Source organism: Podarcis melisellensis (genome assembly GCF_964234715.1).
Source record: "Podarcis melisellensis genome assembly, chromosome: 4".
Taxonomy (NCBI): domain Eukaryota; kingdom Metazoa; phylum Chordata; class Lepidosauria; order Squamata; family Lacertidae; genus Podarcis; species Podarcis melisellensis.
The window spans coordinates 48,226,236-48,335,851 of record NC_138531.1 but is presented as its reverse complement, the minus strand read 5'-3'; the positions used below and the strand labels follow the sequence as shown (position 1 = coordinate 48,335,851).

The following is a 109,616-nucleotide window of genomic DNA, read 5'->3' as shown; positions in this document are numbered from 1 at the left end:
CAATTGCATTCAAATGAAATATTTCAAAATACAAGTTATGAAATCCCAGGAGCCTGGCGTTGCAGGAACAGGAGACAGAACTTTAAGGATTTTGCTTCATAACTGCAATATCCCAAAAATTGGGATATGGTTTCTTGGAGAGGAAGTTGAATTTGGAAATCCTTATAAAGAGCAAATACAGTGGTGCCTCGCAAGACGAAATTAATTCGTTCCGCAAGTCTCTTCGTCTTGCGAGTTTTTCGTCTTGCGATGCACGGTTTTCCATAGGAATGCATTGAAAATCAATTAATGCGTTCCTATGGAGACCGCCTTCCACCGACCTCTTCTGGCGGGCAGCATTTTAAAATCGCCCGGGACAGCGGAGGACTTCTCCGCTGTCCGGGGCGATTTAAAAGCCCCTGGGAAGGCAGGCAGGGGGGACAAAGACTTTTGCCCCGCCGCCTGCCTTCAGAAGAGGTCCAGGACCTCTTCCCAAGGCGGCCGGGGGGCAAAAGTCTTTGCCCCCCCGCCTGCCTTCAAAAGCCGTCCGGGATAGCGGGAAGCGCTTCCCTGCTATCCCGGACCGCTTTTAAAATGCTGGCGGTGGGGAGCAAAGCCTTTCGCCCCCGCCGGCCTTCCTGGACCTCTTCTGAAGTCCGGAGGGGGGGAAAAGGCTTTGCTCCCCACCGCCAGCATTTAAAAAAAGGTCCCCGAGATTTCCCTATGGGCTTTCGTCTTGCGATGCAAGCCCATAGGGAAAATCGTCTAGCGAAGCGTCGCAAAAACCGAAAAACCCTTTCGTCTTGCGGGTTTTTCGTCTTGCGAGGCATTCGTCTTGCGGGGCACCACTGTAGGCAGTTAGTACTACTGCTAGTTAATGAAGCACCAGGACTAGGTTGATCAGTATTCTCCAATGAGCTTCAAATGGAGAGAATTCTGTAATCCTTTATTTAACATTCATTTATTGCCCTGAGGAGCTCAGTTCAGCAGTGATGAGTCTATGGCTGCAGACCACCTGCTGAGCATTATTGTGCAGGGATTTGAACTTGTTTGAACCCAATACTTAGCTGATGCACCATCCAGGCCGACTGATGGTGAAACACACTCACACATGCACACACACATCTGAATTCCACATTCTTTCATCTTCTGGATGTAGTAGCTGCCTTGACTTGTATGCATCAAAGCAGAGAAATGGAATCCTGATGGGCTACTCCGCCTTCACCATCTGTCCATACTAATGTTCCCAACTAAAGGTATGAAAGGCTGCTGTACAATCCTGCATTTTAGCTGTAAATCTTTCAGTAGATAGCTGTTCTCTTGGTGGTTGTGACAATATCTGTTAAAGTGGAAGGATACATCTGTTGTGTCATGTTCCAAGATCTTTAGGGTTGGAAGGGAAAGAACTTCCATCTTCCTGTGATGTTTTGCATCTTTTGGAAATCTGTCTTCATCTCTTAGAAATTACATGTTAACTGCGCCATTTTAAAAAGCTTAGATTTAGCAAGTAAGACACTTCCATTTCCTGACAAACTTGCCTGTATTTTTTCAATGAGGAAAGGTGCTGACATTCTAAGGCATTTCTTACATTGAGCAATGATTTTGAGAAAGAAGCATTCAAAGAAATAAGACAAAACCATCATGTTTCCGAATCAGTGAAGCATATCTGGTTACCAGATATTGGCCTCTGAGCACAGCTGCTTTTTGTTTTTTCTAATCTTGGGTCATTCAGATTACCACATTTACCACTTGATCCACATGTGAAGGAAGTACTTGGATTTAAGTTGATTTAGCCCAATTGAAGCCGATGGGATTAAACTGACAGAGTGCCAAGTACTAGTTTAATTGGGCTGTGGACTGTGTAGAAATCACTCATTCTGACTGCAGATAGAAAAATCTATTGTATTAATAGGCACAATTTACTTGAAGAACCCTTACAAGACTGATATGCCCTTGCAAGTTCAACCAAGGATTCTTATTACGTCAAAATGTGTAGACCCTGAGTTCATTGGGTATGATTCATGGCTTATAAGTGACACTGATAAATGAAGTGCACAATTAATGTCTGACATATGCTTTCTTGGGAAAATACAATGTTGTTCTTCCAGAGTGGGAGGAGGCTGGTAATGAAATAAATCTTTTACAGGACCAATTGTTGAGCTTCACTGTTTCCATTCATTTTGCGAAACTCGCTTACAACTCCTGCGGAAACTTCAGTGCAATTAATGGCGGCTTTACGGTGACAGCGCTCTCTGTACCCCCAACTTGTGTCTTTTGCATAAAATAGCGAAATCAAGAACAGTGTAAAAAATGTCAGAGGTACAAAGTTGCAGTCTTCCTGGATAACATTAATGATTCCACCAGCATGATATTTACTAAAGTTATTTATAATTGAAATAATTTTCTCCCCAGATGCATAAGAAGAAAGGGCAACTCCTCCTGAATAAGACCAGGGGTACATCTAGGCCGGCATCTTAGTAGTCAGTTAAATGCATCCAGCAAATTCCCCAAACAGGGCTCAAAGATAACAGTCCTCCCCTGAGGTTTTCCCTCCAGCAATGGGCATCAACAGGGGGGAGCCCCCACTCCAGTTGAACCATAATCCCTATATTCCCAGCTTTCATGAAATCATTCTCCTTTTTAGCAGTTCGGATTTATGATACGGAACCAGTGCTACAGTCTGGATGCAAATTGCTACTGCAGCCCACGCCTTGCACACTTGCAGATAGGGCCACTTCCTCCAACTGTTGCTCCAACTATCTGAGAATTATATGGGATATCAAGGCCCATGGGTCCTTGCCAGTGTCCAGTTCACACATTTTTGACAAGTGATGGGAAGGATTGCTAACTGCACATTGGGCGCAGATGTGTGGCGGAATGTGTGGTATATGGGCCCATCTGTATGGATTCCATGACTTGCTTCTATTTCACGACCGCAATGCTCTGATTAACTCCGATGTTAGTTAGCTTTGCCCTCCATGTTGCTTTCATGCATAATCCAGCTTTCTAATTTCAATGCCTGCCTAACCCCCCCCCCCCCCGGCTCTTTTATTGAAGCAGGAGGGAAACAAATCTTTAATTAAAATTGCGATTGAAAGAGCTGCCGAGCTTGGCAGAGGCAAAAGCCCCTCAATTTCAGGTTGATGGTATCACATTAAAAACAAAGCAGGTCATGCGTGCCACAGCTGAAGCCACAGCTAGTCTTCGGCACAAACTGCTGTGAGTCATGTTTGTACTGACAGTGAGCAGTGTAATGTATTAATTGAATCTCTCACCAATTTAATTTTCAATTGACAAGCTAGTCTGCTTGAATAAAATTATGTAATAGAAGGGGAGGGCAAAAAACAGCTGACATTAACATTTCACTGATAACACTGGGCAACAATTTTTTACTTTTTGAATGTTGTCTAGATTTCTACAACTGATTTAGGGTATTTTTGCACTGCTGAATCAGGAAATGGCATCCGTTTCTCTCCATCAGGTCAGGTTTACTGTAAACTGAATGGTGGGCATTGATAAAGGTAAGTACATGTAAATTGCATGTTGCTTCACCATTTTTCAAACTTCAGGGCTTGAACTCACGTTTCTTGGAACTCCTGGAATGCTCAGCGGCAGGGAGGTCTCTCTTCAGAGTCCAACAGTAGTCAGCCATCATGACTGCATCCCAGCGACCCTGATACCTGGTCTCCATCTCTTTCATGTCCTGATGGAATCTCTCCCCCTGCTCGTCACTCATTGAACCCAGGTTCTCAGGAAACCGGTCCATATGTGAAAATAGGTAGTGCATCTTGACGCTCATGTTGCAGTCCAGGTTTTTGAAAGCAGTCAGCATGTTGTTGACAAGTTCTGCGTAGTTTCTGGCCTTATTGTTGCCAAGAAAGTTCTTCACTACCAGAACAAATGCCTCCCACGCTTCCAGTTCCACTTCGTTCATTGAGTTTCCGAACTCTGGATCTCTGATGAGCTGATGGATCTGAGGACTGTCAAAGATGCCAGCTCTCAACTTCTCCATGGTCAATCCTGGAAAAGCCTGGCACAAGTAAGTGAAGCAGTCACCATCCTTGTCCAGAGCCTTGGTGAACTGCTTGATTAAGCCGAGCTTGATGTGCGGCGGTGGGAAGAGTATTCTGTCTCTGTCCACCAGAGGGTCGTTAATGACGTTCTTTTCTTTGCAAGGCATCAATTCCTCCCGCACAGGCCAGTCCTTATTCGTGTAATGCTGAGCACGGTCCCTCCTATCCCACATGCACAGAAAACATGGGTACTTGGTGAAGCCAGACTGTTGTCCCAACAAAAAGTTCACCATTTTCAGGTCAACACAAATAAACCACTTATGCCGATCATAACCAATTTTCTCCAGCACATACTTCACCGCTTCATAGTTCTCCTTCAGTGTAGTCGAGTAAGCCAGGGGTATAGAGGCAAACTGGTTGCCGTTGTGTAGCAGAACACATTTCAGTGATCGCTTGCTGCTGTCAATGAACAGTCTCCAATCTTTGGGTTCATACTGTGGCACTTCAAGCTTGAGCAGAAGCTGCGCAATATCTGCACAATACACCAAGTCCTTCTCTTCCAAGAAAAAATGGAGGTACTCTTGATGCCTGTTGTGGAAGAAGCTGATGCGAGCACTGTCAGAGAGGAGGTTTTTTTCCTTCAATCTGGATGCCAACAGTTCGGCAGAGTCCTTTGACAAGCTGAGGTCGCGAACTAGATCATTCAACTCCTTTTGGGAAAATGGATGTGGAGCATCATCTTCAAGAACCACTTCTTCTTCTTCATGTCCTTCAACACTGGAGGCATCTTCGTCACTAATGTAAGGAAGTTCTCCAAAGATAGGCAGTGGAATTTCATCACAATGAGCTACAGGACGACGTGCTGATTGAAGATCAGGATACTTGAGGCTGCTCCAGTTCTTTCTGTTGATCCCAGCCGCACCAATTTATGGAAGATTTCAAGGTTTTATGACTTCAAACTGATCCATTTTCGACCTAATCACCAGAACTATTGGACCTGAATACTTCTTGTCATTAAAATAATCATTTCCAATCAAAACAATTATTTGACATGGCATTTTACCCCCGCCAACTTCTTCTAAAATGCTCCACAAAAGCGTACATGTGAACAAAAACGTACAAAAATGACATGTGGCCATAGCTCAAAAACTTGACCTGATTGAGCAAAACCAATGTGATTACTGTTAGGATAGAAACTTATCGGGCTGCAGTAATTTACACATGCGCCGGTGGACCACTGGGACGGTCGCCCCCTGCTTTTAATCCAGCCTTGTGTGCAACTGTTAGATGTCGTAAAATTGAAATTTGCAGAGAATGTGAGATGGTATTGAATGCATGATTATATCAACAATCTGGGAATCTTAACAGAATTTCAACTCTGACACTAATACCAGTTGCATTCTTTTTAATTTTCCTAAAATTCTTGCATCTTTAACACAGGAGCTGCAACTTGAGATGGGGCGGTGGTGGCACATTATATATTACATAATAAAATTATTCCATCCAAGTTGCAGCAAAGCAGCTGCATTCTAAATTAATTTAGGCTTGAGGATGTCACTGATCCTGGTTTTCTTAGTCACATAAAAATTATTCGGCTGTAAAAGACCCTTCAGCTTTTGACATTTACAGCATCTATCTGTATGTCCAGTATATGCCTTATAAATTTCCTTAGGTCATAATGACTTGTAGCCCAATTCTATGCTTGTCTGCTCAAAAGTAGCTCCTGTAATGTTCAATAGTATTTACTCCTGGGTATACGTGTATGTTGAGTAAACCCTTAGAACCCTTTAATGGCATCCAAGTGCAATCCATGGTTATCCCATAATTTTATATAGCACATGTTAAAGCTATTAAATCTCCCAGTGCAAATACCATGCCATTTAGCTGAAAGCGACGAGCCAAATATTTGTGCAACCATTTGTAAGTAATATATGCACAACACGTAACATATTGACTCTCTTTTATTTAACAAGGACAGTTTTAAAAGGAACAATGTCAATCCCGCTAAGGTTTTAATGTACATTAACTTGTTTCATTTAACTGGAATTAGCCCTAAGGATTCTTTGCAGTTTATACGTATCAGAAGAGCTAGACCAAGTAACATAATTTGTTGGGGTTTTTTTTGTTTTTTTTTGTCAACCGCCAGTCTTGTGACTGTGTACAGGAAATAGTCGAGTGTTTTCACACCCACAAGAAGTGTGACTTGGCTCTGCTGTAAAACGGAACTGTGAGAAGGAGTGAGGTGTGGCTTGTTGGGCTGAGAACTCCACCCCAGAAATCTCTGGGCAACATTTCAGTGACCTGAACAAGGCAGCCCAAATTAACAGCGGTATTATATCACCGGGACAAATTGCCATTGCCAAAACATACCCCGAAGGGCACAAGGAAGTCACGTCAAGGATGATAACTTTAAACTTAACCCTTTTGGCACAACACAAAGCAAGTTATACATGTACTGCCTTCTAGCTAGTGTCAAGCAAATCTGCAGAGTAAACAGGTGTGTCTGTGGAAGAAAAGGTTGCTAGAGCTGATGGCCGGTCTCACCAGAGGTTCCGTGGCAGTTAAAGCAGTCCTTGGGTATTTCAGACAAAGAAAGGAAGAATGCAAGACAAGTCTTCAAATATGGAGAGAGGGGAGTTGAACTTACCCATTAAGACATTGACGTGGCTTGATGTACCAGGTTCTTGCCCCTAGTCTTTAGTCTTCCTGTTCTCTTACAGTGCTGTCCTATACTAAGTCTCACTGAGTTCATTTGGGCTTTCTCCCAGGTAGGTGGATATAGGATCATAACTTTATCCCCTCCATTTCTTGTATGTCTGCGACTGTCAGCAGGTTCTTTGCAACTCGCTGCGTTTCTCGTTTTCTTTATTCATTTAAACATTGGGAACAAATAATAAAGTCATTAATAAAGGTCATTAATAAAAGTCATTAATAAAGGTCTGGTTTAAGAAGATACCCCCAGCCACCTCCATGACAATGTTTAACTCGGACCAAAAGATCAATGCTAAACCCATACACATCCCTAAGCAACATGACAGAACGTCTGGCAGTGGTAAAATGTGCAACTCCAAAGCAGATTTAAATCAAGCAGTCTGAGTTGAAGGTTGAAACAGGAAAGCACAAAGCCCACTTTAGTAGTCCCCAGTCCCCCCGCCTTGCAATAAGCAAGGCCTGGAAAGGCCTTTGGAGTTTGTCTATTTGCCCATTTTTTAAAGTGCATGGCCACTTTTTACATTTCAGCCACCAGGTGGAGATGCTTTTCCTTCATTCTCTGTGCCACCTGTCAGGCCCTTCAGATCAATAATGCACAGGAAGTTGTATTATTAAAAGCAGTTAAAGGCTGTGTTTTCATTTTAGCATTGCATTTTTAAATATTTTGCTTTTAAGTTGTATGCTGAGAGTTTTGTGCATGTATATTGTGTTAAATGTCAGGACATTTACTTTTGAGTGAGATGTGTGATGGTATGAAAGTTCACTATCAGCCCTGCTGCAATGGTCTGAATGGAATAGTCTTGGGGATAAGGAAAGTAGCCAGTGGGGGAAACAGTTGGAGGCTGCAAGCATGGAAGTTGTATTGTTTTACTGGGTGCTCTCTCTGTGCCCATTTTTAAGAGTTCCACATCATGAGCTTCCTACGTGGAATGATTGAGGCTTCTTTTACTATGCAGCTCCAAATTGCCATAAGGAGAGATATACGGAGGAATTGTGAGAGTCACTCAACCTGCACAGTGTAAACTCTGTTAGCAATACAGTGGTACCTCAGGTTATGAACTTAAATGTTCCAGATGTCTGTTCTTAACTTGAAACTGTTCTTAACCTGAGGTACCACTTTAGCTAATGGGGCCTCCCATTGCTGCTGCGCTGTCGCCGCACGATTTCTGTTCTCATCCTGAGGTAAAGTTCTCAACCCGAGGTACTATTTCTGGGTTAGCAGAGCCTGTAACCCAAAGTGTTTGTAACCCGAGGTACCACTGTAATGCTCACTACATAGAACCATCTAAAGTTGTCTTTTTAATATAATGTGGCAGCTATAATGTGTAAACCCAAACAAAGACTCTCCAAAGATGCCTAAATGGTTGCCTCAGAAGCTACATGAAGCATGTTGGAGCACCTGCATACCCTCCAACATTTCTCCAATGAAAATAGGGCTGGATGTCCTATTCCTTAACAACAACGACAACAACAATTTTATTATTTATGCCCCACCAAGCTTGCTCCAGCCACTCTGGGTAGCTTCCAACACATATGAAAACATAATAAAACATTTAAAAACTTCCCTATACAGGGCTGCCTTCAGATGTCTTCTAAAAGTTGTATAGTTACTTTTTTGGCTTGGGGGTCACATAGCTCCATACCCTCCAACATTTCTCTGATGAAAATATGGATGTCCTAAGGAAAATTGGGATGTTCCGGGATCAAACCAGAAACCGGGACTGGTTCTGTAAATCTGGGACTGTCCCTGGAAAATAGGGACTCTTGGAGGGTCTGTCACTGATTGTCAGTAATCCCTTTAGCCCCTTGTATCTGAGGTAACCAAAAAATGAACACAGGAGACGACGAACAATGTCACACCCACCCCAACCTCAGAACGGTGAGGGACTCCAGGGGTTTCAAATGCTTATACCGGGTTTCGGTTTCCTCAGAATGAAAATCAGTGGAGACCGCGATGTCTTTGGGATATATGGTTTTATTTACACATATATACAACCTGAGCATAGGACTGAGGAGCTCACACCATTAATACCCCAACAGACTTCCCCATTGCTTTCCAGGGATGCCCCAAGCCACAGCTTTCCAGTAGATAGCAAGACATGGCTCTCTGTCTCCAGCTCCCTGCCTTCAGCATCCAGCTCTCAGTCCACATGCACACACAACCTTGGCTGTTGTTTGCCTACATAGCAACCAGCTGAAGGGGTGGGGGAAAGGCACAGCCATTTGCTCCACCTCTCGTGGGCCACAGATTCTTCACCCCTGCTTCCCTATGGCATGTAGGCAAATGTACTTTGCCCTTCAAATGAAGGTGTATTCACCTAATTGCTTGTTGTTATTATTAGAAAATGTGCTAAAAAAACCAAGTAAACATTGAGAAGGGAGGGGAAGAAACAAAAGAGAAATAAAATAATGACGAATTAAGGATCAAAGCTTCTGTTTTTTATCTAGCCCCATTGAGTTCAGTGATAAAAGAGCCTTTTGACTCTTTCTCTCTCCTATCTCCCTCCTACTTCAAAACACAATGTATATCCACTGTATGAATATCTTACATTGCATTAGTGTATTATGCTGAAAGTAGACTATCATATTCCAGGCATAAAAGATGATTTTTTAGAGCAGCTTTGATCAACAGTTCCTCAAAGAGGCCTGCAAGGGCAGCTGAAATGCTTTTATTAAGAAAAATAAGGCTGTTTCTCTCCTATTTTTCTTAATTGAAATAGATGCTGAATGTGGGACAGAACAGTATAGTGGCCCAATTAGAGAATACTAGCACATCTTTGAAGACCCCTTGATCAATATTAGATTTTAAGACAAATTAGCAAAAGAATACTTAATTTTAAAATTTGACGGGATACTTCCCTTCTTCTTAGAAAGATTAGAAGAGGAGGAGAAAGGGAACAGATTTTTTTAGTCATTTCCAGGGAAAATTGGGGGTAATGCCTGAGGGATTTTCAAAGCAGAAAGCAGCAGGTTAAGAGCTCTTTTAAAGTGGACTCAGCAACTGAGCTTTCAGTACTATACAAATAAGTGTTATGTGTCTGTCAAAGTAAGCAGAATATAATTCAGGACCAGATTCTAGGCAAGTTGATTGTCTGAGCAACATCTATTTTTTGTTATAACAAATGCTCCCCACACACCCTAATCTATATGTAATAATAATAATAATTTTATTATTTATACCCCACCCATCTGCAAGGCAGTAAATGCTATTATTTAAATATGAGAAATACAATAAATCTCATCACACTGGGGAAGACTTTGACCACTGTGCTGTCCTGGTGCTAATTCTCAAGGTCTCTGGTCCCCTAGTAGTTCAACTTCTTTATCTTTAAACTGAACTTGGAAGGGACAGCCCTTGAAAGAGAGGAGCTCAATAAAATAAAGTACAGCTCTTCAAATACAGAACCTTTGGCCCTCCAGATGTTGCTGAACTAAACTCCCATCATTGCTGGCTACTAGCTATGCTTCCTAAGGTGAAAGAGAGCTATAGTTCAATAATATCTGTGGGCCAGAGGTTTCCCATAACTAAAACATGATAATCCTCTGTAAGACAGTAGGACATACGAGTACCCCACACACATCTGAACAGAAAATAAAGTCACTAAGTATCTGTCACTGCTTCGTAGTCAGGGATGTCAACTTGAATAAAATATTGGGGGGCCCACCATTTGAATGGCAATGCCCATCAACTGTGAGGGGGACTCGTATAATTTGTGGGAGCTGGATCCTATGACACCAGGGTTGATTCGGCTGATAAAGGAAGATTTTGTTCCTTATTTTACCAGCTGCCATTTGATGTGATGTTTTACCTTACTTGTTGAGCTTTACCGATACAAAATTAAATCAACTCTTGTGTAGGATACATTCTTTAGTATCCTTGCTAAGCCTGTACTGTTTACAAAGCAATCCATTTAACTTAACAATGGGGGGGGGGTATTCACATCTTTTTCAATAACAACATTTGTGAACTGGAATTTGCGTTCATTCTGTTATCACCTGTCTATAAAGACTCAGATCCAAGCCCCCAAGGAAACAGACCTACAGGCGGTGGCATGAAAAGAGACTTATTTGAGTTGGATTGCGTCTGAAAGGAAATGATTACTGAACTCTGGTTTGGAAATGACGCTGATATCCGAGGGCGGTTTTTTCACCTAGACATTGTGCGAAGATGCTGAACAAGGAATAATGGCTTCACTGGCTTCAAAGGCTGGACATGAAATAAGTCTATTTGTGCTGAAAAGGTAATGAGTGAGGAGGGATTGCGAAATAATAAAGCTAGTAGCTCAATATAGACTAAAGTTGTCACTGAACAGGAATCCGTATCCTTCTAGCTGCTTTTCACGAGGCTCAACTAGTTAAACAGTGTCTTTTTTCTGACGATGTAATACAGTCAGATTCTTAGACATTAATCTGCAATTGGTTTAGTCTGGTGAAATACCAGTGCAAGTAAGGGGGTCGTTATTGCAATATATATATATATATATTAAAAATCACTTCACACATGCACATGTGATTTCAAATCACAATTATTTCAAAATCAAGTCATGAAACAGGCTTCCCAGGATAGAGACACAAAGGGTCCATTTTTTGAATGTGTTGAGGGGGTGAATCTGATAATGCTTGATGTGCATTAGGCATGTATGCCAATCATCCACTAGTCTTTTCAGTCTTTGCACTCATTGTATAAAACTGTGGCCTGGATTTTGTCTATTAGTTCCTTTTCACTAGGGTGAGCAACAAATATATTTCTAATATTGAAGAACTGATAAAGAAAAAATGATTGTTCTGATATGGTTTATGATTCATGCTGACTAGAGCTGGGGACATCTTCTTCTTTGGCGATCACTAGTAGTCAAGTAAGATTGTCTTCCATAAACACGGTCTTAACAATGAGTCCATAAGTGACTGTGGAGGCCAATTCTGGATCCACACGTCCTTCCACAGTGGGGACATAAGTTTCTGGGCGGGAGTTAATCAGGTGAGGGTTTGTGAAATGTGCCTTCCTTTTAGCACATTTCTCTTTCTTCCTGAGTTCGAGTGTCTTCAAAGTGCATGACACCTTTGGTAAAGGCTGTTCTCCAATTAGAATGCTCACAGGCCAGTGTTTCCCAATTGTTGGTGTTGGGGACATAAAAAAGTAGCAGACGGCATGCCTTCCATTCCGGGCCATTTTATTGGCTTTTTTGCTATGAAGGTTTTTTTTTTAATTCAACAAAAATGGCAGCCAATAAAAATGAGCACAAACTATGGTTAGCACTTGGCCAACTGGTTGTAAAGTTAGATCCTGTACAGCTGATCCATCCTAGGAACAAAACTACCGAGCAGTCCTGAATTACCGAATAGGCAGATTAAGCACGTTTACTAAAGAGAATTCTTTTTCTTTTAAAAAAAGATTTTCAACAAAAAGCACTAAAGGAGTCATAATGGGGAAAATCAGAATTTTGATACACTTCCTTACACTCTGCTCCAGCTCTTCTGCCATTATTCTTTTCTCTTTTTATTATTTCTCCCCACCTGAAGCAGAGGGCACCCTACTAATGTAGAATGAAATAATGTGAGAAAATCAGAGTCTGTCATTTGTTGCACATGACATACATGAACCTACATTTCAGCATACATGTAAGTCTTGTGTCATTTTGAAAAATAAAATTTTATTTTACAATTTAGCATTTTGAATCACATATATTTTCAGTGCTTAGGGCCTCAAAAGGTCTTGATCCAGCCCTGCTGCTGACTCATAATTCACATCGCAATGTCTTAGCATTATGTTCTGTCATGACCTACTTTTCTGGTAAAAAGCAAGCCTGAAGAGGCAAGGGGGTTGGGAGTTGAGGAGGGAGAGGAGAAGTCCTTTGCATAGCCTGAGATCCTTTGGGATTCTGCATTCTCTTTCTGTATATCAATACAGAGAGAAAAGAACCATATGGGCCCAAGCAAATAACATGTTTTTGCAGAATGTTAATTGTTGCAATGATGGCTTCTACAATCTCACTTGCAATTTACTTAATAAGATGCTGACAAAAGTATATGTTATTTCTGTTTCCTGACAGATGAAAGCACACATTTTTCAAGTTGTTAGGAGGAAACTGATTTTTTTAAAAGCAAAAGGGTTGTTGTTGGTTTTTTTTAGCAATTTGACAATTTGCAATTATTAAGTGATGGATGTTATTGCAAAAAAGAGAAGTGTGTATGCAAACTTCATCTATAGTCTAGGTTGCTTCAGAACTGTGGATATTTGAGAAAGTACTTTTTAAAAAATGTTCAAATTCTGACAGAATTACCGTCTTCTAAACATTAAATTCACTCCTTTAGGCATGTTATAGTCTCTACAACACCAGCTTTGTAGTACAAACATGAAAGAGGCTTGTGGCATCTTCCAGGGTTCAGAACCCTGCGGCCTTCCAGATGTTGCTGGACTGCAACTTCCATCACCATTGGCTATGGTGGCTGAGGCTGATGTGAGTTCTAGTCCAACATCTGGAGGGCTTACAGGTACCTCAACCTTGTTATTCCCAAATAAATTTCATTAGGGCATAAGGTTTTGTGGATTAGAGTCCACTTCCTTCAGATGAGGTGCTGGTTGGGTTAAAGCTTACATGATGTAAAGTTTACATGGTAAAAGCAGCACAGCCACCATTTACAGCAGCAGCATTAATTGCTGACAACGCAGATATGTTGGGATTCCTAAATTAAATAACACCTGTAGCGAGGTGTGTGTGCACGCATTTTGTTGTAGTTGTTTTAAGAAAACCCCAACCGCTGTTACCATGATTCACTTCAGAGGTGACAGAACTTGTGGCACAGGAGACAAATGTGTCTTGATCACAGTAATCAGCGAGTGAAGGCGAAACTTTGTGGGTTCTAAGGCCATGTAAAAACAGCTCAGGACATATCGCAGCTTGGATGATGACAGGAGACCAAGTGATGCATAAGAACATAAGAGCTTGCTGGATCAGGCCTAAAGTCCATCTAGAGCAGCATCCTGTTCTTACAGTGGCCAACCAGATGCCTCTGGGGTAAGGTTACCAGACGTTCCCGTTTCCCAGGGACAGACCCCGGATTTACAAAACAGTCCCTGACAAAATCCATCTATTTAGTTGGAAGTTGAAAAGTGTCCCCTGGATTCATTGAAAAAAATCTGGTAACCTTACTCTGGGGAGCCTGAAGGCAGGACAAGAGCACAGCAGCCTTCTCCTCCCTTGTGCTCCCCAGCCACTTGGTATTCAGGGCTCTAACAATGGAGAAAAAGCATCGACACGGAGAGCCTTTTATTCTGCAAATATGTCTAATTCTCTTCTGAAAACATCCAGGTGGGTGGCCATTACTGCATTTTCTGGAAGCAAGTCCCATAGTTTAATGACACATTCTGTGTCTTTAACCTGGCTTTCGACAATTGAGGTGTATTGGTTTTTTTTAAAAAAAATATTTTGATGATTTTAAGTTGCTTTACCAGGCAGAGGGCCTTCTTGGTAGTGGCGCCTGCCCTGTGGAATGCCCTCCCATCAGATGTCAAGGAAATAAACAACTATCTGACTTTTAGAAGACATCTGAAGGCAGACCTGTTTAGGGAAGTTTTTAATGACTGATGTTTTATCCTGTTTTTAATATTCTGTAGGGAGCAGCCCAAAGTGGCTGGGGAAACCCAGTCAGATGGGCGGGGCAGAAATAAATTATTATTATTATTATTATTATTATTATTATTATTTGTTGTTGTTGTTGTTGTTGTTGTTGTTGTTGTTGTTGTTATACTGTGTTTCAATACTATAACCCACCCTGGGATCTTAAGAGTGAATAAATACATGACGAATAGCAACAATAACAACCTCATTTGTACAAAGGAAACCCTGGCCCCTTGGTCTGAACTGTATTATGCTCTGAGACTGCCTGAGTCTCTGAGGTAGCTTTGGCAATACGTATTTAACGCGCGGTGAAAAGGAAGAGAGAGACTTGCTTCGAAGTCGCGGGTGGGACCTAAGCTTCCAGACTGGAAGCGGCTGCTGCGAGGGGAGCAAAGCTTGCAGCAAGCGGCGTGCGACTGCAGGGGGCGGCAGAGAGCAAGGGCGGAGCGAGCGGCGGCCCCCTTCCCGGCAGCCCTCTGTGACGTCAAAGGGGGGTCGCCAGGCAACCGGACTCCAAACAGCGCGCCGGCGCTTGCTCCGGCCTTGGGCAGCGCGGAGGGCGACCGGCCGGGTTCGGGCAGCAACACCAGCCCGAGGCGGCGGGCGGGCGGGACCGGGGCAGCCATGGCGCTACCGCTCCTGCCCGGGAACTCCTTCAACAAGAATGTAAGTGGGGGGGTCGGCTTGGCTCCCGCCGCCTCCTCCTTCCCCGCCGGGGGGCTCCCCAAGTCCATGTCTCCGGCGCCGCCCCCCGAAACGCGCATTGCCGTCCTCCTCGCGGGAGCCGCGCCTCCACGTGCTCGCGCGGATCTCCTCCCGAAATCCGGCTCAGGAGGACCCGCCACGGATGAAACCCGAGACGTGATAACAACACCCCCCTCCCGCTGCACTGGGCTCCCACTGCATGGCAGAACCACTTTCCTTGTATTCCCCTTTATGAAGCTGGACAGGGACCTCTTCTTTTCTACGAGGAAATGCCTTATGTTGAGATAGATCTCCGTAGTTCATCTCCTGCTATCTCTATGTGCTGGCTGCCTGTGGCTGTGCAGAGGCAGAGAGGTCTTTCCTTAACCTTCTTACACTTTATAACAACTTTGGCTGCACATGCAACATGCATTTTCAGCACGTGGTTCACATCAAAGGAATGGTCACTTAAGGGCGCTGGAAATTGTGGCTTGGTGAGGGATGAACTGCAGCTCCTGATATTCTTTGGTGTGGAGACATCTGCTTTAAATGCATGGCGTGTGTGGGGCCTTTTGCAAGCTCAGTCTTCAATATACCCCAAGCGTTACTGGCCACTCACATCACCATATTCAACACAAAGGTACATGCATCAAAGGAATACTTCAGCAGGGGAGGCAGGTCCATTAGGGTGAATGAGGCACTGCCCTACAAACCTCAGCCTGCCCCCCCCCTTTGTCTTCCTTTTTACTTAAACACTCCAGGCTCTCATTTCCTCTTCCTTAGTATTGTTTCCTCTGTAAAACGAACCAGGGAAAATATTGGAGGCAAAGCTTTAATTTGTTGGCTCTGTCTGTTATTGGCTCTGGCTCCTCCCACTATTTGTCTCCCTGCCTTCTGCCCTGTCAGTCCCAATGGGTACCAGTTACTATTGGATTAATGTAAGGATTTTTGTGTCTTGAAAGCAGCATGATTTGCGTGGGCATAGAATCATAGAATTGTAGAGTTGGAAGGGATCCAGAGGGTCACCTAGTCCAACCTCCTGCAATGCTGGAATCTCAACTAAAACATCAATGATATATGGCCATCCAACCTCTGCTTAAAAATCTCCAAGGAAGGAGAGTCCCATCACATTCCAAGGGCATCTGTTTCACTGTTAAACAGCTCTTACTATCAGAAAGTTCTTTCTGATGTTTAGTCAGAATCTCCTTTCTTGTAACTTTAAGCCATTGGTTTGGGTCTTACCGCCTGAAGCAGGAGAAAACAAGCTTGCTCCATCTTCCACATGACAGCCCCTTAGATATTTGAAGATGGCTATCATATCTACCACATTCTACCAGCTTCGCCACAATCATGGGGGACTGTGTCAAAAGCCTTACTGAAATCAAGTTACAGTACATGTGCAGCATTCCCCTGATCAAAAAAGAAAAAGAAAAGAAAAAAAGAAATGAGATTCGTCTGGCATGACTTGTTTTTTTGAAGCCCAAGCTGGGTCTAAAAATGACAACATCCTTTTGATTTCAGTGAGCGCTGAAGTCAAAGTCATAGATATATCTAAACAAAAAAAATTCCTTCCAGTAGCACCTTAAAGACCAACTAAGTTAGTTCTTGGTATGAGCTTTCGTGTGCATGCACACTTCTTCAGATACAGTATCTGAAGAAGTATACAGTATCTGAAGAAGTGTGCATGCACACGAAAGCTCATACCAAGAACTAACTTAGTTGGTCTTTAAGGTGCTACTGGAAGGAATTTTTTTTTGTTTTGACTATGGCAGACCAACACGGCTACCTATCTGTAATAGATATATCTGTGTGTGTTCCAAGAAAATATTTATGAATGGATTTGTACTATTATTGGAAGAAGCATAAATCTGCAGCGACAATTTATCTGCAGGGATTATTTGTTAAATGACAGGTTCAGGAGTTATTTCTAGGGTTATCCAATACAGTAAGGGCTGGATTTAAACCAGGCTTCTGCTTTGCTCTTTATTGAAGTGTATTCCATCACTTTGTTCCTGAAGTTCTTTGGAAGAAGTTTTAAAGGAAATGTTGCTTTTCCAGACTTTTTGTGAATACTGTAGTTTGTCTTGGTTATTAAAAATAGTTGGTTTACTCAGCAGAATGCAGAATGCATTGTAAGGAACTGTTAAGTGTTTACTTGTGTTTCCACAGGCACCTTGGTGATGGATTGTTAGCTAGGCAGCCACTTAACATTATTCCCTGCTGAATAGAAACTTCTTATGTCTTCTGTTTAGGCCAGGTTTGGGGCACTTTTAGATCCTGTCCCTTTGTACAGTAGCAACAAACACCTCTGACTATCATATGCCAAAGCCAGACAAAACAGGACTATTATCTTTGTGTTTTGTTTGTGAGTGCCCAGACTCAGTGACATCTGGCTAACTTCTTTGTTTTGGAAGCAAAAGAGGAGGCTAAGCCTTAAAATGACCCTGAAAAATGATTCTTTATCAAATAATAATGTTTCTTCCCCCTGAGGAAGGTTACCATTTACCAAAATGTGTCAGAGCATTTTATTGTTTCCCAAGGGGTATTATTATTTGATAGAGATTTATTTTCCAGGACCATTTTGAAGCTTTGCCTCTTCTTTTGTTGCCTCATGTCACTAGTATCTGTTAGAAACAGAATGGTCTTGGGTCAGATCCCACAAAGCAATTCTTACATTTTTATAACAAACCAAAATTACTAGCAGTCTGTTAGACCAAAAGCTGATTTTGGCCAGTTTCATTGAACATGAGAGCACTTATTCTTTTACAGTTCATTTTACAGCAGTCATTGACCTTGGTGGCAGCTTAGTGGCTGTTGGCCAGGCTGGCTGAGACTGAGGGGAGATGGAGTCCAACAATGTATGGAAGAAAGACATATCTCTCCCCAATGAGCAGTAATGCTGTATGACAACTCCATAGGTTTCTAATGAGAAGAGCACTAGCTTCGTTTTCATAAGATACAACTCTACACCACTTCAGCAACAAAGTGGTGGTAGATCTCATTTTAAGATTGCTACTTTCCTCAGCGAGTGTATTGCTTTTGTGAGTACTGGGCACGTTGGTGTGATAGCATGATCAACTTGTGTCTCTGGATGTGCCGGTCTTTGTGCTGATTGTTGCTAATCCAAATGTAACAGCCAGGATCGGCACTATTTAAAAATTCTGCCCCATGACCTTGCAAGCATGATCTACACATTAAATCATTTTGTTATTGGATGCTGCAGCTTGGTGTATGATGGTCATGTGTAAATGAAACAGCTTGTGCACACCCACTATCTGGATGGGGGTGATATGATGGGGGTGAGATTCTCATCCTCCTCACCTGCTGTTACCAGTCACTACCACCCATCTGTTACTATTTTCAAAAACTGAAGGCATAAGCTGCCCTTTACTTCCTGATATCATCAGAGCCTTGCTTAGTTCTAGCCATTGGGGTAAGGTCAAGTCCCATTGTTTAAATGTGGCCCAGAGCTTTGTCAGGCTGGGCTGCCTGTATGCAGTACTAGCCTTCTTATGAAAAAGCATTGTGATGGATGTGATAGCTTTCAAAAATCATGAAGCATTATGCTGTCACAAACTTGAATCAAAAATTGGTAACTGAATCTGAAGAAAATTCCAGAAGGAGGTGCTTTGGCGTTGTGCCATCAAAACAAACATGCTGTATATTTTGAGTGTTGTCTGTGCTGGCACTACAAGCAAGACCAAGCTGAAAATAAAGCATGCTGGTTTTGATGGCACAATACACAAGCATCTCCTTATGGAGCATGGACACATGGCTCCTGCTCTTCTGCAATGCTCTTCTTTTCCTTTGTTCGTTATTCTGTCAGTATGTCTCCAAAAAGATAAGCACACAGCTCTTTTTGATTTAACCCAGGCATGGGCAAACTCGGCCCTCCAGATGTTTTGGGACTACAACTCCCATCAACCCTAGCTAACAGGACCAGTGGTCAGGGATGGTGGGAGGTAAAGGTAAAGGTACCCCTGCCCGTATGGGCCAGTCGTGTCCGACTCTAGGGTTGTGTGCCCATCTCACTTAAGAGGCCGGGGGCCAGCGCTGTCCGGAGACACTTCCGGGTCACGTGGCAAGCGTGACGAAGCTGCTCTGGCGAGCCAGCACCAGCGCAGTACACGGAAACGCCGTTTACCTTCCCGCTATAAAGTGGTACCTATTTATCTACTTGCCCTTGGGGGTGCTTTCGAACTGCTAGGTGGGCAGGAGCTGGGACCGAAAGACAGGAGCTCACCCCGCCGCGGGGATTCGAACCGCCGACCATGCGATCGGCAAGTCCTAGGCGCTGAGGTTTTACCCACAGCGCCACCCATGTCTCCTTATGATGGGAGTTGTAGTCCCAAAACAGCTGGAGGACTGAGTTTGCCTATACCTGATTTAACCCTTCTCCACCCTGAGCTACCCAACAAGCCTAACCTGCATGTTCTGAAAAAAATAGCATTGATCATACTTCTCTGTAGTATTTAAGGTAATGTGTAGTTTGACTGCAGGTTGCCTCAAAGCCAAGTCTGGAGAGGCCCTTTGTCAATTTTAATAGTTCAGCTAAAGTCTGAAGGGAAAATCTTAGGACTCCCTGCTGGAAACAGTGGTGGTGGTGGTGAAACTGACAAATAACGGCTGTATGTTGTACTTTGAGGCTACATCCATCCAGCCAGCCAGCCAGCCATCATTTTATTTGTATGCCACCTTTCCATAGTTCAAATCATGCTCAAGGTGGCTTACAACATGAAAAAGATTACATAATTACAAACATAACCAAAGTAGTCAAACAATAGACGAAACATCATAAAATACACAATCAAATTGAACAATTTCCACACAAATTGTAAGAAGATTTAAAATAAATATACGGAAAGTTAAGATCAATAACAGCAACAACAACCCCCAAGGACTCCGCCTAAAGAATACAGCTGGAGTCAGTCAGGGCCCTTCTCTCCTAGGCTAGGTGGAAAAGACTGCAAGGCAAGAAGCCGGTCTTCCAGGGCTCACAGCCAAGATGGCTAGCCAGGTTTAGCCCCCCATTTGCAGTCATAAATAAGATGCCACTACTTTTTCCACTTGTGATTTAGTTTTTTATGCCATGCAGTTGTGCCCTACCCCATACACCCGATAATATGGAAGACTTTAAACTAATAATAGAGCTGAGTGCTTGTGTTTTGCCATCTTTGCTTTACTCAGAGCCATAGATTCCACGGCATTCCTGTTATTTCAGACCTACAAGCACAACAACACTCAGTGGTTCCATTTCCACAGTTTTTTTTTCCTAAAGAGGGCAATCCCATTCATTTCATGGCTTTCCATCTCAGTGCCGCAGAAATCAGTGGAATTGTTCGGCAGATATGCCCAGAAAAACTACTTCCAAGATGGACTGATTCTGTGTATCACATCTGAGTCAAAAAAAATGACCAAAAAATTGACATGGGCATTGAGATTGAAATTAAAATAGATTTAAAGCCCTTTAATTATTATTTTATCATGATTAACATTGCTTCGTGGATTCTGAATTGTGTGATCTAAAAATGCCCTTTTGTGTCTTCTGAAAACATTATTTATTTCCTCTTGGTTGCAGCTAGGGAAAGAAAAGTTCCATAAATCTCAACACTGGAGTTACTGCAATAAGGTTTCTATGTTGGTGGGAGAAGACAAACCTGGAATAGGAGGCGAACCTTTGCCTGGACAAAAGCTGAAACCAAAGTACAGCGTGTTTCCTAGAGGGGTTGGATGTGATGCGCCTTCGTGGGTAGCATTTGATAAACAGGTACAGTGAGACAGATTTGTTGGTTCACATTATTTGTATGTTTCCAGTGGCTTGTGTGTTCATCCCAGCATCTTAGGTGAAACCTGAAATATGCGTAGCACTTGGAAGGGTGTAAAGGGTGAGCAACACACAACTGGGTGATGTTCTATACTATTGACACCTGACAGTTTCATGCTCTTGGACTGGATGCACAAGGGACATTTTAGGGAATAGGGGACCTTTATTTCAAATTATTTATTTGATAAGATTTATGTACTGCTTAATTGACTAAAACCTCTAAGCAATTTACTCTCTTGAGCCAGTGATTCCAAAGAATCATAGAATCATAGAACTGTAGAGTTGGAAGAGACCCTGAGAGTCATCTGGTCCAACCTCTTGCAATTCAGGAGTCCTATGCCCTATGTGGGGCTTGAACCCTCAACCCTGAGATTAAGAGTCTCATGCTCTACCGACTGAGCTATCCCACCAAAGAGATGGGCTGCAGGTAAAGGGGTCTGGATTGCAATTTAACTGCCAGATCTTGTGCTGCAGGCTTCTGGCATCTTTGGATCACCAGAATGTCATTCCTGAAATTCATTTTGTCTCTGATACTGCGGCTTATTTTCAGAATTCAGAGGTTGCTTTTCATCTCATAATTGTCACCTTCAGAGAGAAGCATCTGTCTACATAGGAAAACAATTCCAGAGAGTATTTGCCATGTTATTGGCTGCTGTTTTATGTCATTCCCTGGGCACTTGCCTAATTCCAAAGAGCCCTACACACCTCACCCTGCCTTGCAATATTTTACACAATGATTTATTCCAAGGAAAACAGAAAAATGAATGAATTCCAATTTCCGCAAAAGTTCTTTTTGTCCCATTTAATTCACTTCAGCCCCGGATTTACCCTTCCAGTTTGTAAAGAAATCAGAGGTTGAAGAGAATTAAGCATTTGCTATTTCAGATAAACTGATTATGTAAACATCGTGGCATAAATTTGCTGTAACATTGACTGTGCTTTGTGAATGTGAAGTGCAGCAGCTGCTGGGCCACCCCATCCTGTGTACTAATATTAAGACACCTCTAGAGTTGGAAACAGAGCGTAAATGAATAACTGCACTGGGGTAGTGGAACAGTCAAGAGCCTCAACTATGAACTTCACTTAGTGTGAATGAATTTAGTGGATTTAGGCAAGCCACAGTCTCAGCCTCAGCCCATCATCTCCAGGATGAGGGCAATAATTGTGATAGCCATTGCTATAGCATTTTTGTGGGGATTACTTAACGGCAATTACTGCATCGAGGCATCATATTCATGGTTTGAAGGAGGATTGGGAATAAGCTCTGCGCTCATCTGCTCCCTGTGGTTTGTGCAAGAGCTCTACTCCAGGATTGCTAACCAGGATCCAACTGTAGTTTGCAATCCTGGCCTTGACGGCTCACTTAGATAACCATGATTTGCTGTTACATCCAAGCCAGGAAGGCTTCTGTTAAGCTATGCATACAAGGGGAGAAGGGAATGGGGAAAGGGAGATCACATGTGGAAAGTGCAAGACCTTGGGTGGAGTGCATGGATACTTATTTCCTATCCTCCAAATAATAGAGATGAGAGGCTTTGAACACTGGAAAAAGTGTAATATGAGTGATGAATGTATTATTATTATTAATTTATTGAATTTATATTGTTACACTTATTAAATAGTGTTATTAATAACATGTTTTTTAAAAAAAACAAAAAAATGTTAAGTACTATAAGCATTGTTCTGTTATTCTTATGCCATCTAAAGGTACTTTCACTTCTGGGCTTGGTATTTCAGCATTGTAAATTTGTGGTTTATGAAGTAGTTATGCATTAAAAGAATTGTATCTCTTTGTCCCTCTTTTGTAGACTTCCTGAAAATTTAAAATGAAGCTGAAGGAGAAGCGCGTGCTCATATTTCATTTTAATAATACATAAAATGGTGTGTTTAGTTTTTCCATTGTGTAATGCTTGCTACAAGGCTATAATGCTTGCAGCGTGATCTACAAGCCAGTTCAGCCAACGTGCTTTGGATTTAAATCATATCCTATCCTGTGAAACCAGTGAGGCACAATCAGCATAAATCCAAATACAATTACTTAACTGGGCTTGGGATTAGGATGTTAAATAGTTAAGTTGCATATGGGACAATTCATGCTTGAAAATGTTCCTCGTAAAATTTGTTCATCAAATTATACTGTCCAAGCAAGCCAAACATAATGCATTTTCCAGAGTGCCCCACAGGACTTGGCTAATTTCCATTCTCTCTCCCCGCCACCCATCATCTCTACTTGATATACAACTTCTGTTAATTTTATTTAAAGAGAGAGAATAAACATTAACACAGAGACACTCCAAACACCAGGCAGCTGGTGATATTTTGTCACAAAAGTTATATGCGTACATGAAATAGGAATATTGCAGAAGTTCAGAGATCGGAATCGGAAGGTATAATCTGCAACATTCAGTTCTTTGCTAATTTGAAAATTCTTCTTGCCGAGGCTTATGGTTGTTCCCTTTTGATATTTGTAATTTTAGCCATATAATCAGAGTTTAATTATCTATGCACAGCCTATCTAATTAGGAGATTAAATCTGCTCATTAAGTGCAAATTCAGACGAGACTTTACTCTGCATTAATAGCTTCTCTCACCCCCACAGCTGCTGTCACTCTATCTTGCTAGCAAGGCATACTTTGGCATTTTTTTCCAGTAAGCCACACTACAGGATTTCATCTTTCCTGCAACATGGATATGTTTACTCAGAAGTAAATACCTCTGTGTTTAAAGGGATTTACTTCCCAATAGGTGTCCATGCTTGGGGTCCCCTGTGTTAGGACTATATTAATAGATTTTCCAATGCACATTTTCAAAACTGGAAAATAATCAGAGCTACACATCTCTGCAGCATCGGAGGAATCAGACCTCACTGTGAAATTAACATCCCATAAACCTCCTGGGGAATTGCCAGAGTTCATGCAGCACTATATTTATGTATCTCTGGCTTTTAGAAAGTTACTTTCCTACATTTATTTTTCAAAGCACAAATAGGAAGATGTAATGTTGATCACCATCCTTAGAGAGAATCGTCCACTCTTCTGTATCCTGATGCTGTCCTTTCTGGTCTGGATTCAGGAGTATATAGTAGATGCCAGTGGGGACTTTGAGGAGGGCTGTTTCTTGTGTGATATGCATGGTCTTTCTTGACAAATAAGAAAAGAAAATTGCTGGAGGTTCTCTGTATACAGCCCCCCTCACAACTCATAACAGTATTATTGCTTGAAATATTGAAATATTCAATATTGAAATATTGAAATATATTTACTGAAATATTCAGTAAACTCAATCAGAAAACAAACACCACTCTGGCTCACTCTAGGTTGCTGCTTTTCTTTTTGCTCACACCACTCCATTCTGGCTTTGTCCTTCTAACTGCCTTCTAACCAGCTGCAATTTGTGGGAGGGGCCTCATCCATTTGCTGTTTCACACAGAGCCCCTTTCCATTGTTCACCCTAATGGCCCATCACCCAGGTGATCACCTCATCAGGAAGCTAGTCTGGATTACTTTGTAACACTTGTTGGCTCCAGAAAAGATCTGATTTAGGAAGGACCATTAATCATTTAACTATAATAATAAATGCATTTTTCTTATAGCCTGCCCTTCCTCTCAAGAGAGCCCAGGGTGGCTTACAATAATAATAAAATGACACACTAAAACAGTCTTAAAATCACAATTAAAACAATAGATCAGCAATATTTACAATAGCAGATAGTATAGAAAACATTTCTTAAGTTACAAAGGCTTGCAAGAACAACTAAGAGTTTAGCTGATGCCCGAACAGAACTGATGTGTGTTTGTGTGTGTGTACGGAGTGCGTGTGTCAAAATAACATTATTTTGTAATTTATATTTTGTAGCATTTCTGCACAACTTTCACATACTTGCCAATCTTTTTCACAATATGTGTTAGCTTGCAGACTGTTGTAATCCCACACATGTCTACACAGAAGTAAGCTCCATTGAGTTCACTGGGACTTATGCCAGGTAATGTAAGAACGTGGCATTGAGGCTAGGGATAGGAGAATCTGTGGCTCACCAGATGCTGTTGGATTCCCTGCTTCCTCAGCCAGTTGCGCGTTTCCCATCACTCGTTTCAACTGTTTTCTCAAGTGATAGTCTCATGTCGTTTGTGCCATGTGTGAATGTTGTCAACGAGAGAAGCTGGGAAACAGTACTCGATTGTACAATGTTACAGGGATGTTGCAGAAATTGTCCAGATTTGCATTCATACACAAATGTGGGGCTTCTGCCCTGCAACTACCCACCTCCCCAATCTCATATGCTCAATCATGGTGAATTAATGAGTGGTTTTTGGCTCCATGAAACACACACACAACATAATTGGTGTATGTTATGTTGATATTGTTGCTTCCAAACAACATCACTGACTATGGCAACAAATCACCCATACTCAGCCAACTCTTTAATTATGCAAAGTTAACAAAAGAAACTGGTTTGTAACCCTCCTCTTTTTGAGTGGTAAATATAAGGCCTGATTAAATGTGATTTCTTACGTAATGAAAGCGTGATGAAGATGAGTAAATGTAAGTATGATGAGCAGTACATGAACGCAGCCTAATTCATTGCGGGGGGAGGGGATAAGGACCAGCAAAGCCCTGCTTTCACATGCAACGTGGGAAAATAGAAGGGAAAAAATGAGGCCACACATTGGCTGATGAGGTAGGGATTAGCACATCACTACACTCTAATCAATGCAAGTTTTGCAAGAGTATTGGACTTCTCTAAGTAGAAAACAATTCAAATCACATGTGCAACAGGATGACTCACACTGCAGTCCTACACGCAGAATTTAATTGGACTCACTTCTGAGTAGACATATATAGGATTGCACTATCAGAGAAAGCTCAGATGTTGAAATCCAAATCTCTGTGCTTACATTTACTCAATGCACTGCTTTGTTTAATTTACAGCTTCACATTACTTGTTTACAACCAGTGCTTGTTGATTTTAATTTGTGTTTTTTGTATAGGTATTGTCTTTTGATGCTTATTTTGATGAAGAAGTTCCTGACAAAAATCAAGAGCTGTACAGAATAAGACATTGTAAAATATATTTTTATCTGGAAGATGACACAATTCAGGTGGTTGAGCCCCAAGTGAAGAACAGTGGAATTCCACAAGGTATTTTTTAGTTACAAATGCTCTCCTTGAAGCTTCCCTCTTCATAAACTGTAATCTTTGCCTGTCTGATACAGTTTGTTCTCTACATAGTATTATTATTGCTTACAAGCGGGAAACAGTTAAATGTTAAGAAGTTCAAGTTTAGGTTCAGTCACAACACAAGTTCCAGTGACTCAGGTTAAGGCCAGCTGTGAATCAGTAACCAGTTTGGTGTCTCCTAAACTTATTTGAACGAGATAGCATGGGCCACATTCGCTTTTTGGGGAATCTTACCCAATCAGAACTGAGACTCTTTTCTGAAACTTTGCCAAAACCAGTGAGAGAGATTTATTTTTGTGTGCCTTTTTCAGTAGAGATATAAGACTGCAATGTAGCGCTTTGGTTCTGTCAGTGTAAGGATTTTCTATGAGTGATGGAACCTTCTCTTCCCTCCATGTACCCTCTACATTTGTTCCTGGGGTTTCCCCAACCCACCGCAAAAGATTTTGGGCATGATGCAGTGGGAGGAGGGGTGAATTTTTGTCACACTAATGGGAATCCTTGTTCTGGCTTCCACTAGTGTAGGGATTGAGATGAATACGGCCCCTTGTGGTATGATTTGGCATCAACTCTAGGTGAGAGATGTCACCTTCAGCCTCTCTCTGTTTTTGTAGGAAACATTTAGGCAAATAATAAAACAAGCAAATGAAGTAAACTAGTTCAAACTGTAAAGTCAATGTGGGACAGAAATGTGTGTAACCTTGCTCAGGACTAAACCACCGGGCAGAATGAAAGCTTCAAATACTAGTTCAAAACACCTGAGGATGCAAGATTTTGGACTGAAGGTGAGAATGATCACCTTGAAAGATAAATTCAAATCTCTATTACCTTCCCAAAGACAGAATGCATAACATAGTGGTAATAAGAAAGCATCTGTGTTGAGGGATTTGACTGGATGGAGAAATTTTTGCATACATATACTGTTTATTCTTGTTAACTGAACACTGGCTGGCTAATGTTTTCTGATATGGAAGGGTTATATCTATCCCTTAGGGTTAACGTTAGTTTCTGGTGTAGTCCAGATCCCACAATCCAGAGCACAGCTCAGAAGGGGCTGGCCAAGTTCTCCAAGGTCAGCCAGTGGAACAGGAGAAAGATGCTGCCTGCTGGCGGACTTCCCCAAGGCCAGCTGGACGGGAAAGGAAAGTGCAGTCAGGCACATAAGGCCTCGGTCACATCCTCCAGCTTCAATGAATCACTGATTGTCTCAAGGCATCGGATGTTCCCAAATACTTTAGAAACTTGGCACTGTGTATACTCATGGTCTGGTTATCCTAGCTGGAAGAGGGCGATAGGGCATACAGGCTGTTGGGTGAACAGGAAACATGTTCTCAAAGAAATTGTTGTTCCACTCTTTAGGAACTACTACTCAGTGAATTTAGGTAGGGAATATAGCCTCCACTGACCTTGAGCTAGATGTTCTCTGCACAATGTTCTGCAGTTTATTGTCAGGATGTATCTAAAGCCACAGATTGAAAACTGTGTTTGTGGTGTAGTGGGTTAAGAGTTTAGGGTTGTAACTTTTTGCCTAATTTGGCACTGAGAGCACTGAAAATTGCTGGAGGAGATACAGATGTAATGAAATAATTACTGGAAGAATTGTGAAAAGATGCAGACTTGATGTGTATAACAAGCATTAAAAGTAAGGTTGTCCCTAATGCTCAGATTTTGTTTATGGATGAAATTGTTTATGGAGCCCAGAGTTTTGTTCATCTGCTGCATATTATACACCAGCATTTTCCCTGTTTGACCTGCTGTCAGTACTGTATAGTAATCAGTCACGTCTCTATTGACATCATGTTTCTGGGTCAAAACATTGCCCCTCTCCATCTTTGCCTATTAGCACCAGTATATTTCCTTGCAGATTCAAGTGTATGCAGTTTAATGGAGAAGAAATGCATGAGTATTTTTTTTTTAAATTATGTTTTAAGGGTTTATACTTGTAAGAGCCACCATTAAGAATTGGTTCCATTAAGGCTGTGATTTTATATTTTTCTATTTCATATTTTGTACCTTGTTTGTTGGACAGCCTACCATAATAAGTACTTCGCTTTGATTTACTAACTGGTTCATCCATCTGTGTATATATAGTGGCAGCTGTAGGTTGCTCTAGAACTGCAGTCCTTTATTCATTCAGTTATTGTGGAGAGTCCAGGCAGTGCCATTGCTATTAATTTCTGAATTCTTTTCTCATTCTTTTCTGATTTTTGTTGATTTTTCTGATGATGAGCATGATTGCTGCTTTAGCCCATCCTGTGCAAGAGCACTGTTGAGGTACCTTGTGGGAGGAGTGGCTTGTTGATTGCACGCTTGGTAATGCTCCAGCATTTCTGTTTGCAATACTGCTACCTGTTCTGTAACGGTCTTCCCGCTACCTTTTAATAAAGAGTTTTGCCACTTAATGTATTCCTGTGATCCTGTGCAGCCATGGTCTCTTTGGGCACTGCTGAATACAGTAGGACTTACTTACGCATACACATGCATAGGAATGGGTTGTAAAAACGGCTTGAAGGAGCATGAGTCAGACATAACAGGCAAGGAGAAATCCATCCAGTGCCAAGGGAGACATCCCCACATGTGTACTATTGCTTATTTGAGAACGGAGGTACAGTGGGATGGTAAGAAGACAGTATTGCTTACTAGACAGTTATTATATAATCCATGGGACTTAGTTCCAAGTAAACATAGGGAAAGCTAGCCAGAACACCAGTGATTTTAATTGGTGTTTAGCTAAATTTGGAGGAAGAACATCTGCTTCAGAAATTTATAGGTTACACAAAGCACCACACTGCACTGTGTACCTTCTTAAAAATTTGTTCATCCAAAGGGAAAGTATTGATTTGCAGTCTTGCTGCAAGGACATCACAAAACAATTGGGTCTGAGTTGTGTTGAGTCCCCTGCTCTTCTCTGGAGCCAGAATGATACCCTTTGCTTATCCTGGCTCCTTTGTTGCAAAGCAGTTCTTGGAAAAATGTGATGCAGAGTGTAGAAGTGTAGGACAGCATTCTGCTACTAAATGTTAAAAGTAGTTTAAAAGAATACTCAGAAAGTGCTTCCTTCATCCATTCCTTTTTAGCAGAAGGCATTTTCTCCTTTCTTTGCTATGTGGCTGGCCACTTCAGGTTTTAATATCACTCAAATTCCCCTTCTAGATGATTGCAGACTCGCAACACCCCAGCAGTGTTAAATGGAGTAGTAGAGATGGAACCATAGTGTACCCAGTCATAAGACAAGAATTATGATATCATGAAATTGATAGTTGAAAGACCTCACAGTCTGCAATCAGATGTATGCATTTCTTTGAGAAACAGCAGACAGATTTTAATCATGTTGATTGAGACACAGTAGAAAGACAGCATTTTGTACTAGATTAAGTTTTCTTGTTTTTATATTTTACGATCTCACAATACTAAGTCTGTCAGTTGTAAAGATCTTGGGATACCTTTGAATTTCAGGTGTGAATTCTATTGATATGGTGATATTCAGAACATAATTCATTGGCCTTGGGCAATAGTTTCTGATTTACACAAGGTAAAATGTAAAATGTTAATTGGTTTTCCCCTGGTTCAGAGGGGGGGGGGAGCAAAGTTTGCAATAAATCTCACCGTCTCAGATGCAGAGCTCAGATACAGTCTGCAAGCTGTGAGTGGGAGAGGAGAGGGGTTTTTTTTGCTGAAGTTTCTCCTGTTTTAATTGTGTATATAGTGTGTACTGTTTAAATATATTTTGCTTATGGAGTTCTCTCAAAATAGAGGACAAAACTTCAGAATTTCACAACTGAAAAGTGGTGTCTGATATCGCTGAGTCGAAGCTTTGAGCTTTGAAATGCAGAGTTGCCTTGAATAACTAGCTCAGGCTGAGTTTTATTTTGGTGTGCGATAGGCAGAAGCAGAAGAGGGGGGTTGATTTCCCCTCAGGCTCACAAGCTGGAAGTTTGCTTGTTTTAGTCTGTGTCTGCATCTAGGGAGGAGATGTGTAAGGCCTTAGACAGGGCATCAATCTCACTCTAATGATGACTGGCTGGAATTGGGCCAGATTCAGCTACGAGACGTTTCTGGACTGGCTAGTTCCAGGTAACAGCTCAAATGGTTTCAGTTTCAGACCATGGTAAAGAGCTGGTGTCATCATCCACACTCTACTCAGCAAGGAGCAGGTGCCACTCCCAACCCAGAGGGGAGAGGTATTGCCCTGAGGGGTACTGCAGTTTGATTAGATGGTGATGTTGTCGGTGGTTGACAATGTTTGTTTAAAGGCTGTGCCAAGTAGATCTTGGGGTACCCAACAGGTGGGGTAAGCTTGTACAAGCCGTGTTTTCTGGGCTTAAGCTGGATGCTTAGTGTTTCCCATTTCCTGAGGTGAATTCAGGAAGAGCCGACTTGTGCTTTGCATAACTAGTTGGTCAGTGGTTTTGCCTACATGGTGGTGTTTATAGTCTAGTGGCAGTGAGTTCCACAGATGCTGTGTAGATGGTAGCTAGTTTGCTCCAACAGCAGTCTAGTAATGCTGGTTAGCCTGAAGTCAGTTTCCTGCAGAGTTGAAAGCAGGAGTGTTTTGTATCCCTCTGGAGCAGTATGGGATGCAAGTGTACAAGCTGTGCAGTCAAGTTTGAGTATAGTGCCCATAGCTGTTAAATCTCCAGGAACATAGGGAGTGATGTCTGTTATTTACAGAGGGGGTTCTTGCTCTGTGCCAGAGTGGACTCGGTATTCTGGGAGGAGAATTCCCAGAAGGGGAGCAATTTTCTCTGTGATCATTCTTCTTAGGCTAGTGAAGAAGCCAAGAGGTGTTCAGCTCTTTTCCCAAAAGGCAGAGTCTATTTTCTCCCAAACGTGAAGGGAGGAGGGAAGTCAGAGAGAAAGAGATGGAAAGATGGTGTTCTGCGTTATCACAGGTTTCCATGTTTGCCTCACTAGGAAGTGGTGGTATGGCAGAGAAGCTAGCAATTCTAAAGTAACAGGAAAAGTAGCTCTGAAAAGGTTGCGCAAGTGTTTTCATTGTTCTTTGACCATGGGCTGTGAACAGGTGTCTTTGGAGGTGTCTCTGAGGTTCTTTGGAGCCAGGTAGCTGTTCCAAGTTGTCAGTGTCAGGAAGTCTGACTGGCAACTGTGTGTATCAACTGTGTGTGTCAAGACTGAGGCGGATAGCTCAGAGCCATTGGATTTTGAGCTGTATCATTCTGGTACTGGAAGTTTGCTGTATATTTCTCAATAGAGTAGACCAGATTAATTTACTCTGTTAGGGTCCTGAGTAGGGTTTGTAAGTACTTGCACTGTAGTAGTCTGGAGGGGGCTGGAACATGTTTTTGTTATTTGTAGTTACTGTCTTAAGTGGTCATCTTCAAGACCTGAGGAGCTGACGTGCTTTGTATAAAGTGACTGGTCCTGCTTGCCTGACTGGGAGTCAGTGTCGAGTATGGTGTTTCAGTTTGGCGATTCCTCGGTGTGGTGGACATCCAGGAAGCAAACTGATTGCTGCTGGTGTGTAACCAAATCTTAGTTTTTCAGAGACATGCTGAATTGGTTAAAATGTTGGGGTTTTGCAGTGCGTGATGTGTAAGTACTCCTTACATGGTCATGGTCCCTATTGTTTCTGTAAAAATGAGAGGGGGTGTTGATATTCTCTCTCTCTCTGTGAGAATCATTTGTTCCAGAAACAGAAGAAGTTTCAAGAAGCAGCAGAAGGCTGAGATTGTTTTGTCTGTGCAAGGACAGTTTCTGTGGGAACTGTGCTTTGGATAGGTGCAGTGTGATAGGAAATGCTGATTCTGTGTAACTTGTTGTGAGTCTCTTGCTTGCGCCCTGCGGTGAGAGAAACAGAGAGAGAGTCTTGGACTCTTGTTGGACTCTAAGCATGCCTTGACCACGGCAGTGGTGAATGCCTGTATATATTTGCTACCAATACGCTTTTATGCCTGTGAAGTAAACCTTCTATACTTGACTTAATCTTTCTGGTGTCCATGAGTGTTTATTGCCTACTTCAACCCTGATGTAGGTTGCTGCATTGAGATGTAACTCTGCTGAGTATGGATACTGGCACACACAGGCAGCGAAAGTGATGCCGGATCCAGTCCTTCTAAATCATCCATCAGAGCTTGATGAATTGATCCAACAATCACTAAGTCTAGCATCCCAAAATCCTTTTTCCAAGCACATGTAAAAGAAACAAAGAAGTGTGGAATTCACCAATAAATGCTATCAAATATCTTGTATAGTGTCTGCCCCATGACTAACTGTTCTAAGGCACATTCATTTAGTGTCTCTAGAATATTTACCACTGGAACACACATCTACCCAATCTATGTGAGGGTAATTGAAGTCACCTATTACTGCAGTATTTCCTCCTTTGGATGCCTCCCTGATTTCATTCTCCATCTCAATATCACTCTGAGCATTTTGGTCAAGGGGTGATAGCACACCACCAGGACTAAATTAATCTTGAGGGGCTGCATCACCAACCAAAGTGATTTTATGGAGGATTCTTCACCTTTGGGGATTTTTAGCTTGTTGGACTCTATATTGTCTTTTGATGTACAGAACACCACTTATTGCCTGTCTGTCCTCTTCCTGTAGAGTTTGTATCCACAGACAAGATGTCCCACCATTCTCTTCATTCCACCACTATATAAAAACTGTATTCTACGACCAAGCATTCCAGTTCATCCATCTTGGCTTGGAGGCTTCTAGCATTAGCATATATACACTTACATATAGTATATCTCTCCAAATGTCTTCTGTGCTTGCGTTTTAGGCTATTGAGCTTTGGCCTTTCTGAATTGCTAACACATGCCCTGTAATCTGAATGCCTAGTTCTATCCCTCCGCCATTTAAACTATCATAAAGTTTTCCATCTTCTTTCTAAACCACACCCTCCTCAGCTCCTGTTGGCTTTTCCCCTGCAAGCAGTTTAAATGTTGCCCTGCCACCTTTGTGATTATTCATTGTGTTCTGCATATTTTCTCATTATTCCAAAACCTTTGTCTCCTTGGCAAAAACCATGAAAGCTTTGTTTTGATATTATTATCAATTTTAAGTGTTGGAGGTTTATAGAAAAACTTAATGGATAGTTCTGCCTGACAAGCGAGAGGGCCTTTTCAGTTAAGCTCCTCATCTGTAGAATGCTCTTCCCAGCAAAGTCCACCCAGCACCTTGGCTGACATATTTTGGTGCCAAATTTAAAAAAATCACATTGTCCCCTGTGGTTTTTGATGGACTGTGATAATGATGTTGCAGTCAGTATGCTGTGAAAGCTTCCAGTGGCTTTTTCAGAGTGGGATTGCCATGTATAATTTTTCTGAATTGGCATGTGTTTTTGTAGGAATGTGTCAGTAGTACTGTAATGTATTTATGTTTGTGGTTTTTAAATATGCTGTCTGTTGCTGGAGACCAAATAAATAAATAAATAAATAAATGCTGCTAAATACTCTTAAAAAATTATAACTTTCATAATCATTACGATGACTTATTCCCCATGTTGACTCTCTTCTCTGCCACTGCCCTGAATCTCCTCCCCACTCACAGCAATGCTAATATTTCAGACACAGGGCCACTTTTTCAGGGCTTGCAGTTATTTAAATATCAAGCTGTAAAACCACTTCTAGTTGCATGTGGATGGTTGCATTTTATCTATGTGTGTATTCAGTTATTGGATTTATAACACGCCTTTCTACTCTTTAAAGGCAGCTCACAATACTATATGAAAAATTCAGTTTAAATGCAGTTTAAAATCAAACTATACCTTTACAATCTAAACTAAAAACATAGCACAGCACCACTGTACATCAGGCAGATTAAGCACTCTGGCAGAAGGCAAACCAAATGGTTGCCTAAATGAAAACTTATTAACTTGATGATAGAATGCCATAGGAGGTGGGGCCAGATGAGTCTCTTGAGGCAGGGAGTTCCACTGACCAGGAGCAGCTACAGAGAATGTAAAAGAAACACGCTTCACAAAGAAAAACAGCATGTTAATAATGAACGTAGGCTAAATCCTCTGATATGTTAATTTTATATGTTTTTTCTTTTTTTTAAGATGGAGAAGTATTCAAATATGTGATACTGTTTGAATTTTCTGATGAAGCCTGAAAGAGATTCAGCAATTGATTCTGTCAAATGTATAAACTGGTCCGGTGATTTTGGGAGTTAGAATTAATTTCTTTTATTTGGCTGTGACTACTGTTAGCTTTTGGTTCACAGTTCATTTTTTAGGAATGCAGACTGATAGATTTCAGTAAAAGTACATATTTATAATATGTTGGAATACAAGTATTAAGAGAATATCATTTTTTCTTATCTTTTTGAAGTGCTATAACTTTATGATTTTTTAAAAAACTGTTTTGTTTTCTGCTTTTAGAATTATTATTATGATTCTTTTGGGGGTCTCAATTTTTCATATCAGTAACAGTATTTTCCATATCAAGTAACTTCAGTGTAATGTTAGAGGTTGGAATATATGATATTAACTGCATTTCCTCTTCAATACAGGAACAATTCTTCGGCGTCATCGGGTTCCACTTCCGCCTCCTAATGAAGATCAGTTCTATACTGTAGATAATTTTAACATCGATACAGATCTAATCTTTTATGGTCGAAGATATAGGATTATAGACTGTGATCAATTCACCAAAAACTTTTTGAGGAAAATGGGAGTCAGATTGAACTGTCCAGTAAAGTGTCCAGATGATCCCTATACCAAAGAACGTCAGAAGGTTAGCTCTAGCAGTGCTGGTTAAGTACATGCTTGGTTGCATTGCCCAAATAATCGGAATGTTTTTCTATAGCATACAGGAAAGTATAAAGACAAGGAAAAGTTTCTTACCTTACCATACTTTTTTATTTCAATCTTTACAGAGAGAGGCTATAGAACCCAGTCTCTTGGATAATGTTGTTGTCCTGAGTGAATCTCTACCCCCCGTCTCTCCCACTTCCTCATTCATCATTCTCATCGTCTCCTCTACGGGTGCTGCTACATGCCCTCTGTCTTTGAGCTCTTTGCTTTCCTACTTTTAAGGCTTGCCAGGTTCTGGGAGATGGAGAGTCTGGAATGCTTTCTAATGACAACATGTCAGCTGGGTATTTTTCTGGCTCTCCCAGCTTTCCCCCTCATCTGCCTCTGAGCTGCTACAGTGGTACCTCTAGTTACAGACTTAATTCTTTCTGGAGATCCGTTCTTAACTAGAGGCATGCTTTCACTAATGGTGGCTCTTGCTGCCGTTCTCATCCTGGGGCAAAGTTCTCAACTCGAGGTAACTCTTCCAGGTTAGCGGAGTTTGTAACCTGAAGCGTTTGTAACCTGAGGTGTTTGTAACTCGAGGTACCACTGTACTTCCCTCAAACCCCTATTGTAAATCTATACTCTCTCCCTCCTCCTTGGGAGGGCCAGGATGGGGAGGTGGTCTCCATCATTCCTCCTCTGCCCAGTCCCTGACACCAGGGGATTTCAAATGCAGAGCTGTTAACATTGTGAATTTATTTTATTTTAGAAGAAAAACAAATCCAGAATGTGCCGGTTAAGGTAAAAAATTTATCTGAACAGGCCACATAATGTAATAACTGCACAATCCCATGCATATTTATTCAGATGTTAGATCCATTGTATTCAATGGAGCTTATGCCTCCCAGGAAGCAGTAAGTAGTATGGTGGGGCAGAACTGCAGAGCCATCCTCCTGACACCATCGCCACTGCTACTGTATGGTACTGGGATGGGGTAGGATGGCAGTGGAGTTGAGTGAGCCGCTGAATTGAGTCTACCAGTGCATCTATGCAGTCCTGGCCTCAGCATCATCTAGGCAAGCTGTAGCTATGCTTGTCCTGAGAAGGCTCTGCCCCACCACACAGGCCACTGCTGATCCCAGATAACTGTGCATAAGATTTCAGCCTAAAATTGTTGAGCATATTTCTTGACTTGAATTCTGTTCTCTTCATAATGGAGAGCAGATGAGGATGCAAAATAGCACACAATTTGTGTTTGCATAGTGTTATATTTACCATCGATGTAAAATCCAGTGTTTTCAATCCATCCGGTGATGAATGAGACTGTTAAAATCTGGTTTCCTCCTTTCATTTTGCTTTGTGCATAGCATACTACTGTAATCGGTAGACATTAGTGGCTATTGTGAAATCCGGTGCATTTATATAGCATACTGCTGTCATTTGTAAATAAATATTGAACAGCAGATTAGTGAAAACTGTAAAAGTAGAAAAGAAAATGCTTATAATTATTTTTTAACACTGCAGCTCTGTGTACGTACCTGGGAATAAACTCCACTGAACACAAAGAGGCTTCCTTCTGAGTTGAACTTCACAATCTTGTACAGTACATGTTATGTGAAATTGTTTTTCTTTGAATTTATTTATTTAAAATGTATATACCATATTCCCTGCTATGAATTTGACATCCAAAATGGTGTTTAATGAACTGTAAACCCAAAGCTCCCTGAAAAAGCAATATGATTTGATATGTTAATCAATTTATTGCTCTGGTCAAAGGCACACACACACAGACCCTATCCCCCATCTTTTTGAGACCTTTCAACTGATGATCAAAAAGGTTTTTGCAGTTTATTATTTAAGCTCCCCAGAGCCTTTGCAGAACTGGTTATGTATACAGATCAGTGCTATTTGAGCTGAAATCTTGATTAATTCAGTACCAGAGGAAAAAGCTGGATGCAAGCTGATGCTGAGTGTAGGCCTTTAGGTCTCTAAAAGAAAAAAATATATTGCAAAAAGGCCCCCAGTATATGAAACTTTTGCTTTGTCCATCTATATATTCCTTGTGGTACAATTCCAATTGAATTGTTTTCCTGCTGATCCCACTGAATGTTTTGGTAGACATTTTGTTTTGCTGAATGAGGGTGTAATGTATTCATAGCAAGTTTGTTTTAAAGCCTGGGAGAGAAACATAGTGATAAATAAATACTCCAGAGAGAGATTAAGTAGAATAAATCTCCTGATCTGTCATATCTTGGCCAAGCTTAACCTGCCTTCTCCATTTTACTGATGATCTTCAGTGTCGTTTGTCAGAAACCTAGCTGTAGTCTAAAACATTAGCATGAACATGCCAAATTATTATAGTTCCAGTTTGTAATATATTTTGGGATGACAACAATCGAACTTTTGAATGGCAACCTTTTGAATGGCAAATTTTATTGTGATCCTAGTTTAAGCATATTGCTACTTTTGTTGTTTAGTTGTTTAGTTGTGTCCGACTCTTCGTGACCCCATGGACCAGAGCACGCCAGGCACTCCTGTCTTCCACTGCCTCTCGCAGTTTGGTCAGACTCATGTTTGTAGCTTCGAGAACACTGTCCAACCATCTCGTCCTCTGTTGTCCCCTTCTCCTTGTGCCCTCCATCTTTCCCAACATCAGGGTCTTTTCCAGGGAGTCTTCTCTTCTCATGAGGTGGCCAAAGTACTGGAGCCTCAGCTTCATGATCTGTCCTTCCAGAGAGCACTCAGGGCTAATTTCCTTAAGAATGGATGCATTTGATCTTCTTGCAATATTGATACTAGTAACATTTAGATGCATTTAAAGCCACTTTGTATGGTATTGTTTGTCCTGTCTTATGCCAGCATTACAGTTCTTTTGCAGGATGACATGAGGCAAATGAAATCAGAAACTGTAGGAAGAGGGTGGTGATCCTTTGTCCTTTGCGAACTGCAAATTTTGATAAATAAATAAAAATCTTTTGCACTGCAAATTGATGACAATAAGCCACATAGCATAGGCTTTATATTGCCTTAATTGGATTACAGTGCAATCTCCTGTATATCTGTTTACTTCTGAGTAAGACATGTAGGTAGTTATTAGTAGACATGTATGGAATTGCATTGTTAATCTTCCTCCCTTATCCGTTCCTCTGTCTCTAAAAGGAATTGTGATGGAACTGTTTTTAGTTGAACTGCATATAACAACTGCTGGGGAAGCTATATTTCTATTTATATTGCCATTGTTATTTATTTACCATACTTGGTGTTTTAGCTGGCATGTAAAATAACTGACTGGGAATGTATATCTTAAGCCCAGCTAAATAGGGCAAATCTAACTGTGATCTATTCTCCAGGAGGACTGCTGCGTCAGTCCATGGCAGATTTAGAGAATTGTTCATCTCTCTGTTGTTATAATAATGCACTGTAGAATATAACTCCTTTAACAGTATATTTCACTGATAAGTGAGTGGCGCCTGTAGTATCTTTTAGCTCTCTGTGTTGGCATTTACACTCCACTTTTCTTGAAAACTAAACTTAAAGCTGTTATCAGTAAAACAGGCCAGTTACAAAGAACAATCACGCTGAAAGACAACATAAAAATTAGCCACAGAAGAAAGACATGAAAAGCATAGTAGTAGTCAATAACACTAATGTGGTGTGATGTTTAGAGTGTTAGACTAGGAACTGGGAGGCTCAGATTCAAATCCCCATTTCACCATGATGCTCACTGGGTGAACTTGTCCCAGTGATCATCTCTCAGCCTAAACTACCTCACAGAGTTGTTGGGAGGATGAAATGGGGTGGGGGTGAAAAACATGCATGCCATCTTGAAGGGAAAAGTGGAGATGTACATGTAGCAATGAGCAATGAAATAAACACAAGCAATCCATAAGCCCCATATAATGGGAAACTTGCTCTGTGTCTCCTCACCAAATGAAGTGAGGGAAAGGGCCTTCTCAATGGTGGCACCCTAGATTCACCTTCTTTATGGGTTGTCCCCCCCCCCTGTGAACACCTACCATATTGTTACTTTTTATGTCTTCATCTCTTTGTATCTTGTGAAATATCTGTTTAACAACAGCAATATTGGTTTGTTATGGTCATCTTTAATACAAGGTATAATGATTTATTGTCTGTCTGTGAAATTCAAAGTCCCTGCACTCTGTATACTCATTCCCTTTAGCAGCCGCATGTACTTTCAGGTCCCCAGGCCCTGTGAGAAACTTTCCTCAGAGTACAGACATCTTCTAGGTTATTACTTGCATCATGTTTTTATTCCATCTTTCCTTCAAGGAGCATAGGCTGGTTTACCTGGAATTTGTCCCACTTTTGCTTCACGACAACTTTGTGCAATGGACAGAGAGATAGTGACTTGTCCAAGGCCACCCACTAAGTTTCATGGCTGAGCAAAAAGATTTCAGTTCAGCTCCTCCTGGCCAAAGTCCAGAGCTCTTATTTACTACACTGCTTTGGCTATTAGCCTGCTATATCCACAGCTCTCCTACCACTTACGTCCTTCCCAACTAAACTAAATTCTCTCTTTCCTCACAGCTGTTGCATTAGTTTTTAATGTTTTATGATGATTACTTTTCGAGTTTGCAACATCAAGCCAGATTAACCAGTGGCTGGGACCCGTGTGCTGATAGGGAGGCAAAAAGATCTTCTTTCCCATCCCTTCTTATCTCGGATCCCTGCTTCCTCCTCGACTCCTTTCCCAGTCTTCCTCTTGCCCCTTCTGCATTTTGCTTCTGTGATGTCACAATATCAGCAGTAAGTGTTCTGAAGAAATTAGAAGGTTCTCTTTGCTTTGTGCTTCCTTCATTCTTCCTTTCCTCTGCCCCCAATTCACCCAGGTTTATTTCATTGTAATTTGAAGGTAAAATTTCAGCAGTCTGAAAGTACACAAGCTTATTCTGATGCTACTCGTACAATGCCTAGGGCAGGGGTAGGCAATGTGGTAACCTTCAGGTGTTTTGGATTACAATTCTCATCCCTGGTGTTGACCATGCTGGCTGAGGCTGATGGGAGTTGTAGTCCACAGCTTCTAGAGGGCACCACATAGACTTCCCATAGGCTGTTTTGTCTCATCACTAGGATGTTCCAGCTCTGGACATGAACAGTTTCTTCTTCACCTATTTTTCCCCCAACCCCTCCACCCACCACTCCTGACTCTCCTTTGTCCTTCTCTCTGCCATCTCCATTTCATGCCCTCCCTGATCTAACAAGTTAAGTTAATAATTTTAAGGAATACTGACAGGTCCCCTTTGAGAACAGAAACAACCCCCAGTTGATTAATAAGGACTGCACAGTTTAGTTTATTGTTTAGTATTGTTTTATATGGGGGGGGGACAAACTTCAGGAAGAAAAAAAGCCATACCTTTTACCCCTTCCACAGGTAATTACATAGATAAAAATAAAAAGTTGCCTGATGGTAAGGTAGTCATAGATGTATTGCTATTTACTGAGGGTTTTCAGTTTTATAAGTTGGTGTTAAAAGTGGATTTCAAGCACCTCACTTTACAGAAACTGTTTCAGTGTTGAAAGTGTTATTCAGATGCTTGTTTACATTGAGCATATATTCCACCTGCTCTAACCCAATTGACATATACCCCAGCATTGTGAAAATCCTGAATGACTTGTCACAAGGGGCAAGAGAGAGTGGGTGTTCCTGACTCTAACCCTTGTGGCTCCTGTAAGGAATACATGTTTAGAAGCTGATGAAATGTTTAGAAATAATTCTTATCATGAAAAGTAGATGTTTCTGTACATAAGAAAAGCTTTCACCTCTTCTCTCCTGACCTGCAGTTGATAGATAGTATGAAACCTTTACGTCCATATGAGCGCTTTGATACACTTCAACAATTTCTGGAGCATGACGGACACGTTTTACGTTTTTATGGTGTTTGGGATGACACAGAAAGCATGTTTGGGGATGTCCGAGAAGTGGTGCTACATTATTTTTTGGCCGATGACACCATTGAAATAAAAGAAGTGATACCACTGAATTCAGGTCGGGATGCCGTGCCTTTATTCCTCAATAGGAAGAAGCTACCCAAGGTAAATTATGTATATATATGAAAACTATGGGTGGTAGTCATTATTCATTTGTTTCCTAAGATGACTGGGGTGTATTAGGTGCCAACTACCCACCTGTGGTCCATGTTCTATTCATTTCCATGGGAGAAGAACATGAGAAGAGCGGTGCTGAATCAGGCCAAAGGTCCAAAGGCCCATTGAGTCCAGCACCCTGCTATCCATAGTGACTAATAAGTTGCCCTGAGTAAAAGTCAAGACCCCTTTTCAGGGAAGCTAAGAGTTTCCCCCCATGTTGGAAAGTTCTACTTTAGGAAGGGCCATAGTTCAGTGGTAGAGCATCTACTTTACATGCAGAAAGTCCTAGGTTCAATCCCCAGCATCTCTGGGTGAGCCTGGTAGGGACCCCGTCTGAAATCCTGGAGAGCAACTGCTAGTCACTGTTTATAGTACTGAGGTGGGTGGACCAATGATTTGACTCCGTATAAGGTAGTTTCTAATCTGTTCCCAGAGGTGGACTTAGGGGAGCGAGACTGGTTTGGTTGCACTGGGTGCAGAGCCCTGGGGGCACTGCAGAGGAGCCTCTACTACGATGTAGAATGGGATGCAAGCGGTGACACTGACTTTTGGCTTTGTGCAAAACTCTTAGTGGCTTAATTCATAATTCAGAAATATCCTTTATGGCCTGTTAGTTCTGTTGCCTGCATAGCAACAGCCGCAGATCTCACCCATCTCTTCCTTTATCATGCTTGGCCTCTGATGTCAGTGGTAACACCATAGTGGATTCAGAAGCTCACGTATATCATTTTATTCAGCATGGCCAGGGCATAGTCTGAAGGCACTTGAGGCTCCCACCTTGCTTATTTTAAGCAGGTTTAGCTCTATTCAGTACCTGGATGGGTAAGGTAAAGATAAAGGACCCCTGGACTCTGGGGTTGCAGCGCTCATTTCGCTTTTCATGCGAAGGGAGCCGGCGTTTGTCCGCAGACAGTTTTTCCGGGTCTTGTGGCCAGCATGACTTAGCCGCTTCTGGCGCAATGGAACACTGTGGTGGAAACCAGAGTGCACGGAAATGCCGTTTAGCTTCCCACTGCAGCGATACCTATTTATCTACCTGTACTGGCATGCTTTTGAACTGCTAGGTTGGCAGGAGCTGGGACCAAGCAACGGGTGCTCACCCCATCACGGGGATTTGAACCGCCGACCTTCTGATTGGCAAGCCCATGAGGCTCAGTGGTTTAGAAGGGGAAACCACATTATGCCACCTTAGGTTGTAAGCGAAAGCAGAAATGTAAGAAAATATATAAGATAATATAAATATAAGTAAATATAGAAATGTAAGAAAATAAATAATATAATATATAAATATAAGTAAATATAGAAATGTATAATATAAATATATAAAAATAAAATATATAGAAATATAAGGAAATAAATAAGATAATGGTGATATGGAATAAGAGTGCAGATCATAGCTCAGTGGTATATGTGTTGCAAGCAGAAGGTTTCAAGTTCATTTTCTTGCATCTCCAGCTGAAAGTATCAGTGGCAGGTGATGCAAAAGACCTCTGCTTGAGTAGGCAGTGCTGTGCCAGGTGGACAGGTAGCCTGACCCGGCATTAGGTAACCACCTCATATTTTGTAGAGCCTCAGGTACCAGATAGTGCAGGATATTCTCTTATGTTGCCCTGCTAGTTATGGATATTAACTGCCTATTCCTCTCCTCCCCACGGCCCCCAGTATGGTCCAATTGGACTGTACCAGCCTGGTACAATCACAGATCGGACAGTCCTGAATGTGTTTGGAGGATTAGTAGGAAATAAAGGCCGTTACATTCTGGACAATCGTAAGGTAAGCTAGTTTCTGTAATTATACATTACAGAATGCAACTTTATTTGTTTCTGATCTCCACGTATGTGCTATGTGAAGCAAGCAAGATTCCTTTTTTTAAAAAAATGATATGCACACCACAAAATCCAATGTTTCTGTTTCTGTATTATAGCATTTATTGGAATGAAGGTGGTGGTGGTGAAATAAAACATTTTGTTACACTCACCTCTATTATGTTATGCCAAGTTTCTACTTCCCCAAAAAGCTTTCATTTCAATGTGAGATTCATACAGACTTTTGTATTTTTCCTTCCCATTGCTAGACAGGAGCAGTGCACCAGGAATTTTATAAAGACTGTGACCTGAGCATAGGGTCAGTAATCAATGTTTGGGGAAGAAAGATAGTTCTCTGCGATTGTGATGAATTTACCAAAGAATATTATAGGACAAAGTATGGAGTCAGTAAGTAACAGTACTGATACTTTTATGTACTAATTTTGAACTGTGGATTTACATGGAGTGGCTATTTTTTTGGGGGGGGTGGGTCTTTTTTTTTTTTTGGAAAAAATTTTTTGAGTAGTTTTGTATTCCTAGGACAGGTTTAGGTTTGAAATCTATGTAAACAATATATTTTGTAAGAAACAAAAATGTAGATTATGCCCAGTGAAGGAATAATGGAATTCCTGCAGTTTTGGCTGCCTTAGTTGCTTCAGCAAATGAAACAGCTCCCCTTGTACAATGCAGATATGGGTCCACCATTTAAAGGGATGGAGAAGACCTTACTAGTCTTACCACTGATGACACCAACTGCTAGATTAGATCAGAAGGATGCTATCCAGAACCATTAAAAGCAGTGAATGGTATTCAACAACATTTTACTCAGAGTAGACATATGGAAATGAATGGATCTAACTTGGTCATGTCCATTAATTTCAGCAGGTCTACTTTGTGTAAAACTTAGTTGAATTCCACTTAGTGGTATTACATTTCTTTCATTGGAATCTGGACCCCGTGTATTGTGGCACTGTATTGTCTAATAACAGGGGTGTCAAACTAAAATTCATCGGGGGCCGCATCAGCAGTTTGGTCACCCTCAAAGGGCCAGTTATACCTGTAGGACTATGTGTCCACTCTTTATTATCACTTTCCCATCTCTCCTGAAATTGCCTTCCCTCTGCATCAGCTCCGCCTCCGCCACTTCTACCGCCCCCCAAGGCCTGGTCGCTCTTCTTGCGCTTGTACTTGTCCTTGTACATCTTGTTGCGGTGCCTCTTGCACATCCAGGGCTTGCGCTGCTTGGCCACTTGCGTGGTGGTCTCGCTGCAGCCTTTGTAGGTGCAGCTCTTGCAGCCGCCTCCTCCTCCTCCTCCCCCTGACTGGGCGCCGCCCTCCTCCTCGTTGTCCAGATCCTCCAGGCCTCCGCCGGGCCCAGCTCATAGAAGACTGTGAGCCCTGAGGGCGCCTCCGAGGCCCCCCATGACAGTGGCTGCGGCTGCCGCACCACCTGGGGCTGCAGCAAGGTGCCCACCGCATCCCCGCCGCAGGGCTGCATCACCAGCAGCGTGAGCGGCTGTGGCGGGGAGGGGGAAGGCGACGATGAGGAGAAAGCAGCCGAGCTGCCGCTCGTGTTCCCGGAAGGCTCCGTCCCTCCGGCAGGCCTCGCAGCCAGGGCCTCCCGCAGGGCCCCTCGGCTGCCACAGCAACGGCAAACGGGCGCCACGGGCCGGGCACTGACAGGTTGCTGGCTATTACGCATGCACGGGGAAGATGGCGCACACGCGACCTCCGCCTCCTTTCCCCGGAAGCTCACTTAAGCGTGCAAGCATAGAGGCGGCGACGGCGGGGCTTTCCCCCCAATCCTTCCCCGCATGCGTGTTGCACGCCCGACGTCGCACATGTCCCAAAAAGTCCGCTAGGGTAAGCGATCTCCTTTATGATATTGGAGTTAGCGGGAGGATTCATCGCGCACATGCGCCGTCGCTTTGGCAGCCTGTTCGATGGGCGGGTGGGAAGCGACTGGGTTTCTAATAGCTGGCTGGGGCTACACGGCTACACGGGCCACATGATGAGGTCTGGTGGGCCGGATTCGGCCCGCGGACCTTGTGTTTGACACCCGTGGTCTAATAACATCCACAGAGAGAAATCGGACCAACAAAGCGTTTTAAAATATGCTGGGGAGAATATATTAATTATGTTGAACTGACTGTGTGTTTTAGGGATAATAGCCACCTCATACATTATTTCCTGTGGTGACCAAGTTTTTAATGGCTCACATGAGGGCTCTGTTTGTGTGAGCCAGAGTAACAGGAGGAAAGAAGAGAGCTTGAAAGATGGACTTTCTTGGTCTCACAAGCGCCAGCCAGAGTTTCTTGCTCTGCGGATCAGTTGTACATATATGACCTCTTTTTCATTTACCACCCCCCTTGGCAATTCTCTAACCTGATTGCTACTCTCAACCATCTCTTTACGCCAGGCATTTGTGACTGATCTGAGCAAGCTTATGTATTATGACTTCTGTTCTGAACGAAGCCTTTTGTGGGCAGACAGCAGTTCTTGTGCACGGGCAGGACAATCTGTGCCCTTCACACTTGCTGTTGGCCGCACCAAATACATAGGGCCTGCCCCGATCGATAGCTTTGAAACAACATAAAACTTAGTTTTAATGCTATGTGTACGTTCCTGCCCTGGGGGACCATTTGGCGAAGGATGGATCATAAATATATGCAATAAATAACTCATTGGGGACAGGAGGAAGAGCAGAATCTTCACTGTGCTCACCTGTGGACAGATTATGTCAGGGTACAAAAGATACTATATAAATAGTCAGTTATATTATCAGCCCACCACGGGGCTATGGGAAGGGACCATAGCTCAGTTTTAGAGCACCTGGTTTGCATGCGGAAGGTTCCAGGTTTAACCTCTGTCATCTCTAGTAAAAAGGTCAGTTAGAAGGCGATGGGAAAGTCCTCTGCCAGTCAAAGACGACAATAGTGGGCTAGATTACAAATAGCGCAAGGCAGCTTTCTATGCAGCCTCATGATTAGAGGCTTCTAGTGAATTCCAGGTGACGGGAAACCTCTGGAACACAACTGAACTCTAGGCAGATGTTATTATATTTCTCCACAAAACCTGGGGCTGCATGGATTCCCCTTGAGGCATAATTTCCCAACAACTCTATTTTTAATACACTATAAATTGGAGTAATCTTTTAAAACCAGTGTTTATATATTTGCATGTGATGGATATATTGGAAGTTTTGCTTTGTTTTTTTGGCAAAATGCCATGCATTATCTCTCTGACAAGAAATTACTTGAGTTCAAAAACGAAAATTTCTCCACTCACCAAAAGACGACAGATGTGTTCAGCGCAGAGATATATATTAACTAATCTTTTTAAAGCTGTTCTCTGTCACATTCTTTTAAAAACATCACTGCTTAGAGAAAATAACAAGTTGATTGTACTATTGTGAAATCCTAATTATCACAGATTGCACTAAATCTACTGGCATTTCTGTTGTCATTTGCTGTTATATTTTCATTACTTTAGAAAATGTCAGGATAACTTTACAGTTTGAGGGGAAAAAATATTTCTCTGCTGACTTCACCCCTAATCAGTTTCTGAATATATTGCTGATTGGAACTACGGTTCTAAACATAATTCCTTGAATGTAAGTCTCATTGAAATCAATGAAACTTACTTCTGAGTAAATATACTTAAATCTGCATACAATGCAGTTTTTCTTAATCAGTATAAATTACTTTTACCTAGATTGCTCCTATCTATGTGTGGTAAATTATTTATATAAGTTAACCCAGCAATTATTTCAGGATTAGATTGACATAAATTTCAACATTGATTACTTAGGTGAGGAAGTAGATGGCATACTGGACCACATCAGCGAGGCCAAAAGGGGGGAATTGTCGTCTGGGCAGCCCAGGGCCTCCATACACTCTGCCCAGGCTTGTGCCCCAGAGAGATAACTTCAGTGCTGCCAAAGCAGCAAAAACAATGTGGGAGGCAGCAGTTATGAGTTACTAGTCTCTGTAGCCACAATGGGTGCTGTGATACTCCAGTGGTTTGACTTTGCCCCTGGAAGTGCACTGCATTGTCTTTTGAGACAGATGGATGTCAACAAGTACCTCCTAAATAAGTACCTCCTGATGTCTGCTCTGAATCTTCCAACACTAAGTTTCACTATCCACGAGTTCTAATATTACAAGTGAGGGAGAAAATCTGTCTCTGTAACCGCACCATGCATGATTTTATGCATCTCTGTATTAGGAGGAATGTGCACTAAAATGCATATGAAGTTTGGGGAGCACTTTAATAATAATAAAAAGCATAAACTGATGTGGAAGTGTGGGCATACTGCACTTAAGACTGAAAAATGAAAACAGCAGATTCATCCAGTTAAAGTTCAACCCTTTTAATTATCATTGAATGCAGTTGGAGATTTAAGCATCACCCTAAATAATTCAGATAGGTGGTATTAAAAGGTTGTTAACTTTTCCTAGGATTTATACCTCCTTGTCTCTAACATTGCCTCGGTGTTTCTACCTGGCATCCTTCAGCTAAAGGCAATCTGCGGCTGCTTTGGGGGAAGGCTTTTGTCACTACCCACCTCCCGAGCAAGCAAAGTGGCAAAAATGTTCCTGGGGGAGGAAAGCAGCTTCTCTTAATTCAGGGCCCATTGAACAATATATCCCTGTTGATCTCAGACTGAAGCCAGTGTAGTCCGTGAACTGCCTGGCAGGAGGAAAGTAAGCTGTTCCCCAGCCCATCCACTTTTTGGCCTCCTTTGGGACGCCATTTCAACATGCAAGTTCTCTTTAGTGCATCTGCTAGCGTTGCACTAGATGGCACTGTTGGTATGCAAGAGAGATTGTAATCAGAGTCGTATTTGTTATGCAAGCCCTGAAACCCAGAAGCACCAGGCTACCCATACATTGGAAAACGCAACATTTCTTTCTTCTCAAAGGACACATGCCCACCATTACTTTCTAATTCTGCACACACATCCTTCTCAGTTCTGGTTTGTTTTTTTTCAACTGCCATGTGTGGATGTCTGTCCATGATTATTATTTTTAAACAGCAAAAATGTACTGATATAAACCAAGTGAACTCAATGGAAATGAATTGGCTTAACCCCCAAATAGTTTTATTTAACCCGGCAGTCACTATGTAAAAGGTTGGGTGCTCCCATGCAAGTTACACATTGTTGACTATGGTAATGATGTCAACGAGTAAATTATGTTTATGAGGTGAGTGCAGATCAATTCACCGGGATTAAGGCAGCATTTAAGAAAAGAACACAGAGTGGAAAAGACAGGTTTGAAAAGGCTGAGCCCATTGCAAAGATAAGAAGGACTTTTGTTTGTTGGCAGTCTCCCAAGGCTCACGGAAACATTTCGGTTTTTCCCATCCATAGAGAGAAGTTGACAGAAAGCAGAGAAAAATATCAATCACAGTATGCTCCCAGAGGAAACAACTTGAAAAATATTTTCAAAATTGGGCTTTCCTGTTTAGGGGAAACATTTGCTTTTCTAAAATGCACACGTTATTCTTCAGTAATATATCTGCCAAAAGGGGAGAACAGTTTTGTTTCCTTAGATTGAGAAATCCTATCTTGAAATGCAGTGCAATTCTTAACATATTCAGGAACTGAACAGTAAAATGTCAGTTGCCAATTTTGTGTTACAGAGGACTTTACTCCAATTCCGTACAAAGCACCACCTCCTCCGAAAGTAGAAAGAAAGTTCCCACCGTATCATGGATTTGGCTCTGAAGAGGACTCCCTTTGCTCCTGCACGGGCCTGCTTCCCAAACCACCCCAAAAAGACTTCAAGAAATTCATGGAAAAAGACAGGTACCTGAGCAAAGGCAATATTAGGAACCTACCCCGCCCCCCCCCCCGATTCCTGAAATGGAAAGTGACAGGGGGAGGGAAATTACCATTAAACGTTTTTATGTCAACCGATTTTACAAAAGGGCTTTGTAATATTCATAATTCTTATGAATCAAACAGATAATAGATTTTCAGAATTTAGAGTCTGTTTTCCTACCATACATGCCTGTTTTCATTAATCTCAAAGGCTTAGCTCTAAAAGAGATAACAAGAACCACAATAGTGACACACTAGTGTCCAGTATGTAACGGGGGAGGGATGCAGTTCTCTCCTTCCTTTGTTTTCCCATTTACTTTTCCTGTTTCCACTGTCTAATCACATGCTGTGCTGCCTAGTGATGCTTTATCAGTTTTGTAAGGGATTCTGGGTTTTGTTAAACTTTTTTTGGAATCAGTGCTTCTGTGTTACTGTGGTTTGCTTGGGAGTTTTTATTAGCAGAATGATGGAGGGAGAGCCCAGACATGTCCGCTTACCTGCTTTTTGGCGGTGCAGCAGTTTTGTGGGACAGCCAGTGCCTCCCCTCTTGCTGACGATGCAGGGCTGGGTGTCGGGGTCTGATCTCTGCCGGAGCACAAACTTCAGCTCCCACTGCTGGCTTGAAATCCTGCTCTGCGTCAGCCTGCCAAATTGGCCAGTGGTGTGGAGGGCTAGGCTCTCAGGGGGCAGGCTCTCGGGAACAATCAGGCTTCCCTCAGGCCCACTCCTGAGGGATTTAAAATAGCTCTCACCAGCCCCTGATGCCCAGCTCTTCTTTGTGGGATCACAATTCCCCTTCCCCTCCAGAAATAGGGTATCCCGTTAAAGGGATCCGTGATGGAGTTGCTTCTGACCATTTGCTCAGACAGGGGGCTTGGGCCTCAGCACTCTTAGAGGTGGGGATCCCCCTATTTGATGTAAGTCATAGGAATCCCTGCTGCTGGGTTGACCCTGATGTCATTTCCGGTAGGCAGCCCGGAAATAAATGCTTACCCAATGCCTGTGCCAAACCATTTCATCTGTAGGCGATAAAGTTGTGGCTTGATTTGATCCCATTCAACTGTATGGTCTCCTTTATTGGTAGCTCACCTGAGCAGGGGCGGGGGGTAGTGTGTGGTCGTGTCCTGCCAAGTAACTCCAGATCCATGAAATCATGTGTTTCTTGTCTGGTGTGGTATAGAGTACATTGTTATTGGAGTGCCATTTACAATTTATTGTTTTAGTTTGTAAAATTGTACGCTGCTTTTTTAATCAGCTACCTCACAGAGTGAACACTTTTTAGAATGGTAAACAGCTTCTGATATTTTGCTACTGCTTAAGCTTAGGTTGGTTATTCCGCCCCACCCACCAAACAAAAATGTGTTTGAAAACAAAAACAAACTCATTAAAGGCAAAACCTGGGCATGGGTAATTGCAATCTTCTCAGTGGTTCAAACTAATGTAAAAGTTGACCAAAGACTGTTAACTTTTTATTCGTTTTACGAAACAAATGGCAGGACTTCTCCATGTAAAGGGAAAGGAGACAAACCTTGACTTTGTACCTCTTCTGCTATTCCAGGCAAGGCCTCGAAAGTAACTTACTGCGATTTCTTGCACAATTTATTACTACTGATCCCATTGACAAAGACCGGAAGTTCATTGTTTCTTATTATCTGAGTGATGACACCATTCAAGTGTTTGAGCCTCCCCAACGAAATACAGGTGAGAGGCAGATTCAGTTCTAGATAATTCTAGTGAAAAGGGCAGAGGGCCTTAGTTGTTTATTTATTTTAAAGGATCACAACCTTTGTCAGTTGGGCGGAAATAAATGCGAGAAATAACTCGTGCAAGGACACACAAGGCACACACATTCATTTGAAGGCAGACAGACCTGTTGCGTTAGAAATGGTAGCACCATCCCAGGATTACCTACTCCTAGCAGAGCTGGATTGGAACGAACTAGTGCCATCGTAACAATGGATCATGCAGAGATGCAGTGGCCAAACTCCTTTGAGGGTGAAGACTTGAATGTGCAGGAAGCTTTAAACATTTGCTTATTTCTAAAAACCCAAATTGTTGTAGCATGTTTATATGCCCCGGACACATAGGTTACTACTCAGTCTTGTCTACAAGCCTACAAAAGTCCCTGCCCTGCAGAATAATGTTTTGCTAGTCTGTTGGGGGCTAGCAGAGGAAGAAAGGAGGGTGTTTCTATGATGAGGAGATATCCTATGGCTAGCAGGCAAATCCTTAAATACAAGGCTGTATAAAATCACAACCTCAGAGGCTGCATGTCCTCTGGTTAGTATCTGGGTGGTTTGTAATTGTGGTAGCCACCTCCTCCAATTAGATCACACACACCCCAATTTGTTCTTATTCAGGTGTTAATCACCAATAAAAGCTCCTGCTATCTTTGGCCATAAACTGTGTAACTGGATAGAGATATCTAAACTGAAATCCACCATTTTCCACGGTAGCAAAAGAGTACTTGATTTTGTATGGGCATTTAATATGCAGCATGCTGTATGGGGGGGGGGGGCGGGGAAAAGCAAATTTAGGTGCACTTTTCTGATGCTTCAGTAATGTATTGGTGGTCTGCGAATTTAATGCAGTTTAGCTTTTAAGGAGATTACGCAATGCAACTGCAGTTCCCAGGCCTAAATGGATCGCAGGTGGTAGAGTCTGTTGGATTTGGATGAAGGTTCATTGTTGGTGGGTGGGGCCGGGGTGATGGAAAGGGATTATACCCTTTTCTCTCCCTGTGTTTATGATAATTATCTGGTGCACTTTGTGGCTCCTGTTGCCTCAGAGGCAGTTGTGCATATCTTTCGAGATAGGGGTACTGCCAACGGGTTGGGAGACTTGACAATAAGTTGGGTATTTTGCTGGTGTGTGAAGAATAGGGTGAAGGCTCCATTGGCAATGAAAATGGCAATCCTAAGGGATGTGTGAGCTGGCTTCTGGCTCCTTTTTTAGACTCTTGTGCTTGGCTGACCAAGTCCTTTTGGGAAGCCTGAAAGTGGGACCTGAACACAACACTCCTCTCCCCAACTTGTGATTCCCAGCAATTGGTGTTCAGAGACATTTACTGCCATCAGATAGCCCAGGGATTAGGAGCCAGTGCCCCTCCAGCTGTTATTGGACTCCAACTCCCATCAGCCCCAGGCAGCATGGCCATTGGTTGGGGATGACGGGAGTTCAGACTAAGACCAACATATGGAAGGCCACAAATTCCCCATCTGTGATAACAGCTAATAAGACTGGTAGCCATTCTTTCTTCAGCTAGTGGTGATAGGAATGGGGACAGACTTGTTTATTATCACCATCAAAATTCATACAAGAAGGTTGGGTCTGGTATACTCCATCATTCTGGGGAATTGCAACAAGAGGAAGTGATAGAAACTCTTTCCTAGGTGCTGTTTGTGCTCGGGTAAACAAGATGGTATACTTTGTGTTGTGCTGTATTTCTGAAAACAAAATACCGCACCTTCTCCAACGTCCCAGATCCTTACACTAGTGGGAGAGAAAGAGAGAGAGAGAGAGAGAGGGAGGGAGAGAGAGGGAGAAGTTTGGGCTGTGCTGTCTTTGTCAGTACCTTCTGAATAATTGGTTTTATTTTTCCATATATTTTTTCATTGCAAAAATTATTTTATAGTTGCTAGAAAGTAAATGTCTCTAAGTGAAGAAACCCAGAACCAATAATGGCATTAAAAGCTTTTGTTGACTAGATAATGCAGCTGTCTGCTCAAACTGATGGTCTTATATGCATCAGTAACTAGATGGGAGGAAGCTGTTGTGACCTGGCTTCTATTCTTGACTCTTAAATTTTCATGCTTTTACAGGCTTAAGTCAGATCCTGAATTTTACTTTAATGGATTTTTCACCTTTCAGTTTTATTGTGAAAGGAAGATTTCTGAACCAAACTCAGGTTGAATAAAGCATTACAGGTTCTGCATTTACTTATAATTTGGACTCTAAATGGAATTTCATTGCATTGCCCATCCCTTTTTATGACACTTATATCACCAAATAATACATATGAAACATTTTATGATGCCTAATGCATGCTTTGGGGCTTTTGGTTGGGAGTGCAGATATAAGCAGGAAATGAACCACAGGCATACCAGAGTTCATGTACTGCTTGTTTAGCCCAAAGTATTATATGTCCAAGGGAATGATCTGAGGGCACATGCTACAGCAGCCACTTAGTTGAAGCTAAGAGGGTCTCTGGTTGGGTCGGTGACAGGATAGTGGACTCCCTGAGAGCATAAAGACTTCCGTTCCACAATGGAAAATGGCAGAAAATAAAAGTACTTAGTAAATCTGGGGTTGACCAGGTGGTACCTCCACATGTTATTCAACTGAGCTTTCATCGGCCCAGGTTGCATGGCCCAAAGGTCAGGGATAACTGACTTTCCCCATTGATTTTAATGACTTGGATTCTAGGATAAACTAATTTAGGAAAGTTTCCCATCTCCTTTCAGTCACAGGAGCCCCTTGAAAAACCTCTCCTGAGGGCTGGAGACACTCCTGAACAATGTGTGACTGGGTGTGGGAGACTGATGGGAATCACCCTTGGCTTGGGTGATAAGATAACTTAAAGAAATTGATGGAAGGAAAGTTTCCTATTCCCCTACTTCCAGGAATTCCTTAAGTTAACATAATGTGGAATCCAACCCATTGAAATCAGTGGGTCACATTCATATTCCTCCCTGGCAGGCTCCTGTACCGCATCCCACACCATTCCCAACCCACAGGAGAAACTTTATGAAGGATGCACTTAGCTGTTGTGGGTGGGAGGAAGGATGAGGAACTCCTTTGTCAGATACTGAAATGGCCATATCAAGGAATCTGCATTTAAAGGTGGAAATAAATATTGTGGTATGGCCAGCTGGCTGATAGGAAATTTGAGGGTGCAGTTTCTTTGGTTTCTTTCTGAAATATACAACTTGTTATTTATTGTTCTCTTGTTACAGGGATAATTGGTGGGAAATTTCTGGAAAGAGGTCGTGTTAAGAAGCCTGGGCAAGAGCTATATAAGGCTGAACTGTCTGAATACTACACAGCAAAGGATCTGTATGTCGGAGCTAAAGTGTGTTTCCATGGACACGTCTTTCTTTTGGTGGATGCTGATGAGTATGCTTTCAACTACATGGAGAAACATGCAAATGAGGCAAGCTGTGCTTTCCAATCCTTATTTGGCCTTTAAAGCATATGGAGTTTTATTATCTTGCTTAAATAATGGTGGCTCTGAAAACCACTGTTTATTCACCCCCAAGATCAACACAGAGCCACCGTTGTCTCATTTGAAAATGACCCGGTGAGAAAAACGGGTCCATGTTCTCAACCTGTTCTCTGCGAGATACATACCAAATAATGTCTTTGGTAAATGTCATGGAGTGCACTTTGTGCCTGATGATTCAGGCTCGCAGATTGACTTTCATAATGTCCTAATCCCGCCTTTGTTCCTGGAAGAATAAATCAGCAAAAGCAAAAAAGAGAACTGCTGATACAGTCTGCACTGTACCAGTTAATTTTCCCGTGCAAAAGATAAAGGAGTCAAAGCTAACCAAACAAAATCCATAAGAACATCTGATAGTTGTTATGGTTCCTTCTCCACAAAGGAGTTGTGCAAGAGCCCTTGGGAGAAGGAACAACCAAATAGGGATAAAATTAGGAGCCTGAAAAAGGATAGTACAGCATAGGGGCACTGTTTTTAAAACGTTGTATGTTATGGGTAACTACGTAACGTATTCTAATGAAATAGCCATGTTCCAATAAAGTTGCATTAGGGTCACTTCCAGACAACCTGTTACTGAATGTTCATCCTGATGTGTTTGAGCAAAGTTTGCAGGGAGATTAGATGCCAACCACTATTTATTGAACATTCATTCTGATTTGTTGTGCAAGGTCCCCAAATGGTGAATGCTGTTCTGTTTCCGGTGCTGAAGTAAGATTCTGCAACAAGTCCAATTGGCTTCTGTATGTGGAGGGGGTGCCACATCTTATGCAGCACAATGTCTTTGACTGGCTCTGATTTTCTCAGGTTGAACTTGGCATCACTTTGAAAACTTTTTATAAAAGCTACTTAGGGATTCATTGCTGGTGTTTTAAAAATAAAGGATATGAATAGCTAGCTACTGTGGTTTTCAAGCTGCTGTGCATTAGTACTTTGTATGTATTAAATATATGTTCTGTTAGTCTCACCTGGACCCTTTCTTTACAGTTTCCTATGGCCAATATCTGCGTAATTTTGGACAAACTGAAGGCAATAGGAGAACCTCGATCAAAAGAGATTAAGCAGATTTTTGCAGCTGCTGATCCTCAACACACCACCACTATTGATTATGATGAATTTAGGTAAGTCTCTGAATGCCTAGACGAAAGGCAGTTTAAGTTTAGGGTATCTTCTGTGAGGTTCCTATCATCAATAACAGAGAGAGAAACTCTACGAGAATTTTGGATATTGGCTTTCTCTATTACATAGAGCACAAACAGGTTAACTAACACAAGGTCCTTAGCAGTGGTACCTGTGGAGCACCTATGGAGTCTTGTTCTGACCTGAATTTGTATCTTTTGGTAGGATGGACATACTGTGTGGAGTTTTGGCAGTCTCATTGCTATAAATGATAGGTGCAGTGAATACACACAGGCTGCATACACACCCTACTCTTAAAGCACATTTTCACCCCACCTCCTGCACATTTAATAAACTACAGTTCCCAGTACAGTGGTACCTCTGGTTATGAACTTAATTCATTCCAGAGGTCCGTTCTTAACCTGAAACCGTTCTTAACCTGAGGTACCACTTTAGCTAATGGGACCTCGTGCCGCTGGCGCACGATTTCTGTTCTCATCCTGAGGTAAAGTTCTTAACCCTGGGTACTACTTCCGGGTTAGCAGAGTCTGCAACCTGAAGTGTTTGTAACCCAAAGCGTTTGTAACCTGAGGTACCACTGTAGTCTATGGGGAGGACCAGTGTGCTTTAAATCTACGGTGTGTATACTGCCTCAGATGTGTGAAGCTGCCTTACATGGAGTCACACTTTTGGACCATCCAGTTAATCAGCGTTTCCCACTCTGATTAGAAGCTGCTCTCTAAAGATTCAGACAGAGGGTTTTCCAGCTGCCAGAGATCCATTTTTTAAAAAGAGGTGTGAGGTATCAAGCCTAGGTCCACACACCTGACTCTGGTTGCTGGCATGTTCTGATGATGCACGCCTCACATGCAATAATTACAGATCTGTGCAGAAACAATTGTCAAAGTAAACACGAAACCTCCCTGTGGAAACGCAAACTTTTTTCACTTTCTCCTTGTCTTTTAATTAAGGGTATTTTCCTGCAAATCTGTGTTTTGCAGGACACTGGCCTGAAACAGTAAAAATGTTTAAACTAGGATCTTCAAACTCCACATCCAAGTCATTTTCATCTGGGCAGAAAATATGCAAAAATTATACTCTGCTCTGAAGCTTCCAGTTACTGTGCTCTCCCCCTGCCCTTTATCTTCTTTTCCATCTAGCCTGGAAACGGATGATTTGTTTGTTTTTTCCTTGAAAGCTAAAGTGCGACCCCAAATTTTGTTCTCGTAACGCCAGTTGATGATTTGGCATTATGTTTTAATGGCCTGGTTTGATCCATTTTCTACAAACATATTTTACAACTGGGCACTGTTTTGTAAGCACAGATGGGTCTTTATCATATCCAGGGACTCAATTTGGATGTTTAAAGTAATGTGCATGATTGTTGTGTCTTTGTATTGAAATGAAAATCAAATGGCAAAGTACCATGCACATATTGCGGTTTTATATTTCTGAGAATTTCTTATATCAGGAAAAGTCATACTGATTTTGAGCAAGCATCCATACATCTTTTTGAAATATTTGGCTTTTGTTATGACTTAAACCCATCCTGTGCAATGTGCTTTTTAACATGTGTAATAACTTGAAGAGAACTTTGCAAACTAACACTTTCAAATCATAGTGCAATCAGTTTAACAACACGATAGCTTTAAGAAAATCTCACTGCCTTGACACAGATTGAGTTTACTTTTTGTTCTTAATGCAAATCCACTTCAGAACACACTGGAAAGCAAAAAAAATAACAAAAAAATATTTTTACCAAATCAGTAGATTGTGCATCACCTAAATATAACAACTTTTGCAGGTTTTTTTTTTGGGGGGGGGGGAATAAATATATTTGTTTCCATGTTATATGAATTAGTCATTATTTCTACATGCAGCTATTCAAAAAAGTGTTTATGCTGGATGAGTAGATAAAACAGCTTCAAAAAGCACAATTATGAGCAGTTACGACATTTTGGAGTTGGGGTATTGTTTAGGGAATTTTTTGGGGGGCTAGGGGGGTTGTTGCTGTTATTGATATTAATTTTTTGTATCTTTATTTTTAGATCTTATGATTTATGTGGAAAGTGTTCGATTTGGTTGTGTACTTTTTGCTGTGATTCATTCATTGTTTATGACTACCTTTGATATTTTTATAATTATGTTCTTTTTCATGTCGTAAGCCACCTTGAGCATGGTTTTAACTATGAAAAGGCGGCCTACAAATAAAATGATGTATGCCTGTATGTATTTTTCCATTTCATTTTTTAATTTCCATTCCATTTCATTGTGTTGAAGCTCAACGAAAATAAGATTTAATGTAGATGCTAGTTAAAAATTAGCGGTATGTTTTGTGCCAACGTAGTTTTGTACTAATGCAAGGCCACTTCAGAAAATGCTGTATACATTTGTTGCTCTTTTCAGGTACACTTCATGCAAGCAATTATAATATACATTTTTTTTTCTTCCTCAGAAATTTGCTGTTGAATATCTCAGATAGAAATTTATCAGAACATGAAATTATGACCCTTGGGCGATACTATAGCTTGAGAGATAAGAATGAAATGGATACCACCTATCTTCTAGCAGTGGCCCAGGAACAACTTAAGAAAAGTAGCTTTGAGAATTTTGGTCAACTCTTGGCAGTGCTTGTGTACAACGACCGGAGCAAGTAAGGAATGACTGTGTACATAGCTAAGTACTTAAAGGGTGCAAGGGGGTAACAGGGAAGTTATAATATATTTACAGAAGGTGTATGTTGTGAGTAGGATACAGCTTATGAACTTTCAAAACGGTGTTCTTATTCAGCTTCTGCATTTCTGATGCTAATGGCCTGTAAGCAGCTGGATGTAGATGTTTCCGTTAGGTATGAGGAAATAGCTGATTTTTCTAATAATTTCTATGAAGCCCCTCCTGGAAATGTGGTGGCCTCACCTAGTGAGAAAGGCCATCTCTGTGTTGATTTTCCCATTGGAATTAGTGGGAATCACACTCTGATCCTAATAACATCTACTTGGAAGTAAGTTCAGTACTTCCTCTACTTTGGATTGTAAACCTTAAAGTCCTTTGCTTTGCCCATGGTGGTTTGGGAGTGTCCTTCTGCTTTAAGTGATCGGAGAGCTTTGCTTCTTTCCTTACATTGAACATAGGCAAAATATGTCATCTGTCTCAAAGTCCTTTGCGGCATTTTGGAAAGGCCCGGTGTATCCTTCCTTGCCTCCCTTCTTTGTTGGGCAGGGCTTGTCCTTTTTGCTGCTCTGAGAATCCAGTGTCGCTGTTATGGTCTGAATCTAATTACTACAGGGAAACAATTTTTAAATCCTATTGACTTAATTGTTTTGGTCTGCAATCTGTTAATTCAAAGTTCCAGGTTTGGAAGAGAATATATCAATCTGTCTCCCACTGGCCTTCAGCACATTTTAGCATCCTGGAGGCAAAGTGCTTGAGCAAGCGGGATTTCTGGGGTGTGGCATGACTGTCATTTGGGTGGGCAGACGAGCCTGGTGCCTAGTGGTGGTTTCTTCTTTTACTTTTCTCTCCTTTGCCAGAAGAGCCAGAGAGCTGCAGTCCTTCTCTGAGGGTGCATGAGGGGGAGGCCCTGGCAGAAACACTGAAATGGACAGGTTGACTGGTGGCTTAGGAAAAAGGAACAGGAAGTCAGACCAATGGCCCATCTACCTTTGAGTTTGAGCAGGATCTGGAGGCGCTGGGGAGTGACCTGGAGCCTTCTGCAGCTAAAGCAGATGTCCTACCTCTGAGCTGCAGCCTTGACCCTAATAAGTAGGCATGAGTATTAGTCTTCCCTGGTACTCAAAGCTCCACACAATGGAGCAGCTTGAAGGCAAGGAACAGTCACTGGACTGCATTTTAAGAAGCTTTCCTTTCCAAAAGCTTTCCCACCATCTTTTCCAGGTTACTATTTTTAAAATGCAGATATTGACACCTCTAAACCAAGCATTTTACATTTTTCTATTTTCATTTAAAAAACGAATTCCATGAGAAACATTTCTGTTTGTGCAGATGCGGACTGCTGGCCAGCGACAAGTGCAGGACCATATGCAAGTCCTTCAGGCTACCAGTAGCAGATGATCTTTTGCGAGCGATATTGGCTGCGTAAGTCTCAATCTAAGATTATATGAATTTATGTAAATGGTGTGTTGAGTCAGAAATGCTGGAAACCAGGAACAGTTTTTAAGCAAGTTGAGGAGGTTTGAAGGAGACATAGCCTCCCGGGGCATACACCTATGTTTCTTTTGTCTCACTGCTGCGGCTGGATTTGCTGATATCCAGAAGTAGAACAAGGGGTGCCTCAACAACCTACTACTACTACTACTACTACTACTACTACTAATTTATTATTTGTATCCCACCCATCTGGCTGGGTTTCCCCAGCCACTCTGGGCAGCTTCCACAAAGACCAAAAATACACTAAGATGTCTCACACATTAAAAACTTCCCTGAACAGGGCTGCCTTAAGATTTTAATCCTGTAGAGGGTTCCCTAAAGCAGTTTTTGTTGGAGTCAACAAATGAAATGTGATCGGCCATGACCCACGGTAGAAGCTAACAATCTTGCCACGGTGAGAGAAGTGCTGTTCCCTCTTAAAATTCCAGCTATACTGCAAAAAGGAGTCTGCTGCACTCTCCTTCAAGCATGAGTCAGTCCAGATCTTTACCTTTTCTCCCTCTCCCCTGAAGTCCAGCTTTGACGGGGCCAGGGCTACCCACCAGCCAATCACCTGACATCATGATGACATCAGGTGACAGCTAGCTGGGTGGCCCTGCCCATCTGTCTAGAGTTGACATGTGAAGTCAGCTTCACCAGCCTGTTTTCTGCAAGGGGCAAACACTCTGGTGAAGCAGTACCCAACAGGATTGAACTCTCTGCTCACCAGATGATGAATAGTGACTTCAGTCTTGCTCTCTGCTGGGCTCTGAGCAGGATTCAACCCACCACCCATGTATCTGAGTGGGAGTAGGGTGCAATTCTGTGTTGGCTGTGCTTGCCAGTTCTCTCATCAGCTGCTGAATTGATGGGGTGTTAAATCCTGATGGTTTGGCTGCATGCACCAGTTATATATTATTGAACCCCACTCCCCCATCAGAGTGATGTCAGCTGATTAACAGATGGGTGTGGTTTGGGGGAAATGGCCTTGTGGGCCAAATTGGCCCTGCTGGTGGGGCAAGAGCTTCCTCACCCCTACGTCAAAGGGTTGCATGAGACAGCTGAGGAGGAGGCATGCCTGGTGCAACTTCAAAGCATTCCTGCATGACTAGGGATTGAGGAGCAGCTCACTCAGGCTGAAGCAAACAGCCTTCCCTCTCTATCTGAGGCTGTTGGGGAATACAGAGGGAACTGCCTCCTGTTGCAAACTTTTGAAACAGTTGGGAAAACTTGGAAAACCTGTTTATCTGAGGTGAAAATGAGATGAGTGTACCCACAATAAACAGCTACCTTCAAATTGTCGCCAGAATCTTTAGCCTGACTTGAATAAAACGGCAAGCTGTCAGCAGTTTGCCAAGTTGTGCTTCTCCCCGTTGATCGCTTCACATATTCATGAGAGTTTCATTTTTGTCTTAATTGCAAACAGTCTTTCTGTGAATCCCTTCTTAACTTTTTATTAATGAGATGGATCACATGAGCTCTGTGTGTGTACATTACACTCTGATTCAATGTCTTAGAGATGCTGAAACAGCCTGGATTATTGTTTAGGAACTGTGCTGTTCAGACAGCTGTTTCAATAGTGACGGTTTAAATATATATATATATATATATATATATATATATATATATATATATATATATATATATATATATATAAAATACACAGATTGAAAATGCGGTCTGAATCTGACAACGTTCAGTGAAAAGAGGGGCCTTTGTTATTGAGGTGTGGGGCTGCTCAGATTGAAAACGACATGGCACAGATGTCAGAGTTCCGTGGGGCATCTATTGTACTGAGCAACCTGCTTGCAAAATGAGAGTGTAGGGTTATTGCTTTAACTTGTGTGACTTTAGGAATATTACAAGGTTTATAGCTCCCATATTTGCATTGAGGTGGGGGAGAATGAACCTGCAGTTTTACTGTGTTTTGGCATGGGCTTCTCAAGATGTGCTGTGAAACTCACAAGGGAAGCCTCTGTGTAAGGAAGGGTCAAAGCAGTACACTGGAGGAGAAGCATGCCGTCTCTTGGCCCAGGGCCACCCAAGTTGTCATCCCTTGCTGATGCCCAGATTTTCCTCCTCCTAACTAACCCATCTTGGGCTCTCAGGAGCTATGAGGCTTCTTGCTCAGGTCACTTCCTCCTTACCAAACAGCCCCCTCCCCCCCATCTCCTGTTTTGCTGAGGGCTTTGATATTGAATTAAAAGACTATATAATGCCAGACTTGCCTTGTATTGCCTTGTGAAAAGTGAAACCTCTCAGAACGTGAAATGGTTCCTCACCTTTTAAAGCCCTTTGCTGTCATAGGACAGCAGTAGGTAACCTTTTGTCTTTTCCCTCTTTTCTGAAATGCCTAATAAAAATAAGGCACAGTTATTAAAAAATCTGGTGCCTCCATAAAACAAGAACTTTTCAGGGAGTTCCCTGCGGTAGGCAGATGGATGACTTTTGCAATTTGCTGCACATTCATCATTTCTGACACCTGCTCATGAGCATTAGTCAAAGGGAGTAAAATAATTCATTTTTAGAACTCCCACTAACCTGAACTGCCAAAAGTTCTTCTGGGACAGCTAGAATCCAGGAGTGAAATGAAGAATTCTCTCCTACTTCTGGAAAGCAGTAATTAAATAGATGCAACCAGAAAAGAGAGTTATGTTCTATCACTTATGATAAATGTAATAAGTATTAAACATGGGGGCCTTGTTATCTATAGACCATCGAGCAATAATATGAAACTGTATTTGTGATGTGTACCCTGATCCTAAATGTATTTCATAAAGTGAACTGTATTGCACCAGTTATCTGAAAGAGAAGCCCACCCTTGCTTTCTCTGAACAGTGTGTTTAAAATCAGCGTATTAATCTGAAAATAAACTACAGGGCTTCATATTGCAAAATATGAAATGGGGCAAAGGAATGCATTACTTATCTTAAATACAGACATTAATTGAATTTGCTGTGGTTATTTGATAGCAATGAAGGCTAAGGGCTTGAATAGTTTCCCATGTTACTGTGCCACACTTGTTAGAATATTCTTTGAAAACTTGATCCAACAAATTTGAAAACTGGAGCATGTCCCCAGCTATTTTTTGAGTTATACAGTCCTAGTTTTACAGGGGTAGAAAAAGCATGCACTGTTTTTTCCACAAGCACATTAACACACAACTCAGGCTTTGATAGGAACAGTGAAAAAGGAGGTAGAAGCCCCATCTTCAAGGGGCTGCATTACCTGTTAAAGATTAGGAACATAGTCAGGAGGTGCAGTTTGAGGATGTTTTGACACTACTGGTCCCTGTGGCCCTCGCCTGTTTTTGATCTCCCCTCCCCATTTCACTTATTTCAAAGATTTTTACGCCGTCTCTTAGGGCACAATCCCATTCTGCACAGAGGGAGCCTGGCCACAGTTACCTGTGCTCCGATAACCTTCGGTCTAGACTATTTTGGTGTGTTTTGGGGAGTTTCCTTTGAAGAGTGCTCAGAAACTTAAGTTCAGAACCCAGCAGCTAGATTGCTACTTTTCTGGGAGCAAATCCCATTGAACAGACTTCTGAGTAAACATTCATAGATTGTACTGCAAATCAGTTACCAGGAAAGGAAGTGTGGATGGAGAAGAAGAAACTTGACGGGCGTGCAAAAGCACCTGAAGTTAACAGAAGGGGTAATCTGAGGTTCTGTTTGGAAAGGCATGCATGGAGCAACAATTCAATGTATGGTAGTTAAGAGAAGCACAGGGTCAAAAATACTGCTTTCTGTTTTTGTTTTAAAAAATAAACTGCATACCCTCCAGTGGAAAATAATAAACAATTGGGTTTATATGTATTCAAAAATTGCCTTCTAATCAAAAACCTACGACACAAATTAAGCAAATCTGCATATGGCTGCTTTGCATAATAGATTCTGATTCCGAGATCTAGGTAGCCAGGTTAACTTGGACTGACTGATTCATTTTGGGGTGATGATTTGGAAATGGAAGGTGAGAAGGGTCTGGAAAATGGAGACAGGTGGACTGTGGGACAGAGGCTGGAGAATGGTAGCTATTTGAGAAGAACAAGGCTTTTTCAGGGCATTGGACCATTACCTCTGCTTAACCACCAGAAGTCCCTTTCTGAGTTTTGAAGTTTTTCATCAGACACTATACATGCATTGCAAGCGTTTCTTCCTTAGAACCTTGTATCTCTTCCATTTTTCTCTGGTCTTTTCCAAGCCAGCCAAAAGAAGCATACTGTGAGCAGAGAATGGCAAAAACGTATTAATAAAATTGCAGGAGGTTAGCATAGTGTAGCCATCTAGTGTTTTCCCAAAATATACTTTTGTGATGAAAGCTTGTAGTAGTAGCTGTAAAAAAAAGGACACACAAAATATATTACAAGGGCCATAGAGCTTACTGAAAGAATACACTTTATTCTTAGACTGAAGTGTAAATCAGGTTTAATGCCTGTTGACTTTTATTAAGTGTGCTTGCTATTTAAACATAAGGGATTGGGAATAATTATTATCCAGGATTTTGGATATAATCTCTAAAATTCTGGCTATTTATTGGTTCAATATTTTTATGTGATAAGTGATTACTTGTCCCAAACCAGAAGAAAAAATAATAATTTAAAACATATTTGTGGCAATTTTCCAAATTCCCCATCAGCAAGCAGACACAGGAACATAATTGTGATGGGATAATGAGCTGCTTGTGCGTAAAAGCTTGATCCCTCTGGTGTTTGGCAGTTCAGCCAAACCGAGGCACTAACGGAGCCTCCCAAGGCATGACTCCGTTAGTCGCTGGTAGAATCTGACAGTGGGCGTCTACGAAATTTACGCCAACATAAAAGTTGTTTCACGGACATGCGCCTTCGTGACTCTCTACGTGACAGCTTCCGGCGAAGGGTGGGAGTTGCCAACGGGGGTCTTGTTACCTCTGCACTATTCTCACTAGAAGTATCCCAGAGCCCTCCCTCCTCCGACTCCCCTTTTGCCGGAGCTTCTGCTCTCCCCCTGCTGGTTCCCTCCTCCGCTGCAGAATCTCTCCGAGTCTGCTGGAGCCTCTGCACCAACTCTCTTTCCGATGACAGTTCCCTGACATCCACCTCCCCCTCAGGGCCCCCTTCACCCCCCGCGTCCTCTCCCACTGGCGGTGAGGGCGGAAAGCCCCTAAAGGAACTCTCCTCGTCGTCCGAGGATTCAAACACTTCTAACCATGGCGTACCGTCTCTCTCCCCGTCTTCCTCTTCTTCGTCGGAGTCGGCTTCCTCACCCACCCCTGACTCTGGGAACCCTCCAAACTCTCCTTCCTCATCAGTGGTCCCAAAGTGTTCCCTTCTAAATCGTGCCACGGGTTGCGGTTTTTTTGGGAAACGCCGATGAAATGTTTCTATTAAAACCTCGTCATTGACTACCTCAGCGGGTACCCAAGTGTTTTCCGACTCTACTTCCCCCTCCCATTCTACCAGATATTCCACCTGATCCCCCTTCCACCTGGAATCGATGATTCCTGCCACGTTCATGTCGCGTTCTCTCTCTTCTGTCACGGGCGTTTGGGAGACCTCTCTCTCACGCTCCCCCCCCCATTCACGTCCCTCTCGGTACGGCGACAGTAATGACCTGTGAAATACTGGGTGCAATTTCATGTGACTGGGCAGTCTGAGTTTGAATGCTACTGGGTTCACCTGCTGTATGACCTCAAAGGGTCCCAATCTTTTGGGTTTCAGTTTCTTACAACCCCCCTTGAAAGGTAGTCCCTGGGTGGATAGCCACACCCGGTCTCCCACCCTTATAGTTTCACCTTCCCTCCTATTTTTGTCTGCTTGCTTTTTATATTCTTCCTTGGCTCTCTCTAAGTTAAGTTGTAGCTGACGGTGGATGGCTTCCATCTCTTCAACAAAATGTTCCGCCGCCGGCACACTCCACCTCTCCCCTCCTTCCCCTGGAAATGCCCTGGGATGACACCCATAATTTGCCAGAAAGGGACTCAGCCCTGTGGACACGTTCTCAGCGTTGTTGTAGGCAAATTCTGCCAGAGGTAACTTATCTACCCAATCATTTTCTCGGTCCTTTACATAACACCTCAGGTATTGTTGTAAAATCCCGTTTGCCCTTTCCGCTTGCCCATTTGTTTCCGGGTGCCGGGCAGTGGAGAAATTGATTTCCACGTGCAGTAAGCTCATAAGTTTCCTCCAGAACCTGGAAGTAAACTGTTTCCCTCTGTCGCTGACCACCCTCAAGGGGGCGCCATGCAACCGGAAAATATGCTCTACGAACAACTTGGCGGTTTCCTCCGCTGTGACCGCATGAGAACAGGCTATAAAATGACACATCTTAGTTAATAGATCTACCACTACCATGACCGCCGTTTTGCCCTTGGATTTTGGCAGGTCCGTCATAAAATCTATGGAGACTGCCTCCCATGGCCTTTCTGGTGTGGGTAAGGGTTGTAAGAGCCCCGCTGGCGCCACCCTCTCCCCTTTCGCTCGCTGGCACCTGTCGCAACCCCTGACATATTCCCGTACATCCTCCCTCACCTTGGGCCACCAAAATTCCCTGGTAACCAACCACATGGTTTTGTGCTGTCCAAAATGCCCCGCTGTGGGGCTATCATGCAACTGCTTGAGTACTCTGCCCCTCAGTTCCCCATCGGGTATGTACAGTGCCCCTTTGTAATACAACGCCCCACTCTTTTCTTCAAACCCCCCTGTGTTCTCCGCTGTCCTCCTGAGTTCTCTGAGTTTCTCTTGGGCGTATTCGTCGTTCTCCGTACCCTCTAACAGTTCTTTCTGCCCCACCAAAGCCGCCCCACACACCCAGCGGTCTTCAGGGATTACGTGCCTTGCTTCCGGCGCCCCCTCCCCCTCTAAGTACTCAGGCTTTCTGGAAAGAGCGTCCGCCCTTACGTTCTCGGACCCTGGCACGTAACGAATCTCAAAATTGAATTTGGAGAACTCCTGGGCCCATCTCACTTGTCTCTGGTTCAGCACTCGGGCTGTTCTCCAGTACTCCAGATTTTTGTGGTCAGTCCGGACTTGAACCTTGTGCTGTGCCCCAATCAGCAAGTGCCGCCATCTCCGGAATGCTTCATGAATGGCGAGCAGTTCTCGGTCGTATACTGTGTAGTTCCTCTCGGATTTGTTCAACTTCCGCGAGAAGAATGCACACGGTCTCCATTCAGACGCATCTTTCCCCGGCTGGAGAAGCACGGCCCCTACCGCTCGGTCTGACGCGTCCGTCTCCACTCGCATTGGTTGCCGTAGATCCACGTGCAAAAGTTGCTCCTCCGACGCAAACGCTGCCTTTAAGCGTTCGAATGCCCCTTGCGCTTCTTCCGTCCAAGCAAATTTTTTCTTGCTGCTAAGACAATCCGTGATGGGCGCTGTTAAATGGGCAAAGTTCTTGATGAACTTCCTATAGAAGTTTCCGAAGCCCAGGAACCTTTGCACGTCCTTCTTGGTCTTTGGTGTTTTCCATTCCAGTACCGCTTGAACCTTGCCGGGATCCATAGCCAACCCCTTGTCAGACAACCGGTACCCCAGGAATTCCACCTCCCTGCTATGAAACTGGCATTTCTCCAGTTTCACCCACAGCCGATTTTCTCGCAGTTTGCTCAGTACTTCTCTAACATCTCGCACATGCTGCTCCTCATTCTCTGAGTACACCAGGACGTCATCTAAGAACGCCACGCAGTTCTTGTAGAGCAATGGCCCCAGGACGTGATTCATAAATGATTGAAAGCAGGCGGAGCCCGCTTGTAATCCAAAAGGCATAACTCGGTACTCAAACGCCCCCAAGGGGGTGAACATAGTGGTTTTCCACTCATCCCCCTTCCTCACACGTATCAAGTTATATGCCCCCCTAAGGTCCAGCTTGGTAAAAATCTTCCCTTTTCTCACCCGTGTCAGAATGTCATCAATTCTGGGCATAGGGAAAGTCACTGGTTCTGACACAGCATTTAGGGCCCTGAAATCACACACAAGCCTGGGTTTGCCCGTGTTTTTTTTTGTCCACAAAGAACACTGGGCTGCCCCCCACCGCTCGTGACTCTCTGATGAAACCTCGCTTGAGGTTCTTGTCAATGAACTCCCTTAACTCCTGCATCTCACGGTCTGACATGGCATACAACTTGCCCACTGGCAATTGTGCTCCTGGGAGTAAGGTGATTTGACAGTCAAAGGGTCTGTGCGGGGGCAGTTTATCTGCTTCCTTTTCACTGAAGACGTCAACCAAATCAGCGTATTGTGGTGGCACCTTCCCCTTGTCAGTCACTTCCATCCCTGCTAGAGTGGCTCTGGCCCCTGCCTGACCCTCTCCCTCCTTGCAGTGTTCTAGGCAATGTGCTGAACCAAAGGAAACAACCCTCTGATGCCAGCCTACTAGCGGATCGTGTAGTGCCAGCCAGCTCATTCCCAGAATGATGGGAGCTCCTCCCAAGGTGGCTACATTAAACGCTATCAGTTCTGTGTGTCTTGCCACCCTCATAATCATTGGTACAGTCTGTTGGCTCACTTCTCCCCCCAACAGTTCCCTCCCATCAATCGTGGTTACTTGCAAAGGCTTACTTAATGGGAGAGTTTGTATCTGGTGTTCAGCAGCAAACTCCTTACTCATGAAATTACAGGAGCTGCCTGAATCCAATAGCGCTTTTATCTTTAGTGGGTGTCCGTTTGGCAGTTCCAGCAACACCTCTATCACAAGCGCTGGTCTTGGAGGTTCCGGCGTGGGCACATTCACTACTCCCTGGCCTGGCTGCTGTGCCCTGATGTTGGCAACCAGGCGTTGGCTTTTATTTGCTCCTCTATTTCTCCTTCCTCCTTTCCCCCAACAGTTCCCGCCATGCCCTGCCATTCCTTCCTTTGCGGACAAACTCTGGCAAAGTGCCCTGGCTGTTGGCAGAGATAACATCTCTTGGCACTCTTTCCCTCCTTCTTCCGCCCTTCACTGGTGTTTGAAACTGCGCGCGCGCGCGCTGTTCCCAGTTCCATCGGCTCTGCGGGCGGGAAAGACTGCTCCGGAATCTCTGGAATGCGGAAGTCCTTCCAACGTTCCCCCTTTCCTTCCCGCTTTTCCAAAGCTCTTGCTTCTAGGCGCGCTCCTATGGACAGTGCAGATTTAGTCAGCTGGTCCATAGACTCCGCCCTGGGCGCCCGGGAAAGTTCATCTTTCACGGTCGGAGAGAGCCCTTCTTCAAATAACATTTGAATAGGTTCACTTGCTAGATCCCACCCCAGTCTATGAATAAGCATAGTGAACTCAGTCCAGTACTCACGTACAGATCGGCTCCCCTGTTTGCACCCCATCAACTGCCTCCGCACCACCCCCTGCTCAATCTCGCTGGAAAACATCAAGTCCATGGCGCGAAAAAACTTCCTCGTGTCCTTTAAGATATCATTATTGGCTGCCATCAGGGGTCGAACCCAGTCCCTCGCCCCTCCCTCTAGATGGCTAATTACGTACGCCACTCTAGAGTTCTCATCGGTGAAGTCATCAAACAGTAGATTGAGAGCATATTGCATCTCCGTTCTAAAGGCTTGATAGTTCCTGGGATCCCCCCCAAATCTCTGCACCAATCCAGGCACCTTTCTGGCAAGTGGGGCGGTTTTCCCCTTATCCGCATCTTGAGCCCTCCTCTCCTCAAGCCTCGCCGTTTGCAGCGCGAGCTGGACCTCCATCGCTCTGTACCTTTCCTCCAGGCTTGGACCTGCGCCCGCTCCAGCTCCTGCGGTTCCGGCTGGTTCGCTCATGATGCCCTCTGCTTGCACAAGCAGCTTACAAAGACTGTCAGATTGCTGTGATGGGATAATGAGCTGCTTGTGCGTAAAAGCTTGATCCCTCTGGTGTTTGGCAGTTCAGCCAAACCGAGGCACTAACGGAGCCTCCCAAGGCATGACTCCGTTAGTCGCTGGTAGAATCTGACAGTGGGCGTCTACGAAATTTACGCCAACATAAAAGTTGTTTCACGGACATGCGCCTTCGTGACTCTCTACGTGACAGCTTCCGGCGAAGGGTGGGAGTTGCCAACGGGGGTCTTGTTACCTCTGCACTATTCTCACTAGAAGTATCCCAGAGCCCTCCCTCCTCCGACTCCCCTTTTGCCGGAGCTTCTGCTCTCCCCCTGCTGGTTCCCTCCTCCGCTGCAGAATCTCTCCGAGTCTGCTGGAGCCTCTGCACCAACTCTCTTTCCGATCACAGTTCCCTGACAATAATGAACATCCCTAAACCAGTTGCATACTGCTGATAAACAAAGGTTTTTAAAATTTTCACATAGGATGGTCGGACCTCATGGAATTCAGCTTCTAAATTCAGAAATGAGTTCCATAGGAATCAGCCTATAAGAAATATTCCCTTATGATAGATAAAGCATGGGAGCTACAGGGACCACGACATCCCTGTCATTAAATTGTGCTAGTAGCATCAAGGCATGAATTGCCCGGGGAAGAGAAAGCAAACATAAGCAGGCCAGCACAATATTCAGAAAATAATCCTGCCACATCCCTCCTCACTGCGTACCCTCCCAGACAGAGGAGAAGGGAACATGAACACCAGTTCAAACCAGGTGTTCATCCTTTTTTCATAAGAGAATTCCAGATATAATTCAGTCTACGCCAAGCATATGAAATCAAAATAAATGAAGAGTTTAATTTTCCTTTATTCTACATCATTTGTTAATTCTTATAATAGCAGGTTGCTCAAACTAGACTCACCTAAACAGTTTCATTTGGCACTCCCACTTCATTTGGAATTTTCATTTGGTACTCCCACAGTGGTAAGGTTCCATATGAACCTACCCCGACCCTGAGATCATCTTCTTAGGCCCTTCTTTGTGTGCCTCTTCCTCGAGAGCTCCGGAGGGTGGCAACACGAGAACAGGCCTTCTCTGCAGTGGCTCCCCATCTATGGAATGCTCTCCCAAGGGACGTTTTCCTGGCATCTTTATTATACACCTTTAGGCAACAGGCAACAGGATGCGGGTGGCGCTGTGGGTAAATCCTCAGCGCCTAGGGCTTGCTGATCACGTGGTTGGCGGTTCGAATCCCCGCGGTGGGGTGAGCTCCCGTCTGCGGTCCCAGCTCCTGCCCACCTAGCAGTTCGAAAGCACCCCTAAGTGCAAGTAGATAAATAGGTACCGCATTCTAGCGGGAAGGTAAACGGTGTTTCCGTGTGCTGCGCTGGTGCCGGCTCGCCAGAGCAGTTTTGTCACGCTGGCCACGTGACCCGGAAATGTCTCCGGACAGCGCTGGCCTCTTAAGTGAGATGGGCGCACAACCCTAGAGTCGGACACAACTGGCCCGTACAGGCAGGGGTACCTTAGGCAACAGGCAAAAACGCTCCTTTTTTAGCCAGGCCTTTGGTTGACCTGATCAACATTCCATATCCTTTTAAAATGTGGCTCTTCTTGGGGGATATTATTGGTTTATTGCTTTTATTTTAATTTTATATACTGTGGTCCTTTTATGTGAAATGCCTTGAGACCTCCAGGCATAGGGTGGTATATAAATTCAATAAATAGTCATAATAATCATAACAGTAATAATAATAGTAGTAGTAGTAGTAGTAATAATAATAATAATAATAATAATAATAATAATAATAATAATAAACATTCCATCCATTGCATTTGAGGTAAAAAGCAGAAATAGTTAACTATTGTAATAAATCACCATAAAATTATTTTTACAAGCTTTTATTTAAAGGTAATATATATTGAAGGGAAAAGGGCCCACCTCAAACACCATGACAAACCTATATGCAGATTGTGAGATTGTAATCTGTAGCACTGCCTCCATGCTTTGTAAAGTGGGTATATGCCCCAGGCCTATCTCCTCTATCATACCGTTTAATATTAGCAAGTCCACCCGCCTTACAATTTCGGCTACTGTAAATATGATCTTTAGACAAATGGGAGGTACCTCTGGCTAAGTAGATTCCAAAATCTGATTGTAGTGGGTGTACAAATTAACATCGTTGGCTCCCATACATGTGTTAAAATCCTCTGCAATGATAAACACTGCAGTAGGATATAGGGATTCCAGGGATTCTATATAATTCTCTAGTTCTGTCCAGATAGTATTCACAGTAGATTTTGTTTTTACAAGGTGGTATGTAGACGTTATAGGACGCGGGTGGCGCTGTGGGTTAAAGCCTCAGCGCCTAGGGCTTGCTGATCGAAAGGTCGGTGGTTCGAATCCCTGTGGCGGGGTGCGCTCCCGTTGCTCGGTCCCAGCGCCTGCCAACCTAGCAGTTTGAAAGCACCCCCAGGTGCAAGTAGATAAATAGGGACCGCTTACTAGCGGGAAGCTAAACGGCGTTTCCGTGTGCTGCGCTGGCTCACCAGATGCAGCTTGTCACGCTGGCCACGTGACCCGGAAGTGTCTCCAGACAGCGCTGGCCCCTGGCCTCTTAAATGAGATGGGCGCACAACCCCAGAGTCTGTCAAGACTGGCCCGTACGGGCAGGGGTACCTTTACCTTTACCTTTACCTTTATGTAGATGTTACTCAGCATGAAAAATAGTTTCAAAACTATAACCAAGACAGCTTGGTTGCAAAGGGGTTCCATGGAATCATGGCTGTTGTAGCTGCATTCAACTTTGTGGAGATGAAACATGCTAGACCCCCCCCCCCACTGGCCCCACCACCTTTCGTTGAGGGATTGGCTGTCAGTGAGTGACAAAGGGTATGTTTCCCCCCTCTGCGCACGCGCGCACACACATCATGAATTCATGTCTATTTGGTTCTTATGGGTTCAAAAAGATAGTTTCTAGGTAAAGGATGAAAAATCATTGCTGTGTTAAGCAAAGTAATAGCCAGTCACTTCCTGAACATGTGCATTCCCAATCTGATTTTAGGTGTGAAGATTGCAAAGAGCAAGTAAATTATAAGAAACTAGTCGATGGGCTAAACTGGAGAGATCATCCAATTCCAGTTTTCCAAACCATCTTGATGCCTTTACAGGTAAGCCAAAAGTATTTCTGACTAATGGACCTGCACAAACAAGAACCTCCTACTGTAGCTTTCAAAGGAAGTCCAAAAAAATTATTGCAGTCAAATAATAAAAAATGTACTTGGCAATGAATGAGAACAAAACATCCAAAACATTTTGCGGAATCTGAAACTTCACTACGCTTATATTCATATTCCGAGGGCCACTTCTTACTTGACTGTTGAGGTTGCACGTTCTTCTGATGAGGTATAAGCCACATGTTGGGTGTCTCAGTACATCAAATTTCCAACCTGTTTCCTGCTGCTGCATGACATCTGGATTGAAAGTAAAAATCTATGCTCAGTTTGCCTCAAAGTATTTTTGGTGTATTTCCCCCCTTGTTTTAATTGTTTAAATCGCTGAAGATAATTTTGATGAGTACATTTTAATGAAAAGGGGGTCCTGAGGAAAACTAAAGGAAGGAATGGAATTTGAATCCCCCTGTTGGATTTTTGAACTTTATCCATTATATCTTCATCTCACTTGTGATTTAGGATTGAGTATTTCTGGAGTGCTTGATGATTATATCTGACACACAGAAACCTCAGGCTGCGCTCTCATTGACTAACTGAATCCAGAGAGTTTTATTTAATCTGTCTACCAGTTTCTAAGCTAACAGGTCCCAGGAAATAAATCTTCTCCTCGCTGGTCCCATGGCTTCATAGATGCAGTTTACTGCCCTGATATCTTCTCCAAGAATGCTGTACTGAAGATCACTATTCCCCAGCTAGCTTAATCTCTAGCAAAAACTAAACAATTTATGTCCCAAAATTCCAAAGCCTGGTTTAAAGATGAGGTCTTCTCCCATCCCTGACAGCCATCAAACTGTCAACCGGGTCATATTATATTGTTAGTGGAGTATATTGAATGTATTCTGTTTTTATAGCACTGATTCTCAAATGGAAAGAGAGATAGTGCAGGGAGCTTCTGGAGCTACAGAGACCTCATCCTTAAGATGGGCCTGGGCATGCCTCTGGAGCATTATACGCTGCCTGGGAAAGGGGGGTTTTCTGTGAGGCACTGGGAAATTATGCACATCCAGGTCTGGTTTAAAGATGAGGCTTCTGCCACTGCTGAGCTCAGCTGTTTTTCGCACCAACACCCTTTTATCATGGTAAGTTTTAGGAAAGCATGGAGGGAGGGAGCACTGTGGAGAGCTTTTTTGGGTTTGGTCTTTTTGAGTTTTCTTGGAAAGCTCAAGCTTTTTCTGCAGGTTCTCTAAGAAAGTATGGAAACCCAAGTTGATTACAAGGTGGGCTGAGGAGAGCAAGCTCCTCACTAGTTGCACGTAACCAGTGGATTCTTGTGGTGGTGGTGTATTTTTAGGTTGGGCATGGGAATCAGTATTCAGTCCCGCCTTCAGAGTAGCCTCGAAGATTTTGCTAGTCTCCTGTTACTGACTCTGCTCAAATTAAGGCTGATTAGAGTGATTTTGCATTCCCCAGGTAAGTTTTAATGCTGCTGAGGTTTTTCCTTGTCTCTGCCTCTGTTCTAGAAACTTGCATCTGATTTCTTAAGCTTAAACGTATTCTTATTAATGTTACTCTATAATACCATAGTTCTGTTCGTATAACGATTTATGGACGGAAATGAGGACAGCACGGCTTCATTGTGTTTTGTGCCATTTCTGGCTGCTTTCCATTTCAGCCCTAAATGTGTTTTGACCACTTACTCTATTATTTTTAGTATGAAGATGAATGGAGAGGGGAGCCACCGACCCTTCCAGTGAAGAAGGTCCAATACTTACCTCTCATGGTGGATCTCTTTGGTAATGAAGATTCTTAGCACCTCTTTCAGATAAATGTTGCAACTTCCTTTCTCTGGAGACTTACTGTACATGCTTTTTTAAATAAAAGAATCACAGTTATAGATTTTTGGGGAAATGTAAGTTTTTGGTTTTTTTTACTTTATTGTAGAAATATAATTTAGATACTTTTGTAATTCTTTCAGACTTCAATAGACTGTACTGTACATGCACTTTCACAATTAAAATCATTTAAATTTACCTTTACTCTCGGTTGTCATATGTGCAGTGAGCACTGGGTAACTCAGGAGTTTCCAAATGTTTTTGCGAAGTTTCTAGCTAAGGACCATGTCCCTCACCACCACATACACACAGCCAGACTCTGCTGCCCTTCTGTTTTCTTACAAGTTGCTTGGGGATAGTGGCCATGCTGATCCAGACCCTGACACGACTCCTGACCCTTTAAAAGCTGCATAGAAGAAACAATTTGACCAGCCTCCCATCACTGCATATCTTCACTCGGAAAAGATGTGCCTGGCAAAACTCTTGCTTTTTATGCAACTTGGAAAAGATACGGACACTTTTGCAGTAGGATGGCTTTCATAATAAAAACATGATACATTACTTTGAGCTTGGACACAGGCCTAGTCCTCTCTCAGATGGCAATCTTGTGCCTTGCAGTATCATTCCAGATCTGCAAGTAGCGGTTTACAGATCTGAGTGTTCTGAGTGATCTGACTTTGTGGTTATAAGGGCTGCAAATTGCCCCATTATGATCTAGTTTTAGCAAATGCCAGATGAAGTGAAAGCACACTTTCTGGTTCTGCAGCTTCAGATTCTGGTAAGGGCTTGTGTGCTTGTGAAAGAAGAAAAAAGGTTCTTGCAAACAGACTTCTATCATAGTTGGGAATAAATTTTAATTATGCAGTCCCACGACAAATATAACAGTGGATCTACCATAATTTCCTCTCAGTATTAATATCTATATGGTAATAGAAGAAAAAAAAATCTAAAATATAATTTCAGTGGCATTTGAAACTCTAACTTGGAGATGTGGTAAGACTGTGGCAGATAAGATACACATTTATGGTATTATCCAAAAACAAAGAAACATCAAGGCGGGCAAATGATAGAAAGTAGAAAGGATATTGCAAATTATAAGTTTTCTTTTGACCTATTGGCCAACTTCTTGTCTGGTTTATTGGGGGTGGAAAATTGTAATTTGGTCATTTTTATAGTTTGTGCAGCTAGGAAAGGGTCATGATAGCTCCTAACCGGAAAAGCACTTCTGTTCCAAGCATTTATGAATATACAACTGGAATTTGCAATGTGGGCAGATTTTTGAAGACCACTAAATACAAGTGAATTAAAGAAAGGTTTCCATTATTCAAGAAATTTAGAGAATTTTGCTTTTTTATTCATTATTTGAAACATAAAATTGACAATGTACCTTTATGCTTTGCTTTCTTTATATTAAGAATCATCTGGTGCTGTTTGTGTTTCTTTTTGTCTTGCTTTGTATCCCTTGCCTTTGAGTTCTTGTATCTGCTCTCTTCAAAGTTTTATTGATTGCGACTGTTTTGCCGACATGGAATTTTGCTTGGAAATAAAGTTACAAGTCTAGGAAACTAAAAGGAAGAGCACAAATAACAATAAACCAATATCACAAAAATTCACTGGTTACAGTACTTGGTTTATCATCTGTAAACTTGTGGAACAATTAGAGTAAAACAGCCTAAGGAGAAGCTCACAAATGTTTGTAATCATTTGGTTGAGCAGGTTACTCAGCTAAATCAAATTCAGAAACACTGTATGCATCTCTAGTTTATTGGACTGTGATCAGAAGCTTGAAGGGCTTCAAACTAGGGCATAAACACAAACCATTATACCATTGTTTTGTAGGGATGGGACTTGCTTTCTTTTTTTCTTTTCATTGTAGATGTATTGTTCTTCAGTATGACATTAGCCACCTTGAGTGCATTGTATTCAGAGTGGAAAGCTGATAAAATAACATCACAACAAATAAGCCAGTGACATAGGTTAAGGAGAGAATTTGGCTGACCCAGGGTGAGCTTTATGGTACTAGCCAATGTGATTCTTTCCATATGTTGCTGAACTACAACTACCATCATCCCTGATGGTTGGCAGTGCTTGCTAGGGCTGATGGGAGTTGGGACTCCAACCACGTTTGGACACACTACATCAGTCCTGCTGCAGTTGCTACATCACACTGACTCTCACACTAGATTGCCCTCATGAACTGTCATCACATCTTGTGTATGAGACGTTCCAAACTTGGGCATTGACCAGTTTCAAAGCTCAATTTAAATGACACCAATTTCTCCAGAGGGCTTTGAATTTCGGTCAGACTATTCTGTCTGCTCCTGTTACAGAAAACATTCACTCCTGCTTTCTGCAATTCACTGAAGTACAGTACTGGCTTAAATGCCATGTAAGCCTCTGTTTATAAAGATAAGAGTTTGCATAGGGTCCAGGTTGATTTTTGTGACTGTACTATAGAAGTATAATATAAAGTGGAGGGAGGTAGTTGTGTAAGGAAGTGTATATGTGCACGCTCAACATATTGTACATTACTGCTCTAGTTTATTCACAGCATAAACAAGCAATTTGCAATTAAAGTCCCCTTATGGGATTTATGCCGGTAAATGGTGATAAACTATAACTATGCCACTATAAATAACCTGAACAGTAGAGGAAGCATATAATTTACAGATAATATCCCCATTAGTAAATTTTATGGACCAATAAACAGTTCCCACAAGTTAATAAATGCCAAAGCCATAAACACCACCCCTATTAACGCGGCAAGATTTCAGTCCCTCCTCCTTTTGTTGGTGGTCCCAATATACCAGGAGAAATGTTATCTCGGGAAAAGCATTTATGCTGGCTGTATAAATAACAACGAATTCTTCAGACCCATCTGGAGCTCCTCCATCTTCTCCATGACCCAGGTGGTCTGGTGGTGGTGGTGCGTGCATTCTGCTTCTCATTGCAGGCGCCCCACCCCCCACTGCATATATCTGATAGATATATTGGCAGAGAGAAAGCACACCCCAAATTCCTCTGCCCTTGTCAATACACAGTTTGAATTGCATAGCAGCCTTTAAACAACAAAAATTCAGATGAATTTATGGGTCCCCTTTAACTGCGTATCACCATCCTTTCCCCACTTTCACAGAATAGTGAATGGTGTGGCTGAAGTATGGCTGTGAATGACAACCTGAGAGCTAATAAGACATCTCCTTTACAGGAAGAATGAATTTCCTTTTTGTTCAGAACAGAGAGGATGGTTAACAAGACCATCTGAAAAGAAAACCAAACCTTCTCGGATATTTAAAAACAATGATTGAAATAGTGAAGCATCTTCCCTAACATGTCACAGCTTCATTCTGTCAAGCAGTCAGTCAGCTAGGAATGTAATTGTGCCATCAAACTCTTTGCAAAAATACATTCATAATGTTGCCTGACGTGCTGATGACCCTAAATAACCGAGAGCTTTACAAATCAACCTAACTTCATTTGCCACCCCCACCCCCCAGTTTGATCTGCGCCATTTCTTTCAATCTGATTCTCCTACAAACAATGCACAATGCTTAACACACCACTGTTTCTGTTAGGCTTTGCCATTTTGGCTGAGCTTGTTTCCATGAAATAAGCCTTCTTTTAAGCTGCTTTTGAGATTCATGTTTTTGACCTCTGGGGCCTTCATGGCCTTTAGAGTATTCTTATCTTTACCATGGGGATTGCTCTTTTAGCAGCCAAAGGATTAACTACCTCAGAAGCAAGCCACCCAGAAATAGCCTCTTTTCATTCTCCCTGCCCCTGGCATGATTTAATGTACACGTTGTTTTTTTAAAATAATTAATTCAACTTCTCTTCAAACTCCTTGGGTTTTATGTTCTGAGAAGAACAGCTGCATCATCCAAATAACTAGTTCCCAGGGCATCATACAAATGCATGCGAACACTTCACATTCAGTAACTCTGGCTGATGTTCTCAGGCCTGCTCAGCAAGGTCAGATACAAACCACTTGAAAGGTCTCAAAGGTCCCACTCGGCATGCATTGAGATGAATTCATTGACTTTGCAGGGGGTAGCCAGTTAGCAGCTCACACAAACCACATACAGCCACAAAGGGATTTTATCTGGTTCCAGATTTCAGTGCCGATATGGTGAAAGGCCAATCAGGTTTCCCAATCAAAAGTGAACCCTACAACCTACTATTAAACAGGACAGATTGGATCTATTTGTGGGGTGGAGGGTGGGGTGGCTCTCAGCAAAAGGGTTTTGGCACACCTATGCCCTCATCCTCCAAGTTCTAACCCACCTTTACCTCCTTCACGTCCCTTGAGTGAGCAACTGAATGACCATGGCAAGAAGCAGACTCTCCATCTGGGTGATATGGCAGTGTGGCACAGAAGATGGGTTTACCCATTCAAGGAGGGCCATGCCAGCTTGGAGAGGCATTTTTCATTGCCAGTGTTGGCTGTTGCTGCTTCTCAGCCTGCTGGTGGTTGGTGGTGGTTCTGCTGGGTCTTCCACTCTTGACACCAGGCCTGCTATTAAGATTCTGGGCAATGAGAGATTTCTGAAGAAGCATCCACCCAGCAGTGACTGTGAAGAAGAAGAAGAGTTTGGATTTGATATCCCACTTTATCACTACCCTAAGGAGTCTCAAACGACTAACAATGTCCTTTCCCTTCCTCCCCCACAATAAACACTCTGTGAGGTGAGTGAGGCTGAGAGACTTCAGAGAAGTCTGACTAGCCCAAGGTCACTCAGCAGCTGCAGGTGGAGGAGCGGAGACGTGAACCCGGTTCACCAGATTACGAGTCCACCGCTCTTAACCACTACACCACACTGGCTTCCCTGTGGTGTGTGGATGAGGAATGGCTTATTTTTCCTAATCTGATTATCTGAAGAAGAATGGGAGGAAAGGACATGCTAGGGATGGTGGAGAAATACAATTTATTTCACATGTAAATCTGGCTCTATCATACTTGCACTTTTCGAAACAGTATGAGACCAGAAGCACAGCTGGCCTTCAGAATTCTCACCTCTCTGAATTTTGCAATGCAGTTTGCCAACCAAATGATGTTTTCAAAGATGCATAGATTAGGGGAAAGTGTACACAGCATGAATATATTAGTGAAAATAACATATGATAATGCTTTACATTTGGAGAAATTGCAAAAGTGTGTACCTTAATCAAAACCACAAACAAATATATTTATTAGGAGATATTTCATTAGAATAATTTTCGTGAGGATTTTTGAAAACAAAATTCTCAAATTGCATCAGAAATGTGGAGAACAGAATTTAAGACTGGAAAAAAATGAGAAATGGATAGACCCAAAATTGACATCCTGGACAATGAGAAAAACATGCATACATGGAATGCATTAAATCCACTCTAAAGTGTAGTGTGGACACATCCATTAACACACCAACCCTGCTGCTCTCAGGAGGAGCCCTTCTGCAGGCATTGCCCATGACTTTTGATTCCTCTGAAAATTTCAGGACAAGACTCAGGGATGCTTTGTAAAACTGTGAGTTAATATTTGGATACTGCTAATAGGTTCTGAACAGCTTGGCAGGCCTCAGCAAGGGGCGCGTGCAATGTTCCCATTTTATGAAGGTCAGACGTATCTCCAATCCTACACCTGCCAAAGGATGTAAATTATTTTGGAAGGGCTGTGGGGTTATAACAGAAATCCTGAGCTATGACAAATTGTCTAAGAGTGCTAGAAGAACACGAGGAAGGAAACGCTTGCAGCAAGTCCAAAGCAAATTAATATAGCTAGAATCAGCACCGCAATATTTATGACCTGAAAACAGATAAGCAGCAGGATCTGACTTTATGCATGCCAACTTACCTCAACGTCCATGACACAGAACAGTGGCAGCAGCAGGCGTGTTCCTGTTATGCATCAACACTGTGGCCTGTACCATCCGGCAAACAGGTCAAAATATAGTTAGTGTCTCCGGAGGGTTAGAGACCAAACATAAGTCTAGAATCACAGTGGGAGAGCTGGACTCTGCCGGTAAACTCCAAATTAGATTTTATTACATGTGGATGGTGATGATGTAATGTTGATCTGAATAGTATATTAGTATAAAGACAGCCTTTTATCTGGCTGCCCAGAACTTGTCAACATCAACATCAGGGAAAGTGGGATAGAGTGCTCTTACCTTTTTGCAAACTTTGTTTTGAAGCTGAACTCATTGGCACTGCCTTATTAAAAAAAATAGTGTCGGTATGGCCATGCTCGGAAGGAGGTTGGTGTGGGAGTTTGCCTCATGCAAACGGAATCTCTGCTGCTTGAGAAAATGTTGGCATTGGCTGAAACTACCTCCAGTGAATTCATTGGGCACTGGAAGATGTTTCTCCAGGTGATAGAGGAGGAGCTTGAAGAGAATTCCAATGAAAACAAGAGGAATATATAGCCCATATTTCAGTTTATGTTCCCAGCAGTGCAAATGGCTAGCTCTGCTTCACACAGCGCCTTCTCTGCATCAGAAGGGTCGGCAGCCCAATGAATTAATATTCTGGTGACCTTTACAGCTGAGCAGTTTGCTGTTTTGCTAACAAGTTCAGGTTGGGGGGTGGGGCTGGAGACATTAACACATTGTTCATCCTCAACCCCAAAGAAAATGTGCCTGAAAAGAGCGCTATGTCTGCCTTTTACTACTGACCTTGAAGAGGGCATCTCATTCATCCTTTTCTTTACCAGAATTAATGACTGAGCTACACACTCAAAACTGGTGGGGGACGAGGGAAACAAAATTCAGAGAAATATGCACATACTTTCCCCACAACTCCACAAAAACTTGGGAATGGCAACAGAATTTGCGAATAATTGCTTGGCTGACACATGGCTTTTGAAAAGCCCCTAGAAGCCAATAAGATTCACTGCTCATTTCAAAGGTATTGGAAACCCACACTGAACTGTTCTCCGAAATCCATAATTCCCTATACTGCATTCTAGTATTTGGCTTACCAGAGGGGAAGCAACCCTTTACCTTTTGTGATTGCTCCCATAACAACTGTATTTTGAGGGATATTAGGAGTGCATGACCATGATTTGGCTGAAAATGGGAGCTGATGGGATGGGACATATGTGGATTTCTTTAAGGACCCCCTCCTTTCCCTTATTTCCACATACCCTATTCTCTTCTTATCCTTGTAGAACAGCACCCAGTCAGAGTCTGTTATGTAAACACACCTGAGAGCAGGCATCTTTTATCTGCGAAATTTCTATTTAAGCTTTGGTGTACAAAACACTTTATGGCTCTCTTTTTCTTTAACTACAAGGGTATTCATATTCTCACAGTCATTCATCTGGTAGCTGCTGGCTAGAGTGGGGGAAATAAGGCAATCTGGCTGATTTCTAGCCCAAGCAGCCCTTTGATTAGGTGGCAATGAGAATCTAGCAGCATGTGTAGAATTTACTGCAAATTAAACGTTGGGCACAATGCTGGAATTAAAGATGTGTGCAGTGCCCTGCAAAAGCTAAATTGTGTACTTGGTAGAAAACCAATGTTATAGCGTTGTCACTGGCTGTTTGGCATGTTTGGGTGTCAGTCCTCATGGCTTCCAGGGTCTGGAAAATACAGGTACTTCTGAAGATACAGTGATTTTCCAAGGCCATTATGTGAATTTAATGGCCAGGGAGGGATTTGGTCTTAAGTTATACTAATCCATCACTGTCACCATCACCACCATTAATAAGGTTGCTCCTCTCTTTTTTAAAGGCAAAGGTAGTGGTTTCAAAAGAGCTGAAACACTTATAAAAAAAACCTCCTATCAAATTATATGACGTTACCTTGTTCAATGATGGTTTGCCACAGTTTCCCCAACTTGCTGTGCTGCTTGTGCCACCATTTTGTAGCGAGTGACATAGGCATTCCCAGATAATTAGGGCTCGTGTAGTAAATGGGATGACAGTCAATCTGAGTTGGCTGCAGGCTGAAGTTGCTTTTTTTTTTTTTGCATGACCCCCCCCAATTACCCAAGAAGGGTAATCGTCTCTCCCATGAAAGAAGGAAAACTCCCTTTGTTACAGCCCAAATTTTTAATCCTTTTTGTAGCATTTAAACCACTTTAGCATTTTTATTTCTTCCTCACAGTAGATTCAATTCAGCCAATTTTAAAAGCATAAGTTTCAACAGCAATTAAAAATGCTTTCATTGCTTCATTGTTTCTTAATCACTTTCCCACCCTACCCTTCCTTCAACATGGAACACAGTTTGTGTCTTTTTCCTGTGTCCTGCCCCCTAAGTGATGTATGGACTTTTTGAGGACAATGTGCAAGCAACCACCTTTGTGCCAACTGGAGTGTGGGCAACCAGGTCTACTGGGGAGGGCATGGAAGTTGTGGAAGAATTTGCGACTGGACAGAGTTGTCAACTTCCCTCAAATACCTTTAGAAACAATAAACTTTTCCCTCAAATACCTTTAGAAACAATAACTAGCAGGCATCTCCATTCTGTGAAAAGTTTTACCCTGGCTGATGTTTGAGTGCAGGCAGCCCTTAAAAGCACCAGAGGAGGCACCGGAGGGGTTGCTATTTTTTCTGGCCAGCTGGCAACCCTATGAGGATCGCACAATATATAGGTCCCACATAGCTGGTTAACTGACAGCCTAATTTCTCTCATGCTGAACCTTAAACTGTTTAAAAAGAATGTTTGATAATGATTTTGATTTTCCTAAGGATCAGCTTGATTGTTAAAATGCTGCACTCAGGGAAGTCCTAGTAAACGGAAAGGGGTTTGTGTTGGCAAAGTCTTTTGGGGGCTGGCATCGAAGCAGCTCGTTCTGAGCCGTTCTTTTCAGGTTTACAAAGTTTCCACTGGAGCCAAACTTCCTTCACAGCCTGGAGGGGAAATATTTCAGGGGGACGGGGTGGGAGAAAGCTCACAGTACCAGTGTGTAAAACATAATTCTAAATAAAACTCTCCATAGCATGTACTTTCTCAAGTTTTTTGTTTTTTTAAAAAATCATGTTTATATTGGGAAATATGCACTTTTCCCTTCTGGGCAAATTAAAACCAGCTGAAATTGCTTTATTCAAACCTCCCCCCCCCCCAAATACGTTTTTCTTTAGTCAGAGATAAAAGATTGAGCTCCCACTGAGAACTTTCCTCAAAGAAAGTAGTGCATGACAGAAAGGTAGTTATAATGCAGATCATGTTTTCTTGCGCCCTTAAGTTGAATTCTTGCAATTTATGGCATTTCTCAGCTATTTGCTTGCCTTTCAGGAGAGAATGGTCTTGCTCTGCTGGAATCTGGGTTCTATTAGAAGAACAAACAAACCTCCTCAATGGCCAAGAGGGATTGCTTAATATCCATGCAGCCCCTGTCTAAGCATGTTTACTCAGAGGTAAGTCCCACAGATTTCAGTGAGACTTACTCTTAGGGAAGTGTGCATCAAACTGCAGCCAACACCTCATAAAAAACCCCTTTCAACAGCCTCAACTGTGAGAGAATGCTGAGCTCTTTGTAGGGTTGCTTGTGCAAGTGGGGTTTTACGGCACTGTGCACCTTGCAGAAAGCTCCCCATTCCTTGTGGCATATGTACATTACAAGGCTACCCAGGAGGGTGGCCAGATGCAAAGAGGGCAGGGCTCCTGCACATTTAATAGGCCACAGAAGAGAGAATTTCAGCAGGTGAATCTTACAGGATAGGTTACACTTGCAGCAATTCCCTCTACAGCAATTCCCTCAGGTTACATATGCTTCAGGTTACAAACTCCGCTAACCCAGAAATAATGCTTCAGGTTAAGAATTTTGCTTCAGGATGAGAACAGAAATCGTGCTCCGGCGGCGTGGCGGTAGCAGGAGGCCCCATTAGCTAGAGAACGGTTAAGGTTAAGAACGGACCTCTGGAATGAATTAAGTACTTAACCCGAGGTACCACTGTACTACATAGCTATTAAAAGTTCAGGAGCCCTGTCCTCTTTTGCACCTAGCCACCTTAAACTTCAGAGTTAGGAATGAGAGTGAAATTCAACAAGGAAAACCGAGAACAGCAGGTATGGCTAAAGTAACTTACACTTTTCATTATGGAGTGTTGCATGCCACCCCAGTCTCTGAGCGGTGCGAGATTCCTGGGGTTCCAGGTGTTTACTTGGGGTCTGTGGAAATGAGGCACAGCGGAGTCTGTGGTGTCATTATGACATTTGGTTTATTTACACGTATATACAACCTGAGCCCATGATAAAGGGGTTCACAGCATTAACACCTCCAAAAGGGTGGCTGGACTGCCATCTTTCAGACCACTCGTGATCATATTTCAGGAGCACTGTTACCTCTGGCCCCTACAAGGATCAGTCCAGATATGTGCTGCTGCCATTTTCCACTTCCTTTGATGGGGGCTCTTGCCAACTCACTTGTGGGCCCACTTGGACCAATGATCACATGATAGGCATTTTGTCTGAACCAAAACTACTGGGCAGGAAACACCACAATCCAGGGACAGAGATGGGATTTTGTATTTTTATTTTTTTGGCACAGGAATGCCCACTGCTGCGTAAACACAGGACTTGGCAGCCTCTTTAAAAGCAAACAACCAAATACTAAGTCAGCACAGGTTCCGTGAACCAAAACTGGGCAAATTTCAGCTGGACAAAGCAGTTGTGCAAATGAGTTCTCTATGTTGGCAGGCTAGCTGCTTTTCATTTGTTAGACTTTCAAAATCATACAGTGTGTAACTTTAGCTTAATATGAAAGGAAAACTTGGGTTTCTGGGTCCTGTGGCATCACAACTCAAGTGTTTTGTTTTGTTTTCAAGCTATCATCCAAGCCCCTAAAACCACCAACCTATATACCTGCTATTTTTTTCCTGGAAATCTTGCTTCTCATTTTAATTGTGGCTGCAACTGTACACACACTTCCCTTGGAGTAAGCACCATGGAATGCAGTGTGACTTATGTCTGAGTAAGCAACAGAACTTAAGAAAAAACGTTCTGCACCAGGCCAATGTTCCCATCTAGTCCAGCATCCTGTTTTCACAGTGGCCACCAGATGCCTATGAGAAGCCTGCTGCAGTTTCCAGCAATTGGTTTTCAGAAGCGTAACGCCTCCAGCCCTGAAAGTAGAACATAGCCATCATTGTGGAAATGAAATTATCTGCTTTGTGAAGAAGTACTTCCTTTTATCTGTCTTGAATCTTCCAAGATTTAGATTCATTCAATGTTCCCAAGTTCTAGTGTTATGAAAGAGGAAGGAAATATTTTCTCTATCTACTTTTTCCGTACAGTACATAACATTGCCTCTTACTCACATTTTCTGTTAACTAGGAAGTCCCAAATGTTGTAGCCTTCCCTCATAGGAGAGTTGCTTCAACCCCTTGATCACCCTGGTGGTCCCTTTCTGAACTCTTGTCTAGAATATCCCTTTAAAGGTGAGTAAACAGTAAGTGTGGTCTCACCATAGATTTGTATAATGGCATTATGACATCAGCCGTTTTATTTTCAATCGTTTTCCTTACGATCCCCAGCATGGAATTTGCCTTTTCCACAGCTGCTTCACACTGCATCGACATCTTCCTTGAGCTATCCACTGTGACCCCAAAGTCTTGTTGCTGGCCAGTCAATGCCAGTACAGACCCCATGAAAGTACATGTGAAATTACAATTTTTCTGCCCTGACTTTACACTTGCTTACAATAATTGCATTTGCCATTTTACTGCCCATTCACTCTCTTGGGAGAGGTCCTTTCGGAGCTCTTCGCTATCCCTTTTTGTTTTAACAATTCCGTATTGTCAGGATGCATGGGATAGCAATGTAAGAGACAAACACTGTATCCCTCATTGCTTTGGATTTCCTAGGCATGTCTGCTTTTACTTTGCCCCTTAGCCACTTATTCTAATGTTTATTTATGAAATTTCATTCTCACAGCTTCATTTGTGCTGAACCCCCTCCCCCAAATTCCCAACACACTTTAATAAATTAACACAAACTATGTGATGCATCTGGTGTTCCCCATGCAGATTTATTTCTACAGCAACACACACACACACACACACACACACACACACACACACACTGCCCTGTTAATAAATGGTTCAAGGTAGATGGCTCCTTAGAGAGAAGATCCATGATGAATAGTTCACAGTTGGTACCCCACACAGCCCTGCATCCCCTTCAACTCCCTGAGGAGGCTGAAGCGAGAAAGAAGAGAGAAAGTCTTTGAAGGAAGCAGCTGTCTGGTCTGGACTATCTTCCATGGAGTGAGAGATGACTTTGATTTTTAGAGCCTTATTACAGTAATGAGAAATGGAGGAGCAATCAGCTTGTGATGAATAGGAAGCACTAAAAATGAACCAACTTAATCTACATATTCATGTGGGGTGGCAAGTAGGAAAAGGCAGTGGAGGGGGCAGGTGGAATGATTTAGCCAAATTGATTTTTTTTCTTTATAAATGCTGTATAAATGCTGGTGACTTCTAAGTCTTCCAAGTGTAGTCTCTCTCACATTTCATATGTTCATAGGTAGAATTACAGTGCAATAGTCTGCTGCATTGCTACTCTGGGGTGATGTAGTGGTTAGAGTGTCAGACAAAGACCTGGAAGACTAGGGTTCAAATCTCCTCAGCCATGAAGCAGACAGGGTGACCCTGAGCACGTCATCTACTCTCAGCTTAACCTACACCACAGGGTTGTTAGGTGTTTCTATCCAAGGATGGCTTCAAGATCATTGGAAAGCTTTAGTGGCAGGTGAAGACATTATCAGTCTTACCTTGGCTACCAATCACTCACAGGGGTAGCTCTGAATCTGTGGAACTGTTACTTCAGCTATTGAGATACCAAGTGTGGTGATCCAACAGTTTTGGAATGACCTTTAAGGTCACCTAGTAAATAAAAGAATCAAGGAGTGGTCTTCCAACTCTGACCCATTTGCCTAAGTTAAGGATGCCATCTTTTTTATGGCCCCCCCCCTTGTGCTTTTATACAAAAATAAGCAGAGGAAGCTTTCCTCATTTCTCAATCGCCATTACAGGAGAAGTTTCACTCACAAGTTGTTTTCTTCTTCTTCAGAACCACTTACAATGGCTGCCTGACATGGAAAGATCTAGAAAGAGGGATCTCACTGCTAACATGGAGCAAAGTTTCTGCATGCTAAACTGTAGAGCTGAGGATGCTTTTTGATCAAAGCACAGTAGGTTTTCAGAAGCTGCCAAATGGCTAAAAGTCAAATACGTCTATTTAGAAGGCAGCATTTACACAGGTAGCACAATCTACAAGGCAAGGCATGTTTTCCTAACTGCTCTTTACAAGCAGGATGCAGGATAACATGACTCATCCTTATTCTCCTTCCCAACAGTGTTTGTGATCTCACTAGAACAGGTGCGAAGGCTGCCTCCTTTCCAGGAACCAAATATATTGCTGTTTGATTTTGATAAACCTCCAAAGAAGTTCAGGAAAGACAAATGTCCCTTCCCACAGACTCTATTATCCAGGTTAGATGGATCATAGTATAAAGACAGACAATAAAGGGTAATACAGTGTTTACTTTTGCACTCACCTAATGCTCTTAGCCACCAGCGCTTCTGCAATACATCATTTTGATAAGTGTTGCTAGGCACCAAGGGCTCTAGCTGAATTCTAAACAGCAAATATATCCCTTTGGCTAGAGTAATAACAGAAAGGGAAACTGCCTCTCCTTAGAAAACATTGACTCAGCAGTTGTTCTTCCTTGAGAGGCATCACAGTCCTAAAAGTCCATTCTCTAGATTTTTCCTGAGGCAGGTGATGGGTCAGTAGGAGGGCCAGTAGGAGATCTGAAGGGTGCTTGGAGGAAGCAATAAGGACTGTATCCTCCACTGCCTCAGAGATTTTGAAGAGACAGGCATAATCTCTGTGGTGACAGCTGGAAACCCAACTCAAATAGGTATGAATGCCAATGCGGAGCCCTCAAGATGTTTGTGGACTCCAGCTCTCATCAACCGTAGCCAATGTGGTCAAAGGTCAGGGATGATGGGAGCTGTAGGCCAACAATTTCCAGAGGGCACCACATTGGCTAGCCTTGTACTAATGCATGGGGAAAAGCTGGTTTAGGCAAAGCCTAGTGGAGCTTCCAGACTGTCCCTATGTTTGGGTGTGATTCAATAACATACCAGCAGATTCAGGTTCTGCAATGAAAGCCGATTTAGAGTTCATGATTTAGAGTCCATTTCCACAAAAGATTAGATTTTTCTTGTGGTAAGTAAAGTGAGTGGGAAATGCTTAGGAAAATGCGGGGTGACACTTGCTGTGATGCAAGGTTGTGTGACCTTCCTGGGGGAAAAAATCAGAGTGAATACTCAATAAGCAGGCCATCTGGACACATCCTAAGCTCCAATGAAGGCAATGGGAACAAGAGCCCGGTCTAAAATACAAAGTTCCATTGCTGTGGTTCCATTGCTGTGGATCAATTCTATTTGATGAAGTGTGTTCAAAATCTAGTGGCTGAATTATAGGTATACTGGCTTAAATCATTTGTGGTCTGAATGGATGATGAGGTGGCAAAGATCATGCAGAGAAAGATACAGTACTGAGACTGTGGATCAACAGAATCCCCATTCTTCTAAAATGAGATATATTTTTTCTGTGGTGTGTAGGCAAGGGCAAATGGAAATACTGGGGCATTTTTATGGTTACAATCCAATGTACAACAAAATGGGACACACAGGATCAAGCCATACAAAGGCTGAAGTGTTATAAAAACCCATGCCACTTAAAAATCACAATTTATTTTCCAGCTGTGCAACCCACTCCTGGGCATGTTTTTACCCAGACGTAGGCCCCATTAATTTTAGTGGGGCTTACTCCCAGAACAGAAGGGAAGCCCTAGACACACAGTGGCTTATTACCATTCTCACTCATGGTTTACTCTAAATCCTAAATTTCATTAGTTTAATCTGCTCTTCAAGGTTAGTGTCATGTATCAAAATCAACCTGTCTTACATCTGCTTCACAGATCATCAGTGGCATACCTCTCAGATTGTTATATGTTATAATTATTTGGTTTCTCCCCACCCATCTCCCAAACAATGTCAAGATTTATTCCCTGTGAAAAGTCCAACAGTGACCTTGGCTCTCACTTGCTAACTCTGATGCTCATGGGCCCATAAATCATGGTGCTTGGTGCAATTTATAGATGCGAACATCTGCTTATCATACAATATTTAGGTTGCAGGTGTATTCTGCTAGTAAAATAAACACACCAATTCACAACTGCCCAGGCTGTAGAACTTCAGACAGATGCTAAGGAGAGCTCATATGTAAGAAAAACACTTCATATGTAAAAATGAATGGACACCACCCATATTGCTTATGCAAAATGGGAATGATGAAAGGGGATAACTGAGTTATGTCTTGGATTTTGTAACTTCAGGTCTGAAAACAGGAGTTATCAATGCGAGGAGGAGTATCTCCCCTTCACCACCACCCTGTCAGAGATCAAACAAAAACTGTTTTTTGCTCTGCAGAGGGTGGGGGAAGAACTGCTCCTTGCTATCCCCACCTAGAGGCTGCAGGTGATGACTAGCCACCAATCACTAACTGTCAGTTATATTTGTATCCAGTCTGTCCTTCACAGACCTTTCCTGAACTTGGGAATTTCTGTATGCCAGGTACATGCTTTAAGCCTCTCCTGAATGCTGAAAGCACCATCTTCACCCAGGGGCATTTTCTGGAAGAAAGTACAGTGGTAGCTCGGGTTACATACGCTTCAGGTTACAGACTCCGCTAACCCAGAAATAGTGCTTCAGGGTGAGAACAGAAATCATGCTCTGGTGGCGTGGCAGCAGCAGGAGGTCCCATTAGCTAAAGTGGTGCTTCAGGTTAAGAACAGTTTCAGGTTAAGAACTGACCTCCGGAACGAATTAAGTACTTAACCTGAGGTACCACTGTATGGACAAACAGACAGTCTTTGTTTAGCTGGCATGCCCATGTTTATTTTGCAACCCTGACTACTACTAAAATTCTGCAAGTACAAAAGGGCATATCTGTCCATTTCAATTTCTCAATTTCCCAGTCTTAAGTTCACTTCTTCATATTTTCACATCAGTTTGCAATTTATTTATTTTTAAAAGTCCTCATGAAAATTCATGAGCATTTTAGTGAGGACTTCTCCTTGTTTACATATTATTCTACACATTTTTGGCCTAATATACACATTTTCTGCAAAGCAATTTTTCCCTTAATGTGATGCCTTTTTGTATGTTGTTTTCACTGATATGTGCATCTTTAGGCACACTTAGCATTTTTGTAGACATTGTTTGACTTGAAGTGCATTGCAATGCAGAGAAGAGCACATTTTGAATGGTAGCTCCGTTTCAGTTTGCGTACTGTTTTGGATAATGTGAGTTACGCAGCTTCCCCTTTAAATGTGAACTGAATTCTCCCACAACCATGTCTGTGAGAAACTGCCCACAACCTGAATTCATTATAGGAGTGGGTTTCTAAGAGCAGCCACCCTGTTGGCTTATTTTCTAAAGTTATGAACTTGTCAAAAAGAAAGAGAAAAAGGAGAGAGAGAGAGAGAGAGAGAGAGAGAAAGAGAGAGAGAGAGAGAGAGAGAGAGAGAGAGAGAGAGAGAGAGAGAGAGAGAGCGCTTGCAAATGAAGCTTTTCACAGCATTATTACCTGTAAATTTCTATTGGATTTTTTTACAGAAAAGTTAAAAACCAGATTAAATGTAAAAACAGAAGCATGGGCTGACATATTATGATGATGTCGCGTGGACACCACACAAAATTTGGGAGCAGCAACAATTCCCTAATAAACACCTGTCTGGAAGCACCCCAGGGTCACAGAGCGACTGAAAACAACTATTGTACAAGCAAAGGGAACAGTGAAAAGCAAAGAAAACACAGAAACTTAATATTATCCTGATGTTTAACATGAATTATTTTGATGTGTCAAGACTGTTTACTGAGAAAAAAGCCAGCAATCGAAAGTGTGTGTATGTGTGTGTACACACACACACACATTTTTGAATGTTTTTTTCCTGTTTGGCTCATAAAACATTTAGGTTTTGTGAGGAAAACTGTGTAACTAGATATTGAGGCGATCCATTACTGGGGTCGCTTATTGGACTTATATGCTTTTGTGCTGACAAGAAATAATTTGGTGGTAGCTATGGCCTGAATCGGAGCTGTGGTTCAGTGTCGTCTGTTAGAGGACACAATGGGAAAACTAGGCAATGGGGAAAAGGGGGGGGAATGAAAAGAAGCATCTTGTGTGGGAGAGATTCCTGGCTGACCGTCAAATAGAGCCAGAGCAAACTTTCTGCATGGCTTGGTGATAGTGTGGAAATAAGGACAGATTGATGGGCTGTGGGCTGCTTTTGAGGGCTATATATTTTCTGCTTGGGAAGCATCGAGAAAGGCCTGAGTAATAACAAGTAATAATACAGATTATTATTCCAGATGGGGATGGGATAATATGAAAGCACAGGTGATAGTCTTCCAAGATCAGCATGATGCTGCAGTGTTTGACTTCAATGTACAGTGCTCAGAAAATAGTTCATGGGGCTAGCTGGAGATATTCCAAGAAAGCACTTTTGTGAAGATTCAGAGAAGAGAGAGAATCACTCAAAGAGAAAGTGAAGCAAGGATACCATCATTTTAACTACTGCTGGACCGGGCTGGAGAATCTATCATCACCATATGTGTGATTGTGGCTATGTAACTGTTGGGAAGAAGGTGAGGCTGGTGAATACATTGCCGCTATGCCTGCTGCTGAAGAAAGTGTGATTACATGTGCCACAATGATCTGAGCATGAGAAGCCCAGGGGTACAGCATATGCACAGGATTGATTTCATGCCTAGGACAGATCTGGCCAAGTTACAGACTCACAAAGTTGTGGGTTGAGAAGGTCCTTGAGAAGTTATTCAGACCAACCCGCCATCTTATTACAGAGTTACGGAGCCTCTTCCTTTTTCAGAAACATGACTGGGCATAACATTAATTAATTTAAATTAGGTTCCTCCCATTTGTCCAGCAGAAGGCTTCAGAAGGTGGTGGACTCTTCTGCAAACTGAGGCAGGACAGCCACTTATCAGAGGTGATTGTAGTAGTAGGTTTGACTAGATGACTTTTTGAGATCTCTTCAAACTGCATATATATTTGGTAATTTATTGTTTCATTGGGTTTTTTAAAAAACTAGCCAATAACACAAAAAACATGAAATGAAATTCCCATCCTTCCCTGCGTATAAACAAATTACACATTTTAGAGTCTTCTCTGTAGCAATAATGGTGGCAAATGAATATGTTGTCCCCCTATGCTACTGCATTTGTGAAGCTATTCTGAGTGGAACAAATCCTGCTCCAAGTAGTCCCTTCCTAAGTGATTAGAAGAAACTACTAGCCGGCCACTGTGTCATCTACAAAGCATTATGGATAAAATCACTTCCATTGATTCCATACTGGATACCACTTGAGATACAGGCGGTGATGGTTTCATGCACATCTGAAAGACACGTGATTGTGCACGCATGCAGAGCGTCGAACCAGGAAGTTACCAAAAACATTTTTTTAAAAGGGTAGAACAGGGTGGAATGGGGGCAGGCATTCTTATATGGGCTCCACTGACAAGCATGGGGGCTGCAAAGGAAACCCCCGAGCAAAGTGGTCCTTGACCATACAGTACGAATTCTGAGTGTTATCAGTCAGATTTAATGGCCATTACAATAGAAATCACAAACAAGAAGAAGACAACCCGAGAGTAAGTTAAAGATGGGCACTATCTTGCTGTTATTCTATGGATGAATTTCAGTTGCTGCAGCCTGAGGCATCAATGTATGGAATTTACTGTCACAAGAGACACTGATGGCCACTGGATTATATGGATTTAAAAATGAATAGACAAATTGATGGAGATCTATAAGCAACTGTTAGCCATTATGCTTAAGCCATTGCTAGAGGCATATGCCATTGAATGCCAGTTGCCAGGGGGTACAGGGGCATCCTGGCCTTCGTGGCCTGATTATTATGGGCTTCCCAGAAGCATCTTGATAGCCTCTGTAACAGGTTGCCTGACTATGTGGACTTTTGATTTGACCCAGTAGGGCTTTTCTTATATGCTTAAGTGTGCAATCCTCTATACATACCTGGGAGTAAGCCTCATTGTAGTCAGTGGGTCTTATTTCTGAGGAGACATGCCTAGGCTTGCACCGTATGTTCTTAGCAAGCAGAAGGCCACCCTCATTTAGATAGGTGAGGAAGGGAAAGAGGAGTTGAGCCTAACATCTATTAAATACACATAAAGAGCTTCAGCAAACAGATCTCTCCATCTTCCAGACTAGTCTGCCCTCAGCTGTGATTTAGCACGAGACATAAGCATCCTCCTCTATTTTAACCATAAAGATGTAAACTTAGAATCTGTCCAGATTGCCAAGAATTGGGAATTTGATGAATGGACATTTGGCTGAACACAGTAAATTCCCAGCTAATTGAAAGCAGAGAACAAAAGTTCTGTACCCACCTTAGAAAAATATTGCTTTCTTAATAAATAATTGAAAATGGCAAACTCTTGACATACGAACTAAAAAAACCTCTTGTATAAATTTAGAAGCAATTCCTGTCATACACATTACCATGTGGTAAGCAGTTGTGCTACGGGAAGGCTAGAAGTCATAAATCATTGTGGATCACATTTGTAGACACCACAAAATCCAGAAAGAGTATAAGGGACCATGATATTATGTTAGTGCCTTGCTACTTTTCCCCTTTCTATTTGATGTGCCTTTGAAATGAGATCACCAAAGGAAAAGGGAATTGGTAATTCTCATCTGGTGCTCATAGCAGATAGCAATTACAAATGGATACCAAGAGAAACCCTTTGGTTTTACCTGGGGCAATTATACCACAACTGTAATGTTCTCATGAAAGCCTGACTTGTGGAAAACATTCAGCCTAATAATGGTGGCCATGACTCAGAAACTCTCAGTGGCAGAGACAGAGATAGGTCAATGGAAAGAAAATACACTTTGAACTTGGTACATCTTTGTCATTTCACCAGATGCAGGTGATGTATAAAGACCATAGTGCATGGTCCAATAGTCAGTGCTAACCATAACTCAGAGTGCAATCTTATTCATTTTTTGTAATGTAGTTATTCCTGATATACACTTATTTGCAGGTAATATGTTATTTTCAGCAATAAATGCATTCGAATGCCACTTCCCTCTAATATACACATTTCTGTACCCTTTTGCGGTTGGAGAACTGCACAATAGGAGTTCAAAGAAATGTGATTTCCAAAGGCTAGCTATTGTCTCAGTTTGAATATTGTTTTAGAAAGTGGAAATGAGTTACATTAAGATTAAAATTTGAACCAAACCAAATTTCTTGCCCATCCCTACTTATGAATAACCATGTATAGTATTTTATTGTATGTTTCCATGAAGATTCAAGAGCGCCTGTACAGTAGAATGAAGTATATATACTGAGCACCTGAAATGTTATTTTCTTTTAAAATTAAACCAATCACTAAGTGCTTGTTTCTTCACTTGATTACTGCATTCTAGCCATTCTTGGCTGACAACCTGTGCACAGCCTGCCTTCTCTTAAACTGAACTGTTGGATGAAGCATGAGGTGGGCCTCCAGTAAACCAGATTTTCCAATAAAAGCAGGTTCAAAGTGGCTTGTAAATCTTGAAGATAACTCTGCAATTTATAGAGAATCTAAGGATATCAATTATTGCATATTTGTCATTCCAAAGCCTTTTCTCCCCGCCCCCCAAATCTGCATCTAGAGAGATCATTCTCTGGGCTGAGCTGGGAAGTGAGAGATTTAAATAGGGAGGAACATCAGAAACACTTTCTCATTTCAATCCTTTAGCCCTCTAACACGAGCACCATCAATCAAACAAGAGCCTTGTTTTGATTTTGTTTCATTTTTTGGCTTAGATTCTAAGTATGCTTTCAAAGAAGTAAGTCCCATGGAAACGTATTATATAAACCACTGAGCCTCTTGGGCTTGCCGATCAGAAGGTCGGCGGTTCGAATCCCCGTGATGGTGTGAGCTCCCATTGCTCGGTCCCAGCTCCTGCCAACCTAGCAGTTTGAAAGCATGAAGTGTGAGTAGATAAATAGGTACCACTCCTGTGGGAAGGTAAACGGTGTTTCCGTGCGCTGCTCTGGTTTCGGTGTTCCATTGAGCCAGAAGCGGCTTAGTCATGCTGGCCACATGACCCGGAAAAACTGTCTGCAGACAAATGGCAGCTCCCTCGGCCTGTAAAGCGAGATGAGTGCCGCAACCCCAGAGTCGTCTGCGACTGGACTTAACTGTCAGGGGTCCTTTACCTTTACCTTTTTAAAAGGTATTTAGTCTTGAACTTCCAGATGGAGGAAGGTATCAAACTGCACAGCAGGAAGGACCTGTCACTTTTGAGCTCAATATGCAATCCTATGCATATCTACTCGGAAATAAGTCACATCAAGTTCAATGAGACTACTTCCAGGTAGGTATTAAGTACTGGAATGCAACTTTAAGCATCCTTTCTTGGCAATATATAAAAATCACTGAACAACCATCGCTACTGTTAACTGGACTGTATCAGACATCTAATTTCTGTTTCGAATTTTTCTGGATCTAGAACCCTTCAGGATTCTATCTTTTCATTAAAAGGTCTTTTATTATAAAAAAAATTCTTATAAATGAATGAATCATATTTAATCCTCAATGACATGCTCGATTCAGTAAGTTTACACTTGTGGTCAGAGCAATAAGGCTATAACCCCATGCTAGCCCCCTCCCCCCACTTTTCAGTACCTGAGGCGAAAAGCCTCTTACTGCCCCCGCAACTGAGTGGGCACGAGGCTCTGCAAGGACTGGGACCTTAAGGAGAAGCCCTTTGCCTTCCCACCTGGTGGTGAGGCTGAGTGATAGAACACTATGCTTCTGTGACAGTGTTAAAACCTCCCTTACTAGGATTGCTTCTGTGGCAGCGAGGCAGGGCAGTGCCACCCCCTGCCACTTGAGGCAGCTCCTCACCCTGCATAATGGGTAGGCCAGCTCTGCCCCATCCTCACACATACCTAGGAGTAAGTCTCATTGAACTCACTTGTGAGCAGACCTTGCACTGAGTTCATTCATTTCATTCATTTGGCCTTTATCTCACATCATTAACACATTGATCCCGTAGATCATTTAACCTTGCTGACGATTGGTAATGGACTTGGGAACCTTCTTCATGAAAGCCCTGAACGATGCCAGCTCATTTATTCTCTTCCTCCCTGTGGATGGAGGACACCCTAAATTAATCACAGGGATTTGGAGGGTAAAGGTAGCAAACTTCTAAGTTGGTTTGGCCTAAGCTGTTTAGCTATAATTGAATGAGCTGGATGCATTTCAGGAACAGAAGGAATACAATCCTTTGAAAATTAAAAACATGTCAGTCAAGAGACCAATTTTGCACCCACACAGTCTTGATTGCACTGGTAGCGTCTTTAAAGTGTGTATAGGATGCGGTGCTCTAGTTACTTTTAGGAATGTGTCTGCATCCTGCATGTAGCAAACAAAAAGGCTATCTTTGTTTATATCTGGGTTTTCTGTGCTTGCATATGCATGCCTTCTTTTAATCCTCTCCATATGCCAATGCTACAACAGCCAGCTTCTTCCACTTGTTGGGTTTTGATGACCTCTGCTTCTCAAAAGGCCACAGTGCCTTGCTCGGCCTGTCTATCTCCCCATCTTTCTGTAGGAACACACACTCTATTGCATTTCTGAGGATGTGTTCACACATGTATGCTCACCACTCCATGATTGGAATGTCAGCTGGTGACTTCTCTTTGTGAATAAGCCAATGCCCATCAAATATATTAGATGGAGATTTCATATCAAACACAATTGCTTTCAATGGATGCTGTTAATAAACCCATCTGCAGATAACAGAATGGCGAATCACTGAGGAATGTAAGTTTGGGTGTCATATATGTATGGGAAGTTTTTAATATGTAATGCTGTACTGTTTTTAACACTGATTGGGAGCCGCCCAGAGTGGCTGGGGAAACTCAGCCAGATGGGCGGGGTATAAATAATAAATTATTATTATTATTATTATTATTAGTATGTCGTCTTGTGTCAGCTCATTGCCTCACCTCCTTTTTTCCTTTCACATTTCCTTATTTTTACTTCCCCTTTCATCGGTTTCCCCTTCATCTACCTTTTCCTTCAGGTTCTAAGCCCATTGCTTATACCACACTCTTCCACCAGCTATCTTGCCCCTCTTTTCTCCTTTGCTTCCTTACTCCCTGTTATCTTTATGGAGGCCTAAACCTGCCCTGAAAAATTGTAATGTCCCTCAAACTTGTGTGATGCTTTGATCCAAGCCAAACTGATAGCAGTTAGCAAATATTATCCCTGGCAAAAATCAGACACGTAGTATGAAGTGTTGCTACCAGTGTGCATAGGATTACACTGTGAATTATCACTGTGAAATACCCCCATTCCCCATTTCAATTACACTTTTCTTTGTTTAAATGCCATAATACACGCCTCAAATGAATGTGGGAAAATATGTTTACCTCAATTGCCTACCTCAGATGCTGAGCCGTAGAACTTGGTAAATAAACCTGGGTACAATCCCATAACATTGTTGTTGTTGTTTAGTCGTTTAGTCGTGTCCGACTCTTCGTGACTCCATGGATCAGAGCATGCCAGGCACTCCTGTCTTCCACTGTCTCTTGCAGTTTGGTCAGACTCATGTTTGTAGCTTCGAGAACACTGTCCAACCATCTTGTCCTCTGTCGTCCCCTTCGTCTTGTGCCCTCCATCTTTACCAACATCAGGGTCTTTTCCAGGGAGTCTTCTCTTCTTATGAGGTGGCCAAAGTATTGGAGCCTCAGCTTCAGGATCTGTCCTTCCAGTGAGCACTCAGGGCTGATTTCCTTCAGAATGGATAGGTTTGATCTTCTTGCAGCCCATGGGACTCTCAAGAATCTCCTCCAGCACCATAATTCAAAAGCATCAATTCTTCGGTGATCAGCCTTCTTTAACATAGTACATGCATGTAACTCTGCCTTTACATATTATTTACCCACTTAGATCCCAGCAGAGCGGAGCAATTGCACCCCCCCCCCGTGTAATACAAGACAAGCATTCCTGTCAATGCTGCTTCTATAGTACAGTACCTACCTACCTACCTACTGGTACCTTCCTTCCTTCCTTCCTTCCTTCCTTCCTTCCTTCCTTCCTTCCTTCCTTCCTTCCTTCCTTCCTTCCTTCCTTCCTTCCTTCCTTCTTAATATTGAACAATTATTATGCTTTACAGGGTTGGTGCATGCACACAGGTCCTTTAAATCAATCAGATAATCAGAGCCTTTTAAAAAAGCGATGAGTGACTGGCAACACAGAGGAAGAGAGAAGGATACAGACCACTTTTTTCTCTATGGCAGGGGTGCCCAAACTTTTTTCAAAGAGGGCCAGATTTGATGAAGTGGACATGCATGAGGGCCAACCAAGGTTGCTGAGCTTTTTTTTAGGATTTAAGTTCCTGAGCTTTTTAAAAGATTTTACCCCAGGAAATAAACTGGCACAGGGGCTGAATTAAACTGAATGGCGGGCCAGATTAGGACTTTGGACAGGCCTGCTCTGTGGGCTCTTCCCGGCATCCTTTTTATTATATATTTATGATGTGTGCTTATGATGGTATCAGGGCAATTATATGCTTCAGGGTTACATATGTTTTGTTTCCAGTCAGTGTGTCTCCTGTAACTTCCTGCTGAAATCCTGTAACTTTTAATATAACAAATGTTTTCGTTTATTTTGTGTGTGTACCACTTTTGTTTCCCTGTTGTGTAAGGCTGCTCATTCAGATGACATTAGTGCAAGAACACTGAGGAAGCATCACAGAAGAACTAACAAGGCAGAATGGTGTGTGGATGACCCAGTATAAACTCACCACTTTTGCGCTACCATTGCATGAGTGAAATGTTGCAGAATATACCAGCAAAAACAAAATGCCAGTAGGGAAGTCCCTGTGAGTATAGAAGAAAACAAGATGTCCATTTGCCTTTATTACAAATATACGTATGTACAGTGGTACCTTGGGTTAAGTACTTAATTCGTTCCGGAGGTCCGTTCTTAACCTGAAACTGTTCTTAACCTGAAGCACCACTTTAGTTAATGGGGCCTCCTGCTGCTGCCGCGCTGCCGGAGCATGATTTCTGTTCTTATCCTGAAGCAAAGTTCTTAACCTGAAGAACTATTTCTGGGTTAGCGGAGTCTGTAACCTGAAGCGTATGTAACCTGAAGCGTATGCAACCTGAAGCGTATGTAACCTGAGGTACCACTGTATTTTCTTTAGAGGCTCTGTGTCTGGGATAGCCTTAGAGAGATAGTACTTTTTGATTGTTGGTTTGTTAATTTTTATAACCATGACACTTGCTAATAGTGAGATCAAATCAACACCACCACGCGAGGTGAAGAGGTTAACATGTCAAAAAGCCATTTCCAAATGTTGACTACTTTGTGGTAAAATGGGGGAGGGGGGAATACAAAAATGTGCTTCTGTTCACAGAGATGATACAATAATGTCAGGAAGGCTGACAAGCAATTGTAAATGGGACTTCCTGTGTGGTCATAAATCAATGTAAAAATCTGATATCAGAGCATTTAAAACTGATTTTTTTTGGGGGGGGGGGAGGGTGTCTTTCGTGTAATGATACCAAGAGCAGGAGAGAGGTTCAAAAGCCCTTTAAGTGATATGTGAGTGAAACGGATCTATACTCTTAATACACTGTGCTCCTTCCCAGGGGAAAAAAGTTGGGCAGCAGCAAGAGAAGGTGCTCACATGAGTTTCTGCTTGCATAGTGAAATGGTGCAGAGCTTGCTCTGTTTGTTGGAGTGGTTTCAAACTGTGCTCTGTGGAGCCCTGGGTTTCTTGGTAGCTTACCAGGGGTCTCTCAAAGGAGTCCAATGATGGTAGACAAACCTCCCTCAAAGACAGTTTGACCTTTGCTAGGGATATCTTCCTCTAGAATGTTCAGTCCTGGAGATTGTGATCTGAGCCTGCACCCTTAAGGGACAATACAAAAGATGGCAGCCAGGCTCAATGGACATATTTGAACAGAACATGCACCTTGATCCTCTCATAAAATGCAGGTTTGTGGCAAACACCAGGGAGCTTTTAATATGGAAAGGGTCCCCTGAAGATAGATAGCTTTTGAAAACCAGCCCTCTGGTTATAAAGCAATTCCATGTGTTTTAACAAGTCCCTTGTCACCAAGAAATATCATCCACACATAGCAGATCCATACAACCAAAGTGCCATAGTCATAAAGCAGGAAATAAACAGAGCAGTTACCTCAAGAAAGTGAGCCAAGCCATGCATGATATGTTTTACATGAACAAGGAATTAAACATGTTGAAGGCCTTCCAGAAGACCTTTTCTTTTTTTTTGAGATTGGGAACACCCAGTGGGCTCATGCAACAAAAATCTACAAGCGCAATCCCCTTCTCTCTTCCTGCATAGCAGGTGCTGGGGACAAATGGCAGGGAATTACTTTTGCCCTCATGTCCCACTTGTAACCTTTGCGGAGTTATTTGGTTGTCAGTGGCTGATCTTGGAAACAAAATGCAGAACTAGAGTGAGGCAAGTGATTTGCCCAAGGCCACAGGCTCTGCTAAATGCCACACCAGCGCTTTGATTAGACATTCTTCAATACAAAACACCCAGAGAGGAAAAACCAGCAAGATTATGAGACAAGTACACTTACCCAAGAAAGTGAATACAGCCAGAGGGGGAACTGAACCCCACAAACATTATTCCTTTGATGGGCACACATTTCTTTCTGCCCACTGGTGGGCGGACAAACCTATCAGGAAAATAGCCTAGGCTGCGGATTAAACAGTTGTTCCACAGCACTGCTGCCATGATGCAAATACCCTCTAGCTTTTAAGTTTCAAAAAAAGAAGTCAGGAGATATAGTGATTAAAAATCCCCTGCCTAGAGGTAAATTTATTCTCTAGAGCAGCCTTCTCCAACCTGTTGCCCTCTATATGTTTTAGACTACGTATGCCCCAAACAGTGTTTCCAATTGTAAGGGATGATGGCGGGCTCAGACCAAGGCCCCATCTAGTCCAGCATCCTGTTCTCACAGTGGCCAAGCAGATGCCAATGGGAATCTTGCAAGCCGGACCTGTGCACAAGAGCACCCACCCCTCTGGCAATGCCCAGCAAGTGATGTTCAGAGGCATGCTGCCTCTGATAGCGGAGGCAGAGCAAAACGCCTCTCCAGCACCAGGGTGGGGAAAGCTGCCTTCCCCTTCCCACCCCATGCAGCTAGGAAGCTCACCTTTCACCTTCCCAACCCCATTTCCCAAACCACTTGTCTCTTCTATTCTGCAGCCCCCACTTGGCACCTGTTGTCGCCTCCACCTCCTTGCCCACACCTCCCACCTTCTTTTGTGCAACCTGCCCTGTACACTGCTCCTGCGTCTTCCTCTGCTTACACATTGCTACTAAGCACCTTTTCACCTTCTGCCCATGAAGAAGAAGAAGAAGAGGAAGAGTTTGGATTTGATATCCTGCTTTATCACTACCCGAAGGAGTCTCAAAGCGGCTAACATTCTCCTTTCTCTTCCTCCACCACAACAAAGACTCTGTGAGGTGAGTGGGGCTGAGAGACTTCATAGAAGTGTGACTGGCCCAAGGTCACCCAGCAGCTGCATGTGGAGGAGCGGAGACGTGAACCCGGTTCCCCAGATTACGAGACTACCGCTCTTAACCACTACACCACACTGGCTCTCCATTCCCTTATCCTGCAAACCCTTTCATGCCCCTGCTTTCCTCTCCACTCACATTCCCATGCTTCCAACTCCCTCCTTTTTTTTGCAACTCCTTTTGCACATTTTCACCTTCGCTCCCTTCTCCCCTGCTTCCTCCTTTTCTCAACTCTCTTGCTCACATAGCACCCATTTTCATGCCTGCTCTTCTCTCCTATTCTGCAGCCCCCTTTGCACACATACCATATGCTGAAATATGCTATTGTATCTTTATAATGAATAGCATCTGAAGAGCAGATCTTTCAGTAAACTTGTTCAGTTAGAGAAGGTTCAGTCTAGTTGCTGGGTGTTGTACCAAATGGGTGTTGCTTGTTGATAAGATACCTGTTATAATTTTATTATTATTATTATTTTAGATTTTCAATGCTTTATTGTACTTATTTACATCCAGACAACATAAAGTTACATGCACTGTTATCAATAAACCGAGTCACTAAAAGTCACAAAAATACAAACATTTTAACAATATTTTTTTTCTTCCAAAGCATCTGACCTCCTGTCCTTTCCATATTTCATTCATTTTAAATTTATTGCCTAAATTGATCTGCTTGTTAGAAATAAAAGAAAATAAAAAAAATCTGTTTTTCCCTTTTTACATAAATTATTTACAGAGGTTGTTCAAAGTCTGCTACCGAGTTTAAATCACAGCAACTGTTCTTTTTTTAAAAATAATATTTTTATTCATTTTCCAGAAAAGAAAAGAAAAAAGCAATTTTTTATACAATCAATTCACATTTTATCACACATTCATCTCTTTTTTTGACTTCCCTCAGCTCCTCTGCCGATCTTTCGTTTGCATCAATATTATTAACACATTTCTTAACTTAGTATTGCCTTTAGATAGCTCCTTCCCTCTTATTTTCTTTTTAACAATATTCCTCTGTTTTTCACAGAGTCTCTTGAAAACCAACAAACGTTATCTGTTCATCACAAATGCCTTTCAGATAATCTGTAAATCTTCCCCAGTCCTCGATGAACTTTTGGTCTTGTTGATACCGAATCTTCCCTGTTAGTTTGTCCAATTCTGCATAATCAGTCAATTTCAGTCTCCATTCTTCCACCGTTGGTAACTCTTCCTGTTTCCATTTTTGGGCCAGAAGCATTCTCGCTGCTGAAACTGCGTTTTGAAAAAGTTTACAGTCTTTCTTACTTATCTCATTTCCTACCAGTCCCAATAAGAAGGCCTCCGGTTTCAGCCTCTCACCTTTTTACACTCCCACCACATATGATAGAATATCCCTTCTTTTTCTTTACATTTCCAACACTTATTACATGTTTTGTACATTTTAGCTAGTTTTACTGGCCCAAGTAATCCCCCCCCCAACTAGATGGTGTGCAATGTTAAGTGGTGTGAGTGATTCTAAGAATGGATTTCTACAATAGGCTATGCACACTTCTTGGATATCTTAGGCTCCTCCAGGGCATTTCAGTAATAATAACACCTATTAAGTTTTCACTGATATCTGTAGATTGATATCTTTTGACTTTTAGCACCAAAACCACCCCTGTTTCCTCTTAAGCTTTTCTGTATTTATTTCTGAGATCCCTTGTTGTTTTAAAAATACACTGGATTTGTATCAAAAGCTTTTATTTTTGCCTGACTTATTTTTAATATTTTTATTTTTAGCGTGCGATGTCCTGTCCTGTGCAGAGGCCGCAGTTAGCAACAGGGTGGAATGCACAGAGTATTTTCCAATTGTCTATGTTTACATGCTTCCTCTTGTCCTAATCAGTTTGCCACTTTAGCACTTTGATGACAATCTCAAAAATTATATTGAATTTCAAGATGAGCTTTGTACTCACATTCCACTTCAACAGTTTACACATCAATAATACTCAAATCATTGCTTGCTATTTGTGTTTTCAGCAAGTCGCTAAACTGTTTGTTCAGTATCAGTTCCCCTAGTTTTCTGTATTTGTTTCATTAACTAGCTTACCTCCTGCCAAAGAAACATATGCTTCAAATTATAGCACGCAATAACCATGGGGAATCTTGGCTGTATAACCATTGGCTGTATTATATCACCTGTAGGTAACTTATGTATGGAATTAATATTCCTGGTAATGATAGTACCTGCTACTCGAAGTCACTAGGGCCCAACTCATAGATTACTAAAAAGGTATAGAAGGACCTGTCTTCCTATTGCCTGATTCCATACCACCCCACTAACATTTGTGGGGGGAAATCACACGGGTTGATGTGGAGAAATTGTGTTTGTGTGTGATAGTGAGATAGTGGTGGCATTTCTCTTTTGAGAATGCAGATATTTTGGCACAAAAGGGAATATTACAAGAATGAAAAATAGCACAAGAGAACAGACAAATTGGCATGAAAAACAGAACACAATGAGAATATAATATTTTATGTGAATACATAACAGTGATGTGTGAGTCATAAATTTGTTTTCTGAACTCCTGGCAGATTTTTGGAAGGGCTGCCGGGTATCAAAATTCTGTGGTGATGGGGTCAAAAATACATTTGAACTGAATTTTTCATTTTCATTTTGGAAATCCAGAGATGAAATCTGTGCCAGTCCAATGGCGGCACACAAAGAAATTACATCCAAATGTGCTGAAGAAATAACTTTTCTTTTAAAAGGCCAATTCCTTTTGAATCAAAAAGTTATTCCTTGGGAATCTTTCAAAGAAGAGCAGATTTGCTTTCTTTCCTCTTACTGCTGTCTCTCAGATAAATGTGTTTAAAATGTGTCAGTCATTGTAAGGATAACATTCTTTTCAATGTCATTTCTTTGGGTACTGCCAGTGGGTCCATTTGGCAGGCCTGTTGTACAGGCTTATTGGGCCAGATGCAAGAGATGTTTGCACAGTTCTCCAACGGCATGGGGTGGTGCATTAAAACACCCAAGCCTAAAACTTGGGGAAAGTGAGTCTCAATCAGTCCTTGATTCTGTGATCTGGTAGACAAATCTGGTTTTTTATTATTCAATTGGATCAAAGGCCTGAAGTAGAATTGTGGCAATGACTCTCAATCTACAAAGGGCATAAAGTTAGGCAGTAGTAAGGCAGGGTGGGGGCCAGATCCCCCAGCCCTCGTGGGCCACTTTGACAGGCAGGTGGGGCCACACACCTGTCAGTCTCCTGACATTGCCATAACGTCAAGAGACCCATTTTTCCTTTGCCGCACAAGTTGGACTCAAGACATGCTGCCAAGGAAGATTCCAACTGAATCAACGAAGGCTTGGGGGTCACTGCCCATCAGCGGATCAGAGCTGACTTCAAGCCCCACTTTTGCCAGGAATTGGCTCCATTTGGAAGCTTCAACCTGAGGCTCAAGAGAGGAACCAGTTCCAGTGGGGCTTGAATTTGGCACCAAATTTAAAAGGCACCGGATATAAGCCCAGCTTGCCAAGGAACAATCAAGAGCATAGTTTAGGACTCCTGGTTCCTTTGCAACTGTGCCTTTATCTGCCCCACACCTGATGTAATATATGATGTCAGATGTGGGAGGTGGGAGGTGGGTGGGCCAAATTAGGACCCTTGCCGCCCCTAATTAGGCTTGTGGGCCAGAAATTCCTCACCACTTCAGGAAGGCAATATGAGTAATTCAGCTATTTCCTGAAGAATCTCAGAGTGTTATTGTTTTGTTTTTAAAATGAGTTGAAGCAAGAAATACTGAACAATAGACTTAGGCAAAGCATTCCAGAAATGATCTCTAGCTACTTCGCTTGCCTTTTGGCTCTTGGTCCCACTTAGGAAAGATTTATACTTGAATAGTCCAAGATCTGGCATGAGTGCCAAGGGTGTAAGCCAGTCTAGCCAATTCACAAATCTCCATTGGACACAGGTGTTGTGAATGTATCTTCTCCAGCCAGCAGGAGGACACCACAAGCAAGAAGGAAGCAGAGAATTAGTAGCACACAAATCCTGGAGCTGAGAAGTATGTGAGTAGCTGCTTGGCATTGCCTGCCACTACAAGGGTAGTTATCTTAGTCATCCCTAAGTGACAGTTTTCCCACCAACTTTTTTTGGCATATGTGATGCTGACAGGGACTTGGAGCTAAAGTCATGTCTCAATGCCTCCTGGGAGGTGCTGAGCAGTTTTAGCTTTTATTGATGCAACTGAGCTGGAACCACAAAAAGACAAAAAAGTGGGATCAAAGAGAAAATATTATCTTTTAAAAAGTAGCAATAAGGCATTCTTTTAAAGAGGAACAGAGTGGGTTGTGTGTGTGTTGTTGTTTTTTAAGTTCAAACATGCTCCAATTTATAATGTCTTAGAGATTTATTCTGTTCTTTCCAGAAATCCTCTATCTGATTTATGTTTAAGGGATGTGTAGTACTTTGTAAAAAAACCTTCCTTTTTTTCTTTGAAGAGCCTTGTAAAAATTGCACAAGAAACTGAAACAAACCACGCTCACTTGAGCCAGAACAGCTCTTCCTTAATTCATTGTTTTAGGTTTCTGCTATGTCACACAGTAATTAAAGTCTCGAGTTTACAATGACAGCATAAATTGGAAGACAGAAGAAACAGCATCTCCTTAATATTAGGAAATAGAAGGCATGAGTTTGGTTTGCTCTGGAGCAATTAATGGAACACAGGAGGACCCAACGCATGCCTGGTAAAAAGAAGCAGAAAGAGGAGAATGTCTGAAAAAAGCTGACTTTTCTAAATACTCCCTCATCTCCTTCTCCTCTGACCAACAGTTATTGGAACCATAAGCAGTTATTTCACACCAATAGGACTATCTGGAGTGCTGACAGCTCTGGAGGGTAAGGAACAGTCAGAACTACAAATCAAGGATTGCCAACGAAGGACAGACTGGGGTCACAGCCAAGCCGGGGTACCTGGATAGGAGCAGGAATTTAGCAGCCTCCCAAACAAAAGCAAAGCAGGAGCCAGACAGTTGGGGGAACTCTCACAAAAGTTCAAAAGCAGGAGCAAGGATGGGTCAAGGTGAGAGCAGAAACCAGCCAGGCATCTGAGTAGCAAACAAACATAGCAGCTGTCATGTTGCTTAAATATTTTTTTCTTTTGCTTTCTATGTGCTGTTTTATATAGCCCCCGGGCAACCAATGGGGAACCACAGAGGGCTGATCAGTCATGGAGTGAGGGTGTTGCATGCAGTTGCTAAGGCTGTTCCGCATTAGGAGAACAAAACAGGCAGTGGAGAAGATCTGGGGGACGACATGACATGGTTGCCAAGTCTGATCAAGCTTGGCTTTGTTTCATATTAAAACACTCATGGACACAAAACACAACAGAAGGTAACACCCTCCATGCTGGTTCATGCTTTGCTCTAGTATTGCTTAACAGCTGGTATAGCCCACTTTGTAGTAAATGAGACTCTTAATCTCCGCATTGTGGGTTCAAGCCCCATGTTGGGTGAAAGATTATTGCTTTGCAGAAGTCCAATTCTGTGATTTTACTATTCTAGCCTGACTTTTTATTTATTTATCTGTTCATTCATTTATTAATTATTCTATTGAATTTTAACAGGTAAAATGCTATACTTCCATTTACAGAGTATATAGAACGTACACAGTTTGCTTGACAACAACTGCTGTGACTTATAGCGCAATCCTATATATATATCTACCCCAAAACTAGCTCTACTGACTTCAGTGGGTTTTACTCACAGGTAATTGTGTAAGGTTACCTTCTCACATGGTTGCATCTTCTTCAACTGCACCATTGCAAGGTCCTGGGTACAGATGTGAAGGCCTGAGGTGGAGGAATCAGTTTTTTATATTTGTTTTTTTGCAGGGAAGTAACCCAGAAAAAATGGTCCATCCTACCTACTTCCCAGGTCTTTTCTGGGCCTTCACACATCTCCAGTCCTGGAAAAAAGGCTATGGAAACCCTTTTATTTGGGATTGATTCCCTCCCCCCGGAATTACTCACACCTCTGTATAGAGGAATAAACCAAAGAAATCAGCTCTGAGTAAACTACAGTACCCAGAATTATTTGAGGGAAGTCATGTGCTTTAAATGTGCCTTTGTATACACAATCTGAGAGTACATCTCACTGGACTCACTAGGACTTACTTCTGTGTAGACCTGCATAGGATCTTCTATTAAAGACTTTAAAAGGTGTTTTCGAAAAAGGCCCAAAAAGAAGATACAATTTTAATGTTTTATTTATAAATTTAATTATATGTCCTGAGCCCCAGAAAGACTCAGAATAGACAATGACCTTCTATAAATAACAATAATGTTGTGTACAGTTCAAGAGTCGTGTGTGTGTGTGTGTTTGGATGGGAGGGATTAAAAAGGATGGGTACCTCCTGATAATGTACTGAAATGGATCCCACTTGTTGTTGTTTTTAATGAGACCTCCTCACTTACACTGGCAAAATTGCCCTTGCAGCCATTTGTGAGAGCTGGGCAGCAGCCAGCAAGCAGAAGCCAGAGCTGAGGACCAGGATCCAGGAGTTGTGCCAGTGATCTGAGCCAAGAGGGTCAAGTCAGAAGTAAGAACCAGGGAACAAGCCAAGAGCCCAAACAAGTCCAGAGCCAGGAAAGACTATCATTGCTCAGGCAAAGTTCCAACCTGAATAGGAAGGCTTTATAGCCACTCCTATTGTGCAGAACCAGCCTGGATGCCAGAACATGGAAACTCTTCTCTGCTCCTCTCTCTAGTGTTGGGGGCTGGCCACATAGGGCAGCTATGCACTGAGTCATAGACTCCCTCTTTTAGCCCCAGCAACTTCTGAAACAGTTCTGGGCACAGAGAAGGGACTGCAGATTGTCCGGCGAAGGAGTTTAGCCATCTCATACCATTTTTCTGCTGCAGCTATCTGCAAAATTATGTTTGCTCCCGCAAATGTTGAAGGACAGACTTATTCCAGGTAGACTTCCTTCACCCTGTAGGGCAGGCATAGGCAAACTCAGCCCTCCAGCTGTTTTGGGACTACAACTCCCATCATCCCTAGCTAACAGGACCCGTTGTCAGGGATGATGGGAGTTGTAGTCCCAAAACATCCGGAGGGCCAAGTTTGCCTATGCCTGCTGTAGGGTAAGGACCCTTGCAGCTGTATTCAGAAACATGTTATTGACACAATAATAGTGTGTTTGTCGTGGCTTTGTTCTGTTTCATTGATAGTTCTGTGGTGCTTCCACAATGCTACCACATTATTGCAGTCCAGAGAGGGCTGTAGTGCAACAAAAGGGAGACAAAAACACCAGTACAAAAGTTAAGGGATTTCAGCAGGGAGTTACAGAATGTGCACAGATTGGAAATGGAGCAGTTTAACCACCCCCAAATTTTCCCACGCACAAATGTTATTGGAAGCAGAATTGTGTAGAGCTGCCCCTTAGCACCATGAGCAGAAAGCATCATATATGCAGTAAAAAGAACATTTGCAGCAGTCCTTTGTCTAAGGAGATTCTGACTGCATTCAGAGGAGCTATTGACAAATAAGTGGCTTAAAATGGGTGTGAATTTTATATAATCTGCAAGAATCATATTTGCTTAGACAAGCCTACCCAGATATGTAGAAAGCTGATAACTGTTTCTAACTTATTGTTGATTTTAATAATTTTTGAATGTTTTAAATTGTTGCTTTATTCTTTTGGTAAACTGTTTGAATTTTTGGTATTACAACCCAGCAGAATATAAATTTTATGAAATAAAAATAAAACCATGTCTTCTCAGAGGTATGTCCAGTGGTATTCGGTAGAGCTCACTTCCCAGTAATGAGGGTTGTGACAACAGACCTTGCTTCTTACTTTATTTATATCCATTGCAGTTCTCCAGAGCACACTTTGGATCAAATAAAAATGGTTCTAGAGATTCTGGATGGCTCTCCCTCCCTTTTGCCACCTTGCCATCCCTCTTGTCAACGCCAGAGTTGTAAGGTGGAACCCCAAATTGATCACAAAGAGATCAGTGAAAAGCTGCAGAGAAAGAACAAACTGAACGTTTCACGAGGGGCTGGGTGGGAGAGATGGCTCAAACTCAAATTTAAGCCCCTCTAAAACCAAAGTGGCCCACTTGCTTTCCATCCAGCCAAATCTGACTGTACAGATCAAGCCAAAGAATGTTTCCTTTGTTGTGTTCATGATGCTTACTCATCTACCAGCCATTCCCCTTTTAGAGGAGTCTATTTTTACAGCATAATTTCCATCTGTCTTTTGATCTTTTACCACATAAGAGGCTCAGATATTAACAACACCCAGCCTGCCCAAACCTAAAGAGACTGTGACAGCAT

At 42.5% G+C, this 109,616-nt stretch overlaps 1 protein-coding gene across 1 annotated transcript; it reads left to right on the top strand.

Annotated features, from left to right (window-relative positions):
• The first annotated feature begins 14,832 nt into the window (after positions 1 to 14,832).
• On the top strand, positions 14,833 to 73,768 carry EFHC2 (EF-hand domain containing 2). Its single transcript, XM_081907802.1, has 15 exons — positions 14,833 to 14,989; positions 20,586 to 20,774; positions 25,820 to 25,970; positions 34,491 to 34,714; positions 40,522 to 40,773; positions 42,490 to 42,600; positions 42,902 to 43,040; positions 48,279 to 48,444; positions 50,018 to 50,160; positions 53,415 to 53,611; positions 54,665 to 54,798; positions 57,252 to 57,449; positions 58,799 to 58,891; positions 71,764 to 71,869; positions 73,584 to 73,768. The coding sequence occupies exons 1-15, from the start codon at positions 14,948 to 14,950 to the stop codon at positions 73,680 to 73,682; spliced, it is 2,244 nt and encodes a 747-aa protein (XP_081763928.1). The 5' UTR covers positions 14,833 to 14,947; the 3' UTR covers positions 73,683 to 73,768.
• The last annotated feature ends 35,848 nt before the right edge of the window (positions 73,769 to 109,616 follow it).

What these genes read in the sequence shown, in the direction of transcription:
- EFHC2 (XM_081907802.1), top strand. Translation starts at nt 14,948, where the DNA reads ATGGCGCTACCGCTCCTGCCCGGGAACTCCTTCAACAAGAAT. An exon ending in ATTGATTATGATGAATTTAG is followed by an intron (nt 54,799 to 57,251) that starts GTAAGTCTCTGA and finishes TTTCTTCCTCAG; the next exon opens with AAATTTGCTGTTGAATATCT. An exon ending in GTGTACAACGACCGGAGCAA is followed by an intron (nt 57,450 to 58,798) that starts GTAAGGAATGAC and finishes CTGTTTGTGCAG; the next exon opens with ATGCGGACTGCTGGCCAGCG.